The 144,179-nt window shown below is 40.6% G+C and overlaps 2 protein-coding genes across 7 annotated transcripts in view; both read left to right on the top strand.

The window, feature by feature from the left end:
* The first annotated feature begins 24,152 nt into the window (after nucleotides 1-24,152).
* On the top strand, nucleotides 24,153-84,422 carry PDCD1LG2 (programmed cell death 1 ligand 2). Of its 5 annotated transcripts, none has more exons than XM_023213168.1 (8): nucleotides 24,153-24,442; nucleotides 36,129-36,197; nucleotides 46,421-46,543; nucleotides 48,544-48,849; nucleotides 62,593-62,862; nucleotides 70,163-70,297; nucleotides 75,744-75,793; nucleotides 83,122-84,422. In XM_023213168.1, the coding sequence occupies exons 2-8, from the start codon at nucleotides 36,143-36,145 to the stop codon at nucleotides 83,125-83,127; spliced, it is 945 nt and encodes a 314-aa protein (XP_023068936.1). In that variant the 5' UTR covers nucleotides 24,153-24,442; nucleotides 36,129-36,142; the 3' UTR covers nucleotides 83,128-84,422. The 5 variants fall into 5 exon arrangements, with proteins under 5 accessions (XP_023068936.1, XP_023068935.1, XP_023068938.1 ...); XM_023213167.1 differs by having other exon boundaries at nucleotides 75,744-75,797; XM_023213170.1 differs by lacking the exon at nucleotides 46,421-46,543.
* Nucleotides 84,423-134,510: 50,088 nt separating this feature from the next.
* The window catches only part of RIC1 (RIC1 homolog, RAB6A GEF complex partner 1), a 158,526-nt gene continuing 148,857 nt past the window's right edge, over nucleotides 134,511-144,179 (top strand). Inside the window, exon 1 of one of the 2 annotated variants that reach the window (XM_023213164.1) lies at nucleotides 134,511-134,954. In XM_023213164.1, coding sequence (XP_023068932.1) covers nucleotides 134,811-134,954 — 144 coding nt within the window. In that variant the 5' untranslated portion in view covers nucleotides 134,511-134,810. The remainder of the gene's footprint in view (nucleotides 134,955-144,179) is intronic. The other variant, XM_023213163.2, reaches the window with a different exon arrangement.

Genomic DNA, 144,179 nt, shown 5'->3' with positions numbered 1-144,179 from the left:
CACAGCTAGGATGGCCCTGTCCCTGCTTCTCTATGATCCTCCTTGTTCTACCCTACTGGTGGATCTATACCCAAGCTGGCAGCAAGATAGCTTGGCAGTTCCAGGTTACACCTAGCAGACCACACCTCACATCTCACTGGCCAGAGTCAGGTCACATACCCATCTTTAAGACAGTTGTTGGCAAGGAGTTACCCTGGAGCCAGGGATGAAACCACCTTCCCCTGAGTCACATGGGAAAGGACACCTAAACAAAACCAGGGTCTTATCACCATGGGGAATGGGCTCTGAATGCTGGTGGACAATCCACAGTGTCTGCTCCAGACTCTAACTACCTCACTTAGAATAACTGCAGCCACCTCTTAACTGTGGTCCCTGCCTCCAGTTTTTGGCTCCATTTTCTCAACATGTATAATGAAGCCAGTACAATCCTCCTTAAACACACTGCTGTCATGACAGCACTTTCTTGGTCAGGGGGCCTAGATGGCTTCAATGTGACAGATAGACAAAGTTCGAACACCTTAGCTCCCCATTCAAGATGTCCACAACCAGACTCCAATCTATCCCTTATCCTTCCTTCTCTCTAGTTCCTTATAACAGGGGTGGTAGTAAATATATCAGGCTTTGTGGGCCATGTGGTTCTGTCACAACCACAGTGCTCTTCTCCTCATCTGTACAGTTCAATAAGTTGTTTTCAGAAGAAGAAGAAGAGAGAGAGACCACATTCATATCACTTTTATTACAGTACATTGTTATAATTGTTCTCTCTTTTTTTTTTTTTTTTTTTTAACTGTATCTCGCTATGTTTCCCAAGCTGGTCTTGAACTCCTGGGCTCAAATAATCCACACACCTCAGCCTTCCAAAGGGCTGGAATCACAGGCATAAGCCACTGCACCTGGCCCGAATTGTTCTATTTTATTAGTAGTAATTGTTGTTAATCTCTTCCTGTGCCTTATATATAAACTTTATATTTTCTTTGAATTTGCTTATCTGTCTTTCCACAACTATAAAAGTATACTTTTACCATTTATTTTATGTATTGGATATCTCCCTAAACAAATAATAGGTATGTATGTATAGGAAAAAACACAATATGTTTAGGGTTTGGTACTATCCAGTTTCAGGCATCCACTTGGGGGTCTTGAAACATAACCCCTACAGATAAGAAGTGGACTACCGTAGTCAGTTCTTCCCTTGTAGTGCAAAAGCAGCCATGCACAATACAATACAAATGAATGTGAGTGTATTCCAATCAAACTTTATTTACGAAACAGGCAGTAAACTAGATTTGGCCCACAGGACACACTTTAACAACCCCTGCCTTATATGAAATCCCTTACTCTACTAGGCCCTAAGTTGGTATAATCAACACTCCATTGGTGCCACAAGATGACAAGATAATGGTATGGGGAAGTCCTACCTATATGGGACATCTGGCAGGGTCTGGGCTTCATGTCTGACATATCATCAAGAGTTACATTGGCAGTGAGACTAGTTTTCGTAAATTTATTCAGTTCGGTCATTCAGCTGATTCAAAGATCAAAAGATCCTCTAGGGCTGTGTTTCCTGACCTTTTTAAGACGGTGGTACATGGATTTGTCAGGCTAACTGAGCCAAATAAATGAGTTTGTTTCTTCACTATGCTGATAATATCTTGGCAAGTCATCCGTCAAGCTCTTCTCTTTTTCTCGCACTTACCCCCAGATCTACACCCTGCTCCTATAATCCTATCTCTGTCTCCTTCTCCCTTCTAAAAGAAACCTGACGAAACAAAAAGAAGAAACCCAGAGATAATAATACACCCAAGGTCATACTGATAGACCTACATGTACCAAACATTGGCTGAGAAATAATGTCTTACTGATCCACAATAATCAGTGCCAAAAATCCAAGTACTTCACATGGTCTTAGGAAACAAATACGTTAGAAAGGCTAAGGCTTGGCTTATTTAATTAGCTTGTTGCTTTATACCTACACAAACAAAAGTGTAAATAGTAGCCTGATTAAAAATATGGACTTTAGGGTTAGTCTATCTGGGTTTGAATTCTGGCTCTGCTGCTTCCTGTTTACCTTACGTTTGGTAAGTTACTTAATTCTTTGTGTCTCTATTTCTTCATCTCTATATCTGACCCAGAGAGTTGTTAGGATAATTATGTGAGTTAATATGTGTAAAAAATTTAAAATAGGGCCTATCACATTGTTAACAGCATATATGAGTTGGCAAAAGGATATATATATTGTGTCTTAGACATGGAGTAAAATTCATATAAACAAAAAACAGAGTGAATATTCACTTAGGCAGGTAGTTTGCTCCATGTAGTCATTCAAGGATTTAGATAGACAATGGCTCTACCATCTTCAACATGTGGTCTTCAAATTTTCCCTGGAGGTCTCCATATCCTTAAAAAAGACGAGGAGGGCATACAGAATCTCAGTGGGAGATTTTTATGGCCTAGATTTGGGAATGCTGCATATAATTTCCTTTCACATTCCATTAGTTAGAATTTAGTCACATGACCATAACCTAATCCCAAGGGAGACTGGAAAATGTAGTATAGCTTCCCAGGAAGAAGAGCACATAGATTTGAGGGAAGATCTATCGGAATTGGTTATAGCTGAGTATCTGGACAACACCATATTGGTACTAGTATCCTAGCAAGAAAAGTGTACATTGAATTGCAGTATCTATAGTGCCATTAGCCTTTCATGAAGTTATTTTAATAAAACAACTTTTTTGAAACTAATTATTAAATATGGTCTAAAAACAATGATGAGGAATTCTTTATTTCATTACCTAATGTGCTTTTTAAAGAACACTAGGAAAAATTTCCCTTCGATCTTAATACAAACACACAAACACAAAATAGTTGTGTTTCCCCAAGTGACAAGTTGCTTTGCTTTGCCCCTGCTCCCCAAATCTGGGAAATATTATTAATTGTTTAACTGTCCAAGGTTGGCTTAGAAAGTTTAGAATCAATTTTATTCTTTCACTCAACTAATTTACTGAGTATTTACTACATGTCAAACTTCAAGCTAGACACTGAGGATTCAAGAGGGAACAAGACAGACATGGTTCTTGCCCTCATGGAATTCACATAAGGGATCAAGGACGTGGATGTATGGAAACATATAATGAATAAACAAATGATTATATAAGTACAGTAATACCGATCAATAAGGGACCAAGCTAAATAATTGCCAAATTGGAAACTAATTTTAAATGGAATGGGTGGGACAGGGGCTTCTTCAAAAAGGTGGAATTTAAACTGAGCCAGTTATACAAAAGGGCGTACCCCCAGCAGGAGGTACAATGTGCACAGAAGTTTTGATGAGAGATTGAGTTAGGGAGTTCAAGGGCTAGAAAGGAGGCCAGGGTGACTACAGAGTGGGGAACAGAGCAGGGAGGGGCACAGGATAAGATTGTGCATCATGCAGGCCCCTGACAGCCATGGTGAAGAGTCCAAATTCTGTTCTAAATGCGGTGAGAAGTGATTGCAAGTTTTTTGTTTGCTTTTGTTTTTGTTTTGAGATGGAGTCTCGCTCTGTCACCAGGCTGGAGTGCAGTGATGCAGTCTCGGCTCACTGCAACATCTGCCTCTCAAGTTCAACCGATTCTCCTACCTCAGCCTCCCAACTGGCTGGCACTCCAGGCGTGCACCACCATGCCCAGATAATTTTTGTAGTTTTAGTAGAGACGGGGTTTCGCCATATTGGCCAGGATGGTCTCAATCTCTTGACCTCGTGATCCACCCACCTCGGCCTCCCAAAGTGCTGGGATTACAGGCATGAGCCACCGCACCCAGCCAGTTGCAAGTTTTAAGTAGGGGTAAATGATTGATCCAGCTTGTGTTATGAGATCATTTTGGCTGCAGTGTGGAGGAAGAACTAAAAGGACATGAAAGCAGGAGGACAGCCAGGTGATGGGTGTCATAAGCCTGGAAAATGTGATGGTAATACAAGTATGTCAAGCCCGCAGATCCTGACAGCAAGCATGCCTACCTGACTTGTGCCCGGGGAGAGGAGGTAACAGTGATTCTGGCCTATTCTTATTTCACTCCCTTTCTAGTGCCACTTTTCTGGGCTTTTTTACTGTATGTTATGCAGGTTGTATGCTGTATCTAATAACCCTTGTAAACAGCCTTAAATCCTTTCTAAACATCCTAGATAGTCCTAGAATCCTAGAATATGGATTCTTTCTTGGTTTCAAAACTGATTTCATTATATTGCCTGGAAAGAAGAAATGTCTTTATCGTAGAGGGTTGGTATTTCTGGGTAGGTTGATTCGAAGGATTAAGTTGTGAGGGCAGTTGGGACTTTTAGAGAAAGTGGATTCAGAAAATCCAAATTGTTACTAAGAAATATTGATGAGTGTAGGTCATGGAGCTCAGAAAGAAGTTTCTCTTTGACAATTTTTCTAAACTATGTGAAAAGGAAGCAATGGGAAATTCTGTGGACGGAGTCAGGAAAGCCTCAAGTAGGGTGGCTAGGAAAGGTGGAGAAGTTGCTACTAGGGAACTGAGGAGTGAATGTGGAGAGGGTGAAATGAGACAGGAGGCTACTTCCTCAAAGGTCAGGACAGTTATGAGAATGCTCTGGTTTGAACTTCAAGATGTTACTGGAAATGAATAACTACAAATACATGCATGTTTATGCACACACACATATACAAACACACAAAACTATTGAAAAGAATATGTAGCAAATATGTTTTGTGAATGAGCTTGTATCTAGTCAAAGTATCATGATATCTTGAAAATCTCTTGCTAGAGGAGGAGTGTTGACTGCCCAGTGTGGGCATGGATAGGGAATGAATATCCTGGCGGTTGTATCCATAATTGAAACGCACTGTGCCTCATCTCCAGACCAGCCGTTACAGCCGTGCCAATCTCCTTCCTGTCCACTGCACAATAGCTTGTTGACTCTGCCTACTCTTTGGTCAGTTTCCCAGATACCCTTGTCTCTTCATTCTTAGTACATCACATTATTACTCAGACCTCTTCCCTGGGCCCCTGGCAGCTTTAGGTACCTCATTCAGCCCAACTGTTTTCCTGTGTTCTTGAGCAGTGAGGTTATAATTTCACAACCTTGGATATACACTGCATGAAGTAAAATGTTTATTAAATCAGATGAATTAACATTTTTAGGAAGTTCATAATTGATGGAGACAAATTACATATGTACGATACATCAACACACACACAGAATGTGCACATTCAGGAGAGATTAATAGTGTATATGTCTATTAGACATAAAGCAGCTGTAGCCTATGAAGAAAGGACAGAAGAAACACGGACGGACAGGAACTAGAGTCAACAAAGAAGAAAAGCAAAGATACCCACATACATCTTACTTATAATGCAAAGCTCGTCACTGTTGGATAACATCACAAATCCCCCAGCTAAAATCCCCAATTGTTCTGTCCCTAAAGATATCTTTCTGATTCTCAATCCCAGGCCAGGTGGGGCTCCATTTAACTCTCTTTTGTTTAATCCACTTTCAATCACTCTTAGGAAGTTTCACTTTGCTCAACAAGCTCAAGATTGATCACCTCTGACTTTATCTGTTTATATTAGGAGTGTCTGGTTGAAGATAGAATCGCAGATGCCCATTATTACCAGTATTATAACAATAAAGAGAAGCAATAGTAAATAAAGGAAACCCAGAGCCAGATTATGGGGGTTTAAATCTGTTTTTCCACTTTTGTGATGTTCGACCTTCAGCAAATTATCTACCTTCTCTGTGCCTCCATTTCCCTATTCATAAAATGGAAACAATGAAAGTATCTACCTCCTAGGGTTTTTGTGAGAGTTAAATGGGTTGATACACATAAAGTACTTGGACCTGCCCTGGCAATATTTAGACCTCTGTGAATGGTAACCTGTATTACTGCTTTTCTCTTCAGTTAGGAATGACTAAATGTTGCAGCAAACTGCACATTCTGTTGACCCTTCCTGGTCACTGCTCACCCATCCCAAGCCTGTGTGATGGAATGTTCAACTCTGAAACGGCATCTAAGTGGCCAGGAAGGAAGGCTGGAGGGAAATGTATAGACCAGCTGATCTCTATTTTAGGTTGAAGGTCCAGGCATTTCCTCCCCTTTCTCTACCTGTGAGAGGAGCCAACCAGAGCTGGCCAAGCCATGATGCAGTCCCTCCTGCGGCCATTTCCTTCCAGCCTCTATTCATCTTTTACCACTCTCTAGCCAGCAGAAGCTGGTGGGTCTTGTGGTTACCACTCTTGTTTGTTGCCCCACATCCCAGCTTCATTTTCTCAGGATCACTGCCAGACAATAAGGAAAGTTTGGGGCCTGAAAAAATCTGCCCCAAGCCTGCGTGGAGCAAAATACCCTCAGACATTATACCCGCAGAAAGTTCCTCAAAATTATGTGACATTTTTCAGCTGATTGAACTTCCCTAACCTGACTTCCTGGAAAAGCCAAGAATTCAGAGAAAATGTAGGGCACTGACAAACCAACGAAGAGGTCAGTAAATTCTCCCGGAGTACCCTGTCAGTACTGAAAAATGTTGTGTGAAACCTGTGGGCAGGGATAACCTCCAAATATTTGCCCTCCCACAAACTGTCCATAGGCGTAGCTGCCCTCCCATAGCTAGGTCCCAAATTGTTACAAAAGCCATATCCATGTAGATCCTGCCAAACTAGCTAACTGGCCAATCTGTTTTCCCACAATGTGAGTTACCTCACTGGGACGTGTGTCCTCAGGTATATGCACTTTGATTCAGTTACAGCAAGTTACCCCAAGGAAATAATCAGACAAGGGCATAGAGCTGATTGTGAAGGGTCATTCATGGTGCCGATGGTTTTGTAATATCAACACTTACAAATTAGAAGCAACCTAAATTGCCATCTAGGGGATGGCTTAAACAAATTATGGTATACCCATACAATAAAATACTTATCAGTCTTTACAAATAATCATGGGGTCTGTAATTACCAACATGGAAAAATGCCCATGATACCCTTGAAAAGTGATAAAACAGTTCAATGAATTACATTCTGATATAATGGTACTTATTAAAATTGCATTTATCAATGAGAACACTTGGACACAGCGTGGGGGAACATCACACACCGGGGCCTGTCATGGGGTAGGGGGAGGGGGGAGGGATAGCATTAGGAGATATACCTAATGTAAATGACGAGTTAATGGGTACAGCACACCAACATGGCACATGTATACATATGTAACAAACCTGCATGTTATGCACACGTACCCTAGAACTTAAAGTATAATAATAATAATAAAATAACTAAATAAATAAAATTGCATTCATATGAATGGTACCTATTAAAATTGCACTGATCTTCAATTTTAACAAGTACCATTACATCAGAATGTGTCCAGGGATCTATAGAGAATTATGTTCACAAAAATACTGACAGCAATTGTCTCTGTGGTTATGTGGGTAATATTTACTTTTTTTTTTTTTTTTTACATTTTTTGGTATTTAAAAAATACTTAGCAATGATACAAGGTGCTATCTGAAAAAAACTAAACTTTTTAAAATAAAATTTGAAGGGAAAATGAACTAAGTTAGTAATGTTTTGGGAATAAGATTGTGGGTTGGTGGGTTGGCCACACCAAGCAGGTAATAGCATAAGGATAAGATAATTAACATTTATTGGGCACTTATTATATGCCAGCAGCCCCTGTTCTAAGCACTTTCCATGCATCAACTCATTTCATTTGCACAACTCCACAAAGCAAGTCTTCTATGGTGCCCATTTTACAGATAATGCAATGAAACAGGCACCAAGAGAGGAAGCCATGTTTTTGAAGTCTTACGGCTGGTAGGAGGTGAAACAGATTTAGACAGAGGTCTGCCTCCAAAATCTCTGATCGTGACCCCTGTGCTCCCCTGCATAGGGCCAGCTTACCTGCTCCTGACCTGCAGAGGAGGAGGGAAGGTGCTGAGGTCAGAGCAGGAGCGAGGAATGATGGGGGGAGTGGAGAGGGCAGAGGTGGCTGTTGACGGTGGGGAGCAAGACACTGTCCTCTTCCCCCTGCAGTTCCTGAAGGATCTTCATTCTCCCACTGGCCACCTGTTTACCTAACCTCTCTAAAGCCTTAGTTTCCTCTTTTGTAAAGTGAGGGAGCTTTCTCAGGCCATTCACCTTAATTAGTTCCTCTCTATGCCATATACAGTCCTAGAAGCCACTTCTGCTGTAGCACATATACAGCCACCACCATCATCACCAGCATCCCACTTCTGGCTGAGAGACACAGGCTCCAGTGTCTCCCAGTGTGCAAGCTGTCAGAGCAGGCTGGAAGAGGAGTGGGCATTCTGTCTCTACTGTAGAATGACCACCCCAAAGGATAATTCTGCTCACTTATTATTCTCCTCACTGGACAGGAGCCCCTGGAAGCAGAGACAATATCTGATGCACCTCTGCATTCCCACTACCTAGAACATAAAGTCGCTCAATAAATAAACATCCCTGTTGAATGAATAACTGGAAAGTACAGCCATGTGGTCTTATGATTCTAGAGTAACAAGTAGGAAAAGCGACTCTTGCATATTAATTTCTTTATTTTTTGTTTCTGTTTTCTACCTTATCTGGCACAGAGTTCAGAGTAAGTACAGTCATTAAAGAAGTCACTGATTTTTAACATGCCACTTAAGCAAAAGGAGCAAGAAGGCCTTACTAGAAATTCTGGGCTTTTTTTTTTTTTTTTTTTTTGAGACAGGGTTTCACTCCTGTTTCCCAGGCTGGAGTGCAATGGTGCGATCTTGGCTCACTGCAGCCTACCAGGCTCAATAAATTCTCCTGCCTCAGCCTCCCAAGTAGCTGGGACTATAGGCACATGCCACCACACCCAGCTAATTTTTGTATTTTTTGTAGAGATAGGGTTTCACCATGTTTCCCAGGCTGGTCTTGAATTCCTGAGCTCAAATGATCTGGCCACCTTGGCCACCCAAAATGCTGGGATTACAGGTGTGAGCCACCACACCCAGCCAAATTCTGGGCTTTCTATATAAATTATAAAATGTCATTTACAAAACTCTGTTCAGACATTTTATCACCAAGGCAGAGAAAGTGGTTAAATCACAGAGCTAGTAAGTAGTAGCACCAAATCCAGCTTCTCTGCCCTTGGTGTCAACTGCTCTTTCTGCTTTCCACATAGCTCCATCTCTCCAGCCAATCACAATGGTTTCTAAAAGTGGACCTGCCTTTCCAGTTATTCATTCAACAGAGGATGTTTATTTATTGAGCAACTTTATGTTCCAGGTAGTGGGAATGCAGAGGTGCATCAGATATTGTCTCTGCTTCCAGTGTCTACCATCCAGTGAGGAGAATAACAAGTGAGCAGAATTATCCCTTATGGTGGTCTTTCTACAGCAGAGACCTGCCTTAATTCTGTTGACTTAGGTGAGATCAACTTACATCTGCATGCTTCCATTTTCCTCCCCCATGGTAGATTGAGAATCATGGTATCAGCTCTTCTTAGTGAAAGAAAATCTAAGAAACATAGACAGATGTCCACATCTTAAAGTAGCTGAAGTTTGTCTTTGGGTTCTCACCTTCCTTTTCTCCCTCTTGCTTATTTCCCTTCAAGGATTGCTGCCATCAGTGTCATCAAGCCCAAGGATTCTCTAATGCTGATCCACCAATTAGAGCATGGCTGGTTACCACAGAACCACTGACGAGTTTCAAAAAATGCAGATTCCTGGACCCCACCCTGGAGATTTTGAATCAGGAGGTCTTGGGTAGTGCCCAGGCACCCCTATGTTTCACGTTCCCCAGGGGATTCTAACCTGCAGCCATATTGGGGAACCACTGACCTAACCCCAAAATATGAGTCAGCTGTCTCTTGACTATATTGAAAGTGATGAATCATCATTTCACTTTAAAAAGAAAAAAATATGAGCTGAAACCAAAGTCATTGTGAGAACCTCTCATTTCCTTTACCTGAGTTTGAGTTCAGATTTCCTTTACTTGAGTTTGAGTTTAGAAGTCTTCTATACTTGGTCAAAGCATTCTATGGAGATTCCCCAGGTCTTAAGGCAAACAGACTTAAGACCTGTCCTCAGTTTAGTCCTGGGAAAATGCTGTAGCCCTGACCAGCCCTGGCTGGGGGGTCCCTGGGAAACTGGCTGGCTCTGGAGATCCTTCAGGCCAGAGTTGCTAGGGACCACACTGGGTTCATCTTATACCATGCCTAGGTGCTGGGGTCCAATAGTCTTGTCTCCTCTGGCTTCCCAGAGCCAGAACTAGGAAGACGAGAAGGCTTTGGGATATGGCTGGCTTCCAGAGACTGAATCAGCTACTCAGATTCTCATGACTGAGAATGTGGATATGCCTGACACAGAAGGGTCAGGAGGCTGCTAGAATCCATGACGGGCCAGGAGTAGCTGAGGCAGCAGAAACTCTGAGAAAGCAGAAGCCACCAGAAAGAGAAAAGAAGTTCAGAGTAGAGGGAAAGACTGAGGAAACCAGCAGTGCAAGTTGAACAGATGAGATGTACAGAGAGAAGCAGAGATGAGCTGAGGGAGAGAGACTCCATGAACCATGAGAGGTGGGCAAAGAAAGCAGCCAGTCCTGAGGTTACCTTGTTTCTGACAGTTTGGATCCTGCCCATCCTTATATCACCAATTCAATTGAGGAGACTTGACCAAATGTTTTATTTTTCTAATAACTGTTGCCAGTAGTATTCTGGGAAACCCTTCTAGCCTGTTAGGCACTGAGTGACCCTCATCATATCTCAGTGCAATTTCATAATTTGTAGATCACTTATTATGACTCAGTCTAGTCCCATGTTTTCCAATAGCTTTTGATATCTGATTCATATACCATGCAATTCACTCATTTAGAGCAGGAGTTCCCAAACCCTGGACTGTGAACCAGTACCCATCCATGGCCTGTTAGGAACTGGGCCACACAGCAGGAGGTGAGCATCCAGCAAACGAGCATTACCACCTGAGCTCTACCTCCTGTCAGATCATTGGCAGCATTAGATTCTCACAGCAGCACAAACCCTATTGTAAACTGCACATGCGAGGGATCTAGGTTGCTCTTCTTATGAGAATCTAACTAATGCCTGATGATCTGAGGTGGAACAGTTTCATCCTGAAACCATTTCCTCCACCCTCCCCACTATGTGTGGAAAAATTGTCTTCGATGAAACTGGTTCCTGGTGCCAAAAACGTTGGGGATTGCTGATTTAGAGCATACCTTTCAGTGGTTTTTAGTATATGCACAGAGTTGTGCACCAACACTATAATTAATTTTGAAACATTTTCATCATCCCGAAATGAAATCCCATACCTCTAGCAGTCACCCCCTAGTTCCCCTCATTCCTCCCAGTCTTAAGCAACCAGTAATTATTTCCTGCCTCTATGGATTTGCCTATTCTGGACATTCGTGTAAATGGAATCATACAATATGTACAATCTTTTGTGACAGGCTTCTTTCACATAGCATGTTTTCAAGGTTCACACACACTGTATCATGTATCAGGACTGCCTTCCTTTCTAAAGCTGAGATATATTCCATTGTATGGACATACTGTTTTTTATTGTCTCATTCATCAGTCTCTGGACATCTAGGTTGTTTCCAATTTTTTGATATTAAAAATAATGCTTCTATGAACATTTATGCAGACATTTTTGTGTGTACATTTCATTTCTTTTGAAATACACCTAGGAGTAGAACAACGGGTCACTATGTTCAATATTTTGAGGAACTGACAGAGTTCATCTCATTTAAAATTCCAATCCCATATCTCTCCTCCCAGAACAGGCAAAACTTATGACCCTGCAATCTTTGAGTTGGGCAGAGAAATGGCTCAAGTCTCAGGCGGTTGCAGTCTAAGGGTAGTGGCCTCTGATAATGGCTGAGGCCTCCCATATCTTCGGCTTCCTTCCCTTCTGCATCATTGGAAGCCATAGTAACTGCTTGGGTTTTTGTTAATCCCTGAGGACTCAGGGGCCTGGGAATTGAATGATACCCCCATATTCTTCATTCCTGAAAATAAGTCTTCAGTCATTTTCACTCCCCAGGCATGGGACACCCAGTGAACCTCCCACTTTCAGAAACTTCAGGCAAGAAGGAGGTATTAATCTCTATACAAGGCACTCTCAAACTTTGGAGATATGTGTTTAGCACCCCTTTTCTCTCCCCAAGAATGAGAGGAGACTCGGATAGTATACATCCACTCTAGGCTCTCAGAACCTTCTCTCTGTCTCTTAGTCTCCTTCTTACTTGTCTTTGTTAAAGGCAAGTGGGCCTTAACAAGAGGAGGAGTTTAATTTCTCTCCTCTCTCTCTTCTCTCCCCTCGTTTCCTGCCCCCAACCCTGTACCTGAAAGATTCATCAAAGGAATTAGGCCTGACTTAATTTTTTTTACCATATTAACAAAAGGATCTTTCTTTTTGAAAAATTTATTTTTATTATTTTTAAAGACAGAGTCTTGCTCTGTCACCCTGGCTGGAGTGCAGTAGTGGAATCATAGTTCACTGCAGCCTCAAACTCCTGAACTAAAATGATCCTCACACCTCAGCCTTTCAAGTAGCTGGGACTGTAGGTGTGTGCCACCACTCCTGGCTTTTTAATTATTTATTTAAATTGACACATAAATGTATATATTTATGGAGTAGAGTATGCTATTTCAACACATGTATATGATATATTATAATTAAATCATGGTAATTAGCATATCTGTCATCTCAAACATTTATTTCTTTGTGTTGGAAACATTCAAAATCCTCTCTTCTAGCTGTTTGAAAATATAGAATAAATTGCTGCTAACCATAGTCACCCTACAGTACTATAGAGGCCTTACTTAAATTTGACCTTTGTGAGTTCAGTAACTTTTCCTCAACAAGAAGCCATCTACCCAGTTATTTCTTCACTATTCTGTAACATGGGGCAGAAAAAATACTTAATCAGTGCCCCACATCAACCTGTTACACTTATAATAAATCTCTTTTTATTTTGAAAAGTTCTTTTCTGTAAATGAGCCAAACCTAGGCGTCTCTCCTTCTAAGAACAAACAAGTATCTCAGTTGCTCTGGCCAGAACTTCCATTCACACCTATCCTTCTCTTACTTTGAGAAGAGGCCTTTCTTAGCACACAGAGATGAGGTGGGATAGCAAGCCAAGTGTGGACCTTGAGTATGATGACCAGTGACTGACCTCCAGTCCCTGGCTGACCATGATACAAGGGAGGCCAATTTTCGGGCTGGTCCCCATGTGGTCTCCTTCTTCCTCCTCTTTTCCCCCAGCTGCTCATGACCTGCCTGCCCCACCCTATGAAACCCTTGTTCCCATTTTCTTTTTTATTTGAGACAGAGTCTCGCTCTGTTATTGAGGCTGGAGTGCAGTGGCACGATCTCAGGTCACTGCAACCTCCGCCTCCTGGGTTCAAGCAATTCTCCTGCCTCAGCCTCCCAAGTAGCTGGGATTACAGGCACCTGCCACCATGTCTGGCTAAGTTTTGTATTTTTTAGTAGGGACAGGGTTTCATCATGTTGGCCAGGCTGGTCTCGAACTCCTGACCTCAGGTGATCTGCCCGCCTTGGCCTCCCAAAGTGCTGGGATTACAGGCGTCAGCCACCGTGCCCAGCCCCCATCCCCATTTTCAAGAGATTAAGCTGGTCTTCACCTGCTTGCTTCACATGCCAGATAAACTCACAGCAGATCCCTGCACCCTGACTTTGGAAACATTGCTAAAGCAGGTTCTAGATAAACTGCCTCCTCAGTTCTCACCCCTTCCTTAGCTCTTGCTCTTTGCCTGTTTCCCCAAAATTCAAGTGCATTTCTTTCTCATCCTCAGGCTGTAGTTTTTTCCCTTATAAAACCAAGAAGAGTGGGAAATACTGGACTTATTTTTTTGCACCTGAAAGCATTAACATAGATTTAGCACCTGCTGTATGACAAGCACTGTTCTAGGTGATTTACATGAATATTTACATCATGTCACATTACAATATATTACATTACATCGCATCACATCACTTACATTGTATTGCATCATATTATATTGCATTGAACTACATTTACATTACACTGCATTTGGAGGAAAATATCTTGGAAGGAAAGGACAGAAATGGTTGTAGCATTTCTTACCTACTGTGCCCTACATTCACAGGGTGATCTTGGTTAAGCTCTGCAATCTCTCTTTGTATTAACTTTTCCTTCTATAAGATTGAAGGGGCCTCATAGATTGGCTGGTGAGATAATTATTAAACTTATTATATTCTTATTATAGTCTAATAGTTTATGACCAAAATTCTAATTTTCTATTTCCAAGTGTCAATGCAATGTCGAAGCAGGTGTCTAATTCTACACACAGACACACACACACACAATTTAGCTATGCCTCTCAGGAATCTTCTATTAAAAAGAGAACAAAGCTAAATTAAATATATTGCTGGCCAGGCATGGTGGCTGACACCCGTAATCCCAACAATTTGGGAGGCTGAGGTGGATGAATCACTTGAGCTCAGGAGTACGAGACTGTTAGGTTTTGAAGGGAAGGCAAGACTTAAAGAAAGACACACACACACATAAGAGGGAAGTTCAACAACAAATGCAGGCTTTATATCCAGCATAAAACCTGGAGAAGTCAGGGACCAGCCTAATGCCAGTGCCCGCTGCTGCTTACAGGCTGGGGCAATTTATAGGTACGGGCAGGAGGGGTCTGGGCAGTATGGCTTGCTGCCTGGCAGGAAATTGATAAGATGGTCCCATGATGAGGCAGTTCTGGTCCTTGTTCAGGTGGGATGTCATCATGGTGTTCCTTGGACCTTTGCCCAGAAGGTCTTTGCCTTCTAGTTTAGTATAAAAAGGAAGAGGGGCATTGATAATTATCTGGCTGCTTCCTGCTAAAGAGGGCACTGCACTCAGGTTTTGGGTCTTGAAGCAGTGGGTGTCCGACTTCAGAGTTGTTTTCCTGGAGGTGCTGATACCCAACTTGGCAGAGAAGAATGGTGTCAGTGTGTTTCTATATAGCTGCCTGGTCAAGGGAGTTTGGCCTTTGAGAGATAAAGCGGGATACGAAGGTGAGTACACCTGGGCCAATTTTAGTATTATGAGGGAGAAAATTAGGGGTCCTAAGACAGGGGTTACCCAAGGTATCCACTTTAGGAGGATGACCCCTGCCAACAGTGAATGACTTGATGTTGGATTTGTGCAGCCCTGTTATGGAGCTCAGGTGCAGCCTGTGGGTTGCGCTGTGAACAATGCCGGATTCATTAACATAAAAACAGCATTCTTCTTGGAGATATATACATGTGCCCCAAGACAAGAATGTTAGTCCAAACTGCACCATTTTGTAAGCTCCCTGCTATTGTGCAGACCTTGGTAAAAGTGAAACATTTCACGGGTTTTTGGGCCATGAGAAACATCCTGCTAACCACTTGACCACAAGGCCCACAAAGGTCCAACTAAAGAAATATCCGTATCATATCTTTCTGGGCAAAGTTCCAAGGAACACCATGATGACATCCTGCCTGAACAAGAACCAGAACCGCCTCATCATGGGAACATCTTATCAATATCCTACAGGGCAGCAAGCCATACTGCCCAGACCCCTCCCAGCCATACCTATAAATAACCCCAGCCTGTAAGCGGCGGCAGGCAATGGCATTAGGCTCGTCCCTGACTTCCATGGTGTGCATATTTCTTTAACCCTCACCTTCCCTTCAAAACCCAACAGAGATCAGCCTGGACAATATGGCAAAACGCCATCTCTGCAAAAAAATACAAAAATTAGCTGGGTGTGGTGGCACATGCCTGTGGTTCCATCTACTTGAGAGGCTGAAGTGGTAGGATGGCTTGAGCCCGGCAGGTTGAAGTTGCAGGGAGCCCTGATTATGCCACTGCACTCCAGCCTGAGTGACAGAGTCAGACCCTGTCTCAAATAAATAAATCAATATAAATAAATAAATAAATTAGAAACACATACAGCCCTTTGTTGATTTCTTTAAATGTTTTCTTCCTGTTATTTTTCAGTAATATAACTATATTCTCCATTATTGCTTTTAAAAAATTATTTCTGTCTTTACAAAAGTAATTTGTGCTCATGGCAGACTATTTAAAAAATAAAATTAAGCCAAAGAAAGAAACTTTAAAATTACCTCCAGGGGAAGGAGGCAAGATAGCTAAATAGATGCAGCCAGGAGAAATATCTCTCACAGAGATCTTACCAGATTTTCAAAGGGAAGGCATCAAGAGTGAACAGAGAGAAGACACAGAGGCTGGGCTGAAGCAGGAGGAAGCTGGGAACCCTGCATGAGGCTACTGCACACTGGGACTTGTTCCTGGACCCCAACAACTCCTGCAGAAGGGATGAGTTGAACAGGCAAGGAGAAATACCCTCTTGCCGTGGGCCTCTGGAATCACAACAGGAGAAGACCCCTCAACCACTGTGGACACTTGAGCTGACAGGGAGAGCTGCTTAGAGAAGTGGTAGGGGCAGAGCACCAGTAGGTTTGGTGCAGGAGTGTTTGCAGTGGAGCACAGCCAGGGATGCCATCTCCCTAGGCTCAACTTGCTCCCATAGGAGACTTTAGCACTGGGGGAAATGTTGGTCCTAAATTCTGCAGGGCGATGTTGCCCATGAGATGGGGCTGGTTTGACTTCAGCACCCTTTGGTCTGCTAGCCTTCCCCAGGGTCCCAGCCTGGTCATGCCTGCTTGCAGTGCAGCCACCAGGTACCTCCTGGGAGCCCACATCATAGCACCTGTGCTGGCAGACCATGCCAGACTGTCAGAGTGCTGCAGCAGAGTAGCCCCCATGGACACACACCAGCCCACCCAGCTCATCCCCTAACTGCAGCCTCCCTGATGCTGCTTTGCCTGCATACACTTGCCTACAGCCACCCTTCACATCACTTTGCCAGTAACGTGCGCACAGGCAGACCTCACCTTCCCTTCCCCACCAGCATATGTGTGAGCATGCACCCTGCCGTGCAACTGCTGCTGGTGTGAGTGTACCCTGCCCCTCCTTCCCCTGCAGCACTGCCCACTGTGATGGCAATGGCATTGTCATCAGAGTGTTGTTGGGCATGGAGCTGCCAGCTCCGCCCCAGCCAGTCCCCAACCCTGCCCCAGCCAGCACCCTGCCCTTGTGTGAACACTGCCTATGGCACAAAACTAGGCACAAAAATAAAACAGGCCTATGGCACAAAACTAGGCACAAAAAAAGTGGCAGGCCACTGCCACCCATGTGAATGTGCACAGGGGGCACACATAGCCCTGCATCTACCAGCATCCTGCTCCCATGTTAAAATACCAACACTGGCACAAACATGTGTACAGTTGCTGGTGAGGGCCCCCCAACCCGCCTAAGTCATGCTGCCACTGCTGCTTCTATGAACACCTGCATGAAGGCTCGCACTCCGGCACCCACTAGCACCCTGTTGCATCCAACAAGTGTGCACCCCACTGCACTGCTGCTGCCACTGTGACTGGCACATGCGACTAAGGATGGATCATGTTTCCACAGCCCTACAAAGCACTTTGGCTGTCACCATGCCTCAGAGAGTTGTGATCAGCAGTCCAGGAGCACCTCAGGCCCCTCCAACATAGCAGGTTTCTAACCTCAAGCAGCCAGAGAACAAGGCCAGGGCCTGATACCAGTGCCCCAGAGTTAGAACACACAGTTTGGGAGTCCTGAGCTGAGACTTGGCCCCCTAAAATCTTCCAGAAATGAAGCCAATCTACTGAATCCACCTTATACCACAATCAAACCCCGAAGTCATTAAATATGATAAAAAGGGGGGGAAAAAAACAGCAACATCAAAGATTGAAGGAACATCATTCTACAAAGATGAGAAAGAACCAAGACAAGAACTCTAAGAACTAAAAAGCCAGATGGTCTTCTTTCCTCCGAACGATCACACTAGTTCTCCAATAAGGGTTCTTAACCAGCTGAGATAGCTGAAATGACAGAAATAGAATTCAGAATATGGATAGGAACAAAGATCATCGCGATTCAGCAGAACACTGAAACCCAATTTAAGGAAGCTAAGAATCACAATAAAACAATATAGGAGCTGACAGACAAAATAGCCAGTATAGAAAAGAATGTAACTGAACTGACAGAGCTGAAAAATATACTGAAAGAATTTCGTAATGCAATTGCAAGTATCAATAGCAGAATAGAACAAGCTGAGGAAAGAATCTCAGAGCTTGAAGACTGACTTTCTGAAATAAGGCAGACAAGAAGACAGTCAGACAAGAATAGAGAAAAAAGAATAAAAAGGAACAAACAAAACCTCCAAGAAAAATGAGATTATGTAAACAGACCAAATCTTTGACTTACTGGTGTCCCTCAAAGAGATGGGGAGAATGGGAGCAACTTGGAAAACACATTCCAGCATATCATTCATAAGAACTTCCCAACCTAGCTAGAGAGGCCGACATTCAAATTCAGGAAATGCAGAGAACCCCCATAAGACACTTCACAAGACTGTCCCCAAGACACATAATTATCAAATTCTCCAAGGTGGAAATGCAAGAAAAAAATGTTAAAGGCAGCTACACAGAAAGGAAAGGTCATCGACAAAGGGAAGCCCATCAGACTAACAGCAGACCTCTCGGCAGAAACCCTACAAGCCAGAAGAGATTGGAGGCCTATATTCAACATTATTAAAGAAAAGAAATTCCAGCCAAGAGTTTCATACCCAGCCAGACTAAGCTTAATAAATGAAGAAGAAATAAGATCCTTTTCAGACAACTAAATGCTAAATACATTACCACCAGGCCTGTCTCACAAGAGCTCCTGAAAGAAGCACTAAATATAATAAGGAAAGACAGTTACTAGCCGCTACAAAAATGCAATTAAGTACACAGACCAGTGATAGTATAAAGAAACCACACAAACAATGCTCCCAATTAAAAGGCAAAGAGTGGCAAGCTGGATAAAAAAGCAAGACCCAATGGCATACTGTCTTCAAGGGACTCATATCACACGCAGTAACACACATAGGCTCAAAATAAAGGGATGGAAAAATATCTACCAAGAAAATAGAAAACAGAAAAAAGCAGGGGTTGCAATCCTAATTTCAGACAAAACAGACTTTAAACCAACAAAGACCAAAAAAGACCAAGAAGGGCATTACATAATGATAAAGAGTTCAACAAGAAGATATAACTATCCTAAATATACATGCACCCAACACAGGAGCACTCAGATTCATAAAGCAAGGTCTTAGAGACCTTCAAAGACACTCAGACTCCCATACAACAATAGGGGGAGACTTCAACACCCCACTGACACTATTAGACAGATCATCAAGTCAGACTGATGGATTCGCCGTCAAATTCTACCAGATGTACAAAGAAGAGCTGATACCATTCTTAGAGAAATTATTCCAAAAAAATTGAGGAGAAGGGGCTCCTCCCCAAGTCTATGAGGCCAGCATAATCCTGATACCAAAACCTGGAAGAGACACAACAACAACAAAAAACTTCAGGCCAATATCCTTGATGAACATTGATGCAAGAATCCTTAACAAAATACTAACACACTGAACCCAGCAGCACATCGAAAAGCTAATCCACCATCTAGTAGGCTTTATCCCCAGGAGGCAAGGTTGGTTCAACATAGCCAAATCAATAAATGTGATTAATTACATAAACAGGACTAAAGACAAAAACCACATGATTATCTCATGATTATCTCAATAGATGTAGAAAGGCTTTTTATAAAATTCAACATTTCTTTATGTTAAAAATGCTCAACAAACTAGTTATTGAAAGAACATGCCTCAAAATAAGAGCCAACTATGACAAACTCACAGCGAACATCATATTGAATAGGCAAAGGCTGGAAGCATTTCCCTTGAAAATCAGCACAAGACAAAGATGCCCTCTCTCACCACTCCTATTCAACACAGTATTGGAAGTCCTGGCCAGAGCAATCAGGCAAGAGAAAGAAAGAAAAGGCATCCAAATAGGAAGAGGGGAAGTTAAACCATCCCTCTCTGCAGATGATATGATTCTATATCTAGAAAACCCCCAAGTCTCAGCCCAAATGCTCCTTAAGCTGATAAACAACTTCAGCAAAGTTCCAGGATACAAAATAAATGTACAAAAATCACTAGCATTCCTATATACCAGCAACGGCCAAGCTGAGAGCCAAACCAGGAACACATTTCCATTTGCAATTTCCACAAAAAAACAAAATACCTAGGAACACAGCTAAACAGGGAGGTGAAAGAGTTCTACAATGAGAATTACAAAATACTGCTCAAAGAAATTAGAGATTACACAAACAAATGGGAAAACATTCCATGCTCATGGATAGGAAGAATCAATATCATTAAAACGACCATACTACCCAAAGCAATTTATAGATTCAATGCTGTTTCTACCAAACTACCAGTGATATTCTTCACTGAACTAGAAAAAAATATTTTTAAATTTATATGGAACCAACAAAGAGCCCAAATAGCCAAGGCAATCAAAGCAAAAATAACAAAGCCAGACTATACTACAGGGGTACAGTAACAAAAACACCATGGTTCTGGTACAAAAACAGACACATAGACCAATAGAACAGAATAGAGAACCCAGAAATAAGGCTGCACACCTACAACTATCTGATCTTTGACAAAGTTGACAAAAATAAGCAATAGAGAAAGGACTTCCTACTCAATAACGGGTGCTGGGATAACTGGCTAGCCATATACAGAAGATGGAAACTAGACTCCTTCCTTATACCAGATACAAAAATCAACTCAAGATGGATTAACAACTTAAATGTAAAACCTGAAACTATAAAAAAAAACCCTGGAAGACAACATAAGCAATACCATTCTGGACACAGAAGTGAGCGAAGATATCATGACAAAGACACCAAAAGCAATTGCAACAAAAGCAAAAAATGACAAATGAGATCTAATTAAACTAAAGAGCTTCTATGCAGCAACAGAAACTATCAACAAAGTAAACACACAGTCTACAGAATGGGAGAAAATTTTTGCAAACTATGCATCTAACAAAGGTCTAATATCCAGTATCTATAGGGAACTTAAACAAATTTACAAGAAAAAAACAAACAACCCAATTAAAAAGTGAGCAAAGGACATGAACAGGTGTTTTTCAAAAGAAGACATATATGTGGCAAACAAGCATATAAAAAGCTCAATATTACTGATCATTAAAGAAATGCAAATCAAAATCACAATGAGAGTTCATCTCACACCAGTCAGAATGGCTATTATTAAAAAGTTAATAAGTTGGCCGGGCATGGTGGCTCACGCCTGTAATCCCAGCACTTTGGGAGGCCAAGGCCAGGTGAATCACAAGGTCAGGAGATCCAGACCATCCAGGCTAACATGGTGAAACCCCATCTCCACTAAAAATACAAAAAAATTTGCCAGGCATGGTGGCGGGCGCCTATAGTCCCAGCTACTAGGGAGGCAGAGGCAGGAGAATAGCATGAACCCAGGAGGTGGAGCTTGCAGTGAGCTGAGATAGCACCACTGCACTAGGTGACAGAGTGAGACTCCATCTCAAAAAAAAAAAGTTAATAAATAGCATGCTGACAAGGTCGTGGAGAAAAGGGAATGCTTATACACTATCGGTAGAGTGTAAATTAGTTCAACCATTGTGGAAACAGTGTGGCAATTCCTCAAAGAGCTAAAAACAGAACTACCATTCAATCTAGCAATCCCATTACTGAGTATATACCCAAAGGAATGTAAATCATTCTATCACAAAGAAACATGCACACACATGTTCATCATAGCACTATTCACAATAGCAAAGACATGGAATCTACCTAAATGCCCATCAATGACAGACTAGATAAAGAAAATGTGGTACAAATACACCATGGAATACTATACAGCTATAAAAAAGAGCATGTCCTTTGCAGGAACATGGATGGAGCTGGAAGCCATTATCCTTAGCAAATTAATGCAGGAACAGAAAACCAAATACTGCATGTTTTCACATATAAGTGGGAGCTAAGTGATAAGAACACATGGACACAAAGAGGGAAACAACACACACTGGAGCCTATCCGAGGATGGAGGCCCCGGGGAGGAGGGAGAAGAGAAAAAAAGAAAAGAAAAAAAAATTACTGGGTTCTAGGCTTAGTATCGAGGTGACAAAATAATCTGTATGATAAACCTCCATGGCACGAGTTTACCTATGTAAAATAAAAGTTTAACAAAAAACTAAAAAAGTTACCTGCAAGTCCTCCACCCAGAAATGCCTTTATTAACACTTTGGTTTGTGCCCCTCCATTATTTTCTCTAGATATACAGATTTATGAGGCAGGCTAATGTGCTGAGATACTAGCTTGAGTTTTATTTGGCCTTGTTGTGAAAATACCTGGGCCTTCCTTTGCTTCAGGATGCCCTAAACTGTGGAGAAACAGAGCTGAACTGACCAAAGGAAAGTGTGAAGAGGAGAGGCAGGCCAAGTCTGGAGAAAGGCTACCCAAGAGAGTGGAAAGGAAATGGTGGTGAGTGCACCTCACTCCTAAAGGAGGACAGGAACTCTGGCAGGTGAGGTGTGGTTTCCATAGATACTAAAACTCAAAGTCACACAAGGGACATATGTCCATTCCTCAGTCAGTCACTGTCGCCAGGAACAGAGGGTGAGTAAGAGAATGGCAACTCCTAAAGAAACCACAAGCCTGGAGCCATAGGTGTAGAAGCAGGTCCCCAGAAGAAGCATGGGTCGCACAGTCACAGTCCCAACTCTTGCAGTCTAGGCAGCCACTCCCATTTATAGGTACTACACAGATTTGTAGTACTTCTTAAAGTACTTCTTGTTCAAGGGATGGAGCGAAAAGAGGATGCAGGACAAGGAGGAAGAAAGGAGAGCCTTGCTTTTGCAGAAGAAACAAGGAGGCAGGGAAGGCTCTAAGCCCAGGCAAGGAGAGATGTTGTCTTAAAAAATCCTCTGAGTGTTCAGCCCCACATCTCTGCTCATCCTACCCCTACAAGCACAAGGAAAAGGGTGGAAGGCAGCAGGAGAAGGATTGATCATTCAGGCCTATATTCAAGTTGGCCTTTTCTTGCCATGTGGTTTTAATCTCACCAATCACAAGCCTCAGGGTATAGTGGGGCCACTGAGGTCAGAGTTCAAATTCAGCCATGCAACTAAGGCAACTTTGCTTGATCTTGGTCCTGTTTTCTCATGTGTAAAATGGGTCTAACTCTAAACCACATATTGCACTGAGAATGAAATGAGGCACTATGAAATGAAGTGAGGTTGGTTGAATAATGTTCCCCCCAAATTCGTGTTTACTGAGGACCTCAGAATGTGACTTTATTTGGAAATAGGGTCTATGCAGATGTAGTCTAAATGAGGTCATACTGCATTAGGGTGGGCACTAATCCAACAGATGGTATCCTCATAAGAGGAGAGGAATATAGAGATACACACAGAAAAGAATGTTATTTGAATATGGAGGCAGAGATTGGAGTGATGCAACTGTAAGTCAGGGAGTGCCAAGGACTTGAGGTCATGTGTTACAGAAGCCCTAGGAAATGAGTAAATTTCCTGGCACAGCACTAAGGCATGCTGATATTCTTCATTCTGTCCCTTTCCCCTATTCCTAAATGTGCTCCAGGGACACTGGTAAGCTGGAGCACATTTAGGAACAGGGGAAAGAGAGGGAATTAAAAGGTGCTAAAAACTCTCAAGGGATGTTAAAAAAAAAAAAAAAACTCCCAAAAAACTATGTATTGAAGGAACATACCTCAAAATAGTAAGAGCCATCTATGATGAACCCACGGCCAACATCTCACTGAAGGGGCAAAAGCTGGAAGCATGCCCCTTGAAAACCGGTACAAGACAAAGCTGCCCTCTCTACCACTCCTATTCAACATACTATTGGAAGTCCTGGCCAGAGCAATCAGGCGAGAGAAAGAAAGAAAAGGCATCCAAGAAGGAAGAGAAGAGGTCAAACTACCCATGTTTGCAGATGACATAATTTTATATCTAGAAAATCCTATAGTCTCAGCCCAAAAGCTCCTTCAGCTGATAAACTTCAGCAAAATTTCAAGATCCCACATGAACATACAAAAATCACTAGTATTGCTAAACACCAACCATAGCTAAGCCGAGAGCCAAATCAGAAATGCAATCCCATTCAAGACAAACTGCTAAAAGCAAAACCAAAACTTTCCAAATAAGCCAGGCTTTCGTCAGTTCCTCAGAACTAGTTCTGGTTTGACTCACTCTCATGTTATGGTAAACTTTAAACTGAATGAACAATTTTTCTTCTCTCAGTGAATATATCTTAACGCCAAATTCTGAGTGCTTTTTTGTCACCCATCCTCATATGTCCCAGCTAGAAAGAATCCTGGGTTGGGAGCTACTGCATGTTGATGGTTTCGTTTTCCTTTTGGCTGTTCATTTTGGTGGCTACTACAAGGAAATCTAACGCAAACAGCAACTGTTTTTTGTTGTTTTCTTTTACATCTTTACCTGTGGAGCTGCGACAAGTCCTCATGTGAGTAACGAGTGGGTTGAGATACTCTCATATGTTTATGTTGTGGACCATGATGAGGCTGCCAGGGTGAGGAAAGGGTGGCCTACCTTCTCTCCACACCATTTGAGGCAAGAGACATTCTGCCTCAGAAATTGTGCTGAGGGGCACAAATAAGCTAATGTCCTCCTGCCCCCAGATTTCTCTCACTTGTCCCTATGCATATTATTCTTGTTGCTCACTTTTATAAGGTGAGATATTTTCTGCATCAAATAGGTGCACTGTAAAATAATTTAACTATTCTTAAGACTGTCTCTCAGCTTAGAGTTTTCAGAGGCTTAATGGTGAAGAACTTAAAAATCTGTTTTCCTATGACTGACATCTGTTTGTGATTATCCATTTAGCAGACAGTGATCACTCCAGGCTGGTCTTTGTTTACAAGCTATGCCTAAGAGTCAGCTGTTGGTGCGGGGGTGGGGGCGGGGGAACAAAAACAAAAAAACCCAAAACTATTATCTTAATAACTTATAGAGGTAATCATTATTGAACAAAAGCATGATTTGGGGACTATGGAAACGCCTATTTTTTCCATATAAAATAATCAGAGAAAAGGTAGAAAAATTAAAGAGAACTGCAATAATTGCTACTGATTGCTCAGCACCTGGGTGCACTGAGTAGCAGAACAATGACAATGGGTTCATGTGGAGGGGATGGAGGTGGAGAGGCTAAGCTTGAGTGAGATTACCGACTAATCAGGACTTCTAACCCTAAAATACTATGACTCTGAGGGGCAGGGAGTGAGAGACCTAAACTGACAAAATGCAGAGTAAAAATATTCAGTGTGAGCAGTAATGAGACAGTTGTATCAGAGTCAAATACGGAGTTGGCCTGGATGTCCTCCAAGCTCCTTTCCAAGCCTAAGATTCTGTGAGTGGATGAACAATCCTGCTCCTGCTGCTCTTGCCACTGGAACCTGATCTATGTGCCTTCGTTACTTGAGCTCTCCCCATCAGCAGGCTCTTTGTTGTCTGCTGCTTCAGGGTATCTTCTCCCCAGATTTCTCCCGTTTGTGAGCTTTTCCATTGAACTAGAGCTCCTCACAGGCAAGAAGCACACCTTTAAGGTTCTCTGAGTCCCAAGTTGCTAGTGCAGTGCCTGGCAATACACATAGGTGCTTATTGGGTGCTTGCCGAATCGTTGAATGGATTTATTTGATGAAATGTCAGGAGAATCACTAGAAATGAAATGTTTGTGTAATGGAAAGGGGGAAGTTTGAGGTTGATTTGAAAAAGGAGATGGTAGAGATAGTATTATGGGTCATGCTTCAGAGTATATTTGCTTTACAATACATTGGACAGCAACCAATAGATTGTTGTGTGTCATTTTAATTCCACATACTAATGTCCAAATGTGTCATATGTCTTAATTGTTGCATACTTGGGTTACTCTGCAAAGGGGCAACTGCAATATCACTTTCTCATGCCACACCCTGCTCCACTGTAGCTGGGCTTGATAACCTTCAAATCAATCCACAGAAGTCCAGGATAGACAAAGGCATCTGAAAGGTTATCTAGCCCCAGTACCTCTGATGCCTTCCAGCTGTTTCTAACACACCTGTGGGCTGACTTCCAGTTCTTAGTCTTCACAGCTCCCTATGATGAACTGTCCCTGCTTTGAGGGACTTTCCTGCATTGCCTCAGAAGTACTGCTCTGGGGTAGCTTCTGATACCCTTCTGATCACCTTGTCTCTGCCTTCTTCACTGGTCCTCTGTTCATGCTCTCCAAATTTTGGGACATTCCTGAGTTCAGATCTTTTCTTTATAATCTTTCTTTCTTTTTATATTCTCTCCATCAGATGGTTCATTCATTCCTCAATATCAACTAACATTTCCATAATAGAAATAACTTCCTTATCTTTAGCCTTAAATTTTGTCCCAAACTCTGGACCTGTAATTTTTTGGAACACTTATGCCTTGCCCAGACTAAAACTAAACTTACTGTCTTCCCTCTAAAATCAGCTCCCGATCTTCTATTTCTCCCTGCCACCCCTTGCTCCCCCATGGCTCCAATATTGTCTTGCTGGTCTGGCCTTAAAACCACAGTCAATCTTGTTGCTTTTCTCTTTGTCTCCTGTGCATGGCTGATCAGTAGTGAATTGTTTTGCAATTGTCTTATATATTTCTTCTTTCTCTTCCTTGCTTCCTTTTTCTGACCTGAAGTTAGGGCCTTGTTACCAAACATCTAGATGAATACAGTGACTCCCTAATTGAGTGGCTGTCTGCCAATTCCATCCACCCTCAATTCTATACTGAAAAAAAAATTAGATTTAATCTTTTTCAGATACTCCTTTGGTATTGTCACTCTGTTTTTTGAGTGACTGCCACCATCTACCCATTGGCAGCTCTGCCTGGCATTAAGCCCTTGACATTCTCAACCTAAGTGTCCAGCCAAATTACTCTGTTCATTGTCCCCTCAACATGCCTGTGCATTTGCACCTCTGAGACTGCTTCTGAGTCAGCTATGCAGTGCCCTTTAGAATATCTTCAACCCCAAATCCTACCAGTGCTTCAAAGGCCCAGTTCAAATCCTACCCCTCTGGGAAGTCTCCCTTCCTCTAGTCAACTTCTAGGGCTTTTGCAATTTTATCACTTGTTTTATATCAGATTTACTATTTTTCATGTATGAGAGTTTTAACCTTCCAATTATTGTACAATGTCTTTAAGGGCAAGGGCCCTTTCTTAGAGGAAACCCTCTAGGAATTCTCCAATGATGAATTCTTCTATGAATTCTCACAACTTTCTAATATAAAGGCTTATAAAAAGTGGGAACTCGTTGTTTATTGCTTAAAAAATTGAGATTTAATTTGAACTGAAGTGCTCCATTAAATTCAGTAGAATAGCATCTTAAGGCTACTGGTAGTCTATCCATGACACAAATGGTTTAGAGATCAAATAATTACTTACATACCTATGAAAGCAGAGTACTGGCTCTAAGATCCCCCCAAAATCCAAATACCCATTGGGTTTGGCAGGCAACAAAAATAAGTGAATCCAGCTAGGTCTAATACAATGGAGAATGGTAGGACCTGGGGCAAACTCTGCATAACTTGCCCAAAGGCATTCAAATTCAGATTATGTTCAGACATTGCTAATTACAATTACTGTCTTAGACACTTGGCTTCAAAACAGTGGTTAGTTCAGGTATTTCAGATCAATTGGGTATGTATTTATCTAGGTCTTTATGGATAGCCAGGGCTCTACTAGACACTGGGAGAGGGAAGAGGCAAATGGGATAAGACTGTCAGTATTTAGCAAATAATGAAGTATTTTACAAACATGATCCTTTAGGCTGGTTATTACTACACAAAGGAATGATTTGCTAGGATTCTTGAGATATTTTCATAGAATGTCTATGCCTCATTTATTGCACAGACCAGAGAATTCCATAAAAGCACTGACTGTGTCTTATTCACCTTTGTATACTAGAGCTTGGCACATAGTAAATACCAAGTAAATGTTCTGAATAAAAGAAAGAGATAATTAAAGCTTCAGCACCACAATTATTTGTATTTCATCTATCAATTTGGAATAGATCTCCACAGACAGTAGAAACAGCAAGAAACTAGGCCTATAGCAACCAAGAAGTGAAACTGCTAGAACCTACCATCATTTTTGACCCTCTTGCAAATTTTGCTTGAAAAAAATTTCCTCATTTTTCTGTTTACGAACTTATCCCCAGAATTTACAGATGTTTCCTTGATTTCTCTGGAAAGATACAACTTCCTAACGCAATTGTGTAAATTGATACTTTTATGTAGAAATAAGCAGAATAAGCTGGGCAAGGTAGCCCACAACTATAGTCCCAGCTACTTGGGAAGCTGGGGCAGGAGGATCACTTGAAGCCAGAGTTTGCTTGAGGCCAGGAATTTGAGGCTGCAGTGCTCTATGATCACACCTGTAAATAGCCACTACACTCCAGGCTGGGCAATGAGTGAGACCTAGTCTCTAAAGAAAAAAAAAGACAAAATAAGATCAAAATTGAGTATGAACTGATAAATACAAAGCAAACAAGAAATATCCTGAGAGGCACAATAGTTCTGCAGACATTTGCTTGGGAAGCTCAGGGGAGGATTTTTGAAGGAAGTGGCCCTGAGTGAGTCTTAAAAAATGGGTAGATTTTTACCAGGTGAGATCTTATTGAAGTTAGTGAGAGGAGTGGTCATATAGGAATTCATGGGATTTTTAGACCAAAGATTACCACCCTTATAAGTGATAACGACAATGAATGTGAAGAATGTTTACCACTTGCAAAGTATTTTTTACATACCTTGTCCAAGTTCCCACAAGCATTTCTGTTCACTACCTATGGTTTGGTCAAGAGACCCAGATATTTGAGAACTTGTTGATTTCTAGTTTCTAACTCTGCCCAATACTATTAAGATGAAAATGGACAGCCACATAGGAATAGACATCAAGAAATGTATTTACAAAACACAAGTGAATTTTAAAAGGGGAGACTAAAGAGGTGGCATGGTTGTTTGAACATGTTCATTTTGTTTCCTGGAGAAAAGTCAGCACAATGCTCATTCAGCTAAAAAAGTGTTGGTGTTACAGCTCTTTCAGTCCACCATTCGGCAGGTCCTGAGTTCTTGTCCCTTGTCCAGAAAAAATGAGGTATGTGGACAACTGGAGGGTGAGCAAGGCAGAGAGGAGCTTCATTGAGTGACAGAACAACTTTCAGGAGCTTTCAGGAGACCCAAAGTGGCAGGTGGTCCCAACGAGTGTTCAGCTCTCAGCAGAGAGGAGACCCACAATGGATAGCTCCTTACCACAGGCAGGTCATCCCAGAGAGTTGAGGAGACCCGAGCCAGGTAAGGTGACTCACACCTGTAATCCCAGCACTTTGAGAGGCCGAGGCGGGTAGATCACAAGGTCAGGAGTTTGAGACCAGCTTGGCCAAGACAGTGAAACCCTGTCTCTACTAAAAATATGAAAAATTAGCCAGGCGCAGTTGTGCATGCCTGTTGTCCCAGTTACTCAGGAGACTGAGGCAGGAGAATCACTTGAACCCAGGAGGCGAGGTTGCAGTTAGCTGTGATCACACCACTGCACTCCAGCCTGGGTGAGATAGCAAGACTCCATCAGAGGGGGAGGGAGGGAGAGAGAGAGAGAGAGGGAGAGAGAGAGAGAGAGAAAGAGGAGACCTGAAGTAAGCAGCTCCTTCCCACAGCTGGTAGTCCCAGTGTCTGTTCAAGTCTGGCTGAGTCCAGGTTTTTTTGTTTGTTTTGTTTTTTTGAGATGGAGTCTCACTCTGTTACCAGGGCTGAAGTGCAGTGGTGCGATCTCAGCTCACTGCAACCACTGCCTCCTGGATTCAAGCGATTCTCGTGCCTCAGCCTCCCAAGTAGCTGGGATTACAGGCACCCACCACCACACTCAGCTAGTTTTTTGTGTTTTTAGTAGAGACGGGGTTTTGCCATGTTGGCCAGGCCTAGTCTCAAACTCCTGACTTCGTGATTCGCTGGCCTCAGCTTCCCAAAGTGCTGGGATTATACCATGAACCACTGCGCCTGGCCGAGTCCAGGGTTTTTACAGGCTCAGAAGGGAGGAAGCATGTGCTAATTGGCCCATGGGCAGCCATGGAAGGGCCCAGAAAAAGCACTGTAAGTTCTTACCACAGGCTGTGGACTCCACCCACATTTGGCAACCTGGCCCCCAGGCTTTGGGCCATCCCTGGCTCGAAGGTTGGGTTTCACCAGGGACCTAACCCCTTTCTGCCAAGGAAACTGTCTGCCTCTTGCCATCAACATATTGCCCATGACGCTCAGGCTGTTCGTGCCAAGGGGTGCCTGCAGGCCTGCCCTGAGCCACCCTCAGCCCCTGCTCAGCATCCCTCCTGTGCTTGTCAGCACTTAACGTCCAGAAGAGGTCGAGGCAGCAGGGGGCTAGTGTGTCAGCACCACCCTGAGCACCCACATGCCTGGCCGTGTTGTGACAGCACCTAGGCTTGTCTACAACTTTGCTTCACCCAGTAGCAGTCGCCAGGATTGGGGAGAGGCCAGGGAGCGGGAGCAGCCACCTTCAAGCTTGTGGGAGCAGGGGACTTCCTGGGCCCCTGAGAATACAGAGATACCTGGGTCCAGAGCCAGAGCTGGGCAGCTGCAGCGGTGCCTGGGAGCATGGGGCTCCCACCCTGCCAACTCATTAGGGGGTGGGACTCCCACCTGTTCTTGGCTCCCCTGGCCACACCTCCCCTGCTGCAGCTACTCTAAATGGGCAGGTGCTGCCATCACTGTGAGCTATGATTGTGCCACTGACTCCAGCCTGGGCAACAGAGAGAAGCCTATATGGTATATTAGATGGTAATGACTGCTTTGGGGAAGAAAAGATGACTGAGGATTGTTGGGAATGCTGGGGTAGGGTTGGAGTGCTCTTGCAATTTTATATAAGACAGTCTCAGGAGAAAGAACAATGAAAGTGTCCAGGTAGAGACACATGTACACTGGCAGCAAGGTCCTCCCTTAGGGATTGGACCTGTGGAAGAGGCCACACAGGCCTGGAAGCAGGCTTAAGGCCATTCAGACTGGGAATTCCAGTGTTTCAAGGACAGACTGCAATGGATGGCGGTTGGTAGGTCAAAGTCTCCAGATAACACCTCTCAGCCTTGCAAACACCTTACCCTCAGGAAGAAGGATGGGCACAGTGGGGTCCTCTAAAGCATGGGGTCCAAGACAGAGGGCCCTCTTGTCTTGGCTGTTGAAAAAACTGGGTTTTACACTGAGTGAAATGTTGAGCCATCAGAAGGTTTTAAGCAGTTATGGTTTGACTTTTATTTTTTAAAAACCACTCTGGCTGCAGAATCAACTGCAGGAAGGCAAAATTGGAATCAGAATCCAGTTGTCAGACTACTGCAGAAATCACCATGAGAGATGACAATGACTCTGACTGATATGGAAGCAGTGGAGCTGGTGAGAAATGGTCAGATTCTGGATATATTTGAAGGAAGGGCCAATAGGGTTTGTTAATGAATCAGATGTAGAATGAGAAAAGAAAGGACTCAAGATGACTCCAAGGTTCTTGTCCTTCACCTCAATAAGTGGAGGATGCAGCAGAGGAAGGCAAGACTAAAGGTAAAAATAGCAGTAAGAAGGCTCTGCTATGGTATGAGAAGAAATGATAAGAAGCTGAATTAAGATGATGGCAGTGGGGTGGAAGAAAGGAGAGCCATCATGCAAAAAGTATCCAGGAGGGAGAATTAGCAGGAGTAGGGGATGGACCATATTTGTAAGATGAGATATGCGGAGGTCTAAGATGACCCCCAAGATTCTAGCTCAAGGTGGGTGTTGTTACTATTAGCATAATAGGAAAACAAGGCACAAAGATTTTTCAAAATTTGTCCAAGGTGTTAGAGGCTTACAATTTGTAAAACCAGGATTAAACCCAGACGTGTCTGATTTTAGAGCCTGAGCTCTTACCCATTTCATAAACCATATTTTTCCTAGAGGAGGATTAGTAGGAAAGGAAGCTACTTGTTGGAAAGTATCTTTATAACAGTGTCTGTTCCTCAGTTTGCTCAAGGAGAGTGTGCCAGGAAAGTCCCTGTGGAAGGGCAAGGAAGAAGGGGAAGTTAAAGCCAGTGGTGGGTGATCCAGGAGTCTTTTCTGTTGCTAGACCTGTTACCTGCTGTCCTTTCATGCTCTAAAAATAAGAATGCTGGCAAGTGCCAGGCCTGTTCGTGCAGCTTAAGATGATACCTTTCTTGGATATATTTGCATTTTGATAAGGAAAGGTATCTTCAGGTCAAGCTAAGGGATGACATGAGCATTTCCCTGTGGAAAGCACTAAGATCTCCCTTTCTAAAACAAAAGCAAGAATACAGCTCACTGAGGACCTTACATTTCCCTCTAGCTACTGACCTATTTCTCTTCTCCTTTCTATAGCACTCTTCTTGAGAGAGTTGCCTATATTTGTCACCACATCTTTACCCATTCTCTTTTGAACCTATTCAAGCTTTCATCTGTACAAAACTCGCTGATATTGTGATTGTTAGGATCATCCATGACCTCCATACTGCTAAATGCAACTCTCAAGAGTATTTGGCTCTACTGATCACTCCTTTGTAGCCCTGTGTTTTAAAATATAGGTTTTATTATTATTTAGGTATGGTGAGGTCAACATATCAGGAAATGACTGCCATTGAAAAATGTATGTTGTACTCACAGATCCCAAGAGAAGGGAGCACACCATGCCACAAGGGGCCACATGGGGAAGCACCAGGGTCAGCCGGGAGGCGGGTAGGGGGTGGGCAAGATCTTTATTGTGGTTTCAACAGGAAGAAATGTGTGAGGCAGGGTGAGTGGAGTTAGGATTAGCTAATATGAATAATTTCAGCAGTCTCTGGGGCATAGGGGCTCTCCCTAGTCTTCTGGTACTTGGCCCTCCGGTGATTAGGGCAGGTGCATAGTGTTGGGAATGTGAAAGCCTCCAATAAATGAGGCAGTTGTCGGTATGGGCTCTGGAATGGGTTGGTTTGCATTTGAAAGGTGTGCTCCTGAGCAAGTGGTTTACTCTCTCTTAGAGGTTAGAATTGGCTAACCCTGGCAGGGGCAGTCCCTTCAGGGTCAGCAAGGCCCCAAGTGTCAAAGCATCAGAATACAGAAAATAAAATGCATGGATAATACACACTGCCATTTGCCTTTGTATCCTTCCTCTCAGTCTTCTCTGCTGGTGACCTCTCCTCACAAAGATCTATAAATGTTGGAATATCCCATGTCTCAGTCCTTGGGCACTCCCTTTCCTATCTTTCTGTATGTGATGTAATGCAGATATCCATGACTTTAAATCTTTAACATTTCTGCATTGATGACTCCTAAATTTACATCTCTACCCCAACTGCCTACTAAACACCTCCACTTGTATATCTAATAGGCATTTCAAACCAAATCTACACCAAACAACTCTTTTTCCCCTTCCATAATTTGCTTCTCCCTCAGGCTTCTTCATTTTAATAAATAGCATCTCCATTGCCCTAGTGATTCAAGCCCCAAACTTAGGAATTTTCCCAATTTCTCTATTTTTTTCAAACTATATATCCAGCCTGTCAGCAGTTCCTTCAGGTCTTTTTTCAAACTATAGAAAGCCTAAATAAAGGAAAGATATACTGTATTCATGAATTGGAAGACTAAATATTATGTAGCTGGCTGTATTCCCCCAAATTGATCTATGGATTCAATGCAATCCCTACCAAAATTCCAGCTTCCTTTGTCTGAGAAATGAGCAAGTTGACCCTAAAATTCATTTGAAAATGTAAGGAAGCCAGAATAGCCCCCTAAAAAAAATCTTGAAAAAGACGAACAAAGTTGGAAGACTCACACTTTCCAATTTCAAAACTTACTACAAAACTACAGTAATCAACACTGTGTGGTACTGACATAGGATAGACATATAGTTCAATAAAATAGAATCAAGAGTCCAGAACTATGTCCTTATATATATGATCAATTAATGTTTTGCAAGGGTGCCAAGACAGTTCAATAAGGAAAGAATAATTTAATCAACAAATTGTACAGGCACAACTGCATGCCCATGATCAATAGAACAAATTTGGAACTAAAGTTCTTATATTTAGGTTTTTGATCCATTTTGTTTAACTTTTGTTTATGGTAAGGCTCCAAATTTGTTCTTTTGCATGTGGACATCCAGTTGTACAGTTGCTCCATTTATGTTTATCTTAGCAGAAAATACAGATGTAAATCTTGTGACTTTGACTAGGCCATGGTTTCTTAGATGTGACATCTAAAGCACAACAATAAAAGAAAAAAGTAGATAAATTGGATTTCTTTTACTTAAAATCAATTTGTGTTTTAAAATTAAATAAAATCAAAATTAAAACATTTATGCTTCACAGGATTCTATCAAGAAACTGAAAAGACAATGTGCAGAATGGGAGAAAATATTTCCAAATCATATATTTGACAAATAGTTCGGCAATTCTTCAAAAAGTTAAATATAGAGTTACCATTTAATTCAGCAATTCTACTCCTATATATGTACCCAAGATAATTAAAAGTATACATAGAAAATGACTATATATGAGTTTTCACAGCAACATTATTAATAATAACCAACAAGCAGAAACAATCCAAATGACCATCAACTGATGAATGGGTAAGCAAAATGTGGTATATCATACAATGGAATATTATTTAGTCACAAAAAGGAATGCAGTACTGATATGTGCTACAACACAGATGAGCCTTGACAACATTATGCTCAGTGAAAAAAAGCCAGCCACAAAAGTCCACATATTGTATGATTCTGTTTTTATGAAGTATCCAGAACAAGCAACTGATAGAGACAGAAACTAGATTAGCGGTTGCCAAGGGCCACACGGAAAGGGAAGGGGAAACAGGAAGTTTCTGCTAATGGGTAAGGGGTTCCTTTTTAGGGTAATGAAAATGTTCCAAAATTGGATAATAGTGTTCGTTGCACAACTCTGTGAACATACTAAAAACCACTGAGTCGTGCATTTTTAAAAAGTCTGTGTTTTAAATATATATACACACATATACATATATAACCCTCTTTCATATCAGTTATACTTTAATAAAGCTGTTGAAATTTTTAAAATAAAATTTTAAAACAAAGAAAAAATATATAAACTCACCAACAGACCACTTCTCACCTCCACTAGCCCCTCTACTCTAAGCTATCAGCATTTCTGCAAACACGTTCCTAACTGATCTCACTGCTTGGAATCTTGCCAGTAACCTCTCCCTCCCAGCAATAGTCTATTGCCTACACCAAAGCTGAGTTGTCTTTTAATGATGTAAATGAGGTTCTATCATTCTCCTGATCCAAACCCTCCACTGCTTTTCATCACACTCAGAGCAGCTCTGCCGTTACCTGATTTAGATGTATGGCTCCAACAGATTTCCCTTGAAGAAATGATTCCATGGCTGATAAAAGGTGGAAAGCCTCCTTGGTCTCAAAATCATTATCAGATTAGCTGTGTGCTCTGTCCCTTTCCTCAACCATAAGAAGTCCATGGATAAAGAAAGCTTCAGAGCAAAGGAGAAAGCATGGGAGGAAGAGCAGGACGAAGGTGGGGCATCCACAGCCCCCACCCTCATCAGAGCCAGTTCCCTACTCTCCCTGTCTAAACCTCTTAGTAAGAGGTAGTTCAAGTGATGGGCAAGCTCAATTCCAGCACTCAAAAGCACTTGACTACTTTGCTCAGTCAACTAGCAAGTATTTCTTGAGAATGTAGCTCTGTTCTATGGAGCCTTATTTTCAACTGTCAGACTCCCAGACATCCAGTCCAGGTAAAGAAGATGGTGTCCAATTATTCATTTGACAAACAAATTTGGGGTTCAAGGGTCAGCTATTGAAAAAAGCTTTGGAAAACTTCATGAGACGTGCAGGTAACTGCCAATATGTGTGGTTCACAAGGACTGGTTCATACTCAGAAAAGGCCATTAAAAAAGAAAGAAGAACTTCTCATTTGGATTTATAAAGAATGTCTTACTTACTCTTAATTTATATCTTCTCTTCTCCAGGAAATCAACCTATAACTTCTCCTCTCAGCTCCACTCTACGACGGTCTGTCACCTTCCCCAAACAATTTGTTTCCTTGTTTTCAACAGTGAACAAAGCACCAAAGACCCAGCAAAGTTTCATAAGGCCCTGAGACTTTCAATTGTCTATTTCAGATCAAATACAGAACATGATCTTCCTCCTGCTAATGTTGAGCCTGGAACTGCAGCTTCACCAGACAACAGGTAAGAAAGGACAAAGGGAGAGGCTTAAGAAAGAAGAGCAGGTGGTGGCCCCTAGCCAAAGCCAAAAATAAGAATGTGGTCCTCAAGCTGAGGGCTTTCTTTGAGAGGAAATATAATTTCTGGGCTATTCCAAGCACCACAAAAAGAAGAGTCCCCAAAGTGGTTTATATATGCCAATGTCCCTATCTGACAGAAACAAGGACTGAGAATATTGCTCCATATGTCCCCACTATCCAGTGAGGGTAATGACAAGAAGACAGGATCATTCAGACTGTGTAAATCTAAACTGATACAAGAGGGCAGGGGTTGAGTTCCCTTAAAGGTGAGATGCCAAGCGGCTGTCCCCTTCCTTTCTGGCAGGGAGAGTAAGAAGACAATGGCCAGGGGACACCGTTACTCTAAAGATAATGTCCTGAAGACATTCTGCATATTATTAGTTGTTTTTGTGAGTTTCTCTTTTGAAAAGCAACAGTAGCAGCCACTGGTCATTCATACCTTAATGTGGTTTACTGAGTCTTCCTAAAACCCAAATGAACAATGAACCTTAAGTCTATCCCTTTGAACTTGAAGAAAGGACTTCTATTGGAGGATGAGGGTGAGCAGGAAGAAAAGCAGTTTCACAGTTGGTTGTTCTCCTGGGGAAGGTAGTTCAGACCATTCGAGGGTGTAGTTAGGACCATGAGTGTACTATTTTGGATGAACACCAAGAGGTAAGAGAGTGAGACAGAGGTGGGGACAGAAGATTAAGTTCTCAAGATAGTAGCCCCAGCCCCATGGGAAATCATCTTTCTGCTCATGATTGAGAAATAATGGCTCCCTTGGCACTTGATAACCTTTCGAAGAGCTTTCTCCTCCCTACTGACTGGTTCCAGATCACTCTTTACTCAGTCACATTCCTCTCACTCCCTTGAGCTGCCCAGCCTGGTCTGGTACAAGAGACATGCACTTGGGGTCCTCCTCAAAGGAAGACCCTGAGATATTCTGCTTACTTCTACTCTGCTCCTGCCTGCAGGGCCAGCTAAAGGAACTTTTCATGTTTTCTTTGCAAGGAACCCTGCCTGGCAGGAATTTTAGAGACAAGGAAATGGGGCAAATACTTCCATGCTACAAAACAGCTTCAAGTTTCTGTAGAGTGATATGGGAAATGAGGGCCAAAAGACACTGCAGTTCCCCATCCTGTGGCAGGACTGGGGGCTTCAGGAAAAAACTTGGGGAACGTGTAACCTCTGTGGGTTTGTCCTTAAAAACATTGAGATCCTGGGTTTTCTGTCTTTGTTTTTTGCCTTCTCTCCTAGGAAAGGAGTGAGCTAGGGTGACAAGGAGCAATATGTTTTAGTCCTCATTGGCTCTTTCTACAGAGGAAGGATCTTTTCTTCTAAGATAATCAGCACAACACAATGAAGATAGGTGCTAGCTCCCAGTTAGGTATACTAATGGGCAAAAGGAAGAGCATTTACATTTATTGAGAATTCACTAAATGCCAGATACCGTGCTAGAAAATTTACATATGGTATAGTTCATTTATTCTTCACAACGATCATTTTGCAGGTGAGGGAACTAGAACTCAGAAAAGGTACTTAATTTCCCCAAGATTATATAGTTATTAGGTGACACAGGCAAGATTTCCACAAAGCTAATCTCCTTTCTACTCTACTGTGCTACCATGATGATGGTAATCAAAAATGGCAGACAATCCATAAATCTTCCAACTTTGGAATCGGTTTTTGCACTGAAGTCTGAACATGGATATGTATTGAATGTTTATTCTGGACATTCACAGAATCAAAAATATGTGTAATGAATTGTGTTGCTGAATTAACTGAAAGGAAAGTAAAAATGTAGCACTTTCTCACTTTCTTCACAAATGTGGAATTCTTCTCTGCTTTCCACTGTGCAGATAACATCAGTTCAAACAAATATTAAATACCTACCTAAATTAGAATGCCTTCTCCTCACGGTATTTTTTTAAAAATCTTGTCATTTCATGTCTCTTTAATTAAAGAGTTTTGATTGCAGAGGAGGGTACCTGAAAAAGAAAACAACAAAAAAACTAAAGAATCTGAGAAATAATTAGTGTTTACTTCTGGGGAGGAGATCTGGATTTTATCTATTATGTATATTCAGGGTTTTTTTTTTTACAAGAAGCATGTATTAGGTATTATTTGTATAATAAAATATAATTTTAAAAATACAAGAAATTTCTCATATAAAAATATGAGAGTAATCAGACTGCAACACCCAGTGCCTGAGAGGGAGCTACAGCTATCAGGCTGGCCAGACAGACAGAGGATTACATTTTCTTCCTTGCTCCTTGTACAGCCCCAGACCTGCAAGCTTCATTGAAAAGAAAAGAAGATACATGAATTGAATCGGTATGATGCTTAGTACCCTATCGGTGCACATTTCTTTTCTATTTTTAAATTTTAAAAATAACACTTGGCCAGGCACAGTGACTCACGCCTATAATCCCAGCAGTTTGGGAAGCCAAGGCAGGTGGATCACCTCAGATCAGGAGTTTGAGACCAGCCTGGCCAACATGGTGAAACCCCTCTCTACTAAAAATTCAAAAAAATTAGCCGGGCATGGTGGCAGCTACCTGTAATCCAAGCTACTCAGCTGAAGCAGAAAAATCACTTGAACCCGGGAGGCAGAGGTTGCAGTGAGCTAAGATCACACCACTGTACTCCAGCCTGGGTGACAGAATGAGATTCCGTTAAAAAAACAAACAAAAAAAACACTTATGGTGGTATTCTCAGACATTACAAATAAATAAAAACAACCAAAATGCCCTGGAGAATTCGATTCTAGGAGTAGGTCTAGAAGAACTTCAACTGGAGAATGGATATAGAAATCATGGTATATTTATAGAATATATATATTATATATATAATACATAGCATGTGAATAAATTAATTACAAAAAATTAATTACAAAAAATATGACTAAATTTATTATACAGCATGTAGATAAATTACAAAAACATGTGATTACATCTATGAATCTTAGAGCATAATGTTGAGTAAAAAACTAAATAAATAAAAATTAAGCCCAGAAGATAACATATAGCACAATATCCTTTTCATAAATAAATATATTGCTTAAGCATACCTTATATATAGAAGACAAAGCTTAAAAAGTAAAGAAGAGGCCGGGTGCGGTGGCTCACGCCTGTAATCCCAGCACTTTGGGAAGCTGAGGCAGGCAGATCACGAGGTCAGGAGACCAAGACTATCCTGGCCCGCATGGTAAAACCTCATCTCTACAAAAAATACAACAATTAGCTGGGCGTGGTGGCACATGCCTGTAATCCCAGCTACTTGGGAGGCTGAGGCAGGAGAATCCCTTGAATCAGGGAGTCGGAGGTGGCGGTGAGCCAAGATTGCGCCACTGCGTTCCAGCCTGGGCGACAAAGTGAGACTCCGTCTCAAAAAACACAAAAGTAAAGAAGAGATTGATAAGCCCAGTATTCAGGATGCCAATTTACCTCTGGTACAGGCAGTAGATATACATCATTAGTAATGTGCTAGTTCTTAAGGTAGGTGGTAGGTTCACAGATGTTCATTTTACTTAATTAAATATATTTTGAAAATTTATTTAAAGCTTTCTGTGGTAAAATATATCACAGAGAAAACCACATAAAATGACTATAAAGCTTAACATTACTATAAGGTGATTACTTTTGTAACCACCACCTAGGTTAAGAAGGAGAACTTTGCCAGTTCCCCAGAAATGCTTCACCTACCCCAGTCCAGTAAAACCTCCTTTGCAAATACTCTTCATAGCACTATCCAATATGCTCTTTATTTTTACCTTTTTTAAATTAAAACAAAACTTTTTAAAGACAGTGTCTTGCTCTGTCATCCATGCTGGAGTACAGTGGCCCAACCACAGCTCACCGCAGCTTCTAACTCCTGGGATCAAGCGATTCTCCTACCTCAGTCTCCTGAGTAGCTAGGTCTACAGGCATGTACCACCCTGTCTGGCTAATTTTTAAAATATTTTTAGTGATGGGGTCTTGCTATGTTACACAGGCTGGCCTCAAACTGCTCTTCTCAAGCAATTCTCCTGCCCTAGCCTCCCAAAGCACTGAGATCACAGGTGTGAGCCACCACTCTCAGACTGCCCTTTATTTTTTCATGGAAGAAATTACTGAAGAGGACTAAAAGAAGTTTTAGTAAGCATTCAATAAATGCATGTTCTTTATAGTTTCCAAATCAGTAAATATAGACATCCCTCATTTTTACGTAGATTTATGTATTTTATTGGACATGCTGTAATTTATTTAACCAGTTCCCTATTGGTAGACATTATAATTATTTCCATTTTCTTCTGCTAGATTAATGCTTGAAAAAAGTGTGTGCCTCCTAAAGACTGTGATGAAAGTTACCTCTGAATAAAACTCAAACAAACCATTAATCATTAATTCTTTCCTTACTTGTATGCTCTTTGGATGCTCTACTATGTTATCTATAAAATAAAGTTTGAAGTGAAAAATTAGGGTAAAACATTTTATATCATTTTTAAAGGAGGTATATATGGATGTACTTACATATGTATGTTTAAATTTACATACCAAAACATTTATTCTTTTTTAAAAAATCTTATTAATTTTAACAAATCCTTAGTCATATAACTACCACCACCACAGTGAACATCCAGGACAGTTCCATTCCCTGCCAAACAAACGAACAAAAAGTTTCTCCCAAGTCTTAAGTCCAGACACCTACTGATCTATTTTCTGTCCTTATAGTTTTGACTTTTCCAGAATGTCATATAAATGTAATAATTCATTAGATATCCTTTTGTATCTGGCTTCTTTCACTTAACATAAAGCATTTGAAATTCATTCATATTGTGTGAATCAAAAATTTATACCTTTTTGCTGTTGAGTACATTCTATTGTATGTATACTGTATTTTGTTTATAAATTCCCCAGTTGGGGAACATTTGGGTATTTCCCATTTTGGGTGATTACAAATAAAGTTATTATAAATATTTGCATATAGGTTTTTTGTGTGAACCTAGGTTTTCATTTCACTTGGATAAATACCTAGAAGTGGGATTGCTAGGTCATGTGGTAAGTGTATGGTTTATTATAAGAAACTGCCAAACTTTTCCATAGTGGCTGTACAATTTATTGCATTCCTACCAGCAAGTGTATGAGAGTTCTAGTTGTTCCTCATTCTTGCCAGCACTGATATTCTTTTCTATTTTTTCTTTTTTTTTTTTTTTTCTTTTTTTTTGAGACAGAGTCTCGCTCTGTCACCCAGGCTGGAGTGCAATGCCGTGATCTTGCCTCACTGCAACCTCCACCTCCCGGGTTCAGGCAATTCTCCTGCCTCAGCCTCCCAAGTAGCTGGGATTACAGGCACCCACAACCATGCCCTGCTAATTTTTTGTATTTTTAGTAGAGACGGGGTTTCACCATATTGACCAGGCTGGTCTCGAACTCCTGACCTCAAGTGATCCACCCACCTTGGCCTCCCAAAGTGCTGGGATTACAGGCATGAGCCACCACACCCCGCTCTTTTCTTAAGTCATTCTAATAGGTGTGTAGAAGTGGTTCTAATTTGCATTTTCCTAATGACTAATGATATTAAGTATACATATATTTATATATTATTTTATACATAATCTTAGATAGTATACATATTTTATATTTTTTCTTTTATTGAGATAGGGTATCACTCTGTTGCCAAGATTGGAATGCAATGGTACAATCGTAGCTCACTGCAGCTTCAACCTCTCAGGCTCAAGCGATTCTCCCACCTCAGCCTCTGTAGTAGCTGGGACTACAGGCCATGCCACCATGCCTGGCTAATTTTTTTTTTTTTTAATTTTGTAGAGATGGGATCTCCTTGTGTTTCCCAGGCCAGTCTCAAACTCCTGGACTCAAGTGATCCTCTTGCCTCAGCCTCCCAAAGTGCTGGGATTACAGGCATATGCCACTGAACCTGGCCTTAGTTAAGTTTTTATGTACTTATTGTATATCTTCTTTGGTGATATTCAAATCATTTCACACTTTATACTAAGGAATTAAACAATTGTTTAATTGTTGTTTATTTTCTTATTGTAAGGTTTTAAAAGTTCTCTCTCTCTCTCTTTTTTTTTTTTTTTTTTTTTTTGAGACGCAGTCTTGCTCTGTTGCCCAGGCTGGAGTTCAGTGTCCTGGTTCACTACAGCCTCTGTCTCCCAAGTTCAAGCGATTCTCCAGCCTCAGCCTCTTGAGTGGCTGCAATTACAGGCATGCACCACCATGCTTGGCTAATGTTTGTATTTTCAGAAGAGTTGGGGTTTCACCATGTTGGCCAGGCTGTCTTGAACCCCTGACCTCAAGTGGCCCACCCACCTTGGCCCCCCAAAGTGCTGGGATTACAGGTGTGAGCCACTGCCCCAACCTTAAGAGTTCTTTATTCCAGACACAAGTTATTTATCAGATATTGATTTTCAAATATTCTTTTGAAGTCTGTAGCTTGTCTTTTCATTTTCTTAACTGTGCTTTTGCAGAGCAAAGATTTTAATTTTGATGAAGTGTGATTTATCAATTTTTCTTTTATGGATCATGCTCTTGGTATCACATCCAAAAACTCTTTGCATAACCCAAGATGTAAAGGATTGTCTTCTGTGTTTTCTTCTACACATTTTGTAGTTGTACATTCTATATGTAAGGTTTATAATCTATTTTAACTTTTATATAAGGTGTGATGTATAGGTTAAGCTCATTTTAGTTTTACATGTAGATGTTCAGTTGTTCCAGCCCCATTTGTCAAAAAAACCATCCTTTCCCCATTCAATAGCCTTTGAATCTTCTTCAGAATCAATTAGTCATATTTATGTGGGTCTATTTCTGGACTTTCTATTCCATTGACCTATGTGTATATCCTTTTGCAAATATCACACTGATATTTGTTTTTTTCTTACATTTTTATTTCAAAATCTAAGGACATCTTATAACCCAGAAATATTTTTTATATCTTGTCATGTCTTAGAGGAAAGACTGGTCTTTCTTTTTTCATTGATGTTTTTCTTCTCTCTTCATACTCCAGAGGTAGATGAAAACCAGGGGGACCACAATGACCATAGTGATGTCTGAGGTCATTCTGGGGCACAGACCTCAGCCTGGGTTACTCCACTTGGCCTATCTTTAGATCCAAAACTACTTCTGCTGACTGCTGAGATATACAAAGGAGAAGAATGAGGTTGGGGAAACAATTTCTATGCTAAGACGTGTCTCCATGCAGTCCTCCTACACTGAGCAGAGCATGAATCAGGAGCATAGAGCAGAATTTTGTCCTAAATCAGGAACTTCAGAGTTTTCTGAAGAATGTGGCTATGTAAAGCACCTCCCATCCCACCCTTACTTCTCAAGTACATTATGTGGCAAGTCTGAAAAAACTTACACTTCTGTTGTTAAATGTGGGGGATAAAATATAAACTTAGCTTAAAGAGGAAGCTGTCTTGGGCAATGCAAATGATTTATTGTGTTTCCTGAAGATGTGACAGGTGCTGACTACCATTGATGCCTGGTTGCAATAAAATGCAAAGCTCCCTCAAGAATTTTTGAAATGCATCAAGTTAAGTGTTCTAATCTAGCAAAAGGACTTGCATGTGTAAATTTTTCATGCTTTTGCCAAGTGTTTTGCCCTTTAGTTTAGTTAAGGGCCCCAAATGAATGGAAAGCCTGTGTTGTCTGCTTAATTTTGTAGCTGTGGAAACCTTCCAGTTTTCTCCTTTGTCTAATACCTTCAGGAGCTCAATGCTAGATTGAAGCTTAATTTAATAACCATGTGGCATGTAAAATAGTAAACCAAACATCTTTTCCTTAACATACAGCAAAAAAAAGAAAAAAAAAAAAAAACCTCACTCATGGATATCGTGTACACATGCCAGTGGATATATAGTCATAACTGCAGTCATTGGTAGCACAGAAATAAATATGCATTGAAGACACAGAGATGAATTTGAATTGTGGTTCCATGAGCTACCATTCTTTGACCTTGGGCAAGTTACATCACTTCTTTAAGCCTCAGTTTCCCCATCTGTAAAATGTGGATAGCAACATCTACTTTGCAGAGTTGTTGGGAGTATCAGATGCTATGATGGGCTAGCCTAGTGTCTGACTTACTGCGTTTAAGAAATATCAACTATTACTCTACTTCCCAGTGACAGTCCAAATGCAGACCTGTGTTATAACTCTACTTCTCAAACATTAATGTGCATGCAAATCCTGGTGACCTTGTTAAATGCAGATCCTGATTCTCTAGGTCTGGGGTAGGCCTGAAATTCTACACTTCTACCTAGCTTCCAGGTGAAGCTGAGGACAACACTTTAAAGGGCAAGGTGGTAAAAGATGTTTGCAAGTGCAAATGTTAATTTGTGTAACTAATGGTTCCCAATACTGTCTGCACATGAGAAGCTCCCAGGAAAAGAAAATTTTTAATGATGCTGACCTCATCTCCAAAATAATTTAATTTTAACAGATCCAAAGTAGTGCCTGAGCATTAGTGTGTTTTAAAAGCCTCCCAGGTGATTCCAATGTTAGCCAAGATTGAGGCCCTCTGCTTAATGAATCTAATTTGTAGCTGGGCTTGAGAAAAAAACCTCTTCACAGAATTGTTTCCAACAGTGTTTTGATTGACTCTGTAACTTACAATAAGCAAGAATGTTTCAGGATTTCAAAAATGTATTGCATTTCCTAAACCCCTTATTTTGTATGGAGTAATCAAGCTCAAAATTTGCATGTCTTAGAAACTTTACTTGGGGCAAAATTAGACCAAATAACAATTAATCTTCTAGGTATTCTGAGCTATTCAGACACATGATTCATGTTTGCTAATTGCTGTTTTCTCTTGTAAATATTAGCTGAAAAATGTCACCTGTCTGAAAAGGAGCATACTTTATGCCTATCACTCCTGGCACATATTCTTACAAAGCAGACAGGAAAAACAGGAAGAAAATGGACTTTTATCAAAGGCCCAGGCAGTAAAGAGGGGAGTTCTGCTGAAAACTAAGGGGAGTTCCAGAGGAAGTTATAGGCGTTCCCTTTCTCATGACACGAAAGCATAGTGCAGTAAATAAATTTGCTAAATAGATTCAACAGAGTCTCTACCCAGAGTCGTCTATTTAATTCTTGTTGTTACGCAGACTCAGCAACTAACCTTCCTTGTAAGTCCCATTTTCTTCCCTGTTTCCTGTGTGTCATATGTAATTAAACAAGAGAAGAATTATAGAAAAGTAAAAGTAGTAGGTAATTCTTGAACTTGGCATATGATTACTACATATTTGATGAATAGTTGAATATTATTCTTCAAGGACAGATTGGATTTGGTATCAGGTGGCTCTGCATTAAGTTATAAGGGACTTAATAACTCAAGTATTTAAGGATGGCTTCCATCATAAAGGGATCTGCCCTGAAGAGGGTCCCATTATGGAGATTCAGAGGTGAGAGCTATTCCAAGTGTGCAGTGGAATAAAATAAAAGAATCATACAGGAGGCCGGGCGCGGTGGCTCAAGCCTGTAATCCCAGCACTTTGGGAGGCCGAGACGGGCGGATCACGAGGTCAGGAGATCGAGACCATCCTGGCTAACACGGTGAAACCCCGTCTCTACTAAAAATACAAAAAACTAGCCGGGTGAGGTGGCGGGCTTGCAGTGAGCTGAGATCCTGCCACTGCACTCCAGCCTGGGAGACAGAGCCAGACTCCGTCTCAAAAAAAAAAAAAAAAAAGAATCATACAGGAAATCTCTTTTTACATGCATTATTTCAGATTCTTTGCAACCTGGCACAGCAAGTGCAGATATGATTAGCACTGTTGTACACACATACACTCACCTTATAGCCCTGCCCCTGTGCCCCTCCTGCACAAAAGAATGCTGGGCACACATGAACTCCTCTCTGTATAAAGGCACATTAATGTTCTAGCCATAGTTAAAACAGGGAATAGAGGCAAGCTATAAATGTCGGTCATTTGAAATAAATCTCAGGTTTGTGGATATCACTATCAAGTGTGCTGTGTGGCAATTAAGAAGGTCAATTTGTGTGATCACAGGCAAGTTGCAGTTTGATGAAAGGAAAGCAGAGGTGAATATATAACCAGGGTCATCCTTTCTTTCTCCCTCTCTCTCTTTCTGTCATTTATTTGCCAAGCTCTTAACTAGAACTTGGTATATGCTACGTACTGGATATATCAAAGCAAACTCAACCTGGTCTTTGCCTTCAAAGATTTGCAGGACAGTGGGAAGAAAAACTTGAATCAGAGGACAACTGCAATGGGAATCATTCAAGCAGCAGAAAACCCAAAAGTTACTTATACTGTGAAATCTGATCAGAGAATGGACTGTCCCGGTTAGTAAAATATCCTGGAGGATAAAGATTGACCATGCATTCCACATATGAATTACCAATTTCCCAAGAATTAAAGGTACGAAAGAAAGGAACGAACATTTGCTGAGTGCCTACTGCCTGACAGATCTAGGCACTTCACATGTAACACCTCGTCCAGCCTCCACCATAATACTGAGAGGTAGAGTCCAAACTCATTTTATAGATAAAGAGGCTGAAGCTCACAGAGATTAAAGGATGGACTCACAGTCAAAGGACTCCTAATCCTGATAGTCAGCATTTGAACCCAGGCTCACCTATCACTATATCCTATGCTCTTGCATATCACATTTTATACTGAAACAACTTCTTGAATAGCTAATGCTTAGAAGAAGTCCCCAAATATTTGTTGAATGAATGATTTGATTGAATGAATGAATGAAGCAAGCTCTACTGAACTAATCTTCTGTGATTATTCCAAAACTACTTCAAGATTTTCCTATACCTCCATCACAATGAATACCCATTCATTAATGATGGAAGCAGCCTAATTTTGTCATTTTTCACACTTTATTGATGTAAACACTACCTTTACTAGTTTGGCCACTCCTTATGCATTTTTATAGAACTATTTAGATCAATTCAACTTTTAAAAAATAAAACCATATACCCCTGTGGTAGATCAAAAACAAGTATCATTTGCATGGGTAAATAGAGAATAGGAAGAAAAATAAATGCAATGAAAATAAAGCAGTGTTATCAAATCCTACCCAGATACTGTTATCTACCTGGAAGATTCCTGTTTGATTAAAAGGAAAAATAGCCAGTGTTAGAGGTGTGGAAGTCTAGTTGCAAATTATATACAATTGAAGGATTAAAATATAATTGAAAAGGGAATAAATTCCTCTCTGAATAATTTAACTCCCTTTAGGCTTTGATTCTGCCTCATCTAAAATCATCTTACATACTTCTAGTGGCGTGTCCCTCACATTTTGGTAAACACTGAGTGGAAACTACAGATTTTGAAGTCAAACATCTGACTGGCTCTGGATTTTAACTTTACTAATGCATGTCCTGAAGTGAACTGCTTGGAGCCAGTTTCCTCAACTATATAACCATAATGACAAAACATGTTTCATGGTCATGTTTTCAGTATTAAACAATATAGTTAAAAGTTCCTAGTACAGTGCCTGGCATGATACATACTAGGTATACATTAAATATCAGTTCCATTTTTCCTTTCCCTTTATTGTTAGAAAATAGAAAGCATCTACAGTGGACTTGTATGATGTCGTGGTTAGAAATACCTGATCTGATTCTGGCTGTGCAATCTTGGGCAAGTTACTTAACCTTTATGTGCCTCATTTTTGTTTTCTGAAAAACAAGGATAGAATATTATTACCTACCTTTCTGGCTTCTAGGAAGACTCAGTGAGACAATGTGTTAGCAGAGTGTCTGACAATTGTAAGAACTCAACAAGTAATAGTTATTAACACCATCACTGGTGAGAGGAAGTGATATTTGGCAGGAAAATATATAAATTAATCAATATGGATTGAGGAAAATGAACCTGGAGAATAGGATGTGAAGGTATTTAAGTAACATGAGCTCAGACCTTGACGGTAGGGAAGTCATAAGGAAGCATTTTGTTCTTATATGACATACGACCTGGAATGACTGTAGGGCTCAGGGGGGCAGGGACTGGAGGTGGGAGAGGCCTCTGAGAGCAAGCAGTGTTGTCCACCAGAAGCTCTTGCTGGGGTGCCCAGAGAGGAGCAAAGGGCAGTCAGCTGCCCAGGAGGGAATGTTTGGAGGAGAGAGCTACCTCAGATCAGCGGGTCAAGAATCCTACTCTTGCCCAGATTGATGGGGCAAAGGAGAGAAAGGATTCGCGAAGGGAATGTCGAGATAATGACAGGTGCCTTTTGGAAAATGGGGGTGAGATGGGTCTCAGGTCACACTTTGTAAGAACTGGAATGTAAAGTAAAGGCAGACAATGGCAAAATATCTTGTTTTCTTTTCAGCTTTATTCACAGTGACAGTCCCTAAGGAACTGTACATAATAGAGCATGGCAGCAATGTGACCCTGGAATGCAACTTTGACACTGGAAGTCATGTGAACCTTGGAGCAATAACAGCCAGTTTGCAAAAGGTGGAAAATGATACATCCCCACACCGTGAAAGAGCCACTTTGCTGGAGGAGCAGCTGTCCCTAGGGAAGGCCTTGTTCCACATACCTCAAGTCCAAGTGAGGGACGAAGGACAGTACCAATGCATAATCATCTATGGGGTTGCCTGGGACTACAAGTACCTGACTCTGAAAGTCAAAGGTGAGTGGTGTCAAAGACTAGAATCCATGGAAGCATCTCTCCAACAGAGGACCTGCAAGTCACAGAAACCCATTAAAGGTAGCTCAAGCAAAAACAAGAAGGCTGCTTTTAAGGAGACAGAGCTATTTCAGAGAAAACGAAAGCATCTGCTCGGAAATAATTTTTGACATCTGAGTACAAAGCAGCTGAAGTACAAGTGAAAGGAGGTAGGAGCTATAGGAATAAAATGGGACTGGAGGAAGCCAGGAAAATTAGTCCTTGAAATGTGGGAGGGTTTGAAAAATAAGCTTTGCCTAATTCACAGTTCTCCCATGGAACATCCCTGACTTGATTATTAAGGTATTCTTTTTCAATAGTTTATACCCTGAATCCAGAGTTTTTAAAACCATGGTTTGCCACCCATTAGTGAATTAAAATATCAATTTAGTGAGTAGCAACCAGATGCATGTTTCCCACCCTTTAAAAAATAATGAATAGAAGAGAATAGATAGAGTAGATCAGAAGACATCACAGAGTAGTACTGAGTACTGTAAAACTAATTTCTGAGGTGGGTGTGTGTGTGTGTTGGGTCATGGTATAAAATTTTTTTTCTTACTTTGGATCATAAAAAAGTTACAAGTTTGGAAAACACTGCTCAAATGCAAGCCCTATTTATTGCAGATGAAGTAGCTGAGATCCAGTGAAGGGAAGTGGGTAGCCCAAGAGAGTCCCATGAAGTCTATAGCTGTCCCTATTCCTCTGGATTCAGGGACCTCTGCACCCCTCCAGCACAAGTCAAAACCCTAAATATAAAGAGAATCTTCACACTCTTGTTTGTTCTAGAAAAGGTGATTTGGGGAAAGACATATGACAACTATAAAAAATGGATTTTGCTTGTTCATTGGCTTATGATCTCTGGGCTTGAGTGCTCTGAGATACACGATGCCAATATTTCTCTGGCCTCTCCCCTCACACGCACTGGACCTCAGATGGTCTATACTGTCTTCTAGAGGGTCTGTGGGTTTTGGCCCCAAAAAACCATTAACCTTGCGAGAAGTGTGTGATTTTATGATCTGGTCATAAAGAAAGGACAAACTAGAGGGACTGGACATGAGGATGAATTTGTGTTCACCCTTGTCCTTGGGCAGGTTATTTTGCCTTTCATAACCTCACATTTTGCTTATTTGTAGAAGAAGAACAATAGTAGTACCAACCACACAGGATTTTTGTCAACATTGAGAGAGATAATGAACATCAAGAACTGAGCATGGTACCTGGCATATAATAAGGGTCCACAGAGTTGGTTAAAAGACCCTCAGTTGTTACAGGGACAGTGATCTCCTCACACCTCAACCATCAGTGAGTCACCAGGAAAGCCATTAGCCTAGATCTAACTGTTTTCTATCTTTATTGCATTTCCTACATCCAGGCAGCAGCTGGAAGGAACTCTAGAATACTGAAGTTAGTCTGAGTCCCCTTAATGTAAGGCTGTACATTCTTGGGATGCCTTGATGTACTCAAATATCTGCAACCCTAAATCACCACCTCTGTGTTTATTGACCTCTATCTGAATGCTGTATTAATGGGCCAGGCCTTCTGCCCATTCTCTCAAGCTGAGGACTGTCTCTCATTCCTGGGGAGGCACCTTGCCTACTCCTTACCTAGACCAGGGATTTCTCAGTTGAGGAGAGATTTGTTACTTATAGTGTTGGTCATCAAACTGGGATATTTGGGGATTACAAAGACTTTTCAAGGGATGTATGGGCACAGGCAGTTTTAGGAAGTGAGTTTCCAGATCCTCATCTTCCCCAAATACTCCTTCCCAAAATTGACGAGCCTGAGAATGTGCATGCCAGGCAAGGCTCTTGGGATTCCCCTGAAACACTTCCTCTTGTAAGCCTACCACTCACTCATCATTAATATAGTCCATTGTCCCAGGGTGTAAAACCCTCTATAGTGTTAAACAAAAGAATGATTGGGAACATTGACACCTGGTGGAACTGTTATGACTAAAAACCCTTTTGCAAATAATGTGGTATCAAATTTTCTGCTTTCAACAACATTGAAGGAGACTCTTATAAAGTTAATAGCTGATAATCAAAAATGAGTAATTTTTGCCATGTAAACCAGGTCAAAGAATGAAATGACATTGCTATAACCAAACTGCTACCATTCCCATTGATTTACTCATACAAACAAGATTCCTTAGCCCTTATAAGCTACAAAAAAATGAAAAATAGAAATAGAATTGATGCTGAATTCCATTATATAGAATCATTCCAACCATGTCATATGCTTCTTCAGATTCATGAATAATTTGAAAAAGACAGCCATATCCATCTTATTAAGAGACACATTTCCAATAAATTTTCATCTTTCATGTTTAATAATTATCAATATTCATAACATTTTACATTTTGATCAAATATGTTAATAATAATAGAAATTAGATCTCAATGCAGAAAACCTTGAACACTTAACGCTTCATAGTCACAAGAGAAAAGTTTTAATTTCAATAACTATAAATATTTTGTTGTTGTAAGGACATATAACAATAATCAATGCAAAATCTGTCAAACAAAAATATGTTACATTAAGACAAAATTCTGTAGGGAAGGTGAAATTGGAAGTGAGCTTCAATGAATGAAAAGAAACAATTTAGACAGTTAGAGAAGAATTTTTTCATTTAATAATATATTTATTTTTACTTAGAAGGAATTGAATTCATTAGGTTCCTTACCTTAAAAAGCCTCTCTTATTTGTCTTATTTATTTATTCTCTTTCTGTCCACACTTTCCAGTCTCATTCCCCTTTTTTAACGCAGGAAATCATTCCAGCGTGTTTCATACATATTCTTTTGTTTGTAAGAACTTATTTAAAATATGTAATATTGTTTTAGATGCATTTTTTTCTTGTGGAAACTATATTGTACTATGTACATATATTTTAGAAATTGACACATTAACTAAGTTTATTGTGAAAACATGATTACAAGCAATGACAGACATACAGTAGAAAAAAATCTGAAGTTATGTGCACCTTCTTTTGAGACTTTTTTTTGGGTATATGTGAAATGTATTTTATCTTTTTTTAAATTGACAATAATTGTACATATTTATGGGGTACCTAGTGATGTTTCAGTATGTACAATGGATAGTGATCAGATCGGGGTAATTAGCATATTCATCATCTCAAATATTTATCATTTCTTTGTGTTGAGAACATTCCATGTCCTCCTTCTAGCTATTTGAAACTATATACTGTTGTTAAATATTTGTATGTATTTTTCAAGGATGATGTTGTATATAAAAGATAACTTATTTCATATTTAGACACCTTTGGATACATATGTAAGAGTAAAATAATTGTTTTACTAAAAAAATTCGTAAGATGCTGAACATTATATGTTTTTCCAGTATAGAAACCTATGAAAAATTCTAAGAATCAACTTAATAGGTGAGAAGAGCATACTGTATCATAATTATTTTAGGAGGAAGCAATAAAAAAGTTGAAAACCATCACTAAGAGTAGGCTACCCTGATCCAGGGTCTCTATAAGAAGCAAGATAGATCTGGGGCCCCAGTGAGGGTTCCCATGAATGAAGCAGGACTAGAAGAAGGACATGTTTTTATCTTAAAATGCCTGATCCATGGCATAAAGCTTGAAAATGGGTTTGTTTATAGCACCTTCGTTGATGTCTGGGCAGAAATTCACATCAAAAATAGTGAAAAGAGTTAATTTGAAAAGGACAAAAAAAATTATGAGGTGGAATGACTGGAGATTCTGGAGGACTGTGGTTTCTGAAAAGCCAGATGGCATCTACATTCCTGGGGGCAATCCATCTGAGGAAGGGGCGGGAGCATGGGCAAAGAACAGAGAGGCCCCAGGAACCCAGTGGTCTCTCAGAGGAACTGGGGTTGAGAACGGGTCTGTGCAAAGGTTTCCAGACAGGGTCGCAGAGGAGGCACTAAAAACAAGAACTCCAAGGGCCAAACCATCCTGAAGGCCTGGGCAGGTCAGGGGAATGGGAAGAGCCAACACCAGGAATACGCTGAAGCTTACAGAAGTACTTCAAACCAGAAACAATGAATTTAAACTATGCCCTACAACAAATAGACTTAACAGATATTTACAGAACATTCTATCAACAATTGCAGAATATACATTCTATTCATCAGCATATGGAACATTCTCCAAGATAGACCATATAATAGGCCACAAAACAAGTCTCAGTAAATGTAAGAAAATCAAAATTATAACAAGTACTCTCTTAGATCACAGTGAAGTAAAACTGGAAATCAACTCCAAAAGGAACCTTCAAAACCATGCAAATACATGGACGTTAAATAATGAATGATCACTGGGTGAACAATGAAATCAAGATAGAAATAAAAAACTCTTTGAACTGAATGATAATAGTGATACAACCTATCAAAACTCTGGGATACAGCAAAAGCAGTGCTAAGAGAAACGTTCATAGCATTAAATGCCTACATCAAAAAGTCTGAAAGAGCACAAATAGGCAATCTAAGGTCACACCTCCCGGAGCTGGAGAAACAAGAACAATCCAAACCCAAACCCAGCAGAAGAAAAGAAATTACAAAGATCAGGGCATAACTAAATGAAATTGAAACAAAAAAATACAAAAGAGAAATTAAACAAAAATCTGTTTATTTGAAAAGATAAATAAAATTGGTAACCAAGAAAAGAAGAGAGAAGATCCAAATAATCTCAATTAAAAACGAAATGGAGATATTACTACTGATATCACGGAAATACAAAAGATTATTCAAGGCCACCATGAATACCTTTACATGTATAAACTAGAAAAGCTAGAGGAGATGGATACATTCCTGAAATATACAACCCTTCTAGATTAAACCAGGAAGATATAGAAACTATAAACAGATCAATAACAAGCAGCAAGATTGAATGGTAACTTTTAAAATTGTCAACAAAAAAAGTCCAGGACCAGACAGATTCACAGCTGAATTCTATCAGACATTCAAAGAAGAATTGGTCCCAATCCTATTGACACTATTCCACAGGATAGAGAAAGAGGGAATCCTCCCTAAATCATTCTATGAAGTCAGTAGCACGCTAATACCAAAACCAGGAAAGGACATAACAAAAAACAAAAGCTAAAGACCAGTATCCCTGATGAACATAGATGCAAAAATCCTCAACAAAATACGAGCTAACCAAATCCAACAGCATATCAAAAAGATTATCCACCATGATCAAGTGGGTTTTATACCAGGGATGCAGGGATGGTTTAACATCCACAAGTTAATAAATGTGATACACCACACAGAATTAAAAACAAAAATCACATGATCATGTCAATAGACCCAGAAAAAGCATTTGACAAAATCTAGCATCCTTTATGATTAAAACCCTCAGCAAAATCAGCACAGAAGGAACATATCTTAAGGTAATAAAAGCTACCTATGACAAACCCACAGCCAACATTATACTGAATGGGAAAAAGTTTAAAGCATTCTCCCTAAGAACTGGAACAACACAAGAATACCCACTTTCACCACTTTTATTCAGCATAGTACTGGAAGTCCTGGCCAGAGCACTCAAAGAGAAAGAAATAAAGGGCATCCAAATTGGTAAAGAGGAAGTCAAACTGTTGCTGTTTGCTGATGATATGATCATATACCTAGAAAACCCTAAGGATTCATCTTAAAAGCTCCTAGAACTGGTAAACGAATTCAGCAAAGTTTCAGGATACAAAATTAACATACACAAATCAGCAGCTCTGCTATACACCAACATCAACCAATAGCTGCAAAAATAAAATAAAATACTTAGGAATATACCTAACCAAGGACATGAAAGACCTCTACAAGGAAAACTACAAATCACTACTGAAAGAAATCAAAGATGACACAAACAAATGGAAACACATCCCATGTTCATGAATACGTAGAATCAATATTGTGAAAATGACCATACTGGCAAAAGCAATCTACAAAGTCAATGCAATCCCCATCAAAATACTACCATCGTTCTTCACAAAACTAGAAAAAACAATCCTAAAATTCATATGGAACCAAAAAAGAGCCCACATAGCCAACGCAAGAAAGACTAAGCAAAAAGAACAAACCTGGAGGCATCACATTGCCTAACCTCAAACCATACTATAACACAATTGTCACCAAAACAGCATAATACTAGTATAAAAATAGGCACATAGACCAATGGAACAAAACAGAGAACCTAGAAATAAAGCCAAATACTTACAGCCCACTGATCTTTGACAAAGCAAACCAAAACATGAAGTGGGGAAAGGACACCCTATTCAACAAACGGTGCTGGGATGATTGGCTAACCACATGGAGAAGAGTAAACTGGATCCTCATATCTCACCTTGTAAAAAAATCAACTCAAGATGGATCAAAGACTTAAATCTAAGACCTGAAACCATAAAGATTCTAGAAGATAACATCAAAAAAGCCCTTCTAGACATTAACTTAGGCAAAGACTTCGTGACCAAGAACCCAAAAGCAAATGCAACAAAGACAGATAAATAGTGAGACTTAATTAAACTAAAAAGCTTCTGCACGGCAAAAGAAATAATCAGCAGAGTTAACAGACAACCCACAGAGTGGGAGAAAATGTTCACAATGTATACATCTGACAAAGGACTAATATCCAGAATCTACAAGGTATGCAAATAAATCAGCAAGAAAAAAAAAGCAAACAATCCCATCAAAAAATCGGCTGAGGACATGAATAGACAATTCGCAAAAGGAGATATACAAATGACCAATAAGCATATGGAAAAATGCTCAACATCACTAATTCTCAGGGAAATGCAAATCAAAACCACACTGTGATACCACCTTAGTCCTGCAAGAATGGCCATAATAAAAAAATAATAGATGTTGTCATGGATGTGGTGAAAAGAGAACACTTTTACACCATTGGTGGGAATGTAAACTAGTACAACCACTATGGAAAACAGTGTGGAGATTCCTTTAAAAACTAAAAGTAGATCTACCATTTGATCCAGCAATTCCACTACTAGGTATCTACTCAGAGGAAAATAAGTAATTATTTAAAAAAAGATACTTGCACACGCATGTTTATAGTGGCACAATCAGCAATTGCAAATATCCAGCCCAAATGCCCATCAATCAGTGAGTGGATAAAGAAAATGTGGTATATATATTATACATACATATATATGTATATTATACACACACACACACACACACACACACACACCATGGAATACTACTTAGCTATGAAAAGGAATGAAATAATAGCATTTGCAGCAACCTGGATGGAATTGGAGACTATTATTCTAAATGAAGTAACTCAGGAATGGAAAACCAAACATTGCATGTTCTCACTTTAAGTGTGAGCTAAGCTATTAGGATGCAAAGGCATAAGAATGATACAGTGGACTTTCAGGACTTGGAGGAAAGGATGGGTGGGGGTGAGGGATTAAGAAAATACACATTTGGTACAGTGTACACTGCTTGTGTGATGGGTGCACCAAAGTCTTAAAAATTACCACTAAAGAATTTATCCATGGCCAGGCGCGGTGGCTCACGCCTGTAATGCCAGCACTTTGGGGGACCAAGGTGGGCAGATCACCTGATGTCAGGATTTTGAGACCAGCCTGGCCAACATGGTAAAACCCCATCTCTACTAATAATACAAAAATTAGCCAGGCGTAGTGACACACACCTGTAATCCCAGCTACTCTGGAGGCTGAGACAGGAGAATCGCTTGAACCCAGGAGGCAGAGGTTGCAGTGAGCTGAGAGTGAGCTAAGATCGCACCACTGCACTCCAGCCTGGGCGACAGAGTGAGACTCCATCTCCAAAAAAACAAAACAAAACAAAAAAACTTATCCATGTAACCAAACACCACCTGTTCCCCAAAAACGTATTGAAATAAAAAATAAATTTTAAAAAAAAGTACTTCAAACCAACAAAAAAGGCCCAAGAATGACAAGAATTCAACTTCAGCAAGTACAGGAAGGAGGCGGCATGACCTCCATTAAAAGGGCCTTCACCCTAAGAAGGAAAAAAAACAAGGGCAGAGGAAGGAAACAGTCAAAGAGAAGCAAGGCAGGAGTGAAAAGACAACTGCACGTTTAAGCCTCTAGGGCCCAAGGAAAGCATTTGCTAGAAGAGTCAAGTCTCAGTGTCTTTTTTTCCCTTGGGGAAGCAGAAGGGCATAAGAAAATCGGAGTCAAGAAAACAATGTTCTGAGCTCTGCCTGCAGTAGGGGGAAGCCATTGGAGTAAAACAATACATGTTTTAAAAATAAAGAAAGAAAATTATTTTAAAAAAGAAAACAATGCCCTGAATTTCAAAGGGGGGAAAGCTCCTGGGAATTACAAACTTGTTAACCTGCTATTCTTTTTCAGGCAATTTAACAGATGAATTGAAAGCAGTCCTAAAAGATTTAACTGATTACTAGAAACTTGCATAGATCCTCTAAGACCAAGGCATATAAAACTACATTTTACCATTTATTTACTGTCATTATGACTATAAAACAGATACTACCATGTACACAGCTCATCGTTATTTCAGAAATTACAGCATTGCTTGTAACATATCTGTCAGACGGCCAGAACAAACCAGGGAAACAGAAACCATTTAAACCTGTGGAAATCTAAAGCAGATAACAGTAATTCTTTTAATGAGGGAGACTGAGAAGCCAAACAGAGAACAGGAAAGCAATTCAGAAATTAGCAATAGCAGAAAGCTGCTCCTTCCACTAGGCTATAGGGAAAAGGGGGAAGTCAGGGTTAATGGAGCCCAGGCATTAAAGTCACTTGACAGACACTGGAACCCGATGGGCCTGTCCATTGGTATCTGGAGCCAGGGAAGAGATGCATCTTCTGCTGGAGAGGCCACAAAAGTATAGAGCATGGGGGAGAAATACCTTCCCTTCTCCCTCCCATCCATCCTCTAGTGTTCCTGTCCTGCTTCCTATTGGCTGTCATGTGCCTAGGCTATACAGGCCACAGGAATCTGCCTTCCTGCAACACAGAGCAGAGAAGAAAAAGTGAGAGATGGATCTGAAGGCAAACAGACCCAGGACGCACAAAGCACACACCTTGTGTATAAGGTGGTAAAAGGTGGGATAATAACACAGCTGACTAGATCTATAACAGACTGAACAGCTTGTAGTTGTTGAGTCAGGGACAACGAAGGCTGGTTGATGGTCTTGAGTCAACTTGGAGACAATCTCCAAGTGCTAAGGGGTCTGTTATTCAGGTTGTAAGGATATAGCCAACTTAACTGAGCAGCAGATCATACATTTAGCAAAATTGATCTTATGACCTTAGGTTACATTAAAACCCTGGATATCTGTGCTGCTTAGATAATACCTAGAATATAGATTGTGTTACAGTATCCTTTTTAAAGAACTTGGCAAAACTAAACTATACCCAAAGACTACTATCTGGAAATGGGTCTGAAGACTGTGTCTTGTGAGATACAGTTAAAGGAGTTAGGCATGTTTTACTTAGGGTTGAAAAGACTAGATGGAGTATTTCCAGTTATCTTCAAATACCAGAAGGGTTACCTACAATAATTGCTAACACTAATTGAGTTATGTTCTAGACATCTAACTAATTTATTTATTTAACACCCTTGTTAAGGATAAGTATTGCTGTATCCATTTCATAAACAAGAAAACCGAGGGTTTAAGAGGTCGTGTAACTAGCCCTTGACTAAAGCCTAGTCAAACTGCTTAGATTCTGAACTCTTGTTTTTAACTATGGTGCTTACCATATGTTGTGTTACTAAACTAGACAAATACTAATGGGTAGAAGCTACAAAGAGGCACAATTTTGCTTGGCATGAAGAAAATCTTTCCAATGGAAGTTTAACTTGCTTATTATATAATCATGGCAAAGACTGCTTCTAGAGGAAGTAGGAGTTTCCATTCATAGATGTTTTCAAGCAAAAGTTAATTATTTAGCAGGTTACTAATATCAGAAGATAAATATTACTAAAGATAACAAGGGACACTTCATAATGATAAAAAAGTGAGTTCTAAACACATAACAATCCTAAATGTGTGTCCATTTAACAGGATAGCTTCAAATATTAAACAACAATTGGCAGACTTAGGAGAACTAGTCAAATCCACATTTACATTTGAGATTTCAACTCATCTCTATTATAACTGATAGAACAATTAAGAAAATAGAAAATCTGAACAACACAATTAGCCATCTTGACCTAATTGACATATGGTATATAGAATGTACACCCAGCAACTGAAGAATACACATTGTTTTCAAGTGTATGTGGAACATTTATCAAAGCAATTATCTAGGAGAATTGCTGTAGAAGGTGTTTTTCATTGAGCAATAAGTCAGATGACTTGAATTTTTGGAGTACTTCCACCTCTTAAATTATAAAATTTACTCATCTTTTCCTAAGAATATCACCCTCAGTCCAGCTTCTCCATTGGGAAGCGATTCCTTTTCTGCCACCTCCCAAATAAGAAAGAGGCTGTGGAGACATTTCTGATACTGCAAAAATGTAGGATATGGGCTCCTGTCCCTTCCCCAAACCTTGCTGATTCTTGTAGCCGAAGAGCTCTCTCTATGTCTACCTATCTGCTCCCTCATGTATCCCAAGTCAAAGCCTCAGGCAAGCTCCCGATTCCTGGCATCCCTACTTCTGAAATCACTTCTCAACCAGGACACCAAGATAAGCTTCTTAGTCCAAGCCAACTGCAATAGTGGATTGGACCCTCACCTATAGTACTCTGTTCCTGTTCTTGTTCTACTTCATTCCCCAAAAGACTTGAGAGCTTACAGAAATAATCTACAGTATGATCATATAAAATGATTACAAAAGACATTGAACCAAGGGAAAATAAGTGTAGATAAATAACATAAAATGACAGATAAAGTGAGTACTCGAAATGCACACTTCAGGTACTGTTTGATTGTGAAAGATAGGCCAAAGTTTTGACTTCAAGGAGACTGGTGAGTCTAACAGGTCAAGTCCTTCAGTAGACTGCTTCAGTGCCTGAATCGCCTCATCTTCTACTAGTGCTGGGTGCTCCTAAGAACCCCAGAGCATATTCCTCTACCTGCTTATGTTGCTCCATCCCTGGACATCTGCAATTACACAGAGACACATCCTCTTATGGTGATTCCAATGCAGAATGCATTACAAAATAGGAATATGAATTTTACCTACCTCATAGGGTCTGAGTATCATTTAAATGACATAATGTATTATATGTATTATGTATATTTACACATTAAGGGGAAAGATGTCAGAGCTTTTTGGGACACACCAGCAGGCCCAGCTGGGTGTGCTGACCACATGGAGACAAGAACTTCAAGGGAGAGCCCAAGTGCAGGCAGGTTCTGGTGGATGTTGCACTGTGCAGTGACCCTGCTCTCTAGTGAACCCAGATCTAGTGGGTGTTGTTTGCTACAACGAGTCAAATTGTCAACTCTTAACATTGAGACCTACAACACAGGAGGGGAACAGAGGGGAAAAATTGTGAAGAAGGGCATGAACATTCCTTCTCTTCCGCAGAATGTAAAAGGACGTGGCACAAAGCTCAACACATAGAAAACAATAAGTAAATCATACACATCAGATGGTTTTCACATGGTTGTTACCACTATTTTTAATGTGAAATTGCTTTTCACAAAGTTTGTACCTATTTATACTTCCAACAATTTAGGAGAAAAAAGTTGTATCACACCTCTGCCTTTACTTCAAGACTATCCTTACTTCAAAAATTGTATCGAAATTTAATTTATTAAAGGAATATTTCCTACCTAATGAAAGCCAGTGCTCATTCCCTCTTCCTCTCACCAAAAATCAACAGGTGACTTTCCACACTGCCTGGTAACTACATATCGTATTGATATTTGTTTATTTTTAGCTATTATCTAAGACCACTGGAAGGTTTGTTCTTGTGGCTTCTAGTCTCTCAGAATATCATGTTTATTTTATTTATTCTTAAAGCTTTTATAAAGTTATAAAGTTTTATTTTAATTTTAAAATTTATTTTTAACTGGCAATGATGTATATTTATGGGGTACAATGTGATGTTTTGATCTATGTATAGATTATAGAAAGAGTCAGTCAAGCCAGGCAAGGTGGCTCACGCCTACAATCCCAGCACTTTGGGAGGCCGAGGCAGGTGGATCACCTGAGGTCAGGAGTTTGAGACTAGCCTGACCAACATGGTGAAACCCCATCTCTACTAAAAATAGAAAAAATTAGCCAGGCATGGTGGCAGGTGCCTGTAATCCCAGCTACTCAGGAGGCTGAGGCAGGAGAATCGCTTGAACCTGGCGGGTGGAGGTTGCAGTGAGCCAAGATCACGCTGTTGTACTCCAGCCTGGGTGACAACAGTGAAACTCTGTCTCAAAAAAAAAAAAAAAAAAGAATAAATCAAAGTAGTTAACATATCACATCACCAAGTTTTTTTTTTTTTTTTGTGGTGAGAATGTAAAAAATTCATGCTTTTAGCAAATTGGAATACAGAATACATTATTATTAACTGTGGTCATCACACAGGGCAATAGATCACTATAACATTTCCTCCACTCTGAGACTGAGCAACATCTGCTCCATCCCCAGCCTCTGATAACCACCTTTCTACTCTGTTTCTATGGGATCTACTTTTATAGATTTCACAAATAAACAAGATCATACATTATCCGTCTTTCTGTGCCTGGCTTATTCAACTTAGCATAATACCCTTCAGTTCCATCCATGTTGTCATGAATGACAGATTTTACTTATTTCTAAGGGCTGTATAGTATTCCATTGTGTATATATACCACATTTTCTTTATTCATTCTCTGTTGATGGACATTTAGGTTGGTTCCACATCTTGGTTATTGTGAATCATGCTGAAATGAGCATAGGAATACAGATATCTCTTCAACATACTAATTTCAATTCCTTTGGATATATACCCAGAAATAGGACTGCTGGATCATGTGGTAATTCTATTTTTAATTTTTTGAGGAACCTCTATACTATTTTCCAAAATGACTATACTTAGATCTCAGCTTTCTTGAGAGCAGGGAGCCATATCTGATTAATTCACTCTGCATATACTGCAAAGAAGCATATGTGTGCATGAACTGTGTGTATTTGTGTATATGTATGTATATGTGTTAGGGAGAAGTGCAGAATAAATATACCCAACTCTTGACTATTTATAGACATTATCTAGGTCTTTATTTTTTTCTCTTCTTAATCTCAAAGAAAACTGAGGAAAGGAGGAAGTAAAAAGTAAATTTTTGACTGAAGATGTCTGGAAAAAGTACCAAATAAAGTGAGATAGTGGGTAATCTAGTGATTTTTATTTTTCCATCCTCTTTCTGCCCCCAATTGTGAAATAATTTACAGCACTATAAGAAAGAAGCCACCAATTTTGGTAGCTTAGACCACTGTTGAGATCTGGAATCAGAATTCCAATGTTCAAATATTAGTCCTACCAGTTATAAGCTCTATGACTATAAGCAAAATACTCAACTTCTCTATCTTCAGTTACCCTGCACAAAAATTGGGAATATCAACGATGCCATCTTTATTGCATTGTAAGAACTAAATAATTCAACATGTGGAAAATAGCATGATATCAGGGATATAGAATGTGTTTACAAATGATAACCATTATTAATATTGATAGTGATAATTTTATTCATTTCACATGGCATTAAGTACCAAGCTCTATAGGAATCAGAAAATAAAGTGTTATTTCTTTTTCTTCTCTATTGTCCAGCTTCCTACAGGAAAATAAACACTCACATCCTAAAGGTTCCAGAAACAGATGAGGTAGAGCTCACATGCCAGGCTACAGGTTATCCTCTGGCAGAAGTATCCTGGCCAAACATCAGCGTTCCTGCCAACACCAGCCACTCCAGGACCCCTGAAGGCCTCTACCAGGTCACCAGTGTTCTGCGCCTAAAGCCACACCCTGGCAGAAACTTCAGCTGTGTGTTCTGGAATGCTCAAGTGAGGGAACTTACTTTGGCCAGCATTGACCTTCAAAGTAAGAGCTGCCCCCACTTCCTAGGTCTATCAGTCAGGGTTCAGGCAAGAAACAGATGGCACACTCCAGTGATTGGAGGAGAGTGTAATAAAGGGACTATTTATGAAGGTGTGATCAGCATTTGTAGAAACTACAAAGCATAGTGCAGAACACTGGGGCTTCAATATTGGGAGAGTAATTACCACTGTTGGAGAAGTTACTGGAATCAGAAGGCAACTGTAGGGAAAGCCCCATTTCACAGAAGCTGTAGCTACAGAATAGGGAAGCTGCCATCTGCAGCAACTCCAAAGGGTGGAAGCTGGATGAATGAATACCCCAACCTCATTCTCCTCCCACCCTCCAATCTCCTGCTAGTGCCTTCCATTGGCTGAACCCTGCTAGAAGTCAGAGAATACAAGGGTCCACTGTTGTATTCCATAAAAGTCAACTTCTCAGGGCTCAGAGCAGTGTTGAAGTGTATAGAACAGATCTGGAGAGGAAACAGAAAATATCTAGTACAATAGCTAATGACTGTGACTCATGTACAGTGTCATGAGCCAGCAGAATGAATATTTCTTTGCTGTATTTGCTGCCAGTCAGCTGGTTATGGGGTTTTTCCAAGAAATTTGGTCTCTTACAAAATCCTTCAGAGCCTTGACTGGCTATGCTGGGTATTTTTGGAAGGGATCCCATACTTTTGATCTTCATACACCAGCAGAATTTCAAACAATCTTGGGAAAATAACAACTTTTATCTGCCAAGTAAGGACAACAAACACCTAGTATCACAATCATTTCACAAGAGACAGGTAATTTCATCACCAAATGCATGTTTCCTAATACTCCTATATCAAATTACCACAAACTTCACAGTTTAAGACAACACAGATTTACTACCTGATACTTATGGAGGCCAGAAGCCAGACTTGAGTTTCACTGGGCTCACATCAAGGTGTCAGCAGGATTGCAGAGGCCCTAAGGGAAGATTCCACTTTCCCGTCTTTTCCAGCTGCTAGAGGACACCTGCATTCATTGCCTTATGGCCCCTCCAACTTCAGAGGCAGCAACCCCATCATTCAGCCCTCTGCTTCTGTCACCACATCTCTCTCACTCTCTCTCTCTTTTTTTTTTTTTTTTTTGAGATGGAGTCTTATTCTGCCACCCAGGCTGGAATGCAGTCCCACTATTCCGGCTCACTCCAAGCTCCGCCTCCCAGGTTCAAGAAATTCTCCTGTCCCAGCCTCCTGAGAAGCTGGGATTACAGGCACATGCCACCATGACTGGCTATTTTTTGTATTTTCAGTAGAGATGGGGTATCTCCATGTTGGCCAGGCTGGTCTCAAACTCCTGATCTCAGGTGATTTGCCTGCCTCGGCCTCCCAAAGTTCTGGGATTACAGGCATGAGCCACTGTGATCAGCCACATCTCTTTCTCTAACTAGCTTGCTTCTCTTTGCCACCTCTTAAGGACCATTGTGATTGCATTAGGTACTGCATCCCCCCGGTTATTCGGGGTGATCTTCCCATTGATCTTCCCATCTCAAGGTCCATCTTCAAAATTCCTTTTGCCATGTAAGGTGACATATTCACATGTTCCAGGGATTAGAATATGGACATCTTTGGAGACAGCCATCATTTTATCTATCCTACTGAGATATACTGTCAGAATAAAGGACAGTCCCTAGTACTGATTCAATTTGGCTTTATAGAAAATTCACTATATTGTCATTGTATTTCACATTTTGCCCATTGTCTTAGCTGGGTAAGACAGAGCCTATGATAAGGACTTGTGTGGCATGCAGGTATTTAATTGGTAACCCAAGAGGGCAGAAACAAGAGATTTAGGAGTTTAAGAGAGAATAATATAAGAGTATATTATCAAAGTTGTTTGTGTGGGCAAGAGAAACTCAAATATTCAAGGACCAGCATGTAGATAGCCTCCTAAGATATCTACTCAAAGAATTTCAGGTGGAAGGACTTGTTCATCTGCTTCACGTCCATTGGTTGACAGTAATATGAACTCCATTCTGCTGCTGGGCTAGACATGCATGTGGGCTGAGTGAGCTTTCCCCAGCATCCGTCGCATCAGAAAAGTCTCCGAGCAGAAAGAAAAGTATCCAATTTGAGGTGAATTACTGACCTTGAAGTGAGTGTAAGCCCACCCAGAATTCTACCCCCAGCTGGCTGAAGTGAAAGGTGGGGCTGAGAGGAAATAAGGCAGGACTTCAGAGTCCCCACTTGTACTATTCAAATCCACTCAAGCCCTACATTAAGTTGGCTCTGTCACTGAGCCTTCCAGCTGGGAGGGAGCCACAATCTCTGCAAAAGATTTAATGTACACCAGTTTGTGGAACAAGCTGCAGTTCCTGCTGCTGCTGTTGATCCCAAGCCACAGGTGATATTTGTTGTCTCACTCATCCACCATACATTCCAGATTTCCCTCACCCAACACCTCAGATGGAATGGTTTCTTTGCCTGATAGGGTGACCCAGACTTACGACCCGAAGAGATCTGAGCTTTTGCTCATCATGTCCTTAACAGACTGGGGTTGTTGCAAATATCTTTTCATTATCACTGGATATGGAAGTAAAAAGAACCAGTGAATCAGTGGACCCCTGAGTTCCAGACATACTCTTCCTTGTCTCCATTATATAGCAGTGTTCAAGATTTTCATGATAATCAAGATTGATTACTCCACCAGTATGGTAATTTTTTTCTTTGCTCACTGGTCTGCCAATATTAAGAGCTCTAGGTGGCCAGACCAGTAGCACAGCTTTAGATGCTAGAATTCCCCATAGGAAGCCAGACAGACCTTTGATCCAGCAAAGCCTAAATGTGCAGGGTTGAGCGAACTTCTATAAGTGAGTCATTGGAAGTAATGGTGAAAGGGGCCAACCTACAGCATTGGGATAGCCCTGGTACAGACACAGAATATGCTTGAGGAGGTTGTCAGGAGGAAGTGAATTAGACCTTGCACAGTACTACCACCATCAAGTGTAGTTGGGGTGAGGCAGACATGGTATGAGTTGAGGCATCAGAGATATCTGATGCTTTATCCCAAATTAAAATTAATTTTTTTCATGGAGTGACACTGATCCACAGGCCAGACTCTAAGAACTTTGCAGTGACTGAATACCCATCTCATCATTACTTTCCTGGTATTTTCTTCTGGAAAAAATTATTCCCTGATACCGTTTTCAGAGGCAGCTAGATGTACTGTCATCTCTCCCCTCTTTCCACTTCCCTACCTATCTGCAGTTTAGTACCCAATGCCAACACTAAAATTAGCCCAGCTTCTTTACAACTAAATTATTAGTTTAGAAAGAAAGATAGGAGTCATGCTAAGGACCTTAACTGAAATCAAAACATTAGAGGCTGGGCACGGTGGTTCATGTCTGTAATCCCAGTACTTTGGGAGGCCAAGGCAGGAGGATCACTTGAGCCCAGTAGATTGAGGTTACAGTGAGCTACAATTGTGCCACTGTACTCTACTCCAGCCTGGGCAACAGAGTGAGACTCTGTCTCCCAAAAAGAAAAGGAAAGGGGAGAGGAGAGGAGGGGAGGTAGGGAGGGGAAAGAAAGAAACTAGAAATCCATCAATTTTAGGACCAACTTCAGGTAAAAAAATGAATTATGCAAGTTGGTCTTTCAACATTCTCTACCTCTCTTTATATCATGGTTAAGACCACAGACTTCTCACCTCATGAAAGATGAACTCTAACTAATTCATACTAAAGCTAAAACCTCTAAGGAGGATTAAATATGAGCAATCCCAGGATAACTTTTTTTTCCCCTGGAATTGTTTACTCAACTGTCCTTTGTTATGTGGAATTTTCTGCCTGGTTAAGTGTAGGCCAGTACTTTGGATGAACTGTAGTTTTCTAGAAAGACGCTTTTTATATAAGAACCTCTCCAGGGAAATAGGGGCCTGTATAAGATGAATTTAGAAATAACTAGAGTCCACCCTTTACACTACTGATTATGTCAGTGTTTTGTTCTGCACGGTAGAGAAGTGAAAAGGCAGACTGACCATTTCTCTGAAAGCCTTTATGCTGTGAGAAGTTAACAGTGGAGTAAAATGGCCACCCTGCTCTCTCCACGGGAGCCAACATGGCTGACTAAATAGTCAACAACCATAGGAGAGACCTGTGGGGTCTTCATCAGAGCTCAGGATCTCCTAGGGTATCACTCATAAATGCAGCCATCAGGGAGATGGAGAAATCTTTGTGTAGTTAGAAATTCTCAACCTGGTTTTACTCATCCTTCCCAGGTTTGTATTTGTCCTACTGTTCACTGACATGGATCCTCTGCTTCATTAACTATCCCTTCCTCACCACATGCTCTCTGAACGTGGTTGAACCTTTTCTACCTCCATGCCTTCTTTGCTCACGTTTGTCCACATAAATATCATTATTTTTCTCTCTACTAGCTCCAAGCCCACCCTCTCTCTGGGGCAGCTCAGTCACTCCAGGGCACAAGGGAGTCTTTCCCTCATCCCACATTTTGAGACCTATCACCTGGACCATTTGTTTGCCTTATAATTGTGGTTGCCTTTTTAATTGCTATTTTATTTTCCATGTATTTTCACTGTTCACACAAGTCTTCTTCATTCTACACTAAGGCAGAAGCAGAGTGCTGTGTTCATAATAAGTGCTCAACAAATGTTGGGTTGATGGGTTGGAGACTTCATCTTAGATAATACCAGTCCCATCATCCCAGCTACCAGACTGTGTGGACAGCCAGGTCAGAGCAGCCAAATGATATTCTAGCTTGTGGCACAAATACCAGCAACAAAATAACCAAAGTCACACATCTGCCTCATTATATCATTGCTAAGAGTATGCAATTATTGGCCAGGCACAGTGGCTCATGCCTGTAATCCTAGCACTTTGGGAGGCTGAGATGGGTGGATTGTTTAAGGCCAGGAGTTCAAAACCAGCCTGGCCAACATGGTGAAACCTCATCTCTAATAAAAATACAAAAAATTAGCTGGGCATGGTGGCAGTTGCCTATAATCCCAGCTACTCATGAGGCTGAGGCAGGAGAATCACTTGAACCAGGAGGCAGAGGTTGCAGTGAGCCAAGATCATGCCACTGCATTCCAGCCTGGGCAACAAGAGTGAAACTCCGTCTCAAATAAATAGAAAATAAATGAATAAAATGTCAAAAGAGTATGCAAGGATTTTAAAACAACTTAGAGGAATATGTATTAGGATACAGGCTAAGCTACCATAATGAAGAGACCTCAAAATATAGTGAGAAGAAAGACAGAAGTTTATTTCTTTCCAGGTAACACTCAGGTGGTTCAGAGCAGCTAAGTAGCTATGTTCCATAGAGTCATTCAGTGATCCAGGTTCTTTTCATCCTGTTGCTCTGCCGTTCTCCAGGATGTTGTCCCTATAAAATTGCCAAAGCTCAGTCAGTGCCAAACCCATGTTTCAACCTTCAGAAAGTAAATGAGTGGTGGAAGACGCATTCAATGTTTTAAGATGAAGACCTAGAAAACTCACTCTCTTAGCCTGAGCTTAGATGACACAGCTGGGCCCACTTAACTACAGGGTAGGCTTGAGAAGCCATGTGTCCAGCTAATTCCTTAATATGAGAGTTGAAAGAAAGAATGGATTAACCAGCAGTATACCACAAGGTAACAAATGACTAGGAGGATCAGGCTAGGTGGACTAAAAGAGTCAATTCAGTGCAACAATTCCATATTGACACTTTTCATGTAGCTGTTGCTTGGCTCTAGAGAGGACTCAGAGGTAGTTTAGATAAGGCCTTTGTCCTCCAAATACAGTCTAAGTATACTGATGTCCTACTGGATGTTCAACTTTGGAGTCTTCAGGGATGAGTAGAGCTTCTGTACATGGGAGAGACTGTGAGGGAACCTGCACAGGACAAGGGTTTGCATAAAGACACTGAGGTAGGGACCTCTCCTGTTGTGGGGACAGTGAGAGGCCCAGTTCTCCTTGACTCACATCCAGCAAGTGCTTACTAAGCACTTCCTAGAAATTAAGAAGCAGATTGTAATCAATATGGGTTATCCAATATTTGGATGAGCAAGGCTCCTTATTTTTCCTTCCTTAATGTTAATCACACTCTTTTGGATGGAGACAAATATCTGTGGGGGCTGACCTTTGGGTCAGATAGATCTGGGTTTGCAATCCTGGCACTGCCATTTACTTAGCAGTGATGATCGATAGATTATTTAGCATCTCTGAGACTTACTTCCTCAACTCTAAAAATGAGGGGCTCAGACTAAATAATGTCTAATCCCTTCTCCAGTAAAACAAGCCATGTTCTCAGATAGCACTGTGCTGGAGGTGGTGGGGTTTGAGGGCTGGGAAGTTGGGAGGACTGAGCCTTTCCTCCTGAGCAGTTTTGTCCAGTTTTTCCTGTACCAGTCTGTCATGTTTATTCCATGTGAATGACTCCATGAGGCAAAATTCAAGCTTTTGAAAAGGGCACAAATTAACTTGGGCACCCTTTCATTTCCCTGTAGGTGAACACTCCTCCAGCCCTGCCTTTTGTCAGTCTGGAGCCCTTGTTCTAATCTGCACACACCAGAGGACTTTATAAGGCTTTCCCCAGCCTCCAGAATTATTCTTCTGATCCACCCCTGTACTAAACTCATCCTTTCCTCAGTGCCAAGGCCTTGAAAAACTGAAACAAGGCAAAGGGTCAACTGTAGTAATTCACACTAAGGCATGAGTGACTGGGTTTAGTATATTAACACTACATAGGATATTCTATTTTTCTCAAAAGGATCCTGTTAATGCTTGAAATTTAACAACTAATGGTATATATTCCAAGCACTGTCAGTACTTGTCAGTGGGGGAAACATTTTGGGGCTGAGAGATTTTGCCACTGGGAAGAGAGAGAGGATGAGGAGGAGAAGGGTGATAGGGAGGAAAAAGAGAAAAAAGAAAGAAAGATGCTTGGATGATAGATAGATAGATAGATAGATAGATAGATAGATAGATAGATGGCAAAAAATAATATGAGAGAGTGGTAAAAAGCACAGAATCTGGAAGCAGGCTGTATCTTAGCTGGGTCACTTACTGTGTAACTTAGGGAAAGCTTCCTAGTCTCTTTGTGCCTCACTTTCTTCAGCAGTGAAATGGGGATCATAGCAGAGCCAACCTCACAGAGTGGTTGTGAGGAGTGGATGAGCTGATAGGTGCAGAGCACTTAGAACAGGGCCTGGTGTGGAGTAAATGCTCCACAGAGCTAGCCATATTGGCTGTCACCCACTCATGTGGCCAGCCTGTTGGTCTACCTCTGAGCTGCCATGTAACAGGATTCTGGTGCTTTTCCTTCACCCAGGTCAGATAGAACCCAGGACCCATTCAACTTGGCTGCTTCACATTTTCATCCCCTCCTGCATCATCGCTTTCATTTTCATAGCCACAGTGATAGCCCTAAGAAAACAACTCTGTCAAAAGCTGTATTCTTCAAAAGGTAAGTGAGTTTTATTCATGGTAACCAAATGGACTGGGTGTCTGCACTGAGCCACTGCTTTGCACTGCAGGCCTACAGATTCCTGGTTTCATGCTAAACCCACCCAGAGCTTATGAACCACTTTGAGCTTGTCTTGTTGATTATTTTTCCCCAGAAGAAAATGGCTCTCATCGTCAGTGAGCTGAACTTCTTACATTGAGTTTTTTAAAGGGAATGTTTTGTTCTTATGTCTGAAAGAGTTTGTCTTATTCTTTGAGCCAAGAGCTTTCATCAGCCTCATGAGAGTGATGTTATTTGGCAATGCAGATAGCTACGTGCTCAGATTTTGCTGGTGGGAGGTTGCCAGGATCCTTTCTGAGGATTCCTTCCATTTTCACTACTCTTTTCCCCAGTCTGGACATGAGCTGGGATAAACCCACCCCCTGTCTCCCAGGAATCTCAGCCCCACAGTTGGGTAAGGAAAGGAGAAAGGTTTTTGAGGCCATTTGGGGATAAGGAAACAGCTGGTTGGTGGTGCCTTAACGTCTTTCAGTGGCTCCCTTCGAGTTTCTCCTTAGCCTGTTGTATTCTCACCAACACACTCCTGTTCTGTTGTACCAGCTGGGACAAAGCATGCTGAAGCCTTTGAGCCCTGATTTCATTGCTTCATTGTTCATGTGTCTGTCCTTGGTTTCCTGGGAGGAGCCTGCCCACAAAACCCCCAGGATGTATGCAGGCCTAGCTGGTGCTTTCCTAAACGGCTCCCTTGTCTGCACTCAACAGACTTCTCCAAAGATCTATATGTGGCCTCATCTATAGAAAAGGAAATGATATGTGGAAATAATTCAGTAGGACTTTGGAGTAGCACTGTCTGAGGACTAGGGAAATTTTAAGTGGTTGTTATCTTACATTTATATTCATAACTTCTATTTTCTCATCTGCCATAAAATATTGTCATGTTCTATTTGTCCGTTGCCCTATGTGTGATTGCATTCACTTGGGCGCTGACCACAATACTTCTAACTGTAGAATGCAAGGAATTGTTGCCAAAAGAAAAAGACAGAGGGAGGGAAGAAGATGGTGAGGGGAGTGAGGGAGAAAGAGAAAGCAGGAGATGGGGAAGAAGAAAGATAGAAAGAAAAATAAATGTGGAAGGGAAGGGAGCTTCATGGTAAAGGAGGTATCTCCAACAGAACTTTGACTTTTAAATAGAACCATTTCAGAGAGTTATGTCAGATCCACCTCAGTTGTCTTATCTTCTGCCATTCTTCTTTTACCTCCCACACCCATACCTCTTGAAAATAGTCTTATACCAGAGTTCAAGGCCTAGGGCCTGAGGACTCCTTAAGCATTTCAGAAATGAGCAGCTGAGTCTTCTGTCCCAGCTCTTTGGGAGAATAGAATGGAGTCACACTCAAAGATAGAGTGTAAATAAATCCTCTCCTCATCCTTCACCCCAATCTTAAGAGTGAGTGAAGATATCAGTAGCTCAGAGCTGGGATGTAAAGCTCAAGTCCTAACTGTGATTAGGAGACCTCTGTTACAAAGAAGAATTGAGTGAATAAATGTGCAAACAATTTCTTTTATATTTTTAATGAACCAGAGAGAAATCACGGTTGCCTATATAATCCTTGTCTCTAAATCATTTGCATTCAGATCTGCTTTCTTACATGTGTCTGCCATGCACACACACTTGTGTGCCACGGAAAAGGGTTGAGAACTGCTGGTGATGTAGACAGAGTTTTAAACCAAGGTCAGAGGGCTAGGCTGGGACCTGGTGCTGCCATTTATTGGCTCTCTGACCTTGTACAAATTGCCTGTCTTCTTTGAGATGGTCTTTCTATCTGTAAAAGGGGAAGCAGCAAGAGAAGGAACATTTTACAGCTTATTGGCTGAACTTCACTGCCACTAGTGTGGTTCAACTTGGACTACAGAGGAATCTTCCTAACTGGTTTCCCTGTATTCACTCCTGCTACCTCCAACTTGGTCTGTTCTCACTTTTTGCTAGAATAGGCTTTTAAAAATCATAAATCTACCATATGTCCTCTGTTTAGACCTTCTCCATGGCTTCCTGTTGCTCACTGGATGAAGTTCCAACAAGCCCAGGATGGTTTGACTCACGTCTCCAACTTTAACTGCATCACCATCAACTTCATTGTCTAAGCTCTAACCATACAGGATTTTCTAGTCCTCAGAGGCATCGCGGTCTTTCAATTCCAAGTTTTCTCATGCAAAATTGTCTCTTCTTAAATATTTTCTTCTTGTTGTCCACCTGAGTTGGAGTCATCTGTTAAATCTCAGCTAAGCTTATACTTCACCAAGTTTTTCCTAATTCTACCCACCACATACCACACCCATTATATTAAATCCCCTTATTATATGTTTCCATAGCACCTACTTCTTCTTTCAATATACTCAGCACACAATTACAAGTCTAGGATCTGTTTTAATAGCTTGGGCTACCAATTAAATTGCATCCCTTTTAATTTTCCAATTAATTCCTCAAGCACCCACATGCCTATCTTAGCAAGAAGTTCAATGTCTCCCTCTTATAGCATGTACTTCTCCACCTCCCACAAACTGACAGAAAGCTTACTTAGCCCACAGGGCCAGTGCTATTTACAAACAGGCAGGAAGGCTACTAGGGAGCTAGGTTAGTCCTCCAGAGAGCCCTGGTTTTGAGCAGTTGCTGTCTACTACTGCCATGTAGAATCTCTGGTCCTTCCAGGTGTCTCCATCCACTGTGCAAAGGTAACCTTGCTGGTCCCAATCCCCACACAGACCACAGTGCTACAAGATTACAGTTCTTATGGTTTCCCAACACATGCTCTGTTATTGGTCCCAAAGCAGGACCCCAGCGTGTTGATGAGGTAGGAGGGGATCCCTGCCTTAGCCACAGCTGTGCACAGCCAGCCTCTTCCCTTCTAGGCCCTCATGTTGAGCCTGGGACACCAGTCCTAACTTCCTTCTCTTGAGTTCCTCTTAGGGCCATTGTTATCCTGAACTTCTTAGTCCATTGCAAAGTTAAGTAAAGAGGCAGCAGTCTTGGTCCCTTTCCTTCCAGATGGCTTCTTAGCTCTGAACAGATTTACCCACCTATACCTCAGTGACTAGCTCTGTGCACTAAAGGGTATTAGGAGGGCAGCCATTATTGGTCCATAAAAGGTCCTGTTTACCATTTTCCCCTAAGAGGAACCATTCAGCAGTTCAGGGCTCCAAGGTGACCTGCTGGGCTCTAAAGAAGAAGCTGGCAACTTCTGTTACAAAATAATGTTAAATTCTGCTTCATCTGCTAGTCTCTATGTTTCAAGAGTACAGTAACTGTGTTTCTCTGATTCACCAATACATGCCCAGTATCTAAAAAATTACCTGGCATATAATAAATGTTCAATAAAATTTTAAACATTGAACCTACAATATGCAGGTGAGTATGCTAGATCTGCTCTGTCCAATATAATAGCCATCTGTGGCTCTTTTTAAGTTAAATAAAAATTCAGTTCATCAGTCACATCTTAAGTATTCACACATTGTAAGTGCTCAATAACCATGTACAGATAATTGCTCCTGTACTGGACAGTGCAGATATACAACATTTCCATCATTGCAGAAAGTTCTACTGAAAACCACTGTGCTAGACCCTTTACAAACTTCTTCTCACTTAATTTCACAAAAATTGCTTGTGGCAGGGAGACGTGTCTTTATGCTGGGTGAGGCTCAGAAAAGTTATATGACTTCCCAAAGTCATACAGCTAGGATTTGAATACAGGTCTGTTTGACTCCAAAACTTGTGGCCTATTTGTTGCAAAAGTGCTTAATACAAATTGATTCAATCAATATTATTATCTTTGAGCAATAGAAGGAGAAAGTAAGTTTCAATCCAAAAGAATTGAGTGACTTACACATTGACTTGCTGAGCCAATGGCAAAGTCAACTTAGAATCCAGTAGGAGTCACCAGCTACGGAATCTAGATCTTTAGAACAGGTCTTCAGATCTTCAGAACAGTGTTTCTTAAAGTCTCTTGTGAAGGACCAGTTATCATCATAGGCTGGTAACAGTTCACCTACCAGCACCAGCCCATGAACCAGACTCTGAGTGGCATAGTCCTAGAAGATTGAGCCAGAATTTTACAAAGGTTTAAAGACCAAATATGCTGGTTTATGGTTACCTGTGGCCCACAGAGAGTGGCAGCACTAACCTCAGGCATTAAGGAGGTACCCACTGAAGCCAACATTCAAGAGCAATTCCTATGGGTTAATCACTGGGCTCCTTTCAAATGCAAACCCTCATGAAAGAGACTACAGTGCTGAATAGAGACCCCCAAATTCCAAGCCAAGCTCAAGATAGTCATGAAGGAATTACTAAAAACCTGGTATATAGGGCAAAAGCAGAATTAGGAATGGACTGATTTCAGGAACCCAGGCAATGGCAGGAGTTGGGCATTAAATCCTAAAAGAGAAGCAGAGTGGGAGAGAATATGTGAAATCAGAGGTTAAGAAAAAAGCGAAAATCTATTCGTGATTGCAAAGATGTGAAACCAACCTAAGATCCCATTGATGAATAGGTGGATAAAGAAAATGTGGTATATATACACCATGGAATACTACTCAGCCATAAAAGAGAATGAGATAATGTGTTTTGCAACAACTTGGATGGAGTTGGAGGTCATTATTCCAAGTGAAGTAACTCAGGATGGAAAACCAAATACCATATATTCTCACTTCTAAGTGGGAGCTAAGCTATGGGTATGCAAGGCATACAGAGTGGTATAATGGACACTGGAGACTCGGAGAGTGTAGGGAGTGACAGTGAGGAATTAAAAAGCTGCATATTGAGGTCAATGTATACTACGTGAGTGATGGGTGCACTAAAATCTCAGACTTCACCAGTATACAATCCATACATGGATATATAACCAAAAACCACTTGTACCCCTAAACCTATTGATATAAAAAAAATAAAAGAAAGATGTGAAACCAAGGAAAGTTACTGGTGAACAGCATCCCATTATGTGAACTTGTGCTTCTGAACCAGTAACTTGAGTTACTTTGAACCAGTATCAGTCACTTATACCTTAGTGTAAATTAATTGATCAGAACTTCTGACCTGGGCCAGGGAAGGCAGGGTAGAAGTGGCAGTCAAGACTAAAGCAGAAAAGGGAGAGCTAATTCTGCAGCCAGACATTTCCTGGGTTGGATACCCAAATTAGTCCCTCAGCCTTTAAGTGCCTGAGGGCCAGGAGTAGACAGAGGAATGGAAAGTGTGGGTCTTCTTTGTTCACAGTCTTTGCCTAGCGGCCAGATTTTGCATTATGCATTACTATCCTGAGGTCCCAGGCCACAGAGAACATTTGGGCTTCCCTATGTGCATTTATTTAGATTTACTTTTTGTTCTGCCACATTTTAATCTATAAACCAAACAAAATTTTCTCATTAATCTTATTCCATTTCTGGAATTTTTCTTTTTCAGACACAACAAAAAGACCTGTCACCACGAAAAAGAGGGAAGTGAACAGTGCTGTGAGTAAGCATGATTTTTGCTTTTCTTTCTTACCTTCTTTTCTCTCTCAGTTTGAATTTTAAAGTAACCACTGTTCTATTAATTCGTGGAAGGCAACTGAATAGTTCCAGCTTATAGAATCTTCCTGTTTGGTAACATTTCAGCAAAGCCTTGTTCTTAGCCCCAGAACAATCATGCCATCTTTTGCTCGGTCTATATTCCTAAGCATTCCCAGATGATACTGCACTGGACCTCTGGTCTCACATAGTTAGATACGGAGTTAAAATCTAACAGCAAAGAGAAGATATTCAACTGCGATGCAATTGACAGTGGATGTTTTTGCAACAAACAATGATTAAAAAGTATATTGTTGTGGGCTGTGAGTCAAGAGTAATATGGGGAAAACAGAAGTCTCTTCATGAGGTTGACAGGCTTGGAGCTGGAATCTGTGGAGGAGGAAGGATATGATCCAGGGGTCAGAAAAAGCGGGTTGCTAAAATCATTAAGCCTGGTTGGATGAAAAGCTTAAACTCAGGGGAAGCAGCACATGATTGTGGGGGCTGGCAAGTTGGAAACGTGTACGGCAGGCCAGCAGTCTGGAAACCCAGGCAGGATTTCTATGTTACAGTCTTGAGGCACAATTCCGTCTTTTCTGGGAAACCTCAGTTTTTTGCCCTTAAGGCCCTCAACTGATTGAATGAAGCCAACCTACATCATGAAAGGTAATCAGCTTTACTCCAAGTTAACTGATAGCAAGTGATAATTACATCTACAAAATACTTTCACAGCAACATATAGACTAACATTTGACAAAGCAACTGGGCACAATAGCCTAGCCAAGATGACACATAAAATTAATCATCACAGGCACCAAGAGATGAGGGGGACAGTCTTGGCCATATACTTGGCTGAAGTAAGTCAATTTGTCATTCCTGCCTGAGCCTTTATAAATAGAAGTAAGTAACCAACTGCTATCTGGTCATTGGAGTTGTCCAAGAGGCCAGGGTTCTGTCTAATAACTGCTCATGCATGAACCTGCCAACCTAGATCGCATGCGGACTACCAGTTTGGTGTTTTTGTTTAGTTCAGCAGGACTTTTTTCTCAGCTCACTGCCTCTCAAACTTTCAGCAACAAAAGGACATCTGTGATATCAGAATCTACCACTCTAAGTATTTGGATGCAATAGCAATGAATATCTGAGTAAATCTAGGTGGGGAGTGGGGGCACCCTGTAGCCAAAATGACTTAACAAAATCAAACCAAAGTTTTGAAAATGATGTCTTGGTTCAATGAAGAGATTACTTGAGGTAGGTTTGACTTATCTAATATCTTATTTTCTTTTCTTTTCTTTTTTTTTTTTTTTTTTTGAGACGGAGTCTGGCTCTGTCGCCCAGGCTGGAGTGCAGTGGCCGGATCTCAGCTCACTGCAAGCTCCGCCTCCTGGGTTTACGCCATTCTCCTGCCTCAGCCTCCCGAGTAGCTGGGACTACAGGTGCCCGCCAAATTTCCCGGCTAGTTTTTTGTATTTTTTAGTAGAGACGGGGTTTCACCGTGTTAGCCAGGATGGTCTCGATCTCCTGACCTCGTGATCCGCCCGTCTCGGCCTCCCAAAGTGCTGGGATTACAGGCTTGAGCCACCGCGCCCAGCCTCTAATATCTTATTTTCTTTGTCAATACTAATGAGGAATTTAAATATTTCTAGATAGCTTTGGAAAAGTCCCTTAAAGAGGCACCAGCATACCACTGCCAGATCTAATCCCCCAAACACTATTTTCATCATCATCATGTCATCTCTTGTCTCTAGAGATCATATCAAATCCTTCCCAGGGTTTTTCAGACCTTTTGACAATTAGCCACATTTCACTAAGCCAACTCTTCTACCACTTCTCAACAAAACTTTTCCTCAAGTCGAGCTGCTCCACCAATACCACTGCCATGAGCTCATTCCCACTTCTGTGCCTTTGCTCACGTTGGTTATTCTTTTGGAACGTCCTTCCCATTCCTTCTGACTTGTCCAAATCCCAACTTTTGGCATAGTCTACTTTAAGATACAGTAATGATGAACTTTATTATTATAACACCAGGCTTCTGTTCTAAAACATTAGAAGTGTGTTTAGACTAGCTCATTTTATCCTCACAGTAGCCCTCTGAAGTATTTACTCCCTGCTTTCCATTTTATAGGTGAGGAAGCAAAACATGAAGCAGTTAACTAACTTGCCCAAGGTATATGGCTAATGATATAAGGACCAATAAATTGATTCAGCAATCCAGGTGTCCAAGTCCAGAATCCACACCCATACACTACACTCTGCTTTTTTTAAATTTAATTTAATTTTTTTTAGAGACAGGGTCATGCTCTGTCACCCAGGTTGGAGTGCAGTGGTATGACCATGGCTCACTGCAGCCTCAACTTTTGGACTCAAGCGATCTTCCCACCTCAGCCTCCTGAGTGGCTGGGACTACAGGTGCATGTACTTCTTCCAAGACTTTTATTCAGATGAATATTTTCCCTTCCAACTTAAGAAGCAAAGGGCTTGCTGGTTTTGCTTCACCAACCAGCAACTGAAGCAAGACTTGACTTGTGAAAATGCCTAGTAGAGTTCAGTATTAGTGCTGTTTCAGCATTTCCTGGATCTCTTGCCTTTGTGCACATGATAGAATTGCACTTCTCTATAATTAATTTGTAGTTAAGTGTGGTCATGTAACTCACTTTCGTCAATTAAGGTGGGTGCCACTGTACCTGAATTTTTTATTTTTATTTTTTGTAGAACTGGGGTCTCACTATGTTGCCCAGGATGGTCTCAAACTCCTGGGCCCAAGCAATCCTCCTGCCTTGACCTCCCAAAGTGCTGGAATTCCAGGCGTGAGCCACTGTGCCCAGCCTACATATACTATGCTCTCTTGCTTAATCTGTAAGACTTTCTCCCCCGATTCATACATTTCTATTTTTCCTCTGCATTGTACACACAGTCTATACCATTCTTAAGCACATGATTACAGCATTATTTTCTGGCTGCTTCTATGTGTCTATATTTTAGGTCCACCTGGTCAATATAATAAAGTGGGATATTAGTGTTAATGCAACTATATGGTATTTGATATTTGTCTTATTGTCCGTTTATCAATGCTTCTTACAGTTTATTATACGATAAATTTAAAAGGTGTCCAATTTTGACCAAATTTGACTCAATGCTAAAAAAGAATATCAAAATAAATTTTGTTTAATTTTAGTTGAGTCTATCAACTCAAAAAAGAACAAACTACAACAATAACAAGTTTCAGAACATTTTTTAAATTACTGATGTTTTTATGAGTATAAAAATAAAAAAGTACAAAGAAAACAAAAATAATTTAGAATCCATTGCCCAGAAATTGCCATGGTTAAGATTTTAATGTTGCTCAAGACCAGACAGCTCAGGGCTTTGACATTCTCACACCCATTCTCTGCCATCCAAGTTCTATCCCACCCCAAAACCATCCATTATGAGGAGACTGTACAGCTGTAGGCTGCCCAGGAGCCATCCTGCACTCTCATATTGTGACTCAGCATCTTGGGAGATGGAGTCTTGGGACTTGACCTGGACATGTCCCTTGCATGTACTTCTTCCAAGACTTTTATTCAGATGAATATTTTCCCTTCCAACTTAAGAAGCAAAGGGCTTGCTGGTTTTGCTTCACTAACCAGCAACTGAAGCAAGACCCGACTTGTGAAAACGCCTAATAGAGTTCAGTATTAGTGCTGTTTCAGCATTTCCTGGATCTCTTGCCTTTGTGCACATGATAGAATTGCACTTCTCTATAATTAATTTGTAGTTAAGTGTGGTCATGTAACTCACTTTTGTCAATTAAATGTAAGCATAAGTGATGCATGTTATTTCTGAGTAGAAGATGTAACAGTTGGCACGTGCTTTGCCATATTTTCTTTATCCATCTGGCATGGTAACCAGTAACATTTTAGGTAGTAATTGCTCCATCAGTCTTAGTCTCTGAGTAACTAAAATTGACAGAGTCCCCTGGTGATCCTCAATGTACATGGAACATGAGCAAGAATAAGCTTTTGTTTTTTATATTGAGATTTTGGAGTTGTTTGTTCCTACAGCATTACCTAGTTTACTCTAATACAACATGGAAAAAAATGGAACCTATAATAAATAGATCCTACATTGCATTTAAACTTCTATTTCTGAGGAATAATAATGTGGGGAAATACTTTCTATATAATAAAAAAATAGAAAAATTGCAAAATAAAAATATACTTATGTATCATTCATGTTCTATTAAAAATGTTATTTATAGACTCACCATATTCCCTTCCTCCAGAAAAACAGAAGTAAAAATATGAAAATGCCTATAATTATGTCTTTGGATTATGGAACCATGTATTGCTTTTTACTTTTATGTTTTCTGAATTTTATTTTTGAGTGCCCTGATGTATTACTTTTACGAAGAAGAAGAAGACTTTCTGAAACCATTTCAACCATCTCCACTCACCTCTCTAGATCCCAGTAGTTAAATACATTATATAGGACTCTTCATCAGTCCTTATCCACTTTAGGAAGGGCAATGCTATACCTTCTTTAAAGGACACCTACCAATGTCTTAGTTGCCTTTCAAAGATTCCTAGCACAGCTAAATGTGATAGATATGCTCTAAGGATGTACGAGCTGAAGTGACTTGCATAAGGTCATCTCATAACTTACTGTTAGAAATGGAGCTAGAACTCAGTCCTTGTCTGTGACACACCACCCTTTCCATTTGTGGAAGTTGTTCTTGTATCTAATTTTACTTGTGCTGCTATCTGGGCCTATGCCATTCTCCCTCTTATGCAGACAAGCAGATAAACAATAAAACTTTAGGAGTGGGTTATGATACCATAGATATATATCATCTATCCTTTACAAAATAGTTATTACAGTCATCAAGCCTTGGTTAGAATTTACAGACCATGTATCCTAGCTACCTCATTTCACAGATTATGACATTGGGGGCTAAGAGATATTAAGTGACTTCCTTAAGTGAAACAGTAGCAGACCAAAAAAAGTCATGATTCCCAGCATAATGCTACTCACTCATTTATTCATTCATTCATTCACCCACTCACAAACGTGTATTAAATGTCTGCTATTTGCAAGACCCTGTCAGTTAGGCCATGTGGGAACTAGAAGGATGAATTTATCAGTCATCCAAGATTCTTATAATAAAGTATCACAGATAAGGTACTCAAGAAACAGTTTGCATTCACATAATTTGGGTTAAAACAAGAAGCCAGCTTTCTATATGCTTTTGCATATAGAAAGACTATATGCCAGTCTTTATGTTTTTTTGTTTGCTTTGTTTGTTTTCTTGAGTATCCTGTCTTCTTTCTAAGAACTTCCACCTGAGAACTGACCACAGCGTCAGCATTCCACATGGGCGTGTTTCCTTTCCCCTTTCCCATTTCACTGGTTTCCAATTTCTTTTTCTTTTGCCATTATAAATCTTTTGCAAAGGAAATATTAGACAGAACTCCTACATGTCTAGCAAATTAAAATCGTGGTGAAATTAGAGTAGAGGATATAATCACCCTACCATAGGTCCCTACAAAGGCCTCTAAGGCAGGGGTCCCCAACCTCTGGGCCACAGACCAGTACCATTGGCCTGTTAGGAACTGAGCCACACAGCAGGACGTTAGCAGCGGGCAAGTGGCTGTTACTGCCTGAGCTCTACCTCCTGTGAGATCAGCAGCAGCATTAGATTCTTATAGGAGCATGAACCCTATTGTGAACTGCACATATAAATGATCTAGGTTGTGTGCTCCTTATGAAAATCTAATGTCTGATGATCTGAGGTGGAACAGGTTCATCCTGAAACTATACCCTACCCCCACTCCCACACCCAATCCATGGAAAAATTGTCTTCCACGAAACCTGTCCCTGGTGCCAAAAAGGTTGGGGACCACTGCTCTAAGATACCTTGTGCTTCTTGGAACATATTTGGAAAATCATATAGCTCTCAAATTATCCCTATATCCTGAAGCCCACCTTACTTATCAATCCACAGAAATGCCCAACCCATGTCAGGCAACTTCACACTTTCTTTCTTCAGGCAGCACAGTTGTCTCAGGGAGGGAGGAGGGTGCTATTAGCAAGAGGAGTCACTAACAGCTTCATTCACCTGTGTCCATGAATTTTTAATGGTGTGAAAAGTCTGTGTATTTTTTATGATTCTCTGTGTTTCATATAAGAGGGACAAACAATACATGAATACAAACAATACATGAGTTCAGGATGGGGACAAAATATCACTTTAAGCTGAGGATAATCAGGGAAGAAGAAAGGTTTCATGTGGGAGGTGACTTTTGAACCAGGAAGAAATGGAAACAGCAGACTATTCTAGATAGAGGAGACACTAAGAGGAAAGGCAAAGAGGCAGGAAGGTGCAGGAAAGTGCACTTGACCCCGTTCAGAGAGAAAGCCAGGTGTGAGATAAGGGGGAAAGACTGTTAGGCGACGTATTATAAACCATTAATTCCAGGCAAAGGTTAGATTTTACTTACTAGGCAAGAGTGCTTCAGTTAGATCCTAGCAGGAAATGGAGGGCATGCTTAGAACAGGTAACTGAGGCAAGTTTAATGAAGAGACTATTTACAAAGGTGTGTGCAGCATTAAGGGAAACCAGCAAGGGATGCTGAGCATGCCGGGATGTAACAGCAGGTAGGGAAAGTGACTATCCCTAGGTCTGAAGGAGAAAGGGGAGGGAGCAGTTCCCAGAACCCTAGTAAAAATGGCAATAAGAAAGGTCCATCTGGCAGGACCTGTGGTCTTTAACAGAGGGACAAAGTCAACCTACAACTTGTCTGGGAGGTTGCTGAGGAATAGATACCCCAACCTTGCTCTCAACCCACTGCAACCCACTTTTTCACCTAGACTGAGCCCAGTCAAAGACAGAGGGAGGAGTCCAGTGATGTAGTCTACAATGTCATCATCCTGGAGCATGAATAGAGTGCAGCAGGGTGAATAATGAGTCTGCAGGAACTAATAGAAATACCTGACACAATAGGAAACTATAAGAGGTTTTGAATAGGAGAGGCCCCTGAAATGTGCTCCAATATTACTGAGCTATGTATGGCCCACAGAATGGAAAAGGAATGGCTCTTGCAATAGGTCTGAGGAGAGAAGCTGAACACTTGGACTAGGGCAATGGTAAAAACTGTGGAAAGAAAAGTTTTTAACGAAAAGTTTTAAACCATGCTGCTTCCAGCTAGATGAACATTTTTTAAAAAATTAGTTCCTCACTCAAATTTTGGGGAAGTTATATATTTTCTAATCATAACAAATGATTTTTCTTATTTGTGGGCTTTTCTCCCCAGATCTGAACCTGTGGTCTTGGGAGCCAGGATGACCTGATGTGACATCTAAAGAAGCTTCTGGACTCTGAACAAGAATTCGGTGGCCTGCAGAGCTTGCCATTTGCACTTTTCAAATGCCTTTGGATGATCCAGCACTTTAATCTGAAACCTGCAACAAGACTAGCCAGCACCTGGCCATGAAACCTGCCCCTTCACTGATCTGGACTTATCTCTGGAGACTATGGCTCTGAGCAACCACGACTGCACTTTACAAAATTACCCCACTGGATCCTGGACCCACAGAGTGCCTTGAAGCTCCTTCTTGCTGCCAGACTGAAAGCAAAAGGAATTATTTCCTCTCAAGTTTCCTAAGTGATTTCCAAAAGCAGAGATGTGTGGAAATTTCCAGTTACAGAAACAGATGGGTTGCCAATAGAGTTATTTTTTATCTATAGCTTCCTCTGGGTACTGGAAGAGCCTATTGAAAATATGAGCTCATAGACAGGGCTTTGCACAAACTCAAATCATAATTGACATGTTTTATGGCTTACTGGAATCTTGATAGCATCTGAAGTTGTTCTAACTAACAGAGAGCATTTAAATATACACTAAGTGCACAAATTGTGGAGTAAAGACATCAAGCTCTGTTTTTGAGGTCTAAGTCACAAAGCATTTGTTTTAACCTGTAACAGCACCATGTTTAATAGTGGTTGTTTTTGTTTAAACTACATCTTTCCTTTAGAAATTCTTGGTTTCTTTTTAATTTTTTTACCTTAGAAATCAATGATATACAGTCAAAAATATTTGATATGCTCATACGTTGTATCTGCAGCAATTTCAGATGAGTAGCTAAAATGGCCAAAGTCCCAAACTAAGGTTCCTTTTCTGGCCCTCTATATGACTTTAAACTTGAGCTTTCAGTGCCTCAGTTGGCACATCTGTGATACAGCAATGCTAAGTAGTCAAGGCCTTTGATAATTGGCACTATGGAAATCGTGCAAGATCCCACTACATATGTGTACAGCAGAAGGGTAACTTGGCTACAGTAATGGCTTTATTTTGTTAAATTTGTTCTTCATACTGGAGCCATGAAGCTCAGAGCATTAGCTGATCCTTGAACTATTCAAATGGGCACATTAGCTAGTATAACAGAGTTAGGTAGGTGGGCCTACAGCAAGCTCCTTAACTGAGCAAAATCTGGGGCTTATGGGAATGAAAGGGTGTGAAATTGACTAACAGACAAATCATACATCTCGGTTTCTCAATTCTCATGTAAATCAGAGAATGCCTTTAAAGAATAAAACTCAATTGTTACTCTTCAACGTTTTTCACATATTCTACTTTTGGGTAAGAAGTTTGCTCAGGGTCCTGCAAGTCAGTAAGGTTAATATCCTGTTTCGCCATTTGGCTCCCAAAGATTTGAAGGCCTTTGAAGCAAACTTGGATGCACTTGTCAGGAGACTTGGGTCCTAGGGATGCTTGATCTGGGGTTCCTGCTGGAGGAGGAGCACTTCCTAACACCACAGAGAGCAGGGCAGGAGACAAGGCCTTCTTCTCTGGAAGAAAGCCCAGCTATGCTACCCCTACCCCCACCCATGCCCTAGATATGTGATTAGTGTGCTGAATCCTTGGGTGGTTTTGTTTAACTCTGCTAGGAACCCAGTGGCATAATGGTTTCTGTCAAAATATTTCCATCTTTGTTCCTAGATTGGGGCTATCTTTTAGAATACCAAATAGGGAGAGGGCAACCTAGCTGTAGTATCCTGAAATCTGGGTTCTGTCAGGGGAGAACATCAAAAGGCATTATGTCTTAGCTTCAGAAATTTTCTATACTACAGCATGCTATCTTAACACCTAACGTTTATCAAGTACTTGCTATTGCCCAATATTGTTAAGCATTTTACACATACTATTGGAATGAATCATCCCCAAACTCTCTGAAAAAGACACTATTAATGACTCCATTTTACAGATAAGGAAAGGCACAGAGAGGTTAAGTAATTTGGTTAAGGCTGCTCGTTCAATTTGAAAGGGATGGAATCAGAGCAACAAACCTATATTTTTCATTACACATCATAATGTACCCTGATTTCCTACCATATGGGGTTTAAAGTGGTATTTTTATGCTGTGTGGTCTCTTCGCTAGTCAATAATTAATTTCAGAAACAACAGATGCTGGCGAGGGTGCAGAGAAATAGGAACACTTTTATACTGCTGGTGGCAGTGTAAATTAGTTCAACCATTGTGGAAGACAGTGTGGTGATTCCTCAAGGGTCTAGAACCAGAAATACCATTTGACCCAGCAATCCCATTACTGAGTATATACCCAAAGGATTATAAATCATTCTACTATAAAGGCCATGCACATGTATGTTTATTGCAGCACTATTCACAATAGCTAAGACTTGGAACCAACCCAAATACCCATCAATAATAGACTGGATAAAGAAAATATGGCACATATACAGCATGGAATACTATGCAGCCATAAAAAAGAATGAATTCATGTCCTTTGCAGGGACATGGATGAAGCTGGAAACCATAATCCTCAGCAAACTAACAATGGAACAGAAAACCAAACACCACACGTTCTCACTCATAAGTGGGAGTTGAACAATGAGAACACATGGACACAAGGAAGGGAACATCACACACTGGGGCCCGTTGAGAGGGCAGGGGGAAAGGGGAGGGAGAGCATTAGACAAATACCTAATAAATACAGGGCTTAAAACTTAGATGACAGGTTGATAGGTGCAGCAAACCACCATGGCACATGTATACCTATGTAACAAACCTGCACATTCAGCATATGTATCCCAGAACTTAAAGTAATAATAATAATTAATTTCACTCTTTTCCAGGGAAGTGCTATAGAAGTATAGGTGGTGTGTGGGTTCTGGCATCAGAGATTCAAACCCCAGCTCAACTAGGTATGAGTTATACAACTTTGAATATATTGGTTGACCTCTAAGCATCAGTTTACTTCAATATAGTGAGACCTGGCTGGGTGCAGTGGCTCACGCCTGTAATCCTAGCACTTTGGGAGGTAGAGGTGGGTGAATCACTTAAAGCCAGGAGTTCGAGACCAGCCTGGCCAACATGGTGAAATCCCATCTCTACTAGAAATACAAAAATTAGCTGGGCATAGTGGCACATGCCTGTAATCGCAGCTACTCAGAAGACTGAGGCAGGAGAATAGCTTGAACCTAGGAGGTGGAGGTTGCAGTGAACTGAAATCATACCACTGCACTCCAGCCTGGGCGACAAGCCAGACTCTGCCTCAAAAACAAAACAAAACAAAACAAAACATATATATGATATACTGATACCCCATCTCTGCAAAAAAAATTTTTTTAATTTAAAAAAAAAAAAAATTTAAAGGGGCCAGGTGCAGTGGCTCATGCCTGTAATCCCAACACTTGGGAGACTGAGGCAGGTGGATCATGAGGTCAGGAGTTCAAGACCAGTCTGGCGAAAATGGTGAAACCCTGTCTCTACTAAACATACAAAAATTAGCCGAGAGTGGTGGCGGGTGCCTGTAATCCCAGCTACTCGGGAGGCTGAAGCAGGAGAATCACGTGGACCCGGGAGGCAGAGGTTGCAGTGAGCCAAGATCACGCCACTGCACTCTAGCCTGGGCAACAGGGCAAGACTCTGTCTCAAAAAAAAATGAAAGCAATTATCTTTCTCAGTTTATCATGAGGATTTTGAGCACAGGTTTTGTCATTCCCCTTAGACTCCTAGAGAGCAGGAAAGGAGTGAGATTTTTGCCATGTACCTGGTACGTGATAGGTATCTCATGCATGGTCACCTCTGAGACTCATTATATATTGAGAGAATGGCTACTATTAACACTTCTACTTTTTTTTTTTTTTTTTTTTTTTGAGATGGACTTTTGCTCTTGTTGCCCAGGCTGGGGTGCAATGGCACAATCTTAGCCCACAGCAACCTCCACACTCCCCCGACAGGTTCAAGTGATTCTCCTGCCTCAGACTCCGGAGTAGCTGGGATTACAGGCATGCACCACCATGCCCAGCTAATTTTGTATTTTTAGTGGAGGTGGGGTTTCTCCATGTTGGTCAGGCTGGTCTCAAACTCCCAACCTCAGGTGATCTGCCTGCCTCAGCCTCCCAAAGTGCTGGGATTACAGGCATGAGCCACTGCGCTCGGCCAACACTTTCATTTTTGTGGCCTTGATATAATGGGCTAAAACATATATAATGACAATCCTTAAAAACTTAGATGAGTTATAAGTCTGGAAAAAAAAAAGTACTTTTTAGCAAAAATAGCATTCAGGAGAGTTTGAGGAATTGAGAAAGACTAAACAAACAAAAATCACCTATGATCTCATCAAGCACAAACACTTTCATCTTTGCTGTTTGTTTCTGCTCTTTGTCCATTTATGTATTTAAGTTTGGCTATGGTTGTAACATATAATTTTCTATACTTTAAAAAATCTGGGGCTGGGCACAGTGGTTCACGCCTGTAATCCCAGCACTTTGGGAGGCCGAGGCAGGCAGATCACCTGAGGTGGGAGTTCAAGACCAGCCTAACGAACATGGAGAAACCCCGTCTCTACTAAAAATACAAAATTAACTGGGTGTGGTGGTGCATGCCTGTAATCCCATCTACTTGGGAGGCTGAGGCAGGATAATCACTTGAACCAGGGAGGCGGAGGTTGCATTGAGCCAAGACAGCACCATTGCACTCCAGCCTGGGTGACAAGAGTGAAACTCCATCTCAAAAAAAAAAGAAAGAAAAAGAAAATTGTCATCTACCATAAGCTCACACTTATGTTGCTGACAAGTGTTCCTAATTTTCATTTTTAATGGCTGCATAATATTCTACCAAGTGGCTGTGACAAAATTTAATTAACTGTTACCCCTATTAATGGAAGATTACAGTTGCTTCTGGGATTTTTGCCAGTTTAGTCACAAGCTTTTGTGCTGGATATCCACTTGACCCTCCAGATCCATTCTCCAGCCTTCTCCTCCCTGCTTTGGGTCCTATGAGGCTGACTTGTATGGACTATATTAATGGGCTCCATTGCTGTCTGGCTTTTGATCGGGTTCAGCCAATGGGGACACTGGCAGGAGATCAGAGGATGGGAGAACAGTAATGCCAGGGTACTTATTCCCCAGGCTCTCCCTCTCCAGGGTCACTGCTGGTTGGATAATTCTCTCAACTAAAGGTCGCAGCTCTTGTTGAATGACCCTTTCCACGTGGCTCCATCTGCCTGTGGGTTCCAGTAACTGCTCTCTCCCATCCCCTTTTCATGTCTGGGTGCCTACGTGTCCCCTCACCCCTGCAACACACACACACACACACCTGTTCCTGCTAGCCCTTGGGCACTACACTATTCCTTAGAGTTCCCTACACCCGGCCCACGCCTCTACAAAGAATCTCTTTAATTAGCTCTCAAATTATGCAGTTCAATGTCCTGATATATCATGCTGTTTCAGATAATGCATGTCTTTTTACATCTAATTTCATAAGGATGGGTACCTGAAAAGGGAATTATGGAGTCAAAGAAATGTGAACACTTCAGGCTCTTGAGTTCATACTGTCAATTTACTTTTGAAAAGGATCTGTTTGCATTTCTACCAGTGTATCCTTCCATCACTGGATATTTTTAAATATAATTTTGCTAAGTCAATAGGCTAAAAAATGGTACTTTATGGTAATTTAAGTTTTCATGTCTTGGATTACCCTTAAGTTTGCTTATAAAACCTAGTTCTTGCTGTGCACATTGTTATTTTGAAGTTTGTTTAAATCTGTTCCTCCCTTCCCCACTCATTCTCTAGCTGTATAATCTATTTCCTTCATAATTCAATTTTTTAAAAGATCAACTTTTTAAAGCCTCAATGTCTTCATCTATTTACAGATATCCTAACAATAACACCTCTCTCACAGAATTATTGTGAGAATTAAATGAAAATAAGCATGTAGCATATAGGAAGCATCCAAGAAACATGAATGCTTTTCTCCTTAATAATTATGCATGGAGTTTAATTGACAAATTATGTCTATTTTTTGAAAATATTGTGTCAGTTTTCTTTCAAGTTTATATTGAAATTTACCTTATAAAATAATATTATAGATGAGCAGAACAATTCAATATTATACAGATTTGTTTTTATATATTATGTGACTTTAGAAGATCTGTAACTCTTTTAAGCCAAAATCTTAAAAACTGTATTTATTTATTTATTTTATTCTATTTTATTTTGAGACAGGGTCTCACTCTGTCTCCCATGCTGGAGTGCAATGGTGCAATTATGGCTCACTGTACCTTGACCTCCCAGGCTCATGTGATCCTCCCACCTCAGCTTCCTGAGTAGCTGAGAGTATAGGCACATATCACCACACATGTGTTATCTCAGGTCCCATTTCTATTATACAGATCAAGTAATGCTTTGGTAGGCTACACATCTATTATCTATTTAATTCTTTTGTGTGTGTGTGTGTGTGTGTGTGTGTGTGTGTGTTACAGAGTTTCACCCTTGTTGCCCAGGCTGGAGTGCAATGGCAGGATCTCGGCTCACTGCAACCTCTGCCTCCCGGGTTCAAGCAATTATCCTGCCTCAGCCTCCTGAGTAGCTAGGATTACAGGCATGTGCCACCACGCCCAGCTAATTTTGTCTATTTAGTAGAGGCGGGATTTCTCCACGTTGGTCAAGCTGGTCTTGAACTCCTGACCTTGGGTGATCCTCCCGCCTCGGCCTCCCAAAGTGCTGGGATTACAGGCGTGAGCTACTGCTCCCGGCCCACATCTATTTAATTCTTAGATCCACTACCACCAAAGATTATTCCTGCCAGTAAAATAATTCCGATTGCTACTCTGGGATCTCATCATCCACATTGAAATCAGGCAGCTTTTCCCACCTCATCCTTGGCCTATAGAAAACAGCTGCCTGAACATGTTCAAGGGTGCTGGGGCTTCTCCCACTAAAGCATTTATCAATGCTTTAGAGAAGAAACTACTCCTTAGGCCCTTTCAGGACCAAGTGTGGTGAGGGAAGAGGTGCAGTTACACATAATAAATTACTCCCTTATTTCTATCTCCATTATATTATTCCAGAGAAATTCTGGCAACTCAACACCGTTAAATGTTACCTACCAGTGAGTCCAAATTTCAGCCAATCAACTAAGCAAATAGTGCCATTCACAGCTGCTCTAGCTAATACATCTGTTTCAGCTAGCTTTTGTTGTATAACAAACTATCCAAAACTTAGTGACTTAAAATAACCATTTATGTTTTTATGATTTTGTAGGATAACAATTTGGGTTGGGCTCAGTGGAGGCAACTCATTTGTGCTCTACGTGGTGTCAGCTGCAATCACTCATGTATTTGCAATCAGTTGGCAGTTTGGCTGCCAGATGACTGGTCTCAGATGGCTTCATTCATATCTTCCTATTGGTGCTGGCTGTTGGTAAAACCATGTATCCTCAGTAGTATAGTCCAGGCTTCTTCAACATAGAGGCTAATCCAAAAACAGCAAAAAAGAGAGAAAACCCCACATGCGAGTGCTTTCCAAGTCTCTGTTTGTATCACATTTGCTAATAATGTTCCATTATCCAAAGCAGCACATAACCATGCCAAAAATCGATGTGTAAAGGAATTACATGAAGGCATGATACTATTAATGTAATCATCTACAACATTAAGTCCAAAACTATCTGGAAAGTGTAGTATATCAGGACTACCTTAATCTGGCCCCAATTCAATGTTATCTTCTGTACTCCTGGGTCTAATGCCTTTAGAAGTCATCCCCATACATATGAGTCTGGTTTCCTCTAATGTTAAGTTAACAAAATCTTACGATTCTTTTGAAGTATAAGACTTTTCCTCCTGAGCTAGACTCTGCTCTTCCCACCTCCGTATATTCTGGGACCTGCCTCTAAATAAAGGCCATGAGAGTTGGGAGCACTGGGGCTGAGAAAGAATAGGGATCTCCCTTGCAAGGCAAGTGCCTCATGTGGGCTTATTACAGGCTTTCAAACAAGGAAAGGCTAGTATCATCAGACAAGAAATGAGAGGCTTATTCCACTATCAAGGGAAACTCAGGGATGCTTGGGGGTTTCGACATTCTCAGTTTCATCCAAATCCACCAAAATGTCCCCATTCCTAGTCTCAGAGTCCTACTCCTTTCAAATCACTGAGAAAACTTTCACATATGAGACTCAGCCAGTCTGTGAATGATTAATTTGGGTTGAATTTTTCAGTCATGTCTTTCATGTGTAGTGAGTCCTGTAATTAGAAGGAATAAGAGGTACTTTCAGGGCAGTCTTAGAAGCCCTCTGGTGCTCTGAATATGATTTCAGGTGAAAGCCCTGTTATTTGCTTCCTGTAAGCACCCTGGAGAAATCAGAAGCAGCCATCTCACATTACATTCCTTATAATCATCTTTACTACCATAATGGTTAAATGCAACAGCTACTTGGTCTCCAGAAGCTTGCCTTTCATTGGTATTCAACCCTAGCAAGAATAGATGATAATTTAATCAATTGTGATGCCATTGCATGCCATAGATTACTAGTGGCAAAGAGTTCAGCTCTCAATTCAAACCAATCTAACACCAACCACAAATCAAATCAATCCCAGAATGTCAGAATTTGAGAATCTGTTTCCTAGGACCACACCTAGTATCAAGTACTAGTATCAGCCAGGGTCCGGTCATAAAAATAGAGTGTATTTAATATTAGGAACTTGTAATAAAGATATAAGAAGACTAAAAGGGAAAAAAGTGGATGCCAAATATTAGAACTACAGACAGCAGGTAACTTTCTGCTACCTATTGCTACAGGCATGACACATTCAGGAACTAGAAACAGGAAATAATTCCCCCTACCACCTTCCAGTCCCCAAGGGCTTCCCATTTACTGAACTTAACAGGAAGCTAGTTGACAAGGGAGGCTGGCAAATGAAGTTTGTCAAAATTCCAGCCCTGGCACATCAGAGCAGAGGAGAGGAGGATGAACTTAGAGTTGAGAACAGGAGGTAAATAATCAACTCACTCCTCAATCAAAATCTATCTGGATGAAGTGGAGATGTATCCATTAAGAGATGAGAAATAGAGAGACTATAAATTCCAATGAGATTGTAGCACAAGGAATTGTCTTAAACTTTGTGGCATCTGACCCTGTAACAAGGGCCCAATGTATATTTGTTGATTAGTTTTATGAGAAAAATAACAATTGGGCATCTGCTTTGACCATAAGACAAAATAAACTTATTTATTTATTTATTTATTTACTTATTTATTTTTGAGACAGAGTCTTGCTCTATTGCCCAGGCTGGAGTGCAGTGGCGTGATCTCAGCTCACTGCAAGCTCCGCCTCCCGGGTTCATGCAGTTCTCCTGCCTCAGCCTCCCTGTAGCTGGGACTACAGGTGTGCACCGCCGTGCCTGGCTAATTTGTTGTATTTTTAGTAGAGATGGAGTTTCACCGAGTTAGCCAGGATGGTCTAGATCTCCTGATCTCGTGATCCGTCTGCCTCGGCCTCCCAAAGTGCTGGGATTACAGGCGTGAGCCACCGCGCCCAGCCTTTAAGTGCATTTTGTAGAAGTTGTATCAAAATTCATTGGCTGCAAATGAGAGAAAACCTGATGCAAACTGGCTTAAATTTTAAAAAGATAACGTGTTGGCTTATGTAACTGAGCAGCCAAATGTGCAACTGGGTATAGGGGGTCTAACAAATGTCTTCAGGTTTCAAATTCCATCATTTCTTCACTCTGTTTCCTTTTTGTTGATGCCATTCTCAGACAAGATATCTCCTCTTAATTACAAGATGGATGCCAATGATTACTAAACCTTTCAGATTCAAATATTTTACAAGTAAAAAAAAAGCCAGAGTATTTTTCTCAGCATTCTCAGCAAAATCCTGAGATTTACATTGGAAAACTTATGTGATGTGCCCCCTCCAGAACCAATCACTGAAAGAAAGAGTGATGTCTTAGGTCTGGAGCTCCACCCAGACCACATGAACTGAAAGTGGAGAGTGAATCAAAGTGACATCTTTTGTGCTAAGATGTTGCAATTGCCCAAATACATCTGTGAACTTCTCCTAGAATTTATAGCAGAAGGTGTTAGGTGTCCATTATAAGAAAAATATCACTATCATATAACACCCCTGGGGAAAATATTTCTAAATTTCAGACAAAATATATGTTTAGTGCATTGTCTTTCCTGATAATGTATTTCCTGCCTGTCATGGGATATGTCTATATTAAAGCGCTGGGTAGGGTTTGGACTACATGTTACTCCTTGTGCTGGGTTTGAAACATTAGATTGCCAATGTCTCATTGCTGGTATCCAAAATGAGGTTTAATTAAGTTTATCATTATAGCTAATCTTCATACCATGCACCAGACATTGCTCTAATAGCTTCACATGTATCATCTCATTTAAACTTCATAACTCAGTGTATTATCTTATCTATTTTACACGTGTATTAGTCTGTTCTTGCATTGCTATAAAGAACTACCTAAGACTGGGTAACTTATAAAGAAAAGAGGTTTTATTGACTCACAGTTCCACAGGCTGTACAGGAAGCAAGGCCAGGGAAGCCTCAGGAAACTTAAAATCATGGCAGAAGGTGCAGGGGAAGAAGGCAGGTCTTACATGGCCTGAGAAAGGAAGAGGAAGAGCAGGGGGAGGTGCTACACACCTTTAAACAACCAGACCTCATGAAAACTCACTATCATGAGAACAGAAAAGGGAAATTCCACCCCCATGATCCAATCACCTCCCATCAGGCCCCTCCTCCAACACTGGTGATCACAATTTGACATGAGATTTGGGTGGGGACACAAATCCAAACCGTTATCAACATGTAAGCAAACTAAGGCCCAGTGAAGTTAGATAAATTGCTCACATCACACAGCTAGTAAGTGGCAAAGCCAGATCTTAAGATTTTGCAAGCCAGAAACAACATCAGGCCAAATATCCTAGACCTGTACCAGTCAAGCCTTCATTACATAGTATTTTGTAATTACGTATGTGTTTGGTTTTCTCCAACAGCCTTTGAGGTATTAGGAGCAGGACCTGGCTTTTTATTCATTTTTATAGTCCCAGAACCCAGTACAAGGATTTGCACACAGAAGATCCTTAACGAATATCATGGAATTGAATGGAAAGCAGTGTGCATGGAGCTGAAGCAAGAGAGGCCAATGTGGAAAAATGTTTAGTGAATCTCCAGCATGTCCAATAGAGAAGGGTCTCTGTCCATACAGCCCACATTCCTCCTATGTGAATGCATCAGAGTCATGTAGCTTGTTGACACTAGCCATTAAAATAATTCTAGCCACCACCACCATCCTTCACCCCATCTATGGTCTATGCTTACTGTGGAACTGATTATAATTAGACTCCTTATACAGGGTTTTCTATAGGAATAGACTTTTTAAAGCAACTTCTGATACGCATGTCAATGGCATTTCTTATTATAGAAAAGTCCCTTAGGAGTTTGGTTAATATGATCTAGTTTTTAGTCTAATTCTGAGTTTACTCACAGAATCAATTTTCTAGACCTTTGAGAGAAGACCTGGTGATGCCAACAAGAATACCATTTGATCCAACAGAAATACCATTTGACTTAGCAATCCCAAAGGAATATAAATCATTCTATTCTAAAGATACATGCACACGTATGTTCATTGCAGCACTATTCACAATAGTAAAGACATAAAATCAACCTAAATGCCCATCAATGATAGACTAGATAAAGAAAATGTAGTACATATACATCATGGAATACTATGCAGCCATAAAAAGGAACAAGATCATGTCCTTTGCAGAGACATGGATGGAGTTGAAAGCCATTCTCCTCAGCAAACTCACACAAGAACAGAAAACCAAACACTGCCTGTTCTCACTTGCAAGTGGGAGCTGAATGATGGGAACACATGAGCACATGAGGGGAACAAAACACACTTGGGCCTGTCAGAAGCAGGGGTAGTGGGAGGGAGACCATCAGGAAAAATAGCTAATGGATGCTGGGCATTAGGTGATGGGATGTTCTGTGCCACAAACCACCATGGCACACGTTTACCTATGTAATAAACCTGCACATCCTGCACATGTACCCCTGAACTTAAAATAAAAGTTAAAAGAAAATTTAGAGTGGGAAAAAAGGACAGAAGGAAATATGCTAAAATATGAATAAGATTTTGTTAAAGTGTTGGGGTTGTATGTAATTTTTTCTTTTCTCTGTTTTACAAGATTTTTTTGTCATGTAGTCTAGTAACTTTCATTAAATGTTATTTTAAGTAGTTTTCCTCTGTGACATGGAAATCAGAGCTCTGTAAAGCTTACTGAAGAAACATTATGGTGTTCAGAAACAGCAATGATACTCCTGGCAATATGTGTTATTAGGAATATGAATATCTGTCAATTGTTTATAAAATTTTGGGGGATCCCTCTAAGGAGTTATTTTTTCTTAATGTTGAGGGAAAAAAAAAAAAAACCTAAAAGCTCATTTTCTTTCCTTTCTTCCTCTCCTTTGTTTTCTCACCTATAAAATTAGAATGGCAATAACAGTGACTCTTTGTCAATGTCATGAGATTATGGATAATTTTTTTCTTTATATTCTTCTTGTATTTGAAAAGCTTTAAAAATAAACATTTTAAATTCAAAAAAAACAAATCTTTAAGCAATCTTTAAAAATATTTTGAAATTTTAGAATTTCATTGTCTGCTTATTATAAATCAAAAGGTCACATAAATGCCAGATATAATGTTTCTGGGGCACAATTTTTAGATGCACAACTTGTGTTTCTTCACTATGTCAAGTGCAAACTTTCACCTGTGTTTTTATGAGACTCTAAAGAGAAACTACAAGAAAAGTGTACTAAGTGAAAGTTTGAAAAGGCACTGGGTTTGCCAGCATCCTGCTTGCCTAATCAAACATCATGCAGCCCCAGCACAGAACGCATGACTGAGCTGCAGCAGAACATGTGAGGTGCATGTGATTGGAGGAGCTGCTGAGCATCTTTCCACTAGTGCTCTGGGGAGTTGTCTTCAAGAACCAACGTCCTGAAGGCAGAAAACTCAAGGGTGGGGAGTGAAAGGGGTCTTTCCAAAATATAAAAACTTTTCTGAGTGTTCTCAAAATGAAGACAAGGAAAGAACAGTTTCTGTATGTGAGTGTGTGATAGTGGAATGTGACATTTGAAAGCTGTTAGGGAAAACGCCAATCTGGCAGGCTACAGCTGTATCCCCTGAGAAGCAAAATGGAAAGTTTAAATCCAGGTTGACCAGAGCCTCTACTTTCTTACATTCATCAACAAGACAGGGTGATTCACTGGACTGCCCTGACAGCATCCCCACCCTTTCAGGGCTATGTGGCATAAAGGCTTTAAAAAAAAAATTTTTTTTTAAAGTTTACAAAGCATTTTCAAATGTCTTGTTATACTAGTTGAGCCTCACCACCACCTGGTAAAGGGAGTAGAACAAATATTCACATTTTATGGATGAGGAAACTTGGGCTTATAGAAGATAAGTAACTTGCCCAATTTATCCCATTTCTTTTTCAGTAAAATTATCAGTTTGGGGTGGGCATGGTGGCTCATACTTGTAATCCCAGCACTTTGGGAGGCTGAGACAGGCAGATGGATTGAGCTCAGGAGTTCAAGACCAGCCTGGTCAACATGGCAAAACCCTATCGCTACAAAAATTACCCAGGTGTGATGGTGCATGCCTGTAATCCCAGCTACTGGGGAGGCTAAGGTGGGAGGATTGACTTAGCCCAGGAGGTCAAGGCTGCAGTAAGTTGTGAATACACCACTGCATTCTAGCCTAGGAAACAGAATGAGACCCTGTCTCAAAGTTTGGTAGCTTAGGGAGTTACAAGTTTGGTAGCTCAGGGAGTTGCCATAGAAATAGAATATATTGATTTTTAATCACAGCACACAACAAGATGTACATTTATATCCTTGTGAATAAGTGAATATGATTGAGAGAAGAGGTTAGGTTGACAAAGCAACTGCTAAAAATTGTCTTTCTTTTTCCCTTTCTCTTATGGGTAACTTGGATGAAAACATAGAAGATGAGCTTATAATATATGATGATTAATAAAGCAGGGAGGGAGAGTCAGCTGGATAGAAGAGTTTCTATTTTAAAATCCCAGTTTGCCACAGTGGTTCTCACCTGTAATCCCAGCATTTTGGGAGGCCAAGGCGGGCAGACCACTTGAGGTCAGGAGTTCAATACCAGCCTGGGTGGGCAACATAGCAAAATCTCATCTCTACAAAAAATACAAAAACTAGCCAGGTGTGGTGGTGTGGCCTGTGATCCCTGCTAATTGGGAGGCTGAGGTGGGAGGATCACTTGAGCCCGGGAGGTTGAGGCTGCAGTGAGCCAAGATTGTACCACTGCACTCCAGCCTGGACAACAGAGTGAGACCTTGCCTCAAAAAATAAAAATAAATTAAGCCCCAGGCTGAATCACTAGGTCAAAACCAAAGAGGTAGAATGTAAGGTCCTGCTTTTGATCCACACACCTAAGATGGAAGAGCAGTTTGTTAACAGTTAATATGAAAAAGTTCTGGGGATTTAATAGAAAAGAATTTAAATGGTATCATACTCACAAACTACAAATGTGCCATAACTGCAAATGCAGTTTGAATTGAAATCCAGTTGCTTAAAAACTAAAGAGGTTGGGCATGGTGGTTCATGCCTATAATCCCAGCCCATTAAGAGGCCAAGGCAGGTGGATCGCTTGAGCCCAAGAGTTTGAGACCAGCCTGGGCAACATGGTGAAACCACGTCTCTATAAAAAAATACAAAAATTAGCTGGGTGTTATGGCGCATACTTGTAGTCCCAGATACTAGGGAGGCTTAGGTAGCAGGATCACCTGAGTTCGAGGAGATCAAAGCTGCAATGGGCCATGATCTCACCACTACACTCCAGCCTAGGCAACAAAGTGAGGCCCTGTCTCAAAACAAAACAAAAACACTAAGGAGAACTTCAGCAGCATTGATAGGACACTGTTCAGAACTGGGAACAAATAGTCCTATGGAACCTACTATGTCTAGGCCAGGCTACCTCTAGAATATTTTGTTCCATTGTGGGTCCCACTTGTTAATTGGTACATTAATAAATGAGAGTAGCTCTGGAGGGAGGTACCCAAGATGGCAATTGGGCTTGAAGCCACCTCTAGACTAGGAATACCAGAAGAAGCTGGGTGCATTTCTCCTGAAGAAGAATTATCAAGGGAAGACATGAGAGCCAATATCAATGGGTACAAGTTACATTGAAGCAGAATTTGACCCAGAAATGGAAAGAATTCACTAACAACTAGAGCTATTCATCAAAGGTTGACCTCCTGGTTCCTGGATATATCTACATAGCCTGGAACTACCATTTTTCAGGATACTCTGGAAGGTATTCTTCCCTTAGGTGATGAATTACAAATATCCTTCTGACTCTAAGATCCCATAATTCTTCAAACTAGACACTTAACTCCTATGAGCCTCAGTTTCCTGAGAAGACTAAAATGAAATGGCTTGTAAATCCCCTTCCAGCTCTTCTATCCTTCTATGAAGTACTTGGTCCTAAAGGGTACCCTATTTTATGTTTCACAGAGATATCAGAAACAGGAATCTTTTATCTTCATCTTGACTCTCAAGATGTTATCCTCAAGTGAACTTTTTTCTACCAGCTGAAATATGTCCTTAAAGTCTTTGAGTCAATGAATCATGAAATGATCTAACTTTTCAAATTTCATGTGTAGAGTTCCTTAAGAACTATGTCCACTTGCCACATTCTTTTCTGAATATTATTCTTTTTTTCCTCAACCCTGTTTTTAACCCAAACATCCTACTTTCAACCCTCTTTGTATCTAAGGATGGAACGAGGCTGATGACACAAACAAGAAACTTGTGAAACATAGCAAGTATCTGCCTTTTATCTGGTGGATAATGTCAGGACTAGATAAGGGCTGATGTGAAATTCTGGGCTGGGCTTTAAGGCATAGTTTTGCCTCAAAGAATTGCCTCCAGACAGGACAAGTCACTGTAAGCAAAGTGTGTGATTGCATCTGAGCATGATAGGAGGCCAGCTGGGAAGTCACTGCCCTTTCCCTGCACATGCACTTCCCCCATTTTCTCCATCTTTCTACCTCAACACTTCACCTTCAGAGATGATTTATTTTAGGGCTCAAAGCATTTTTAGACTGTAAGTTCTTTTGTTGCTATTTATTAGCTCAACCAGGGCCATGTACCAGAACTTGGGGGAAAGAGCCATTTCTATGGAAATGGAGATAGAGTCCAGGCCTATCCTGAGAAAGTGCAATCATGAGGAGACCATCCTGTTGTTTTTCATGTATTTTATCATTCATTTGGTAATAAGCACTGTACTAGGCACCAAGATAGAGAGAGAGTAAAACATCAGCCTTGTCATCAAAGGGTTTGCAGATCACGGAAGCCCTCTCTCTCTCTCATCTTTTACATAGGTGATACCCTATATAACAAGAAGAGATATCACAGGATGACTAAAACAGGCAAAGCAGCTGGAATATGTGTGTGGCTGGGGCAGCCCAAGGCAGGGCCTTAACCCTAGTAATGGCGCTGACAGCTTTAGTAACTGAGGGGAGTGGCTAGTACCTGCTGGTTTGGTCAACAGGGGACAACAATCAAGGGAGGGAAAAGTGATCTTATAAAGATGGAGGGAAGTCAAACAGAACATCTCAGCCAAGTGCCACATATTTTTTCTATAGGGTTCTATATTTTCTGGAACTCATATACAGAATTAAGTAAGAGTCACCCTGGGCTATAGCGGTAAGAGCAAACAGCTGGAATTTCTCAAAACTTTCTTTTGAAGCCTCAAGCAGCGGCAGGCAGATGGAAGAAGTAACATGTTGTGATGGTTCTCAGACTTTTTACCACCCCTAAAACACTGAGGATAATCCTCACTCTCCTGTCAGTAACAACCACTGACCTCTGCAAAGATTCACAGCCATTTGGGGTACGTATCAGAATATCATGGAGAAGCAGGAAGTGGGGAGCAATTTCATAAAGTTTCCTACTTGAGTCTAATGTAACCATTTCCCACTTGACCTGAGATGTATAGGTAGCTTGCATGAGTTGAATCCAGCTCTGCTATTAACCAGCTGCATGACTACAGACAAGTCTCTCTCTTTGAACCTTAGTTTCCTCATATATAAAACAATGAACCTTACCTGGCAGTGTTATTGAGAGGAACTACAGAGCCTGTCACAGTTAGTATATAGCAATATAGCTAGATCATTTTTTTCTTTTTTCTTTTCTTTTCTTTTTTTTTTTTTTTTTTTGAGACAGAGTCTCACTGTGTTGCCCAGGCTGGAGTGCATTGGCACGATCTCGGCTCACTGCAACCTCCACCTCCCAGGCTCAAGCGATTTTCTTGCCTCAGCCTCCCAAGTATCTGGGATAAAGATATCCACCACCATGCCCAGATAATTTTTGTATTTTTAGTAGAGATGGGGTGTCACAATGTTGACCAGGCTGGTCTCAAACTCCTGACCTCAAGTGATCCACCTGCCTCACCCTCCCAAAGTGCTGGGATTACAGGCATGAGCCACTGCGCCTAGCCCATAAAGCCAGATCTTAATGAGCAATTAGCTACTAGTATAATAATTTGTTTTAAAAGCTATATTGTGGGAAAACAGAGTCTACTCAGTCAGCCTTTATGCAAAAGTGAAAATCTCGGGATTCTCAGAAATATGCTCTCAATAGTAAATGCCCTATGTAATGAAGTACACCAGCTTAGGCTGGAGCCATTGGGCCCATAAAATCTTAATTGTTAAAATTAAGAAGTTGGGTGCAAGGACAGAGAAAAGCTACTATTTCCAAGTTGCCAAATTTAAAAAATTACCTATCTGGAAGGTAATTTTTTTTACCCCTCAACAGACCTTTAAGTGTATAATAGAAGGGAGATTCAAAATTTACATTTGAAACTGATTGTTTGAGGGGAAAAAAATCTAAATAAAAATTTTAACAATCATATAAATATAAAGCCAATATCTTAATCTGGAATGAGAAGGTTAAGACCATTCATTAATTCAACAAATATTTACTGAGCAGCTCTGAGACTATTTTCCTTGGGGTCTGGGAAGGGGAGCCATGGTCAATGAACTCTTGTTATCTGTTATCTGTAGGAAGATTGATCCCTACCACAAGGTAGAGGGACAGGGAATAAAGGGGAGATATTCCTCATATGAGATAAGGGTAAAGGATGTTCTAGAGGGCCCAGTTTGATATTTTTCTTTTGTTTTCTTTTCCTTTTTTTTTTTTTTTTTTTTTTTGAGACAGAGTCTCGCCCAGTCTGGAGTGCAGTGGTGCAATCTCAGCTCACTGCAATCTCCACCTCCCGGGTTCACGCCATTCTCCTGCCTCGGCCTCCCAAGTAACTGGGACTACAGGCGCCCGCCACTACGCCCAGCTAATTTTTTTTGTATTTTTGGTAGAGACGGGTTTTCACCGTGTTAGCCAGGATGGTCTTGATCTCCTGACCTCGTGATTTGCCTGTCTCAGCCTCCCAAAGTGCTGGGATTACAGGCTTGAGCCACCGTGCCCAACCTGATATTTTTCTTTTCTGCCTTGTTATTTCTTCCCATGATTTTCTTTCAGTAAAATCTCTTTCCCACATCTCTTTCAGTAAAATTTTGTTAAATGTTAGTCTTGTTCTCTGTTTTGGACTCTTAATGGGGCTCTGTTAGTAGATGGTAAGAATTCCTGGGAATTTCCAGAAATTCTTTGGGGAAAAGTCAGAGACTAACCTTCTTGCAGTTACATAAGGGGATGAATTCAGCTGAAAGTTGTTTGGGCATTAATTAGAAGTGTGGCCCCTTGAAGGCTGGTGAAATCTGGACACCTCTGTCATACATGGTCCTTGTGGATGGTTTGAATGATCTTCCTAAATTGGTTGGGCACACTACCATGATATCAGGCTGATGGGCATTAAAAATGCAAATTAGTTCACATGCTGGGGTACAACGCCCAGAACCAGCTGACTTTAATGGACTGCAGATTGCCAATCCAAGGCTATGTTCTTTCATTCCTTTCCTTGCCTTACTCATTTATCATTCATCCTTCCCCTAAGCTTTCTTGGGCCTATTGCCCAAATAAAAGTCAAGAAGAAATTAACACATATGGAAGTGTGCTATGCTAAGTACTATGTGGGGTATTTTGCATGAATTATTTTACTTCACCCCTTACAACACCTTGGCAAGATAAGCAGGATGATCCCCATTTTATCAATGAGAAATGAAAGCTGAGAGTCCTATCTCCCAAGTAACACAGCCAGGTATTATAACGGTCCTGGGGTCCAAATACAGGCTTATATAACTCCAAAGTTCTTTACATCATCCCACCAAGAAAAATGTATTTTAGGATTCATCTAATCAAAACATAATTTAGAAAAATGCACTGGGAGAGATGCTTACTATTTCTAAGCAAACATACGTGATTGCCTATCAAAGAACACTGACCTCAAGCTGCAACTCAAACCGGAGCTGCAGGGGGCTCAGATTCAAACACTTCCTCTCCACTTACAAAACTGCCACAAAGGAAAATGAAATGGTGAAAGGCAGTTTCTGCCAAACTTTGGCAAAACCAGCTAAACTTTCTTGGTCAATGGGAGTAGAAGGGGTGATATCTCTCTGTCCTGAGGAATCAAAAAGTTGCCTAACAGGTAAATACAAATCTGACATTTCAAACACAAGTTGTTTTACATATCTGGGCTCAACAGTTTAAGTTTACAAAATATCCCCACCCATCCAAAATCATGTGTCCATATGAAGGCACGTCTGCCGTCTACTGTTGGATAATTCACAGCCCTCCTATCTAGCACTGGTCATAAGAAAATAGGGCAGCTGTGTTACACAACCATGCAGATGGTGCCCCCTAGTGTTGCACAATGGCAAAGCCCTGAAAGCCACCACCTGAAAGCACAATCTAGACTGCTACTTCTCAAATGGACTGTGGTATTGTTGTTACTTTGTTTTTTCAATCTCCAATCCCTCACAGACCAATACTTTTATAAGCTATAATAAAAATAATTTAGCAGAAAAATTAAATAAGTAAATATATTACAAATAGAAGATTTAATCTTTTTAACCATTAGATTCAATAGATTTAAAATTATTCTATGAAATTGCTCTAAAGTTTCTACACTCAGTTCCTTTGCAGACCAGGAACAACAGTTTGTGGATGGGCACGAATGCACAGATCACATTTTGACAAACACTAATACTGCTTCACTTTCTTTCTTTCCTTTTTTTTTTTTTTCTCTTTGAGACAAAGTCTCACTGCTGCCCAGGCTGGAGTGCAGTGGTGCAATCTTGGCTCATTGCAACCTCCACCTCCCAGGTTCCAGCCATTTTCCTGCCTCAGCTTCCCAGGTAGCTGGACTTACAGGTGTGTGCCACCACACCCAGCTAATTTTGTATATTTAGTAGAGACGGGGTTTCACCATGTTAGCCAGGCTGATCGCAAACTCCCGACCTCAGGTGATCCGCCCACCTCAGCCTCCCTAAGTGCTGGGATTAGAAGCGTGAGCCACCATACCTGGCCCATTGCTTCACTTTCAGTTACAAAGTATTACCATGGGTTCCTTCTAAGAAGCATTGAACCACTTGACCATCAATGTGTTGTCCACCTATCAATTAACTACAAATTCTTTCTTTCCTCTTTTTTTTTTTTTAACTCAAGCAACCTGCAGGCCTGCTTAAAGTGGTCTTTAATTACTAAAGACTTTCCCTTATTTAAAGAAATAGGGGAAACTTGGAGGTCTAGATTAGATTTCTTTCCAATGGTTGCTATGTAACTTTGGGTAAGACATTTGAAAGATTAAAGTTGCTTCTGATGGCACTACAGTAGAACCTCAATATTTGCATGTTTCTTCCTTAAGTTTCCCTTTCCCTGACACTGTACATATACTTTCTAAAATTTATTTTTTACTTTTTACTTTTTAATTTTTTAAGGAAATAGAGATGGGGTTTCACCATGTTGCCCAGGCTGGTCTCAAACTCCTGGGCTCAAGTGATACACCTGCCCCAGCCTCCCAAAGTGCCTGGCCCCTGTATATACACTGTTAAAAGAATCAGATACCAGTAGGAAAGAGGTAAAAAGAGAACATGTAAGCAGATATACCAATTTGTGGTAAGCATTCAAATTGGTTCTTGTGTAGTCCTATTGTGGAATTTGATTTAAAAGCCAAAACAGACACCACTATATCTCCCCTTTATATCTTTCCTTTATCATCCTTGTTTTGTGGCAACATGCTTCTCTATCATCGATTGATGATACAATTACAACATTATGGGTTTTCTATGCTGATTTATCAGAAATAGATTGGGGTAATGGTGTTACTTCTCTTCTGTTTCCCCTCCCACAAAGGTTCCCTCTGTGTACCTCAAACTTACTCTTCAACCTGATCTTCTTTTGAGGGAAATTACTCGATGGTTTTTAGGGATTCAACTGAGCTCTGACCTTAGTGACCCAAAATCAGAGCCAGCCCTTCACTCAGTCAAGTTCAATAATTATTTTCCACAGGTGCTAAAACCCCAGTTGAACCTGGATATTTTCCCTCTTAATATCCCCTTTAGAGAAAAAGAATCAGAGAATCCCACATGTGGAGGAGTGAGCAGATAACAGAAACCCTAAAGCCTTCCAGATTTAACTGTTCCTGCTGTTCTGATGAGCCAAGTGGGGCCACAGTGGGAGAAGACTGAAAACAGAAAAGATAGTGGCTTTTACGGGCTTTGGAGAAGGGCCAGGGTCTCATGGGAGATCAGAAAGTGTGTAGACAGTCCTGTAGTTACTAGGAAAATGCAGATATCAGTGCCTGACAGACAGTAGGTGCTCAATATATACATTCTATAACTGAATGGTACAGTGAATGGGCAAAAGAAAAAAAGCAGAAAAGGTGAAAGTGAAGGTAGGACAGGTAGAGATGGGATTACCTTTCTTTCCTCCTAGCATCTTTTTTAGGGTTATTTCTTTTTATTTTCCAGATGCCCCAGGGTGATTTTCAGTCTGAAATCTCCAGGCTGAAGACTTCTTGATCATTCCTTTTTCCAACCTTAGTGATTGCTAGACTAAGAATGCTACAACTCCCAGGTGAAGATTCAGGTTAAACAAGACTGGGTCGTAAGAAAAAAGATGGAGAGAAAAGGAAAGGGAGGCAGGAGTCTGAATTCTGCATTCTCTTCCTTCTGTTTTAATTTGCCAGTTGTTGTGGGCAAGTTAAATTCTTCTCATGTCTCTGTTTTTCATAACTGGGAGTTGTAGTTAATATAACTGAGGCACAACTAATAGTAGACCTGTGAAAGCATAAGGGAAATACAGTGTTCAGCAATAACTAAGGAACATGCTTCAAAGCAAACCTTTGCTTCTTATCAGGTGTCACCTAAACAAGTGCTACTCAAACTTTGATGTGCAACATGATACACCTAGAGATCTCATTAACATGCAGGTACTGGTTCAGTAGGTCTTGGATGGGGTCCAAGATTCTGCAATTCTAACAAGTTGCCTGGTGATGTGGTTTGGATGTTTGTCCCCTCCAAATCTCATGTTGAGGTGTAATCCCCCATGTTTGAGGTGGGGCCTGGGTGGGAGGTGTTTGGATCATAGGAGTAGATCCCTCATGAATGCCTTAGTGCCATCCTTTCAGTGGTGAGTGAGTTCTTGCTCTGAGTCCACCCATAAAAATCCCTAAACTATGAACGAGACTTGGAGAACTTCTGGGTTGGTGAACACATCCACATGCCAGGAGGGCGGTGCACCCCAACTCCAAGAGGAGTGGGGGCCCTTCCGGACCTTGCTCTGTGTACTTGTTCATCTGGTTGTTCATCTGTATCCTTTACAATAAACCAGTACATGTAAGTTAAAGCATCTGAGTTCTATGAGCCATTATAGCAAATTATTGAATGTAAGGAGGGAGTCTTGGGAACGCCCAATTTGTAGCCAAGTTTGACAGAAGCGTAAGTAACCTGGGACTCACCGTTTGTGACTGACATTTGAAGTGGGAGAAGTCTTGTGGAACAGAGCCCTTCACCTGTTGGGTCTGATGCTGATCCCAGGTAGACAGTGTCAGAAGTGAGTGAATTGAATTGAAGGACATCCAGCTGGTATTTGGAGAGTTGGAGAACTGGTTGTTGGTGTAGAAAAACAAAATATGTTTGGCGTCAGCAGTATTGTGGGTAGAGTGATACAGTTTTTGTTTTAGGCTGAATTTGGAAACCCAAATGGATAGGCACCTTGATACAATCTTTTAAATGGGGCTGATTTGATTGCTTTTCTTTTTTTCTTTTTTTTGAGACAAGGTCTCACTGTATTGCCCAGACTGGCCTCAAACTCCTGGATTCAAGCAATCCTTCCACCTCAGCCTCCCAAAATGCTGGGAGTATAGGCATGAGCCACATTGCCCAACCCTGATCTGCTTTTCAAGAATTCTTCAGTTGTTTCCATATAACTGTCTCTCTGACAAGACTGTAAGCTTTCAGGAGTTGGGATTAAGACTTAGCCACTTGCACCTCTGTGGGACTGTGGGATGCTGTGTGAAATGTAGTAGGTACTGGATTTGCAGGGAGTTTTCACCTGTCAAGGGCCTTGATAAAATAAGGAAGTGCAAGGTGCCAATAATCCTTGGCTAAAATATCCAGAATTTCACTTTGGGACTGTAAAAGAGATTCCTCTGAGAAACTTACTAATATCTTTCAAAACCTCAATCTAGATTTTGTCTTCTTATGTCATCTTGTTCTCATTTAGATCAGTTTCTGATGATGCAACTGTGGTTTTGCAGTAAGGGGAACTGAGAATCTTGAATACTGCATGTTATCACGTGACTTCAGGATGAAATGTCATTCAAAACAAAACATAAGTTAAACATATTCACACAGAGAGAAAAAGCAAAGCCTAAATTAAATACATCCACACATAGAGAAAACAGAGTATGGTAAGATACCCAAATTTCCAAATTTCCATTTTTCTCTTTGAAGAATTTAATCCCAGATCTCCATAGCCTCAGGTCTAGTATAGCAAACAGTTGGGAAGCTGTTTGACAGCACTTTAGGCCTAGTATCTTGGATCTTTTCATCTAAGATATTGTCTGCTTATCTAGGACCAGATCTGTTCAGAGTGATGTGGAATCATATTCAAAAAGAACAGAGATAAGGTCTTTCTGACACATCATGAAATTTAACACTGATGACCACCCAAGGACCTGTGCTAGAGTCAAGAATTGGGCCCAGGTATGGTGACTCATGCTTGTCATCACAGCACTGTGGGAGGCCGAGGCAGGAGGATCACTTGAGCCCAAGAGTTCAAGACCAGCCTGGACAACACAGTGAGACCCTCATCTCTAAAAAGGTAAAAATTAGCTGGCATGTTGGTGCACACCTGTAGTCCCTGCTACTCAGAAGGCTGAGGCGGGAAGATTGCTTGAGCCTGGGTGGTTGAGGCTGCAGTGAGCCATGATCACACTACTATACTCCAGCCTGGGCAACAGAGTGAAACCCTGTGTTGGGGCGGGGCGGGGCGGGGGAGAACAGAATTGGGTAATTGCAAAATTTCTTCTTTTTAAGGGAATAAAAAAAAATACTGACTTCATGTATTTATTCCCTGGGTTATTTCTGGAAGGCAGTCAAGTTAGTTAATTTATTTTCATTTTTAAAGAAAATAAGCCAAAACAAACAAACCAAAAGAAAAAGAATATAAGCCAAATAGCAAACATTAATTTTTTTCAGATTTCAATTGTTTAAAATGCATATTCATTTTTGAAAAATTTAGAAAGCATAAGAGAGTTCAAAAAAGAAGGATCCCTCCAAATGTCACCAACTAGGCACAACCTTACAAATAATCTTGCTATAGTTTTTCAAATCATAGAGGAAATCAACACATGAAAAGCTGTGTTCATATATTCACCAGGTGAACCAAATGCAAGCTATACTCTTATACTCTGTGGATCAGTGGAACAAGATAAGTAAAAAAATCCAGAAATCTTACATGTCAAAATAAAAATTAAGGATATATGTAAAAATTGGTAATTACTTTAAATGAATGAGAGTTCACATTTCATAATCTGTCACATGACTAGATTTTTAAAAATAGGTTGAAAGGTTTTGATGCACTTGTTTGATGTTTCTACATCTTGGAGGAAAGCTGAAAGCACTTGATACTGGTGGACACACACCTACACCAATCTACCTGGGGAAGTTAGAGAAACCCCAGAACGTGATTTATCAAGTAATTCAGTAACATTTTTTTGAAAAAGATTGGCTGAAAAATTTATTACTTACAATACCATTTATAAGACATTTCTTCTGGTTGTCTACAACATTTTCCTTCTTACATAGATCCTCTTTCTTAACCTCTTCACCCAGTTCTCAGAAGAAATCTGCAGTAATCTAACTAACTCTAATAACCACATAATAGGCAGATGAATTTATTACCATAGGTATGGAACTGCTTTAAAGCTGAGTTCTGAAGTTTGATGTAAATGTCAAAGTTTGAATCAATATGTGCGCCTTGGCATGCAAAAATAACAGGAACAACAACAAACACTTTTTATAAAGTTCTTACCATGTGTCAGGCACTATTCTATGTGCTTTATAAATACTAACTTATTTAATCTTTATAATATAATCCTCCTATGAGCTAGATACCATTATTGTCCCCAGTTTACATATAAAGCACAGAGAGTAATTTGCCCAAAGTCACAGAGCTTGTAAGTTGCAAAGCCAGGCTAAGAGCCCAGCAGTCTGTCTCCAGAGTCCATATCTCTAATATACTTGACTGTCTCATCCAGCAATCTATTTCTCCAGTTGAAAAATTACAATGATTCCTCCTACTCACCCTCCTCCCTCAAAACCCCCACTTCTGTAATTAAATGCCACATTCAATAAAGCATATTCTCTAACAACCCCCTTAGGTCCATGGAAGAAGCTGGCTATTTGCCAATGAAGCCTTGTTCACTCCCCATCTGGAGGGGCCTGGTGACAAGTAAGATTCTGTTCATGTTACTAAAGGGAGGAAGGGGAGTTTTCCTGTTCATTTAGCATAAAGAGTCTCTTAAGTCAAAAAATTTCCTTCCCCCTCCTTCCAATGTTACCAGTCACAGGTGAGAAAGTCATCTCGGTATCAATTTCACATGATCTGCCTCAAACAAAGACAGGTCATGTGCTCTTGATTCAGCATTTCTTGCTTCATCTTTACTGCTAACTGCATGTTCCATATACAGGGAGAGTTTACAGAAATTAGTATGAATTATGCAAACTCTGATACTTGGTGATGTAGATAGATATCATCAGCTTTCATTTTCTTTGCTGGGAGTGTAATCAACATGATTTAAGCAAAGAAAGAAACTCTCTAGTCACTGCATTAACTATTCTGTTCTCTGGATGAGACAACATAAAACCTTGGGATAGTAGAGCTGGAACAGAAATCCAACATCATCCCCCACATTTCACAGATAAGGAAACAGAGTCCCAGAGGGGATGTGTGATGTACATGATAACACAACTAATTTGTGACTTAGAAAACAAAAAAAAAACCCTTTTTGGTTTATTTTTAAAAGAAAAGAATAGAAATTAACTAGACATATAGAAATAGCTTATGGAATAAGGTTCATGTGGAGCCACCATTTTTTATTGTCTTACACAGAGGTGACTGCAATTATTACCCCCCACCACACTCACCCAGTGGCAGGCCAACTAGGGCCCTGGGGCTTACACAGCCCCATGAAAAGGGAGGAGGACCTGGTCTTTGGTCCCTCAGGTCACTGGGCTGGTCCTTTGGAATTTGGTGGGCCCTACTGCCCTTGGCACTCTGCAGAAATGCTCCCCAAAAGCTCCCTCTTTTTGACCACAGGTCCTCCACAAGGAATTCTTGCCACTGCTTTGGGGGCCAGAGCACTCAGGTCAGGCCATCACAGACATCTATCTATGCCTCTCCCTCTGCAAGTGTCATAGTCTTTGGAAAACTATGCAACAGTATGATAACATCCCAAAGCCTTATAGAACCTACTGCAAACCTGTTCCCCCAATTCCCTGTCCAGGACAGTCTCAGGCATTCTCCTTTTCCTTAGGGTCAGGCCACTTCCTTTCCTCTTCCCCTCCAAACTCCAGTTCTTATCATCAAAGAGACTTTCTAAAGCAAAGGTTGTGATGCATTTCTTTTTTTTTTTTTTTTTTTTTTTTGAGATGGAGTCTCGCTCTGTCGCCCGGGCTGGATTGCAGTGGCCGGATCTCAGCTTACTGCAAGCTCTGCCCCCCCGGTTTACGCCATTCTCCTGCCTCAGCCTCCCGAGTAGCTGGGACTACAGGCGCCCGCCACCTTGCCCGGCTCATTTTTTGTATTTTTTTAGTAGAGACGGGGTTTCACCATGTTAGCCAGGATGGTCTCGATCTCCTGATGTTGTGATGCATTTCTGAGACTAGGAAGCCCTCACCACCCAGACATAAAGCCTGAGTTAATAATCTCTTTGTTTCAGGGAGAGCCTATAGCAGAAAACAGAGATTTCTGTTATCCTAAACCAATTATTTGTATAACTGTATGTTTAATACCTGACTCTCTTTGGAGTAAAAATTTCATGAATTGAGGATTAGGATTACAGTAAGGTTGCAGTTGGCTTTAGGATCCCTCTGTCTTACTCACTTTTGCATCCCTGTGCCAGTTCAAGGCCTGATAAATAACAGCCACTCAATACATATTTGCAGAGCAAGGAGAGGAAGAGAGGGAGGGGAGGGAGAGGGAGTGGGAAAAGACTAACCAAAGTTCTGCAATGGCCCACAGAAATATAAGGCAATCTCAAAGGACATAGAGAAAAAGGGATGGGGATGAAGTTGAAAACTATTAAGAAGAAATAATTTACAGGGCTTGATAACAAATTTGACGTGAATGATGTGGAAGAGATTAGTCAAGGATGATTCTGAGATGTGTTAATTGATCCACCTGAATGTGATGTGGGCTTGTGAGAGGAAGACGGGGTTTGGTTTTGTTGGTAAACGATGGTGAATGGTGGAGGGGTTATGGACAGTGAATCCAGTTCAGGAATTATTTGTGGGTCTCACTGTTTTAAGTACATGTGAACAGGAATATCAGAATAAAATTGTGAAGTGGGTAAAGTTATCTTCAGAAACTCCCTTCTCATTTAGGCCCCATTTCACATATCAAGGGATATCATATATCCCTAATTATCTGCCCTAATTTCCTATCAGGAAGTGATCTGATGATCTCACTTACATAAAAGGTAAACTATTGATGAAATAGGAGATAGCTCTCAGGCTGTGTTTTAATGTTAATAATGGGGCACAGTCACAAGCCAAAAGAATGATAACAGCACTACTAATAAGAGTCAGTGCTTATATGGCCCTTAACATGTGGCAGGCACTTAATGCCCTTAGCAACACCATGAGGAACTATTTTATATATGAGGAAAGTGAGGCACTGAAAGGCTGTGACTTGTCCAACATCAACAGCTAATAAATAATGGAGTGGAAAACACAATCTAGTGTTGTGGCTACGCAATCCATGCTTTTAATCATGATGCTAGGAAATAAATGTGTAAGGGTGAAAATTTAAGAAGAGTAGAAATGTGCAGTAAATTTTGTTGGGGTCCCTCAGCAAGATTCAGATCACTCCAGTCCATAATGAAGACTATACAGATCACTCAAGTCTCACCCTACTAACTGATGACTACAATTACATAGACTCTGCCAATGACTGACTTTAGACAACTTAATCTCTTTCTGTTTCATTTTCCTCATACATAAAATAAGGAGAAATAACCTACATACAAGGTTATTCCTTAAAGCAACATTTGTAATAGTAAGTGACTGGAAACAACCTAAATGTCTGTTGATAGAAGAAGCCTGGCTAAAAAGTGTACACCTATAAAATGGAATATAATGCAGCCATAAAAAGTAATAAGATTAAATTATTTCAAACAAAAGAACAGCCTGAAAAATCAAGTTGTAGGCACAGATAAGGGAAGTTGCTCAAGAGACAAGGGGGCTTGCCTAAGACATCCCCACAGCTGCACAGATAAGAAAGACTACACAGGAGACTTGCCCAGACATACCTACAATGGAAAATTCTGTCCCCTGACACATGTGCAGTAAGGGAAACAAAGCAACATGGAGTAACTCAAGCTAAGAGCCTGCATCCACACTGGGAGGACAGGGTGGAATTACCAGAAATGCACACCTTATGCAAATGAGATGCCCAGCGTCCTATCAGTTTCTTATAAAAGCCTCTGTATCCAAACTGTGAATTGGCAACCTATTTTTCCAGGATCCCTCTCTGTAGCAGACAGCTATTGTTCTTTCACCTATTAAATTTCTGCTCTAAACCTGAAAAAAAAAAAAGGTATTAAGAAAGACCCCTACATACTGCTATAGAATGATCTCTAGGATATACTATTATGGGGGATAAAAAAACAACTACAGTGCAGAACAGGACATATAATATACTACAATTTGCATAAGTTAAGATAAAAGGAATAGATATATTCCTTTATGCTCATATTGCATAAATATAGGAAACTTTTAAAATTGGTTGCTTCAGGAGGAGAACTGAACTGGTGTGGGACAGAGAAGAGAGGAAGGAGAACATACCAGTTAGGATCTCAGCAGGAAATATATGGCATATTCAAAAGGCGTCATCGAAGACAGTTGAGTGACAGAATTATTTACAAAGTTGTGGACAGGGCTAAGGCACCCAACAAAGGAGGCTGACATTTGTCAGTGGGCAACCTACAGAGGGGAATCATCATCATACCTAAGTCCTAAGGAGGAAGAGGGGGAGTAAGTGGTTACTTGAATCCAGAGAGAGAGCACTATAGGTATAGAAGGGGCTACGGGACAGAAGCCATAGCCCTTTCCCAGTTGAAGTCAGCCACTGTTCATCCATAGCCCAGCAGGGAAGGCGCTGGGGGAATAAATAGCCTCACCACATTCTCCTCCTGCACTTGGATCTCTCGACATCCTTAGAGATGAGCCTCTTGGGGCTCAAGGCAAAGTGGAGAGTAGATCTGAAGGCATACAGAGAGAATATCCACTTCACAGACTGTACAGCATTTTTACTTTGTAAACTTAGAACTATATAAATATGTAACTTATTTGAAAAGCAGAAAATGGCCGGGCCCAGTGGCTCAAAGTGCTAGCTTGTAACCCTAGCACTTTGGGAAGCCGAGGCGGGCGGATCATCTGAGATCAGGAGTGCAAGACAAACATGGTGAAACCCCATCTCCACTAAAGATACAAAATAGCGAGGTGGGGTAGCGGGTACCTGTAATTCCAGTTACTTGGGAGGCTGAGGCAGGAGAATAGCGTGAACCCAGGAGGCGGAGGTTGCAGTGAGCCGAGACGGCACCATTGCACTCCAGCCCGGGCAGCAAAAGTGAAACTCCGAAAAAAAAAAAAGAAAAGAAAGGAAAAGACAAGACAAGAAAAGAGAAAAAAGCAGAGAAGAGAAGAAGAAAATTTTGCACACACAAAAGAGAAATTAAAAAGTAAAATATAAACAAGGGACCAGCGCATATGCTTTCCAAGCCTCCTCCCCTCTTCAAATTCTACCTCTGTTTCTTTGGAACGGCAGCTTTTCACCTAATCACAGTCCATGGCTCCACCTAGTGTCAAGGCGACGCTTCACCAAGCTCTGAGAACCAACTCATTCTAGAGGAATTCTGGGGCAGTCAAAACACTGCGTCAAATCACTGATGTGTAAGCAGTTTTCACTGTGAATTACACCCACCTGGTAAATGATCGTATCCCTTGAAAGAAAAAAAATATTATTATTATTATTATTTGAGATGGAGTCTCGCTCTCTCGCCCAGGCTGAAGTGGCGCCATCTCAGCTCACTGCATCCTCCACCTCCCTGGTTCAAGTGATTCTCCCGCCTCAGCCTTCCAAGTAGCTGGGATTACAGGTGCCCGTCACCATGCCCAGCTAAGTTTTCTATTTTTAGTAGAGTCGGGGTTTCACCATGTTGGCCAGGCTGGTCTCGAACTCCTGACCTCAAGTGATCCACCCGCCATGGCCTCCCAGAGTGCTGGGATTACAGGAGCGAGCCACCACATCCAGTCAAAATTAATTATTCTGAGACATAGAATAGTTATCGTTTTAAACTATAGTGGAAATTTATCTAAATTAAATTTTGAACAAATTATCTTTTTTCCCATATTTCAAATTATTAAATAAATTTAGAGGTAAACAGCATGTGATCCACAACTCTAAATCTTCTGTAAGCCCACTTTTGAGCCTTTTACTCCCTAGTGCATTTGTCCTTAATGCAGTCATTCTCAGCCCTGGCTACAAATAATGTCCTCTGGGGAGAAAGCTCCTACTGGAGACTCTAATATAATCTGTCTGGAGAGGGACTTAATATCAGTATATATATTTTAACCTTCCAGTTGTTGTAATGGGCAATCAAGGCTAGAAGCCCCTACTTAAGTGATTGTTTGCTGCCTACTAGGTAGATTTTGATTCCTAGTACATTTCTTGTCACTACTCAGGATGTGCTCACTCTGCTTTAGACAAACTAGGTTACTTGTAAAACAATTTCCCACCCTCTGTGCCCTTACATACCGCACTCTCCGCCTCGAACACTCTGCACCTGCCTTCATCTCAGCTGTCATAGTTCTACATATTATTACAGGGCCTGCTTAAAGGCTACCTCCTCTGAGAATTTCCCTGCCTCTCATTCTCAAACAGATGTTTCTACCTCCTTTGAACCCCTGAAGATTTTTAAAATAACTTTTATGATCAATCTTATTTTCTTAATAGAAAACAAACACAGTGATTGACTATTCCTTTTAACTTATCAAATGAACAACAACAACAAAGTATGATATTTCTGTGAGAGAAATGAGCACTCCCTGTGTTAACAAGGGAATAAATTGGTGTTACGGCTTTTAAAAACAATCTGGCACTATATGTCAAAGTACATTCCGTCTGGCCCAGTGCTTTCACTCCTAGGAATTTATCCTATGGATATAATCACACGTGTGGGCAAAAATACCCATAATGGAATGCTCATTGCAGCATTGTTCATAAAAGCAAAAGATGGGAAACAACTGAAATGTCTCATCAACAGAAGACAAGTTAAATAAATTATGGCACATAATATAGATGGAATGCTGCACAGTCATTTTAGAAATGAGGTATATCTATATTTGTGACCATAGAACAATTCTAAGACATAGCGTTAAGTAGGAAAACAAAAAAGATCCAATACAATGTCATAGAATGCTTCTACTGTGTTTTGAACAAAAGCACAAATATACATTTATCTATGCTTCCAAAGCACTGGGTATCTTTGGATGCATATACAAGCAACTGTCAACAATAACTGACTCTAGGGAAGCAAACTAGTAGGTTTGAGGTAACAAAACTACAAAATAAAAGTCATGAACCCATCACCAAATATAAGAATTAGGATATTACCAATACCTCTACATATACCCACAGTCATAGGAAGCCCATTCAGAGCCTCTGTGCAAATTAGAAAAAAAAAGCTCCTCTTCTTTGGGTTGGACACAACTCTAAACCAAGACGCACTGCTTGCCAAACAGAACACAGGCTATATTAATTACATGACCCACTTCTGCCCTGGTGTGCTTTCAGACTTATGTAAATGGAATTGTCCTGTATATATTCTCCTACAAATTATCTTTTTTACTTCACATTGTTTGTAAGATATATCAATATTGTTACATGTAGTACTCCATTTTCACTGCTGTATAATATTTCATTGCATGTTTATGTGCTAAAAGAATTAACTCTATATCCCACTATTTCAGTTACAGGGTATCTATTGAAGGGTGAATGTGACTAAACTAAAAGAGAAATGAAGATCACCTAAAAATGGATAAAGGAACTCTTGACCTTATTTTGGGTCAGGGAAAGCCAGTGTACTTTCATTTGATGAGAAATAATTGCATTATATTATGTAAGAGTGAGCTGGTAAAGGAGTGAGCACAACAGTAAATGTCTGGTGTTCATGCAGTGAATCTTTTACGTTCACGTATTTTCTCTATGGCATTTTCTGTCCTTTAATAAGTTTTTTCACTTTAATAATGTGGAAAATACAGTAATAGTGACAATCCATGCCTCTTTAAGTAATGGGAGAACAAGATGTGAGCTTATTAGAGAACAGCTATGACTGCAATGGACTCTACATCTTTTCATTTGGACTTATATGCAATTTCAACGTCTTTGCTAGCACATGAATGTAAATTCATTGCAGCAGATTTTTTATTCAGATACAGAATATTCAGTGCAATTTTTCTAAGTCATTATAGTCAATTTTCAGATAACAAAAATTCAAATAACTTCTAAAAAGAAGAGAGAAAAATGGAAAAAGAAAACAAACTTACAAATAAAAGCCCAACCCCAATCAACTGAGAAAAGAGCAATAAAGGAAGAGGGGGAAAACAAAAGCAAAATAAAAGTTGGACAAATAAAAATTAAAAGTGGGGTGGTAGAAAATGTTTAGATATATTAATAATTATAATCAACATAAATCTAAACTTTACAGTGAAAGACAGATTGGGGAACAAACAAAAAACCTCTAACTACATGCTCTTTCAAAAGAAAAACTTAAAACTTAAGACACAAAATGGTTGAAAGATGTAACAGGAAAACAGTAACCAAAAAAAACTGAAGTGTGTATTAAAAATCACACAAAATAGACTTTAAGAAAATAAGCATCATTAGAGTTAGAGAAAGGCCACTATTTGATTTTTATAAAGGTTCCAAATGTCAGTGATATAATAACTTCAAAGTTTTACACCTAGAAAAATTGTTTCAAATATATAATGCAAATACTTACTGAACGCCAAAGAGAAATTGCCAATGAGAGCTTTCAATATCTCTCAATTACCGATAGACCATCCAAAGCAAAGATATTAACAATATGGAAGATCTGAACAACACAATTAATAACACAATTAAATAGATAAAAATTCTGCATCCAACAGTTGGCAAATGCACTTATTTTTCTCAAACATCATACTGCAATTACAAAAACTGTCCATTTATTAGGCCATACAGCAAGTCTCATGAAATTATAACACAGTCCTCATTCTCTGTGCACAAAGTAATTTAGAGGCAATAACAAAAGATAAATCTGTAAAAGTTCTTATGTATTTAAAAATGTGGAAACACACTTGTAGGTAATTCATGTGTCAAAGAAAAACTGATGAAAAAGCTGAATGATAATGAAAATATCACCCACCACGTTCTGTAAAACAGTTAAAGTCGTTCTTTAAGGACAATTTTTTAATTTGAAAGCTTGTTTTAGAAAAGAAGAAAGGTTAAAAATTAATGAGTTTTGTGTTTAACTCAAGAAATTCGGAGGAAAAATAGAAAAACAATCAAAGTAGGAGGAAGTAGATAATAAAGATAAAAACAGAGGTTCAGAAAAAGGTAAAAAAGATACAAAAAAGGAATCCGCAAAATTAAACATTTTATTTTATAAACAGAACAATCTCTGCTGAGATTGAGCGAGAAAAAAAAAAGAACGTACAAATAAGCAATATCAGAATAAAAAGAGACCTAATCACAGACAAGGCAAAGCTTTTTTTAGATGAGCTACTCTGAATCAATTTAGGCCACATATTCAAAAACTTAGGTGAAATGGGCAAATTCCTAGAAAACTATAATTTACCAAAACTTACTAAGAAATAGAGAACCTGAATTGTTTTATATCTACCAAAGAAATGCAATCAATATTTTTAAATCTTCCCACAAAGAAAATAATTAGTCCAGATATGGTTATAAATTACTTACACCAAGGTTTCAAGAAAGGGATCATTTCAATCTTTAAAAATGTCCTATAAAACTGAAAAAGAGGGACTATGACACAACTCACTCAATGATATTAATGTAACCTTGATAGCAAAACCAAATAAGGACAGGACAATAAAGAAACCTTTTGGACTAATCTCACTCATAAACATAGCTACAAATTCAAATAAAATACTAATGAAACAAGATTAGGAGTTTATTTCAAATAGATAATACATCATAAAAAAGTTGAGTTTAACCAGAAATGCCAGGGCAGTTAAACATTAGGAAATATAAAATATGGCTAGGCACGGTGGCTCACACCTGTAGCCCCAGTGCCTTGAGAGGCCAAGATGGGTGAATTACTTGAGCCCAAGAGTTAGAGACAAACCTGGGCAACATGGTAAAACCCCATCTCCCCCCAAAAAATACAAAAATTAGCCAGGCATGGTAGCACATGCCTGTAGTCCCAGCTACTTGGGAGGCTGAGGTAGGAGAATTGCTTGAGCCTGGAAGGTGAAGGTTACAGTGAGCCAAGATAGCACCACTGCCCTCCAGCCTGGGCAACAGAGCAAAACCCAGTCTCAAAAAATAATAATAATAAAGAAAAGAAAATATAAAAATAGAATTCACTGGCTAGGCACAGTGGCTCATACCTGAAATCCCAGCACTTTGGAAGGCCAAGGCAGGTAAATCACCTGAGGTCAGGAGTTTGACACCAGCCTGATCAACATGGTGAAACCCTTTCTCTACTAAAAATACAAAGATTAGCCAGGTGTGGTGGTGCGCGCCTGTAATCCCAGCTACACGGGAGTCTGAGGCAGGAGAATTGCTTGAATCCAGGAGGCGGAGGTTGCAGCGAGCTGAGATCACACCATTGCACTCCAGCCTAGGCAAAAAGAGCAAAACTCCGTCTCAAAAATATACACACACACACACACACACACACACACATATACACATATATACATGTATATATATGCATATATGTATATATACATGTATACACATATACGTATGTATATACACACGTATATATACGTGTATATACATACACATGTACATATGTATATACACGCATATATGCATGTGTATATATACACACATATACATGTATATATGTGTATATACATATACACACGCATATATATGTATATATACACACATATATATAATTCACCGCATTAACAGATTAAAGGAGAAAAATATGATAATCTCAAAAGATGCATCAGATAATGAGAAGCAGACTTTTCAAAATCATGAATAAGACTTAGAAGTCCTATTTACTTCTACTCAACATTATAGTGGATTTTCTAAGTGCATTAAGACAAGAAAAAGAAGCAACAAAGTACAAAGATTGGGAAAAGCAATAAAAGGTAGGAGTATTGGAATATACTTCATTCATAAAGATATAATTCTCTATATAGAAAGTCCCACAAAATCTACAGGTAAATTATTGGTAATAATAACAGCACTGGCCAGTGCAGGGTCTCACGCCCGTAATCCCAGCACTTTGGGAGGCCGAGGAGGGCAGATCACCTGAGGTCAGGAGTTCAAGACCAGCCTGACCAACATGGAGAAACCCCATCTCTACTAAAAATACAAAATTAGCCAGGTGTGGCAGCACTCGCCTGTAATTCCAGCTACTCAAGGGGCTGAGACAAGATAATCGCTTGAACCTGGGAAGCAGGGGTTGCAGTGAGCCAAGACTATGCCATTGCACTTCCAGCCTGAGCAACAAGAGCGAAACTCTGTCTCAAAAAGAAATAAAATAAATAATAATAACAATAACAGAGCTAACCAACATGGCTGAATAGAAGAACAATATGCACAACCAAATATATTTTTAACCATTGGCAACAAATAGAAAATTTAAAAAATAAAAAAGCAGGTTACCATATGATATGGTTTGGCTGTGTCCCCACCCAATTCTCATCTTGAACTGTAGCTCCCATAATTCCCACGTTTTGGGAGGGACTCAGTGGGAGGTAATTGAATCATGGGGGCAGGTCTTTTCTGGGCTATTCTTGTGAGAGTAAATATCACGAGATCTGATGGTTTTGTAAGGGGAAATTCCTCTACACAAGCTTTCCTTACCTGCTGCCATGTAAGACATGACTTTGCTCCTCCTTTGCCTTCTGCCATGATTGTGAGGCCTTCCCAGCCATGTGGAACTGTGAGTCCATTAAACCTCTTGTTCTTTATCAATTACCCAGTCTCTGGTATGTCTTTTATTAGCAGCATGAGAAAAGACTAATATACTATAACAATAAAAAAGTATAAATTACATCTAATGAAGTTATAGAAGACCTATATGGAATAAATTCTAAAGCTCTATTTGATAAATATCAAAGAAGATCTACTATAGAAATAAATAAAAGAAGACATTCAAAAGGAAGACTTTCTGTTGTAAAGTTACCAGTTTTTCCCAATTTGACCGACAGATTCAGTGTAATTTAATGCCAAATCCCACTGTGTTTTTTCCCAAGAACCTAAGAAGCTGATTCTAAAATTTATACGGATGAACAAAGGTCAAAAATATAACAAAGACTCTTTTGGAGAAGAATAAGTTAGGAGGTATACTCTATCCTATTTGAGGACTTTGATTACAAAGTTAATTAAGAGAGTGGTATTAATGCTGCAATATACAAATGGATTAATGGAATAGCAGAGATTCTGGAGACAGATCCACACATATTTGGACATCATATACAACAGAGGTGGTATTGTATATAATGAAGAAAGGGAGAATTAGTCAATAAGTGGTGCTGGGAGAATATGGGGATAAATGAAATTGGATTCCTACCCAACATGATACATAAGTCAATTCTAGATGCATCCAAGACTTGGATGTGAAAGCTGATATTTTAAACATCTATAGGATAATGTCTTTAGTTTCCTGGGGTAGAGAAAACACATACCAAAAAAAGCCTTATCTGAAACTGAAAACACAAAACACTCCAAAAAAGCTTATCTAAAACTGAAGAGATGAACAAATTTGACTTTCTGTTTTTCAAAATACTCCAAACAAGAATTTGTAGACAAGCCACAAGCCAGTAGTAGATATTTGCTATATATAACTAGTGGTACGCCAAAATATGTTTTAAAAACCTGGCGTTGCAGAGAGGAAAAAAGCCATGATTTGTTGGGTTTGATTCTTTTCAAGGTGGAAAATGTATTTCAAGCCACCAACATGATGTTGCTAAACTTGAAGTTATGAAGAGATACACAAATCTCTCTGATGAAACTATACAAGCCAGCTTCAGCACACCACTGCATATAACACTAAAGGATTTGTTTCCAGAATGCAAGAAGAACTCTGTTTATCAATAATTAAATGACAAGCAATGCCACAAAAAAGGGAGGCATGAATAGTCATTTTGCAAAAGAGGAAATATGAATGAAGAATAAAAATATGAAAAGATTCTCTACTTCACAGTGATCATATAAATGCAAATTAAGATTACGACAAGTAAACATATAATACTCTTCAGATGAACTAAAGTTAAGTATTACTGCTGGGTGTAGGGGTGCATGTCTGTAGTCCCAGTTACTTGGGAGGCTGAAGTAGGAGAATCACTTGAGCCCAGGAGTTTGACTCTAACCTGAGCAACATAGTGAGACCCTGTCTCTAAAAAAAATTAAAAGAGAAATATTATTATATTAATTTTTCCCAAAGACAGTTCAAGGGGAACTCTTAAACAATGCTGGTGTGAACATAAATTGGCACAACCACCCTGGAATACAATTTGTCATTATCTTACAAAGTTAAGTACTGTACATTCTACAATCCAGCAATATGTAAGCTCAGGTATATATTGTAGAGGAATTCTTGCACAAGTGTACCAGAAAATATGAACATGAATATGCACAGTAGCATTTTTTGTTAAAAACATAACAACCCAAATGTAATCAGTCAAGGTTTGTTCAAAGAAGTAGAACTACTAAGAGAAATTGACATAAGGGATTTATTTTTATTGTAGAGACTTGACTGTATGCAATTGTGGGAGCTGGTTATACTCATTTTGGGAGGCTGTTGTTTCTATCTAGTGCTAGAACTGAAGTTCACAGGACCAGTGGTCAGGAGGTAGAGAGCAGGAAGCGAGGACAAATTGCAATCCATGAGGATGGACTGGAATCTGCATTGGTCTCCCACCACCTCCAAACCTGTGGTGCCATTTACCATGGAGTTAAACACACCTCTGACCCAAGAGTTAGAGAAGCTGAAGCATAAGATCCAGAGAAGCTGGGGGAGCTATGGGCTCTGCACCTACCTCCTGAGTGTTAGGAAAATACAGCTAATTTCTTCACTTTCACCTTCCATGTCAGGCAAAAAATGTCTTCTCTATTTTCATATGAGAAGTTTAAGAGGCCCAGAGAAGTCAAGTGACTTGTTATCTAGAAACCTGTTTAAAAAAAAAAAAAAAAAAAAAGTCTTATGCATCTGAAACCCTTCATAAGAAAGTGCATGTCAGTATTTTGGATCTGGGTACAGGCCCTCCAAGGGATATTTTTGACTCATGTTCTTTTGCCAATTGCCTCTGATTACATCACATAAGAGGGCTTAGGTAGCTTTGCAATAATAGTTCTACTAATTATTCTCCAAAGGAAATTCCTCATTCCACTGCAAATAGATGTGATCTTAAGACTGATTTCCCCCAGAATCACTACAATATAATCGTATCTAAATTTGAGCACAGCATCTAAATATTCATTTTATTTAAATGTGAATTGCTGCGTTAGAGCGAAGGCCGAGTTCTCCATATGAGATCCAAATTTCATACCAATTTGGTAACCATAATCCATGGTTACTCTGTGACTACTAATCTGGGGGAAAAAGAAAACACTCTTTGGCAGAAGAGGATAAGTACATTCCTAATTTTCATTTCCAGATTCTTAGCCACTCATCCAGGATGAATGTTAAAACCATTATCAAAACATAGCCTTAGAAATAAAATTCTGTTAGGGAGATAGGGAGATAATAATAACTCTTTGTCAATGAATTTATTTTGAGTAATAATAATACAACAAAATTCCAGTACTGCGAAAAAGTTTGGCTAATCTCAAGAACATTTATAGCATATGCAACTTGAAGTAATTTCTTTATCTAAAAACATTGAACCAAAAGAAACTGATTAGAGTTTAATGTAATTTTATATTAAGTGTTTTGCTGTGGTTTTTCGATTTTCAATAATACTTTATTATAAATCATCTCAGTGATTTAAAATAGAGTATCACTTTTAACTGATAAAAAAATTTTAATCATTTATCATTTTAGATGATAAAAATAAATTTTGAGGAGTGGGAAACTCTTTTTGTAAAGAAAAAAATAAAAAATTTTTTAGCATTTTTAGTTTCACAAAATAACAAATTGGAAGATAATAATGTAAATTTGTAAGTCTTTCTCTGCAAAAACTATGTCCTAAAAATCTTTAGATGGTGCGTTTCATGACTAACTTTAAAATAAAATTTAAGATAAAAATATGATTCATAGCTAACTTTTTCTGAAATGTGTTTCTTTTTTTACAAAGTGAGATGTATTAGCACTTCTTTTGTTTCTATGCAATAATATTGTCACTCTCCCTTTTCTTTTTTATTAACTGATTTGGACTCTATTTCTAAGATAGTGTATAACAAAATGCCCCCACAACCCACAATTTTATGGATATTGTACCTATTGGGTTATTTTCCAATATGGTTATCATGTAGAAACCTCAAAAGAGAGAGGTGAACTTCCTCCTGAAAAGGAGTGATCATTAACACCACCAATCAATTGAACAAAGCCACTTCCACACACAGTCAATAAGCTGCTTTGACTTTTTCTTGTTCTTACTCTTCTAGGTCTAGACTTGGGGAGTTAAAGTGTTAAGGTGTATGTACCTTAGCCATGGGTAACTGCCACAAATTGGGTTCTCAGTGAAGCAGAGTCTAGACAGAGATTGGGGTGAAGGAAGTTTATTAGGGAGTGTTCTTGGGATCAAACCAGTCCACCGTCTGGTCTTAGACCAATAGTAAAGAGGGGAATAGTGTCCTCCCCCACAGGCCAAGGGAAGACAAAATTAGTGGGATATAAGATCTAGCTATTCTTCCCCATGTGGAGATTCTCCTTCCAGTGAACCTTTGGGAGAAGCGTTTATTTTTATTAAGAAAGGCAACATTTTTTTTGACATGTACAAAGCACTTTCCTGTATTTTTATTTTTTAATTTTTGATTTCCATAGGTTTTGGGGAAACAGGTGTGTTTGGTTACATAAGTTCTTTAGTGGTGATTTGTGAGACTTTGGTGCACCCATCTGCCGAGCAGTAGACACTGAACCCAATTTGTAGTCTTTTATCCGTCACCCCCTTCCCACCCTTTCTCTGAGTCCCCAGAGTCCATTGTGTCATTCTTACGCCTTTGCATCCCCATAGCTTATCTCCCACTAATGAGTGAGAACATATGATGTTTGGTTTTCCAGGAGAAGGCAATATTTTCATTAGGGGTCTATAAATATTAGCAGCTAAGTGTTTTTTAAAATTTGGTATTTCAACTGTAGTCTTCATGATCAGTGATTTAGAAAAATACCATATTGTATTGAAATACATTTGCTATATATTTATTTCAGATACTATATTAAAATTGAAAAATTAGTGTTTTCTGCTGTTTGGAAAATATGTTAAATTTTCTTCTCTAAGTTTTCTTTTGTTAGAGTGTTTATGTGGTGTCACAGGCCTCTCCATGCCCTTTGCATTCTCTTCCAAAAATCTGTTCTTGCTGTCAGTTAAGCGGAAATGGTTAGCAACAAAGCAAAATCAAAGTGGATCCACCCAGCTTTTATATCCTGCATGGCTGAACTTTAATGAAAGTTTGAGTTTTTCCAAAAGTCTGGTCTTTACCGACTGGGAATGAAAACCATTTGGGAAAAAATGCCTTGAGCATGTGAACCATGTAATTTCATTTGAACTACGGAATTCCAAAAATACTTTGCTTATTGAAAGAGCAGTTATATTGCTGTGTTAGAACTTGATATTGAGAAGGATAAGTACTAGTTCTTTTCTCCCTTTTTCTCATAAACATTAAAAAAAATTAACAACTGTCTGAGTGGCTGGATAGGAAAATAGTGTGAAGAGGCTAAGTTGGACCACCAGGTAGGCTTGCTCTAGAACCTATTCCTTCCTTAGGAGATCCATCTACTCTTCTGGGCTCCATAGAGCCCCATGCAGCTTGAAACAACCCACTCTGCATTGATGATAATTCAGGACTCCATCTGGCCATGTCTTGATGACTACGTTAACTGAGGCCCAGGCATTTCATCAGTTCTGCTCACTGACACCAGTGTAAATGCTGTGCCAGTAGCAACACTGGAATTGCTGGGTCCCTGCTGGGCAATCTGGACAGAGAACAAAGTAGATCCTGTTCAGTTTTATGTCTCCATGAGGGGATCAGGTGTTAACATTATTATCTAGTATTTTTGGGAATATGTACTTTGTGCTAGTCACAATACTGGATACTTTTACATGGATTACATTATTCAATCCCCATAACAATGCTCTATGGAATTTTGAAGCTTAGAGAGATTAAGAAATCAGGTTTTGAAACCAATCAGTCTGACTCCAGAGGCTTTGATCTTCTTTCCTATTTTGTAATCCCAGGCTTTTAGTCATGGGTCTTAGTGTACTAGATTGGGATCTCAGATAGCAGTGTAGCAGATACAGTTGGTGCCCTGCCCATGTCTCCTGAGCCTTACCAAGTGCCAACAGCTGGACCATCTTGCTTAATGGCCTTCTCTGGTGGCTGGAGCTCTACGTGTGAGCATAGGTTTGAGGAGATGTAATGACTCAAGTGCAGCCTTTAATTAATGATTGATAGGAGTTGGGGTATAAATACTTGAGCTCCTTTGCTACTCTGGTAGAATAACTCAAGAGGCATGAATTTTACACTGGTACCCAAAATTCTCCAGAGGGATTAAGTCCATTATCTATAGTACTAACCCACTTGAAAACACACCCTTTTCACTGATTGCCTTCCCTCTGTTTCACTTCCCTTGCCCGTATTTCCTGAGATCACTACCCAAGTAAGCTATTTGTGTATGTATTAACGTCTTAGGATCTGGCTTCTGGGGGAACCAAAACTAAGACAAAGAGCAAAGAAAAGGTGAACCTATGAGGAAGGAGGACCCAACTGGAGCAGCTGGGGCAATGCTGGAAGGAAAGCATGGGGTTGCAGTCTCTAGGAAGAAGCTTCTGATGATGTTTTCCTGTTCTTGAAGCTGACAGTGTCATTGTGAGACAGGAGACAAAGGTTTTGGGAGATTATTGAATATTGACACACTGAATGGTTCTTTGCTTGATTGGATGGAATTTCCTTCAGAAGTTCTCTTTTGATCTGTTCTTTTCAAATGTATGCTATATTTGCCCAAGTTTAATAAGAAGAGATTCCAGAAAATGCAACCATTAATAACTGGAATAATGAAACAAAGAAAATGCCAATATGTTAAAAATAGAACGTTGAGTAAACGGTCATAAGTAAATGAAAGACAAAAAGTATATATATAATTTTGAAGGATGAATAATTTACTCATATGGCCTGAATGTAGTAACACTATGTATCATATTTCATGCAAACTTAAACTGAATAAGGCTCTTTTTTTTTTTTTTTTAAGACAAAGTCTCCCTCTGTCACTTAGGCTGGAGGGCAGTGGTGCAATCTCGGCTCACTGCAACCTCTGTCTCCCAGGTTCAAGAAATTCTCCTACCTCAGCCTCCCAAGTAGCTGGGACTACAGGCGCATGCCACCGTGCCTGGCTAATTTTTGTATTTTTAGTAGAGACGGGGTTTCACCATATTGACCAGCCTGGTCTCAAACTCCTGGCCTCAAGTGATCTGCCCGCCTCGGCCACCCAAACTGCTGGGATTACAAGGGTGAGCCACTATGCCCAACCGAAATGCAACAGTTAACAATTTACAATACCATTAACCTTAACAAGGCAAGATTTTGCCTTGTTTTGCCCATGCCCTTGTTATTCCCTGAAAATTTGGGCACCACTGGATGTCCAGTTAATCGGTAAAGATGATAGAGTCACAAGTTGAGAAATGATTCTTTAAGTGTAGTAAAAGTGGTATAAAAGAGCCTCATTGGCCGGGCATGGTGGCTCATGCCTGTAATTCCAGCATTTTGGGAGGCCGAGATGGGCAGATCACGAGGTCAGGAGTTTGAGACCAGCCTGGCCAATATGGTGAAACCCCGTCTCTACTAAAAATACAAAAATTAGCCAGGCATGGTGGCACACACCTGTAATCCCAGCTACTCAGGAGACTGAGGCAGGAGAACTGCTTGAACCTGGGAGGTGGAGGTTGCAGTGAGTTGAGATCATACCACTGTATTCCAGCCCGGGTGACAAAAACTCCATCTCAAAATGTGTGTGTGTGTGTGTGTGTGTGTGTGTGTGTGTATACATTTTATTGCTAACAAAATGCTCATGATCTTCAGAGCGTCCAGCAAATAGTAATCTCTTTGCTGCTGGAGGGTCTTGTCCCATGTTGATGGCTGCTGACTGATCAGGGTGGTGGTTGCTGAAGGTTGCAAGTTTTTTGTTTTTTTTTTTGAGACGGAGTCTACCTCTGCCGCCAGGCTGAAGTGCAGTGACGTGATCTCGGCTCACTGCAACCTCCGCCTTGCAGGTTCAAGCAATTCTCCTGCCTCAGCCTTCCAAGTAGCTGGGACTACAGGTGGGTGCCACCACGCCTGGCTAATTGTTGTATTTTTAGTAGAGATGGGGTTTTACCATGTTGGCTAGAATGGTCTCGATCTCTTGATCTCGTAATCTGCCTGCCTTGGCCTCCCAAAGTGCTGGGATTACAGGCATAAGCCACCGTGCCCTGCTACAATTTCTTAAAATAAGAAAACAATAAAGTTTGACCCATTGATGAACTCTTCCTTTCATGAATAACTTTTCTGTAGCATGTGATGGTGTTTGATAGCATTTAAACCATAGTAGAAATTCTTTCAAAATTGGAGTCAATCCTCTCAAACCCTGTCACTGCTTTATCAACTAAGCTTATGTAGTATTCTAAAACTTTTGTCATTTCATCAATGTTCACAGCATCTTAACTATGTGAAGACTCCATCTCAAGAAACCACTTTCTTTGCTAATCAATAAGAAGCAATTGCTCATCCATTAGTTTTATCATGAGATTGTGGCAATTCAGTCACATCTTCAGGCTGTTTCAATTATTTTTCACTTGCTATTCCCATCACTTCTGAAGTGACTTCCTACATGAAGTCTTGAACCCCTCAAAGTCACTCATAAGGATTAGAAGCAACTTCTTCCAAATTCCTGTTAATGCTGACATTTTGACCTCCTTCCATTAATTATGAATGTTCTTAATGGCATCTAGACTGGCATCTAAACCTCCTTTCCAGAAGGTTTTATTTATTTATTTATTTATTTATTTATTTATTTATTTATTTGAGACAGAATCTCACTCTATTGCCCAGGCTGGAGTGCAGTGGTACAATCTTGCTCACTGCAACTTCCACCTGCCGGGTTCAAGGGATCCTTGTGCCTCAGTCTCCACAGTAGCTGGGACTACAGGTGTGTGCCACCACACCTGGCTAATTTTTGTTTTTGAGATAGAGTTTCATTCTTGTTGCCCAGGCTGGAGTGCAGTGGCGCGATCTCAGCTCACTGCAACCTCCACCTCCCGAGTTGAAGCAATTCTCCTGCCTCAGCCTCCCGAGTAGCTGGGATTACAGGTGCCCGAAACCATGCCTGGCTTTTGTTTTTTTTTTTTTTTTTTTGATGGAGTCTCACTCTGTCACCCAGGCTGGAGGGCAGTGGCGCGATCTCGGCTCGCTGCACGCTCCACCTCCCAGGTTCACGACATTCTCCCGCCTCAGCCTCCCAAGTAGCTGGGACTACAGGCACCCACCACCATGCCCAGCTAATTCTTTCTGTATTTTTAGTAGAGATGGGGTTTCACCGTGTTAACCAGGAGGTCTCAATCACCTGACCTTGCGATCCACCCGCCTCAGCCTCCCAAAGTGCTGGGATTACAGGCGTGAGCCACTGCGCCCGGCCACACCTGGTTCATTTTTTTTACTAGAGACAGGGTTTCACCATGTTGGCCAGACTGGTCTTGAACTCCTGTCCTCAGGTGATCCACCCACCTCGGCCTCCCAAAGTGCTGGGATTACAGGAATGAGCCACCATACCCGGTCAAATTTTTGTATTTTTAAGTAGAGACGGGGTTTCACCATGTTGGCCAGGCTGGTCTTGAACTCCTGACCTCAGGTGATCCGCCCACCTCAGCCTCCCAAAGCACTGGGATTACAGGCGTAAGCCACCATGCCGGGCCCCTTTCCACAAGGTTTTAGATTTACTTTGCTCAGATTCATCAGAGGAATCACTATGTATAGCAGATTCACTATGTACAGCTGCAGTTCATAGCAGCTCTAACCTTAGGATATGTATTTCTTAAATAATAAGACTTAAAAGTCAAAATTACTCCTTGGTCCATGGGCTACAGAATGGATATGGCATTAGCAGGCAAGGAAACAGCATTAATCTCCTTGTATGTCTCCATCAGAACTCTTAGATGGCTAGATGTGTTGTCCATGAACAGTAAAAGTTTTAAAGGACTCTTTCATTCCAAGTAGTAGTTCTCAACAAGAACTTAAAATATTCAATAAATGACACTGGAAACGGATGTGCTGACATCCATGCTTTGCTGTTCCATCTACAGAGCACAGACAGGGTAGACTTGACATAATTCTTAAGGGGCCTAGGATTCTAGGAATGGTAAATGAGCACTGGCTTAGACCAAAAAAGTCACCAGCCTTATTAGCCACTAACGAGAGTCAGCCTGTCCTTTGAAGCTTTGAAGCCAAGCATTGACTTTTCCTCTCTAACTATGAAAGTCCTAGATGGCATCTTATTCCAATAGATGGCTGTTTTGTCTACACTGAAGATCTGTTGTTTAATGTAGTCACCTTTATCAAAGATCTTAGCTAGATCTTCTGGATAACTTGCTACTTCACTTTGCACTTTTGTTATGGACACAGCTTCTTTTGGTAAACCTCATGAATCAACCTCTGCTAGCTTCAAATGTTTCTTCTGCCTCTCATAGGCTTCGCAGAATTGAGGAGAGCTAGGGCATTGCTCAGGCCTAGGCTTTGGCTTAAGGGAATGCTTTTTAAAAACTGGTTTTGCTTCATTTTAGAGACAGGGTCTCACTCTGTCACCCAGGCTAGTGGCACACATAGCTCATCGTAATCTGGAACTCCTGGGCTCAAGTGATCCCCCTGTCTCAGCCTCCCAAGTAGCTAGGACTACAGGTATACACCACCACACCTAGCTAATTAAAACTGTTTTTTAAAAAAGAAATGGGGTCTTGCTATATTGCCCAAGCTGGTCTTGAAGTCTTGGGCTCAAGTGATCCTCCTGTCTCAGCCTCCCACAGTGCTGGGATTACAGGCATGAGGCACTGCGTCTGGTTTAAGAGAATGTTGTGGCTTGCTTGATCTTCTATCTAGACCACTAAAACTTTCTCCAGGTCAGCAACAAGGCTGTTTTGCTTTATCATTCCTATGTTCTCCAGAGTGGCACTTTTAATTTCCTTTAAGAACTTTTTTTTCCTTTGCATTCATAACTTGGCTAACTGGTACAAGAGGCCTAGCGTTTGGCCTAGCTTTGCTTTCAACATGCCTTCCTCACTTAGTTTAACCATTTCTAGCTTTTTACTTAAAGTGAGAGACGGGATTCTTCCCTTCACTTGAACACTTAGAGGCTACTGTTGGGTTACTGACAGGCCTAATTTTCAATATTGTTGCATCTCAGGGGATAGGGAGGCCCAAAGCAAGGGAGAGAGATAGAGGAACTGCCCGGTGATGGAATAGTCAGAACATATGCAACATTTATCGCTTAAGTTCTCCATCCTACACAGACGTGGTACATGACACCACAAAATAATTACAATAGTTACATCAAAGACCACTGATCACAAATCATCACAACACATATACTAATAATGAAAAAAGTTTCAAATATTGAAAGAATTACCAAAATGTGATACAGAGCCATGAAGTGAGCATATACTATTAGAAAAAATGGTGCCAACTGACTTGCTCAACACAGGGTTACCACAAACCTTGGATTAAAAAAAAAAAAAAGGACCAAATTATACTTCCATCAAGAGTATATAAATGTATCCCTGTTTCTTATGTGTACTCTTACCAACATTAGTTCTTGTAATTTAAAAAGTTTATAAGTTTCATAGATGAAAACATGCACCTAATAACTTTTTTTTTTTTTTTTTTTTGAGACAGGATTTCGTTCCTGTCAGTCAGGTGGGAGTGCAATAGCACAATCTTGGCTCACTTCTACCTCACTTCTACCTCATTTGAGGCTAGGAGTTGGGAGACTAGCCTGGCACATGATGAAACCCCATCTCTACTAAAAATACAAAACCTAGCCAGGCATGGTGGTGCAGCTGGTCCCAGCTACTCAGGAGGCTGAGGTACGAGAATCGCTTGAACCCGGAAGGCGGAGGTTGCAGTGAGCCAAGATTGCACCACTGCACTCCAGCCTGGGCAACAAAGCAATGCTCTGTCTCAAAAAAAAAAAAAAGAAAAAGAAAGTTGAAAAATCCAGCCAATAATATTTTTGTCACAATGGGGGAACTCTCAAGTATGGGGTTTTGGAGAGTCAGATATTTCCTTTTCTCCCCATCAGGGAGAAAGACCTAGAGGTTTTTCCCCTCTCCCTCTCACTGTCCAGAGAAATTACCACAATTTAGTTCAGCCTAAAGAGCATATGCTGTTGGAAAAATGGCACTAATAAACTTACTTGATGCAGGGTTGCCATAAGCCTTAATTTCTTTTTTTTTTTTTTTTTGAGACAAAGTCTCACTCTGTCACCCAGGCTGGAGTGCAGTGGCGCAATCTCGGCTCACCGCAACCTACGCCTCCCGGGTTCAAGCAATTCTCCTGCCTCAGCTTCTGGAGTAGCTGGGATGACAGGTGAATGCCACCATGTCCGGCTAATTTTTGTATTTTTTTTTTAGAAGAAAGACAGGGTTTCACCATATTGGCCAGGCTTGTCTCGAACTCCCGACCTCGTGATCTGCCTGCCTTGACCTCCCAAAGTTTTGGGATTACAGGTGTGAGCCACCGTGCCCAGCCAAACCTTACATTTTAAAAAAATCACAGGAGCCTGGGCGCGGTGGCTTATGCCTGTAATCCCAGCACTCTGGGAGGCCAATGTGAGCGGATTACCTGAGGTCAGGAGTTCCAGACCAGCCTCACCAACACAGAGAAACCCCGTCTGTACTAAAAATACAAAATTTGCTGGGCATGGTGGTGCATGCCTGTAATCCCAACTACTCCGGAGGCTGAGGTAGGAGAATTGCTTGAACCCAGGAGGTGGAGGTTGCAGTGAGCTGAGATGGCACCACTGCACATCAACCTGGGCAACAAGAGCGCAACTCCAACTAAGAAAAAAAAAAAAAAAGAAAAAAAGAAATCACACTGAATCTGTAGAAAGAACATCAGTTCTTTTCAGGCCATGTGACTTCAGGCATATGTACCACACTTGTCATGTTTCCTCACTTAAGAAAGTGAGAACAACAATATCACACCAATGTCACCCACCTTGAATGTTTACTGTGAATTAAATCAAGACAAGCATTTGAAATTATTTTGTGAATCTTAAGTGCTACACAGGAGTGTGCCAGAGGAATTAGCTTCTAAAGTCAGCAAGGTTAAAATTAAGTGCAATAAAAATTGCTTAGAAGTTCCTTAAATTGCCCATGAGCACAGTATGACAGACTTGAGAGACACATGAGAACAAAGACTCTCTGAGAGACAACTGGGACAAACATTCAGTAACACTGCCAGCAGAATTGTTGCACTAGAACATTTTCATTTCCTCTCTCTTTCTGCCAAGTGCATAACTGAATCTAAGATGAAAGTATGATGCAACTTTGTTATTCTACAATTTTAAATTGGCAAGTTAAGAAACCTCTCTGGGCCTCTTTGTCTAATGATGTAGCTCAGCTGGATCAGGGTTTCATCCACGGTTTGTCTTGACAAATATTGCCAGCTTACTATGCTTACTATGTTCCAGGCTGCTGTGCTGGACTGTGGGAGGGTAGACGCCAGATCAGGAGACAACCTGATCACAACAGGCTGGTGAGTGGTGAGGCAGTTTCAACCTTCATTTGAGGAATCCAGGGTTCTATAATCACCTTCTAGGGAATGCAGTGAATGTTTAGAAAAATTACAGAAAGTTACATATTTTGTTATGAATACCAGCTACAATGCTATATCTAATATGAATTAAGTTCCTCTGTTTCCTTTTTTCTGTTTATGTTGCTACTTTTTTTTTTTTTTTTTGAGACAGTCTCTGTTGCCCAGGCTGGAGTGCAGTGGCAGGATCTTGGCTCACTGCAACCTCTGCCTCCCAGGTTCAAGCAATTCTCCTGACTTAGCCTCCCGAGTAACTGGGATTACAGGCACCTGCCACCACACCCAGCTTTTTGTATTTTCAGTAAGATGGGGTTTCACCATGTTGGCCAAGCTGGTCTCGAACTGTTTACCTCAAGTGATCTGCCCACCTCAGCCTCCCAAAATGCTAGGATTACAGGCGTGAGCCGCCGCACCCCGCCTGTGTTGCTACTTTTTAATGTGGGTTCAGTTTTTAAACCTTTTTAATTGAAAAAGTAACACAAACATGTAAAAATTCAAACAAAAAAGGTAGACAACGAGAAGCAAATCTTTCTATTTGAAACTCCTCCTTCCCCATTCCACACCACATCCCCTCAACCCTCCTTCTATTCAGACGTTACCACTGGGTCAATCCGTTGAAAGTTACAGTTAAGGTGATACCTGGAGTCCAAAAGCTAAATATGGACCTAAGCTATCACCAGTCCCTTCCAGTTCTAAAACTAAGTCCAACCCTTTTGCAGCACGAAAGAGATAGCCTCCTCCCATCTAAAGTTATGGCTGGTAGAGGCTCAGACGAATGGAAACCTATTTCAGACACAGATTAGAACTCCTGAAAGGCAGAAGACAGAACTTAATACTTTCATGGTGAGTGGTTTATTTACTGACTAAATTAACGCTCCCTTAGGGATGTAAGCTTTCTGCGGGCAGGAGCTTCATCACCAGCTCTCACTGCAGACCCCGGCATTCAAAGCGCTCACACGGTAAAAGCCCCTACAGCCATCTATAGCCACAGTAGGCCAGCAGCCCAGAGTGGGAATCCGCGCAGGGCGTCACGTGACTCCAGCACCTCGGCATCCGGCCCGCCCCCACCGAGACCCCGCCAATCCGGAAGGGAGGTCCAATTTGGCCAGGCCAGGGCGTGTTCCACGGGCCCAGTCGCCTTGCTGCTGCGTTATCCCTGGACTCGCCCCACTTGTCTCGGAGTCTCAGGCGGTTGCCCAGGTCCTCCAGGCAAAACCCTGGAGATTGCTAGGGAGAGGAGCAAGTGCTGGGCCAGCGAGCACAAGTGCCGACGCAGCCAGGCAGCCGCGGGCGAGGCTTAGGCGGAGCTTCAGGATACAGCTAGGGGAACAGCAGGAGCCTCCAGAGCGCGCGCGCCGGCCCTCCCCGGCCCGACCCACGCGGCGCGGCGTGGTGACGCCCGCGCGGCCTGAGGAAGGGGCGGGGCCGGGGCGGGCCTCCGCGCTCCTCCCGCCCTCTCGCTGTCCCTACTCTCCCTCCCCTTCCCTCCCCCACACTCGGCCCCTTCAGCTTGGGGGTGCCTTCGTCGCGCAGCCCCGCGTCGGCCCGGCCCGGCCAGGCCAGCGAGCAGATGCCCCGAGCTGCCGCCGCCGCCGCCGCCGACTCGGCCGGTGGCGGTGTGGGAGGCGGGCTGCCAGCCCGGGGCCGCTGAGTGTGACGGACGCAGCTGGGAGCCGGGGGCCCGGGGCCCCGGCGTCGGTGGCTCCGCACGGACCATGTATTTTCTGAGCGGCTGGCCCAAGAGGCTGCTGTGCCCTCTGGGGAGCCCGGCCGAGGAGCCTTTCCACGTTCAGTCCGACCCGCAGAGGGCTTTCTTCGCCGTGCTGGCCGCGGCCCGCCTCAGCATCTGGTACAGCCGAGTAAGTAGAGCCGCCCGCCGCCTTTCGCCGCTGCCTCCCCGGCCCCCCGGCGCCGTCCCACCCCCAACTTCCACCCAGCGACCGGGACCCCTGCCCCTTCGCGCCAGACCCACCTGCCTTCGCCGTCCGCGTCCTCGTTCCACCGACTTGGCCGCACGTACCCGCCGGCTCCGGGCAAGTCCTCCAGCCGGCGGTCCGGGGTGGATGAAGTCGCTGCTGCCGAAAATCCCTGAGCCTCCCCACGTTGGACCGACGGCCGCGCCGTGCAGACTCCGCACGCTCCCCGGCCGAGCCCAGACTTGTTCTTCCCTCCCTTCCCCCATTCCCCGAGGAACAAATTTGTTTAAACTTTCCACAATTAGAAATCCGGCTGCTATGGTGCCCCAACCCTCCCTCCCTTTAAAGGTCGTTGTTTTGGAGTTAGGGAAAGCCTCTTGGGCTTTACCCAGCGCCAGACTTTACAGGCCTGTAATAAATTATTTCTAGAAACTACAGCTTGAATTCTTTATTCTTCACTAAAGGTCTGGTTATTTAACTCCCCTCTTCAACATCCCTTCCCCACTTTCGAGTTGGTCTTTCTCTTTGCTGCTGCTCTCGGACTCTTTGGAGTAGGGGGTTAAAGGAGCGGAAGTATAACTCAAATCTGGCCGCACAACTCCCAGTTATAACACCTGGAAATAATAAGGCTTGGGAGGAGCATGGAACTGAATTGTTTTTGCTTTAAGTCCTGGTTATCTTTTTCTTTCTTGTATTGAGTAGATACGAGAAAGAAGTGGTGGATGGGATACTCCCTACTCTCTACAAACACTGCTATAACTTTGTCAATGAGAACGACGGAGTTCAGAGTATAAAAATGCTCTTTTTCCTCCCCAAAGAAGGCAGTACCAATCGATGTCAGAGTGAAGTTTTTCTCCTTTCCAAGTTAATTTGACCATGTGGGATAGGTTGTGACCTTGTCCTTATTAGATCTTCGTGAAATACTGGTTTTAGTTTGATAAAATCCCCAAATCTTTGTGTGTTACTATTCGATTGCCTGTAATGCCCTTGACCGTCCTCACCCACATCCCTGGTAAAACTGGTGATGGGATTTAGTGACGGGTAATTCTGCTGTCTCCTGTGACTGTCATAGTTGGGCTGTAAATCAGACTATTTGCCATCAAGTTTTGGCGGATCTAATTTTCAAATGCAAATCAGAACAAAACAAACTTATAAAATCATAATACCAATAATATGACTATTTTGTCTAGTGCTTGATTGTATTTTGAATATGTATGTATGTGTGTATATATATAAACGTGTAAATATATACACATATATCTATAAAGTATCATCTGGTTCCTAAATAAGATACTCGTTTACAATGTATATGCCAGCTGAATAATTTTTAATTTGTTTAGGTGTATATAACTATTAACTTTAAAGCACATGCAGAAAAAATGGAACTTGAATTTAAATTGTCTTTTGAATTTAGTACATAATTCCTTTTGAATGTAACAAATTTAGACTTTACGTCTAAAATTTAACTTTTCTTACCTTTAAAAAGGCAGACCTAAGTTAATTTTAAATAAAAGTAAACAGTATGAATTGACCAGAAGCCTGTAAACCACTTTATTCCCCCATAAGAGGAGCACAAAAATTTGCTTTAATTTAGGGACATTGTGAATATTCTTAAGAATGTCCATTGTTTGGTTTTGGAGTTAGATACCACATCTAGAAATCCAAGACAATCCTGGAATTTAAACTATTTATACTCTTCTTTCAAATTCTCACCTCACATGCAGCTTCCTTTTTCCACGGAAGTCCAGGGACCACCACTACTAAGTTGCAGTGTGCAGAAGTTAGGCTGTAGGGAACCCATGGGTTTAGAGGTCTGGAGTGAAATGAAATGCAGGATACCTTACAGGAGGCTGCATAGTACTGTAGTATGAGTGGTTAACCTTGGTCTCTGGGCACCAGCTTTGTCGTCACTTAAAAAAAATCAGGTATTCACGAGGTCAAGAGATGAGACCATCCTGGCCAACATGGTGAAACCCAGTCTCTACTAAAAACACAAAAACATTAGCTGGGGGTGGTAGCGTGCACCTGTAGTGTCAGCTACTCGGGAGGCTGAGGCAGGAGAATCGCTTGAACCCAGGAGGCAGAGGTTGCAGTGAGCCAAGATTCCACCACTGTACTCCAGCCTGGCGACAGGGCAAGACTCTGTCTTAAAAAAAAAAAAAAAAAAAAAAATCAGGTATTGAACCAAGTGATTATAAGGTGTATGATTACATGCCTAAGTGAGTGGGATACTTATGCTAGACTCCAGCTTCCAATCTTCTCTTCCTGGGATATGCGCTTTCTTACTCTGTATGAAAGTTTTCATTTTGATTTTCTAATTTCTAAACTTACTGAAAGTATATAAGTTAAAATAAATTTAGATTAACACACTTCATTTAAAAGTGAAAATGCCATTAGGTAAATTAAAGGGCTGTCAGTTATACTTCCATAATTTAGAGTGAATTGGTTTTAAAAGTTCTAATGGAGCTGCTAAACGCTTTGACTTTTGAGAGGCTGTAGATGCAAGTAATTTTATGTTAATATTTTGAAGATCTACAGGATTCTACAGAGTTGAAGTCTTAACAGCTGCTTGAGGGCATTTGAAGGCAGGGAGACATGCTCATAGAGATGATAAAACAAGGTTTGCTTACTTGAAATTTTGTTAGGGCTCACTTAGTAAATCAAGCTCTCTTAGGAGGGATAGGTTTTAAAGAGAGACAACTAGCCTTATGGAAGGGACAGTCGTTTGGTCATCTAAGCTGGTTGTTTTAATGTTCAAAAGAATTGTGGAAATTGTATGTGTACAATGATGCTTCATAAGACTGTGAATCTCTGTTGAAGTCTCTAACTGTACACTATATGAGTCTTCTAGTGAACTTTTATGTACTACTTATACCTACTGTCCTAAGTAGGTATTCGAAATTCCACTGTTATAGACTCATATCTGTTAATAATTATTTCCTACCCCGAAGTTGAGAAATACAGTATAGTGTTGTTTATGAACAAAAGAGCCTCTAGATAGTCACTTAGCTTTTTTATATTGGAGCCCCAATGTTACATTTTGGAGCCCCCAAAAAGGTGTTAAAAAAGCTCAGTATGTGTAGGCTACATTGGGGTGGTAGAGGTAGAACTTTACTAGGGGCAGTTGATACATTTCTGCTAAGGTTGTTGTAAAAGGACTAGTTTCAGCTTTGAGGATGAAACTGCTATATAAGGTAGGTTATGATTTATGATTGACATAGGTGTAGTGTGAGATGAATTACATTTTATATTGTACTGGGGGCCCAGAATTACTCCTTTAATATACTAACTGTGAATATGAAAGTCTATATATGTGAACATCAAAATGATACCTTTGAATGTAGCCATTCTAAATTAGATGTATAATCATATCTCATTTTTCACGTCACTGACTTTAAACATTTAAATTACCTTCAGAAGCATTTTTGAACACCAACTGTAAAATACAGATGTGTATAAAAGGGATGAAGAGACATGTTATATGTGAACTGTGTAAAGATGTTAGTGTGTTAATATGATAAATCTTGTGAGTTATCACTGTTGTAGGTAGCTAATAAAAAGCTGAAATGGGCAAGTAATTGCTAGGCTTATAAAATAAATTGTATGTCATTTAGTAATCCTGAGCAAAAACTTAGTTCCCACTGGTGTGCTAATCATGGAAAAAAAACAATGATCTTTGAAAAGAACCAAGCTTTGGATCAGGTATATGATTAACTGTGTGACCTCAGGAAGACCATTTTATTTGTATTTTCCCAGCATTCCCATTTCTCACCCTTTTAACTCTATTACTTACTGCCTCCAGAGAGCCTTCTTTATAAATTCACTGCTCTGAAGTCTTCTAGGGTTCGCTGTTGATTAGAGAATGAAGTTCAAACTCCTTAGTTTGATATCACAGACACTCCCTTCTTGGAATGTTCTCTTGCCTTATTTCTGCCTGTCCGAATATTATCCATCCTTTAACTGCTGTTGAAATCCTTTCTTTATGAGTCATTCTTTTTACCTACCATAACCATAAGTGTTCATTTTTCTGATGAACTGCTGCTTCCCCCCTACTACCAGCTTTGTTGAGGTATAATTGACAAGTAAAAATTGTATATATTTAAGGTGTACTGTGCAATACTTGGATCTACCCTGTGAATTGATAACCACAGTCAGTCTAATTAACAGATCCACCATTTCACACAGTTAACTCTTTTTTTATATGTGGGATGAGAACGCTTAAGACCTACTCTCTTAGCGAATTTCAAGTATATGATATGTGTTAATTATGGAAATAAATATCATTATTAATGATAGTTACTGTGGCATACATTAGGTCCCCAGAACGTATTCATCTTATACCTGAAAATTTGTACCTTTGACCGAAGTACTCTCATTTCATCCACCTCCTAGCCCCTAGCAATCATTGTTCTACTCTTCTGTTTCTATGAGTTTGACGTCTTTATATTCCATATATGAGATCATGCAGTTGTTTTATGTCTTGCTTGCTTAGTATGATGTCCTTAAGTTTCGTCCATGTTGTTGCAGATGGCAGGATTTCCTTGTTTTTTAAAGGCTGAATAATATTTCATGTGTGTATGTGTGTGTGTTACATTTTCTTTATCCATTCATCTATTGACAGACACTTAGGTTGTTTCCATATCTTTGCTACTTTGAATAATGCTGCAAAGAATATGAGAGTGCAGATATCTCTTTGAGATACTGATTTCAATTCCTTTGGATATATACCTAGAAGTGGGATTGTTGGATCATGTGATAGTCCTGTTTTTGGTTTAAGGAACTTCTGTTTTCCATAATGACTGTACCATTTCGCAGTCCCATCAACAGTGTACAGGGAGGGGATCCCTTTTCTCCACATCTTTGCCAACACTTGTTATAATTTGACTTTTTGATCATAGATATCCTAGCAGGTATGAGATATCTTATAGTTTTGATTTGCATCTCCCTGATGATTAGTGTATTGAGCATCTACTGGTCATTGGTTGTTTTTTGGGAAAACATCTGTTCAGATCTCTTGTCCATTTTTAAATTAGGTTATTTGTTTTGTTTTGCTTTTTGCTACTGAGTTGTATGAGTTCCTTACATATCTTGGATATTAGTCCCCTTTTAGATGTATATATTTTCTCCTATTCCATAGGTTGCCTTTTTATATTGTTGATTGTTTACTGTACAATAACTTAATTTCATGTAATCCTGCTTGTTTATTTTTGCTTTTGTTACCTGTGCTTTTGATGTCATCCAGAATGCCATCATGAAAACAGATGTCAGGGTGTTTTTCCCATTTTCTTCTAGGATTTGTATGGTTTCAGGTTTTACATTTAAGTCTTTGATCCTTCTTCTTTTAATTTTTGTGGGTACATAGATCTGTGTATTTATGGGGTATATGGGATATTTTGATACAGGACTGTAGTCACCCTGTTGTGCTATCAAATACTAGATTTTATTCATCATCATCATCATTACTATTTTGAGACAGGGTCTCACTTTGTCACTCTGGAGTGCAGTGTCATGAGCATGGCTTATTGCAGCCTCGACCTCTTGGGCTCAAGCAGTTCTCCCACTTGAGCATCCTGAGTAGCTGGGACTACAGATGTGTGCCACCATGCCTAGTTAATTTTTTGTAGAGATGGGGTCTTGCCATGTTGCCCAAGCCAGTCTCAGATTCCTGGACACAAGTTATCTGGCCACCACACCCAGTCCTTATTCATTCTTTCTTTCTGTTTTTTGTACCCATTAACCATCCTCCCTTCCCCGTCCCTATTTAATCCTTCTTGAGTTGATAGTGTAAGATAAGGGTCCAGTGTCCTTCTTTTGCATGTGGATATCCAGTTTTCCCAACACTGTTTATGATGTTGAAAAGTCAGTATTGCAGGATGTGTTTTCTTCATCCTTAGCACTTTGTGAAAGATTAATTGACCATATATGCATGTGTGGTTTTATTTCTGGACTCCATTCTGTTGCAGTGGTCTGTGTATCTCTTTTTATGTCAGTACCATACTATTTTGATTACTATAGCTTTTGAAATCAGGTTGATATGGTTTGATTCTGTTTCCCCACCCAAATTTCATCTCTAATTGTAATCCCTATAATCCCCATGTATGGAGGGCAAGACCTGGTAGGAGGTCTTTAGATCATAGAGTCAGTTTTCCCCGTGCTGTTCTTGTGATAGTAAGTTCTCATGAGATCTGATGGTTTTATAAGTGTTTGACTGTTCCTTCTACACATGGTGTATCTCTCGTGCCTGCCACCATGTAACAAGTGCCCGCTTCCCCTTCTGCCATGATTATAAGTTTCCTGAGGCCTCATCAGCCATTACGGAACTGAATCTACTAAACCTCTTTCTTTATAAATTACCAAATCTCAGGGAAGTTTGTTATAACAGTGTGAAAACGGACTAACACATAGGTAATGTGACACTTCCAGCTTTGTTGTTCTTTCTCAAGATGGCCTTGGCTATTCATGGGCTATTGTGGTTCTGTATAAATTTTAGATTGTTTTTCTATTTATGTGAAAATATCATTGGAATTCTGGTAGGGATTGCATTGAATCCGTAGATTGGTTTGGATGGTATGGACATTTTAACAATATTAATTCTTCCAATCCATGAACATAAGATATCCAGCCATGTATTTGTGCCTTCTTCAGTTTTTTTCATCAGCATTTTATAGTGTTTAGTGTTGGTTAAATGTATTCTAAGTATTTAGTGTTTTTGATGCTACTGTAAATGGTATTGTTGTCTTTTCTTTTTCTTTTTCTTTTTTTTTTAAGACAAAGTCTCACTCTTTTCACTGAGGCTGGAGTACAATGGAGCAATCTCAGCTCACTGCAACCTCCGCCTCCCGGGTTCAAGCGATTCTCCTGTCCCAGTTTCCTGAGTAGCTGGGATTACAGGTGCCTGCGACCACCCAGCTAATTTTTGTATTTTCAGTAGAGATGGGGTTTCACCATGTTGGCCAGGCTGGTCTCGATTCCTGACTTCAGGTGATCTGCCTGCCTTGGCCTCCCAAAGTGCTGGGATTATAGGCATGAGCCACCACGCCCAGCCATGTTTTCTTAATTTACTTTTTAGATACTCATGGTTCTTGTGTAGAAACACAACTTATTTTTGTATGTTGATTTTATATCTTGCGACTTTACTAAATTCATTTCTTAGTTCTACATTTTTTTTGGTGGATTTTAGGGTTTTCATATAAGATCATGTCATCTTCAGAGACAATTTTGCTTTTTCCTTTGAACTACTGCTTTATATTGTAAGTTTTGCACTTATGCTTTATTTCTCCAACTAGATTATACATTTCTGGAGCACAGAAACTATTTTGATTTGTATTATCTATAGTGCCTGTACAAAGAAGATGTTTAATAAACATTTTTAATATTAATGAATTTAAGGTATTTGTCCTATGTGTGGCATAGCAATTTTTTTTAAGTTTTAGTTTTTTAATTTTTGTGAGAACACAGTAGGTGTTTGTGTGTGTGTGTGTGTGTGTGTGTGTGTTTTGAGACAGGATTTCACTTCAGTTGCCCAGGTTGGAGTGCAGTGGCACAATCTCAGCTCACTGCAATCTGTAGTCACCCTGTTGTGCTGTCAAATACTAGGTCATACTCATTCTCTTTTTTTTGTACCCATTAGCTGTTCCCACCTCCCTTCCTATCCCCCCGGCTACCTTTCTTTCCCAGCCTCTGGTAACCATCTTTCTACTCTCTCTCACCGTGAGTTCAATTGTTTTGATTTTCAGATCCCACAAAATAAGTGAGAACTTTCTATGTTCGTCTCTCTGTGCCTGGCTTATTGCACTTAACATAACAAACTCTAGTTCCATCCATGTTGTTGTAAATGACTGGATCTCATTTTTTTTTTTTAATAACTGAGTGGTACTCCATTATGTATAAGTACCACATTTTCTTTATCCATCCATCTGTTGATGGACACTTCCAGTACTGTGTGGAATAACAGTAGTGAAGGTGGGCATCTTTGTCGGGTTCCTGATCTTAGAGGAAAGGCTTTCAGTTTTTATGTACTCAGTATGATACTAGCTATGGGTCTGTTATATATGGCTTTTATTATGTTGAGGTATATTCCTTCTATACCCAGTTTTTTGAGGGTTTTTATGAAGGGATGTTGAATTTTTATGAAATGCTTTTTCAGCTTCAGTTGAAATGATCATATAGTTTTTGTCCTTCATTCTGTTGATGTATCACATTGATTGATTTGCATATGTTGAACCATCCTTGCATTCCTGGAATAAATCCCACTTGTTCATGATGAATGATCTTTTTAATATATTGTTGAATCTGGTTAGCTTGTATTTTGTTCAGGATTTTCGCATCAATGTTCATCAGAAACACTGACCTGTAGTTTTCTTTATTGATGTGTCTTTGTCTGGGTTTGGTATGAGGGTAATCCTGGCCTCATAGAATGAGTTTGGAAGTACTCCCTCCTCCTGTATTTTTCAAAACAGTTTCAGTAGTATTGGTGTTCTTCTTTAAATGTTTGTTGGAATTGAGCAGTGAAACCATTGGGTCTTGGGCTTTTCTTTACTGGGAGACTTTTTATTACAGGTTCAATCTCATTGTTGGTCTGTTCAGGTTTTGAATTTCTTCATGGTTCAATCTTGGTAGGTTGTATGTGCTTAGGGATTTATCCACTTCATCTAGATTTTCCAATTTATTGGCATATAGTTGCTGACAGTAGTTTCTGATGATCCTTTGAATTTTTGTGGTATCAATTGTAATGTCTCCTTTCTTATCTCTGATTTTATTTATTTGGGTTTTCTCTTTTAAAGTTTGTCAGTTTTGTTTATCTTTTCTAAAGAGCAACTTTTTGTTTCTTTAGTCTTTTGGATTATTTTCTTCAAGTTAATTTATTTCTGTTCCATCTTTATTATTTCTGTTACTAATTTTGGGTTGTTTGCTCTTGCTTTTCTAGTTGTTTAAGAGGCATCATTAGGTTATTTATTTGAAGTTTTTCTTCTTCTTTTCTGAGATAGGGTCTCACTTTATTCCCCAGGCTAGAGTGCAGTCATGCAATCTCAGCTCACTGTAGCCTTAACCTCCCAAGTTCATGTGATCCTCTCACCTTGGCCTCCCAAATAGTTGGGAGTTGCATGCCACCATGCCCAGCTAATTTTTGTAGAGATGTTTCCCAGGCTGTTCTCAAATTCCTGAGCT

Source organism: Piliocolobus tephrosceles, chromosome 14, assembly GCF_002776525.5.
Source record: "Piliocolobus tephrosceles isolate RC106 chromosome 14, ASM277652v3, whole genome shotgun sequence".
Classification (NCBI taxonomy): domain Eukaryota; kingdom Metazoa; phylum Chordata; class Mammalia; order Primates; family Cercopithecidae; genus Piliocolobus; species Piliocolobus tephrosceles.
The sequence above is the reverse complement of the archived record's forward strand: the minus strand, read 5'-3'. Positions and strand labels throughout refer to the sequence as shown.

What these genes read in the sequence shown, in the direction of transcription:
- PDCD1LG2 (XM_023213167.1), top strand. Translation starts at nt 36,143, where the DNA reads ATGATCTTCCTCCTGCTAATGTTGAGCCTGGAACTGCAGCTTCACCAG. An exon ending in CCTGACTCTGAAAGTCAAAG is followed by an intron (nt 48,850 to 62,592) that starts GTGAGTGGTGTC and finishes TCTATTGTCCAG; the next exon opens with CTTCCTACAGGAAAATAAAC. An exon ending in AAAGCTGTATTCTTCAAAAG is followed by an intron (nt 70,298 to 75,743) that starts GTAAGTGAGTTT and finishes TTTCTTTTTCAG; the next exon opens with ACACAACAAAAAGACCTGTC.